Genomic DNA, 144,179 nt, shown 5'->3' with positions numbered 1-144,179 from the left:
ACCAGAGACTTCTAACTACTCCTCTATCTAGCCCTCTCCTGGTTTTGACTGGGATAGAGTTAATTTTCTTCCTAGTAGCTGATACGATGCTGTGTTCTGGATTTAGGATGAGAATAATGTTGATAACACACCAATGTTTTAGTTGTTTCAGAGCAGTTGTTACCCTAAGTCAAGGACTTAGTGACTTTCTTCTGTCTTTACAATTGCCTAGCACCAATATAATATTCTTCCAAAGAAATTCCTGCTGGTAAATCTATTTAATGAATTCATCTTTAGTATACAAAAAATAAATAAATAGATAAATAAAAATAAAAATAAGGATTATCAATAATCTCATGCTAAAGTTCTGAGAATTTATCTAAAGAAAAATTATTCACAATGGAAATAAATTCAAAAGAGTTGTTGGATTATTACTCAGCTCTAGCTAAGATATACCCATATACCCAGGATGTGTGGGTTTTCAAAAGCCAAACCCATCAAGCCATGCTTTGCTGCTAATAGTAACAATTACATCACACATCTCCTTTCAAGCATTAGGCTTCTTTAATATACTAAGCAACAGATTTTATTCCATGGTGAAATACTCAACCTATTAGTATTGCTTTAGATATACAGCTGCAATAGCAACTCAGGCATGAGTTTTATTAAGTCTGGTGTATTTTCTGTCACTTCCTGGAGCTGTAGATTTATACCCAATCTTTGCATTCAGGCCCACTTAAACATGAAATATCATTTTAAAAACACATTATTCCTGAAATATGCAATTAATATATGAACCAACATACACTGATCTGGCAAGGATAGAAATGTTCTAAAAATCACTCAACAGCTCAAAGTAAATGTTAAATAAAGAGTCTGTCCTTACTGATTATGTCCCTGAGGTGGTTTGCTTTCAAAAATATTTAATACCTTACATATTATCAAAGCACAGAGAAATGCTTTCCTAATTTATAATCTTTGCTATCATTTTAATTAAAATGGTGTTTTTCTTTTCATTTAACTATTCAAACATAGAGTGGGTGCTGCTTGTGAATGCACATGGAAAGTGAGATGTTGGGCTAAAATGTAGTTTGATATTTCAGTGTGAACTAACTGATTTGATTTAAAAAAAAAAAAAAATCAGAGATAGTCAATCAGAGAATATCAAAGCAGATAATAAAGGATTTGTAAAAAAAAGGAGAAACTAACCAAAGAATAAGGAATATGGTTTCCTTTTGGATAGACTAGAGTAACCCATGACATATCCTTTATCTTAACTTTTTAAGGTAAGACAATATCTTTTGACGTTTGTGAAGTATTTAAAGATTTTTTTTTTTTAATCAAAAAATAATAATAATTAAAACATAATTATCACAGTCTAAAGAATGACTACTGAATCTGGACCAAATTTGCAAAAATTTTGCAGACCTCCCTCAAAAAAAAAAAAAAAAAAAAAAAAGTGAAACCCTTAAACATAACTAAACTCATATTTACTTTTAAAATGTTCAGAACATAATAGTTCAATAATTAATTTTGAAATTATATTTGAAAATTGATTTGTCAGTTTAGTTTAAAAGGACAGAATAACTGAAAGTTAAAATAAATAAAACAAATTGTGAAACAAGGTTTGAGAGTTTTGTGAACACTGATGTTTTTACATTCAGATTAAAAAAAAATGAAAGGGAGGGGAGGGGAGGGGAGGGGAGGGGAGGGGAGGGGAGGGGAGGGGAAGGGAGGGGAAGGGAGGGGAAGGGAGGGGAAGGGAGGGGAGGTAGGAAAGAAATGTTAATTGGCTTATTGTACTGCTTTCATGAAAGGAATTGTCCCCTTTGATCTTCAGCATAATGAGATTTATTTTGAACATCAAAATAATCTATAAAAACTGAACAGAGAGATGAGCAGCTACTTTTTTTCATGTCCTCTGAGGAGCAGGGTACAAATCAACATTGCAAATGACATAGGATGAACGGACAGTCTGAAAAAATATATAAAAGAAACCTCAAAGACTGTAGCTGAACTTTGTATACTGTCACAATGTGCTGAAAGCCCTTTCTTACTCTTATTCTCTTACATGGCTAAAAATCTGACAGAAATCCACTGACTGCCCTGTGTTTGTTTGTTAGTTTGTTTTGTTTTGTTTTGTTTTGTTTTGTTTTGTTTTGTTTTGGTGTGGCTATATAACAGAAAATTTCAACAGATAGACCAAGACCAATATAAGAGACTCTTCCTGTCCTTATACCAAAGAAACCCAATAATAGGAAAGGAACTTCTGGCTCTCTTATAGCCCTGTCCAGCAGATTTCTGTAAGGGCTCCGTACAGTCTTCCCACACAGCTCTCTACACAACAATAGCATGAGTAGGTGCAGAAACCTACACGTTACTACCTTTTACAAAGGCTTACTACCTAAAAGTCTTTAAGTGTGAACCATTTCAGTCTAAAAATGGGTATCAAAGGTCCAAATGCTGACCTGAACTCTATCTCAGCTGCAGTGCCATTTGACTTTCGGGGCAAACTCATGTCATTTATTCCATCTCCCTGTGAAAGACAGTGTGAGAAAAGAATCAGTGAAATATATAGGAATCCTAACACTGGAGAGATTTATTTTCTTTGAACACAGGAGAAAACAGTTTGATTATTTTAGATATCAAAATTTCGAGGTATTAAGATATATTTCAAATGTATGACATGGACTTTGGTTTCAAACAAAATAGCATAACTCAGCACCATTTCATCTAACAACTTCTAAAGGAAAGAATGCTCCTTCTTTTAGATTCAGATGTTCAAATTAACACTATTTAAACTAATACATGTGCCCTTCATTAAATTGCTTTTGTATGGAGAAAAGTGTTATGTAGCACAACAGAGCTGACAAATTTGCAGAGAAGCTTATCACAAGGGCATGATGTTCACATAGAAATATCCTGTTTTCTTCCTCTTAAGTATGACTTTTCAGCTGATCCTCTTGTGATTTCTAAAAAGCATCAAGTACCCGACAATTCCCACAGATAGATAATGCTGAATGTGCAGCACTTGTGCAAATCAGGCTATTCATGTGGATGTCTAAAAATAAAATGTGACATGGTAGAAGTGTTTGGCTTTGTTCACGTGTTTTTTTTGTTGTTGTTGTTGTTTTGTTTGTTTGTTGGTTTGTTTGTTTTGGCCGGGGGGTGGGGGGGAAGAGGAAGTTGTTTGATGTTTTAGTCTCTCTAAAAGTTCATAGTAAAATGTCTTTAAGGGAGAAATAGCCCAAAAGCTGATGATAAAGGTCACTCACAAGATTAACAGAAATATGTCAATTTTGAATAATTTTCTTGGGGGGAGAAGATACATGATAAGTTGCAGACATCATGCAGAAAAATTCCATGTTAATGTTTTTAAGAAAAGAACTTTCTAACATTCATAGTGGTATGATGCTTTCAGTTTTATTATACCTTTTTAAACATCGATATCAACATTAATTACTTCTACTCTACTAAAATAACACATTTGTAATTATCTGAAATTTTAAATACTTTTATTTCAAAGGAAACTTCAGAGTGTTTGTTTTCTTTTCACTGCATAGGAAGAAGAAAACAAGTATATTCAAGATGTTTCCACAGAAAGAGAAAAACTGCTTCCCTCCCAGATTTGTTATGACTATATAAATTTTAAAATCAAAATTAAATAATATACATATGCAAACACAATGTAGAAGACAGAACCCTGTGTTTCGACAGCACTTTGCAAAAATGTATATGTCTTTTTTTAATTCAAAGGGCAGAATCTGAGTATTTTTGTTTATCTTTTCATATGCAATTTGTCATTAGCTCCCATTAACACACATTCAAAATTTATTAATTAAATAGAAAACTTTGTGTCTAATTAAACACTTTAAATTATCTGTATTGTAGAAATGTCTTTCAGAACTGTGCAATGTGGAATGGAGGCAGCTCACAGGACTGTCTTATCTTCAATATAATTATACTTCATGTATTTCAGTTCTGGAACACCTTTTCTTGAATGAAATACCAGTGTAACCTTTTTTTTTTTTTTTAAACTGGGGACTAAGAACAGCCTTTAGTTGTGCTCACTCTAGTGGAACTACTCATAAAGACCCATATAAATACCCTAATCAATAAATATCTTAACACCAGCTCCTAAACTTAGTTCATGTCTTAATTGGAATTATAGATGGGTACATCAGAATTCATGTATGGAATTAATTTTGATGTTTATGCTAATGTTCATTAATATGCATGCATTGATCAATTAAAGGACAAATAGAGGTTACTGGTAAAACTGTCACTATAGGCCAACCAACAGGTCTTAGACTAATTCTATACCTACGATTGCTGCCTAGAAAGACTATTTTCTGTTGTGTATTTTAACCTTTGAATCTGTCAATCTACTATACACTTCACCCACCTTGTGATTCAACAGATTTTATCAGAGAGGAGTTCTAGCTGAAAATATGTATTAAAAATAAGCAAAATTCAAAAAAGATTTTTTTTTATTGGTTCTCATTGGACGTAATGGTAGTTCCATCACCTACATTGTTGTGAGCCTTGGAGGTGTTATATTTGATGTAAGGGTAAAAGAATCTTCTCCTACAAAGACAGCCTGAGGAGTTGGAGTTGTTCAGCATGGAGAAAAGAATGCTCCAGGGAGACCTTACAGAAGTCTTCCAGTGGTTAAAGGGGGCCTACATGAAAGCTGGGGCTTCCCATACTATTTTTCAGGGAGTATGGTGATAGGACAAGGGTTAATGGCTTTAAACTAAAAGAGGGTAAGTTTAAATTATATGTTAGGAAGAAATTATTTACTCTGAGCTTGGTGAGGCACTGGAACAGGTTGCCTAGATAAGCTGTGGATGCCCCGTCCGTGGATGTGTTCAAAGCCAGGTTGGATGGGGTTTTGAGCAACCCAATCTAAACGGATCCTCAGTCAGCTGATTGCCTCATCTAGTGGGAGATGTCCAAGACCATGGCAGGGGGGGTGGAATTAGATGATCTTTAAGGTCTCTTCCAAACCAAACCAGTCTATGATTCCACAAATCTGCAAGAAAAGTTGAGCAAGCCCCCATGTATGTAGAATTTTGCACTTCCCCCAGGTCATGTACTTCTGCTTACCTCACTTGGTGGCAGGTTGAACAGTGCATGTCAGGAACCTGGAGGCACCAATTTACTTTGACGTCCCAGCCATTTCCCCTACTTCCACCGCCACACCTGTCCCACACCTCCATTTCGGCATGGTTCTGGCCTGAGCTGTAACTTGGGACAATAAGGGGTCACCATTAGTGACAAATTAAAATCTGAAGTGAGTAGGTGTAAATTTTTAACCAGTGGATTTGGTTTATTTCACCTTCAGTTTTCAGTTGCTGTTTTGGCAAATCTGAAAAGCTGAGAAAAGGAAAAGCAATTGATAAGTAAAGGCATGTTAACAGCAAGTGAGGAAAAGCAAATTCTTTACTTATGTGATTAATTGTGCCCTTGCTATTCACTAGGAATTTTGTGAAACATTCAAAAAAATGTTCCCAGGTCATGTTAAATGCTTGCAAAGGATTTAGAGTCATGTAAAATAAGAAGTTTTTTTGTATTTTCTTCTCTCATAATTAATACTAAGTACAAAAAGTCACATCACACCTCCCAAGATTTTTTTCCTCGTGGAATAAGTATTGCATCCCGTTAGAAAAGCATCTCTACTCAGAATGTCAAAATGGACATTTTAGATGTTTTCTAGCTGCCAAGATAAAGATGTCCTCACAAGTACGGGCAAATGTCTGGGAATCACATTTGGCAAAGAGATGCTGTAATAGAAATAATTGAGACATTTAAGCTGCCCCAGTGCACGAAAACCTCTCTGTACATCTGTGCTTCCTGGAACCTTAAACACCAGGGACTTCATTTGCTTAATACCATACTTCTGCCAGTAATGATGTCTAAGAATTACACTGTTAATCTTTCCAATGTCAATTTCACAGAGAGTGGTCATCACCAGTCTATTAAATTTTTCCAGGTAAATTCATTTTGCAGGAAAATCCTGCATTGAGTAGACATTACCGTGAACAGAAACTGCACATAGCTAATAAACTATTCTAGGGCAAGTGCCACAGCATCTCCCCTACAGGTGTGTTGCACTGTCACACAAGGATACATGAGTGAACCAAAGGACCTGAGTGATATCTCTGTTCACAGAATGGCTGTGGTTGAATGGGACCTCTGGAGGTCATCTTGTCCAATCACTTTGCTCAGGCATGTACACCTAGATCTGGTTGCCCATGACCATGTCCAGATGAAAGTGTTTTGACAACAGTCAAAATTATCACGAAAACCACTTACACAAAAACTGGAAATCCTGCAGTGATAGCATACTAGCTGGTATGCAGAAAAACTCTACATTTTTGCAGCAATAAAACAGGCACTTTGCCTTCTGGCTAACTACTGGAGTCCAACAGTACATGAGGTTCCTATATGATATGTGTTTTGCCATCAGCAGTAGAAGTGCTGTCCTGCCTCAGTTAAGACTCAGTGATATGGGTCTGCAGACCTAATGGTGAAAATCATTTGGGTACACGCCCGATTTCAGATATGTTGAACTTAGCAGAATCTCTCATTCACCTAAAATCCCTTAGGGACAGATAATAACTAAATGGCATTATTGTTATTTTCTTCTTAAATACTAAAGTGACTAGGATTTTATTTTATTTTTAATTTTTATTTTTAATTTTATTGGGGAGGGGCATGAGCTGTTTGATTGGTTGGTTGGTTATTGTTGATGTTTTTTTGTTGTTGTTGTTGTTGTTTTGTTTTTTTTTTTTTAAAGTGTAGATATTCATTTCCATTTTTTTGGCTAGATTCCAACTTGTTTTACTAAAATTTCCCCTGTGATATCCTTGCATATAATACTTCCATTCATTTGCACTAAATTGTGGTATACTGCTGTATCCCACTAAACCACTATTATTTTTCTACCCACAGACAACATATTTCTGGTGCAGGGTGGGATTACAAACACCACAATAGGTTTGCTTTGTCAGATAGAGTTCTTGGTCTATAAGGCTTTCTACATAAGCGTGTATATGCATCATCAATTGTCATTATAACCCATTTTTAAGCATTCAGTGTTTTTGAAATTTAGTTTGCCCTTTAAAAATACTATAAGCAATTAAATTTATATATATCTCACATAAATGTGACTGAGAAGATCACCCAGCATAAGTGTGCCAGTTTATTTTCTGTGTTTTATTTCAGTGACATCTTATAACAAAGTTCTCTTTGTCATATGGGAAAGCTTTTGAGAAAAAGAAAATGGAAGTGTGTGGAAGAAATTAACTGCCTGTCACTACTAACCTGGCAACCAACAAGGACCAACTACATAGTTCCAACATGAGCACTTAGCCTGATAATATCTGTTTCCTGTCAGTCACATAAATAAACTGAAATTTTCTTGCACTTTTATTTTCACAGATACCTTTTTATTAATGCTACTAACCATTCTTCTGCTTGGGGTGCAGAAGACAGAATGGTGCAGGGAGCCATGATAAGTGCATCTCACATGAACCAGTTGGCAGCAACCTCAATCCCAGCTGCTACGGAAAAGAGTATAGATGGATAGCTCATGAGGTCATATGAGGTCATGAGGTCATATGTTGCATTTTCTTGAGTAAAGTAATGAATGATTGCCCAAATACAGGCCTTTACTTGGGTATTTTTTAGCTTTGTCTACCCCAAATTATACTGTTTTTTTGTTTTGTTTTGTTTTGTTTTTGTAAGATACAGTTTCTGTCAGTGCTGTTCATTTGGAATGCCTTCCACTTTCCTCACTAGAGGAACTAACATCCGTGAGGATTTCAGCTTTGTCTCCATTTAAATTGAAATAAGTCAGACCTTATGTGGACACTAAGCAAGATGCTCTGTTAAACTTTGGAAAACAAATTAAAAAAACTGTATAGGCACACATGTACCTGCATCACTGTCACCATCAAAATAAGTGCTGATATTGTATAGACTCACTTTAGAATAGAATAAATCTTGTGGTTAAAAATTAATGAGAACAAAGTAAATGACATCTCGTTATCTGTTGTCCTTCTGTTATGTTGAAGCATCTTGTTATTTGAAAACATCCTGTTGTCTGTTAACCCTCAGTCAGGCTGAGACTTGAGATAACTTGAGTCAACTGTCTGTTATGTCTTGTTAACTGAGACATCCTGTTATCTGCCGACCCTCAGTTAGGCCGAAAGCCAACTCAGCATTTTTACAGCTTGGAAAACAACTGATTAAGCAAAAGGTGAAAAGTGCATCACGAGGAAGACCTACAGCCTTCCTCCCAAAGAGCACTGCCCACATCCCGAAGACCCCGGCCCACAATTCTTGGAAGGCTTTGCACAAGCACAAGGACTGATAAGCTAATTAGCATATGAAGCGAGAGTAGGCGGGGTTAGGTAATGAATATGTATAGACACTAATAGAATATTCATTGTTTCACTGTATAAATATGAGATAGTTTGTCACTTTGAACATGCACGATAGGCGGAAAGATCCCCCGTGCATCCAGCGCTGCAATAAAGAATATACCACTTAAGGAAATTTCGGTTTTGATCTTTAAATCAGTGCAAAAACTTATTGTAAATCATTTAGCAGCTTCATGTAAAGGCATTATCAGAATGCAAATACTGAATTAGTATAGACTCTGATAGGCAAATGAAGTTACTCAGCACCAAAATAAAATAAGCTTATACTTAGTGTGTTAGAATCAGTGAGAATGTGGCTAGATATCTGAAGTTTCTACTTCATAGACATTCTTGCTGTGAATCAGCTTTGTTATAAACCATCTTCCCTGCCTGAAAACACTCAGGGCTAGACAGTAAAGTATATAGTTATTTTCTACTGAGAATTTCCATTTTTGCTTGTCATGAGGAAGGAAGTAGCTGAAGCAAGTCACTGCTCCGAGGATGTACAAATGCAACCAGGTTTTCCTACCAGGATCTTTTGTGTTTTGGAGAACATGTGAGTTCATCACCATGCTTCAGGGCGCTAGTTACAAGACCTGCATGAAGTGATGATCTTCAATCCTCTACCTAAATACAGCTTCATTGTCATGCAACAGGAAGAGAAATGTAAATTATTAGCTAATGACACTCTAATTATTTATTTTTATTTAAAACTTACTCCTTTTGTGTGTGTGTGTGTGTGTTTTTGTTCAGTTATTTGGTTGGGTTTTTTTAATCTGTAAGAAAATGCAAAAAATATATATATATATTTGAGGTGGCTCAAAAAAACGAGAAATGGTTGATGAAGACAGTACATAGAGTAATTCTGATTTTGCCTGTACAGACAACTGTAGAGACAGCATATATTTTGATGAAGCAAATGTAAGGTAATGTGGGAATTAAGATCATGAGCCAGGCACACAGGACAGAGAGCTCTATCCTAAGGAGCAATGAGCAAAATATTCTCAAATCTTGGTAGTTAATGTTGTGATGAAATAAGATAAAGGTTTCTTTACCCAAAAAGCAGGAAGGCCAAAAATTAAATTAAAGGTAACTGATTACATAACACACGTAAAATCTGTTGAGTTTTCTCCATTTCTTCAATCCTCCACCAAAAGTATTTTGACTATTTGTCATAGCTTCCCTTCTAGATTATATGAAAATCCTTTATATGTATTATTTCACATAAGAGAGATAGGAACATAAAATAAATAAATAAATAAATAAATAATACACCTTAAAATTAAAGATAACACTAATGATTTTATTTCTGAAAAGAAAGACTAAAACTTTAGTCAATAGTTAGGAAATTAATGTCGAAAACAGTGGTTTTTTTCAACCTAATATACAAATGTAAAAAGATCCAAAAGGTGGAATTTACAACTCGATAAAAGCAGATACATTAGATATACATGTAGGAAGAAAAAAAAATATTGCACTAAGTATGTTCTATAACTAATCCTGGATATTTCTTTAAAAAGAAAAATAGCTGTAGCTCAACTCCAACTATGATATTTGTAGCATGTAACAACCTGCTCATTAGATGCCCAGCTTAAATTTCAAACTGAACAAATTATAATGAGTCTAGTCATCTCCTTTAATATTTGCAATTCTCTAGTATTGGCCCTGAAATGTCTCCAAATTTCCAAGCTATTTATTAAAATTAATATCAACGATCTGGATAAATTCTTGGGAAATGTCTTTCTGTTGTTAATAGAGGTGCAATTATTTTAAACTATCTAATCTCAATTAGATAGTTATTAATCAAGTTATCAATCCTGTGGCCCTGTCTTTGCACTACTTTTGCAAAGAATTCATAATCACTGTCATCAGTAATAAAGATACTGTTTCTCAATTCTGTTTGCATTCAAGATGGATACACACTATTAATTTTCACAATATTGTGGATACTCCACATCTTTCTAATTTTATTCCTGTAGGATATACATGACATTCTCTTATTAATTCCCACAACAACTGCTCTATTATAATGAATAATTATTATTTTTCAATTATTACAAATACAGTGCTGATACTCAGAAAAAAATATTGAGCATACATACATATATATTTATTACTATGTCAAGATGAAAGATACTTGAAGCATCTCATAGAAAAGGATATGGACAGCATATTGTTAATTCTCATCTGAGTGCATATCTGCTGCAAAATAAGATCAAATAGTTTGGTGCTAATAAAGTTTACTGTCATGCCCCTTTTAAAATTTTTAGGGAGTAAACATAAAAGCATTTGAGCAGAAACCAATGACTCATCTAGTGATTTTCACTTTGAAAAGATCAACAATTCAAATCAAATGTCATAATTCCAGCTACAGCAACAGAAAAACTTAAAGCAGAACAGGTCATGAGTTATGCAGCAACAAAAGAACACAGAACTATTCTCTGACAGCACAATTAACATTAAGAAATCATATTTGGGACATAATAAAATACATTCATCTACAATACATTTATCTCAGTGGAATCAGTTCAATAAACAGGGAATGAATCTGGTTCCAACTACACATCAAAATGCAGTGCGTTTAGATTACTGAACAACTTTATTCCATAGAATTTTAATGTAAGTAAACCTAGTATGTTCATGAATACATAAAGAAAAACAAACACACAAAATAAAGTATTTTCCATTATGTTACTGCCATTAGCTATGGTGAGATTCAGCCCAAAAGAATTAATTATTAATATTTGGGAATACATTTTTGTGCTGTTAGTTTAATTTGGCTTTGGAGTTCTGTTTTCTGCTTGGTTTTATCCTTGGTTCTGTGCACTTAATCAGCATTGCTCTAGCATTTGGGTAAGATGTTTGTCCTTTCAAAGTACACATTCACAATTAACTCTTGTTCTGTTACTCTGGTTCTGTACAAATAGAGTACGTACTCTCAGCTGCAGATCACAGAATCACAGAATGAACAAGGTTGGAAAGGACCTCTGAAGATCTTCTAGTCTAACCCCACTGCTGAGCAGGATCACTCAGAGCACATTGTGCAGAATGGTATCCAAACAGGTTCGAACTATCTCCAGAGAAGGAGACACCACAACCTCTCTGGCCAACCTATTCCAGTGTTCTGTCACCCTCACAGGAAAGTGACCTCTCATATTCAGCTGGAACATTTTAGATATTTGAAAAAACAATAATATCAAAAATACATGGCAAAGGAACAGTGATAGTTAACATTAATAATAAATTTCAAGAAAAGTGGTTTGTGTTTGGTTTTTGTTTTTGTTTTGTTTCTTGTGTGAATATATGTGATTGTAAAAGTGCACTAGTGTTATTGTAGGCAGTGATATACATACCATTACCTGCACATGTACAAGCTTAGATTGAGAAAATTACATATATCAAAAAAGTTATTTGATTCTCACTGTTCAGATCATCTTGTGTAACTTCTTAGCAAGGGGCTGGCACCTGTCAGATCTTTCTCAATTACAGTATTGTTCTCAAGATCAGTATTGCCTTAGAGTCCAGCCTCTAAAAGTGTTCAGCCAACTAACCTTTTACATTTGTTTCTTAGCTGAGATTTATTAGCATGATTTTCTTTAACATCTTTGGTCCACTCTGTCAAGGAAAATTTTTATTCTTCATTTGTATTTGGGTTTATTGTTTTCAATATTGCATTATGTTTTAATCAAAGTATTTGGTTACTTCAATCTCCTAGCTCCTAAATATGAAGCAGAAGATAATGAATGGAAGAAGGAGTTGGAGGATTCAACTTCCAAAGTCTGACTCACTGTGAGATCATTATTTCAGACAGTCAGATTAAAAGCCATCCACTCTTCTACAGAGTACTGGGAAAATTAGCGAGGTAACAGGTCACTGAAACATACCTTACATATGTGTCTCCATGAGGTTTATAAGGCTAACTGTAACTCTGGTCTCAGCAGCAGGATTAAGACTACAGTACTTATCAGAAAAATGGAATTTAATTTCCTAAGAGCTGTAATTTCAGAAACACAAATGTTTTTGATTATTAGACATCCTTAGGTTAGGTAAGCAAAGGTGTGAAGGATCTAAACTCTGGATTTAAGCAGCTAGGTATATTAATCTTATTTACTTCTGGTGGAATCAATCCCTGTCTCTCTGTACCTCTTTGAAATTTTTAGAATTTTAATTCCAAGGAATGTTGCAATGGCAACTGCCTGGAAGTCAAAGGTACTCTCACATGTTCTTTTTAGTATAGTTAATTGACTAATTGAAGGATAAATACCTTTTGTCATTTGTAGTTCCACAAATTTCCCAGTTCCCTAAAATTTTTAGTACTTTGCTCTCCATTCCTATCCCCCAAAAAACCTGAAGCCATTAAACACACCCAAACACACACACAAGCCTGCCCTGTTCTCACTGCAATCTTGAATAGATGTGGCTTCTAAAAGATTGTTATTGCAGTTAAAAGGATTACAAATTTCATATTTGTAACTTGTATTTGGACTTGTATTTCTTTTTATTGATCCTTTAGGGGAGACTAATTCAATAACCTAGATGAGGATGTATCCACATTTGTTTGGAAAATTTGTTCAGAGTTATGAAAATGACATTGTGAAATGGCTTGACTGGTTCTTTGCCAACATGCTTCCCATCAGGATGTAAGAAGTAGCATAAGTGAGACCTCAGAATTGTTGCACAAGGACAAAATAGCAGGTAACCATGTTGTATGGTTTTGCCCTTTAAAAGTCTGTCAATATGTATTTTTTTTTTCCTAATATTATCATACCATTATAAGGCTAACTTTTCAGGACATTAATTTAAAGGGGATGTAAGCATCAAAGACTATTGAGTCTGTAGTTTGTTTTCTTGCAGGTTGTTATATTGAGTTTAATGCAATACAGCATGTGAGAGGATACATTGTCAGAATATGAAAAACTTCTAGAACCAAATAGCTCTGTGAGTGTGCTCTGTTCAGGTCTGGCTTTTGTTCCTTGCTTTGCCGTTTGAGCTCTGTCTGACCTTTGGCACATCCCTTAATGCTGAGCCACAAATTACATAGCTGTTTAAATCCAAAACCAATATTCTCAAAGCCCTTAGCCATGGCTCACTGTAATGTTGAAATTTCCAAAGGTACCTCAAGATGGCCTCTGGACAGGCCTAGCATCACATCAGTTCTGTCCCAGTTGAGCAGCTACAGCCTATACAACCCCCTTCTCCAAACAAAGATAATACAACTAGCTCCCTTGAAAAGCAATCTGAAGCAATAGCAGGAAAGATCGAGACACTACTCTCTCTCTCCAGCATAAGTTGGTCTGGATGACATGATTTTGGAAAAAGGCAAAAGAGGGTAATGAATCAATTATTTGCATGAGTGATCTAACAATAAATTTACTGCACAAGAAGAAACTAAGCAACTGTCTCCTCTGGCTGTGCCTGCCGACTGTTTCTTACTGGAAAGACTTAGGAACTTGGTAAGGAAGTGAAGCTGTCAATCCTATTCACAGAGCACTGGACTGTAAAGTCCACTATAAACTACAATGGACATAGGCCAGTTTCATACTTTCTTCCTCGATTATCTCGCCTATTAAAACAAACAGAAGAACACCCTCTAATTGTGAATTCATGTATGTGGCAAATAAAGTAATTTAAAGCATTCATCTTTCTTAGCAATAATAATTACAGAAACTGGAAGTTTTGTTTCAATTAAATGCACTTATCCTAGAGTACCCATAACTCACAGCCTCATGAGGTAATGCATTTCAGCTGTTCTCATTAATTAGTCCCACCAGGCACAAGTTGCTCTCACTGAGCTCTGCACTGTCTCTACTGCTCAGTGGGAACCTTACACCTTTCTTATTTGACTGCTGGTTTAGACACATTGAGAATTTAAATCACTAAGATAAAACATTACATCCTTCAGTTCCACCAAACAACCTTAATATGGACTAGCTCTGAAGCCAAATCAAACTTTTGTGTTGTGAGTGGAAGCTTTTCATAAAGCTATTCAAAAACACTTCTCTCCCTCATCTCTTCTCGCAAAGTATTTGTTTCTAACCATTTTTTTTCCTGTTTTGTTAAAGGTAACACAGTAGAGCCAAAAAAAAAAAAAAAAAAAAAAAAAACAAGAAATTAAGTGGTCTAGAGAAGCTTTAGGAAGAACTGAGAAATTTACATGAAAAAGTTAGCTGTATAAATACTAGCTGCAACTCAGTACTCATCTTGCTTCTAACTTTCATGTTCTAAAAGTTATCTTTGTGACTCCAAGGTCACAAATCTTTATGGACATCCAAAATGTCCCATTTTAAAGATCTAATAAGCTCCTTACCTAATTCACATGGAAATCATTTCAGAATCACAGAATGGATGAGGGTGGAAGGGACCTCTGAAGATCATCTAGTCCAACCCTACTGCTGAGCAAGATCTCACAGATCACATTGTGCAGGATGGCATCCAGGCGGGGTTTGAATATCTCCAGAGGAGACTCCACAACCTCTCTGGCCAAACTGTTTCAGTGCTTTGTTACCCTCACAGGAAAGAAATGCCCTCTCATACTCAGACGGAATCTCCTGTGCTTCAGTTTGTGCCCGCTGCCTCTCATCCTGTCACTGGGCACAACTGAAAAGAGACTACCTCCATCCTCTCAACACCCTCCCCTCATATATTTATACATGTTGGTGAGTTCTCCCCTCAGACTTCTATTTTCCAGGCTAAACAGGCCAAGTTCTCTCAGCCTGTCTTCATGGTGTTCCAGTCCCCTAATCATCTTAGTAGCCCTCCTCTGGACTCACAGCCGTAGCTCTATATCCCTCTTGCAATGGGGAGCCCAGAACTGGACATAGTACTCCAGGTGAGGCCTCACCAGGGCTGAGCTGTGGGTGAGGATCTCCTGCTGGCAACACTCTTCTGAATGTACCCCAGGATACTGCTGCCCTTCTTGGCCACATAGTCACATTGCTGACTTATGGTCAGCCTGCTGTCCACCAGGACTCCCAGGTCCCTCTCTGCAGCACTGCTCTCCAGCAGGTCAGCTCCCAGCCTGTTCTGGTGCTTGGGGTCATTCCTCACTAGGTTCAGGACCCTGCACTTGCCTTTGTTGAACTTCACGAGGTTCCTCTTGGCCCAATCCTGCAGCCTGTTGAGGTCCCTCTGAATGGCAGCAGGGCTCCCTGAGGTACCAGTTACTCCTCCCAGCTTTGTGTCATCAGCAGACTTGCTGAGGGTGCACTCCATTGCATTGTCCAGGTCATGATGAATAAGTTGAACAACACTGGACCCAATACTGATGCCTGGGGGACACCGCTAGCTACAGGCCTCCAATTAGACTGCACCACTGAGCACAGTCCTCTGAGCTCTGCCATCCAGCTAATTATCAATCCACTTCACTGTCCACTCATCTAGGCTGTATTTCCTGAGCTTGTTTATGAGGATGTTATGGGTGACAGTGTCAAAAGCCTTCCTGAAGTCAAGGTAGACCACATGCACTGTTCTCCCCTTTCATTTAGGCCTTGGAAGTTTTGCCTTTGGATTTCATAAGGGCATGGAACTGATCCCACAGAAGTCTGGGCGTTTTTCTAAGGATGCTTAGCACTCACATAAGGCTGAAGTGCCTTGACAGTTTGTTGGGAATAGAGAAGCTTTTCAGAGATGATTCTGTTTTAAACCAGTAGCAATGGTGCTTCTTTTTCTATAAACTAGATTAGAGCTAGTGTTTGCACCTGAGAGGGAGATTTATACCCCTCTTTTTAAATTGAGCAGAGTGGTTCTAAACTTGTAATTCTCACTTCACGTGTATTCACAGATTTTTATTTTTTTATTTTATTTTTTTTCCAGTGGAGCATTTCCAGAATTACTGAGTACTTTGAACTGGAATTTTAAGATGTAGTTCAGGTCATTAAGTTATGCTTATTTTATGCTTATTTTTCCAGATTCCTTTGTAGCCCTTTGCCACAGTAGCAAGCTGAAATGCAAAGCAATTCTGTTTCCTCAAAATTCTGATTTAGCAACCTTCCTATCTACCCCTGCCTTTTTAAGTATATTTCATTCCCATTCCATTACTATATATATACATATATATATATTTAGGAACAAAAATATTTTTTTCCTTTATCTTTATATTCTTCATCCAATGTCCCCTTTCAGAATTTTCTAAGAATTACAGCATTTGATACATACATGTAATATTGTGGGTATACATTAGATAAGAATTAAGATTATAAAGACCAATGCAGAGGAATTTCCTAGATGCTGTCCTGAGACATTTTATCTGCCTACCTAGCTCTGGTGATATTTACAGTGGCACAGCAGCTCAATAATTATATTCTGGGAGAAATACGTTTTATGTCTGCTGCAGGAAGGTTTCGGTTTGATTCTAGCTGCTTTTCGTAGCTGTCAGCCAGCTTCTCTGCTTGTTCCCTTGCATGGATGCAGCAAATCCTTACAAATTTGATAAAAAATGAGTTGGTCACAGCTGTCAGACCTTTAAAAAGCCAGATAAGGGTGTACATCTAAAATCCGGTGGCTTAAGTGTAAGTGCACCTAGTGCTTGGACTGAATGAGATAACACAGGTAACACTATGTACAGGTTCCATCTTCTTTCCAGACTTGAATGAGATCTAACTATTTCACATTGATATGAGACTATATATGTCTGTTGGTATTTCTACTGCTGAGAACCATTCCATTCCTCAAAACTTTATTTGGAGCAATGAAACCTTTACTGTGTCACAAATATTGGTGTGGTGTATCTACAAGATGTATCTTTCACAATATATTTTATTAGCATCATTATATCAAACTGATCAACAGGACAGGATGTATCACCAAAGGCTCAATATTGTATTTACACAGTTAATGGAGTAGAAATGAGCAAAGCATGGAGGTCATAAACAAACAAACAATTGATTTGGCCGCTCTTATTAATAAAACTGTACATCACGTCCCCACCAAAGCTAATGAAAACCCTAAACATTTGTATCCTTTCTAAAGTATGTTTTAAAATTCCCTAAGCCCTTACACATTTTAAGAAGCTTTGCCCCTAAACTAAATAAAAGCAATATATTTTATAGGGTTTTCCACAGTGGCCATTGGGAGATTAAAAAATAAAATAATAACAATTAAAAATTACTCTCTCATCTATAATTTGTATTACAATGTTATAGGTATGTATTACAGTAAATTCATAAACTAATAGATACCAGGATGCAAGTCCCTCGATGCATACAAATTATTCCAGTAACTGCTAATGAAAGCTGTTTCCTCTACCCAGAGATAAAAGAACAAAACACTCTCTTGGTTCTGACAGATCTTTGTCTTCTGTAAACCGTGAGATATTTACATGCCCAAACAGGTTCAGGCTTCACTAGACAGCTGATTGTAGCACTTCTTAAACATGGTAGGCAAACAGTTTGTTGATAAAACCAGTTAGTTCTGAGATACTGGGCAATTTCAAAATATACATATGATTACTCAGTGCTTTATAACATTTGCAATAAGCAATCACAGAGTGATTTATCTATATTTTTAATACCTCTCTACACATTATGAGGTCCCATATAATTTAATTTTTCTGAATGGATCATTTGTAATTTGAATACAACACGTTGTCTTTTTGTTCTTTATAAAAGTAATGCAATCAAACCAAATCACCATCTACAAGGAGTGATATTGATAATAATATTAGGACTGTGTTTTTTTATTACAATTATTGCATTCAAGCTGAGATCAAGAGGTTAAATCTCAATATGTTCCACAGTTATTCACAATTTCAGCCTATTGACTGAGCTATAGATCAAGGCAGCAGTTTCTCTCTGGCTAAAAAGAAGAGAGTCTTACTTATTTCCTCATCATTGATTAATCCCGAGTGAAATTAATGTTCAATAGCCGTATTGTTCCAGTACATCTACATTTTGACCTCTCTGTTACAATAAACATGTATTTCAATGCCATTATCTATATCACTTACTTGAAGAATCTTCCAGTATTTGGGGAGGACTGTGTCTCTATTTGCTAACAAATTATTTTTATTTTTTTTTCTATCTTTACCAAAGTAGTTTTTGTGTCTCTGTAAGTACAGCTTTTTTATTTATTTAGCAGTTCCCATCAGTACACAAGGAGAAAGAACGGCCACTTCTACATACGAATGAGTAAGAAAAATAAAAATGACGTTTGTGTAGTAGTAGAAATGTAAGTATTAATGCATACACAATCCAGAAGAAGGTACAAAATTCTTTAGCATTTCCAAGTCTCAAATAAAATGAAATAGGTGACCTTCAGCATGCTGAATGACATCAACATTTGGAATTAGTATTGCTTTTCAGCAGCTGGACCCATCACTTCTTCCAGGGTTTGATGAAAACAGGTGAAATCTCTCGCAGACAGGACTGCAATGCTAATATCTAATGCTGCCAATAAGAGGCTGCCCTTGGCTGGGACTAAGTATGTGCAATGAGTTTAGAAGTTATCTAAAGACTTATAAAAGGATCTAAAGACATACATGTATGATCAGGATTTCAAAAAGTGACTTTAGACACAGAGCTCAAGGTGTCTGAGAAGACAAGGCAGCCAGTATTGTACCATTTATGATGAGAAGAAATTCGTTCTTAATCACAGATTGGACCAGTCTTACAGAAAGTACATCATACAGAGCAGAATGTAATGAAAGCTGTGGCAATGTAAACTAGGCTCCATCCATTTCTAAAATGATTATTCCAGCTAAGAAGAAAGCTGTCTCCCTGTCTGTTCAACTAGCCCAATACTGCAAGCACAGGTGGCAGCTGGAACAGAAGCTAGGTAAAATGTAGTGATGAATCTGTTTCCTCCTGAAGCGCTGGACTAAGTTTACCAGCACACTTTGCATCTCTCCCTAATTGTCATTGCTTCCTCCACAAGCTTGGAAGCATTCACCTTAGGTGGTAATGAGAAGAACAGGGTCTGCAAAGCTCTTAGCCCTCCAGTTAGAGCAGGATGATGAAACATATTTCTAAGCTAGCACAAATGCAGGTCCATTACTGTAGGCATGAGTTTTGCTGTGCCTTCTGTCTGGTAGGAACAGGGCAAAAGCAAATACAAACGCCTTCAGAAAACAGTTGGAACAAGTGTTACCTCTGACTTTCCACCTGGATTTGTTTCTAAGGGTTCAGTCATAAAGGTTTGTTATCACCAAGATATTTTCCTTTTGTGAACTGTTATAAATGAAGATACAACTCAATCTGAATGTAGTAATATTTATAAAAGGCAAGTAAACAGTGTTGGGTGCGCAGGGAGTCTATGCTCTACCAACACGCACACACTAACATTGAACTTTCTAAATATACAGAACATTGCTTTTACATCCTAAACCCAAGTACGCCTATACATATGTACAATCAGAAAAGGTATTAATTGAAACCTAAACATGGCAAAGTTTTGCAACTGTTTAACAAACAATCCTTTAAGTCTATTACTATTAATGTCCATGACTGAGGGAGCATAGTTGGAGTTGGTAATCCTGGTTGAAGTGCTCCCATATCTTCCATGATATCGTGTTGCCTTTTTTTTTCATCTTGAGGACAGGCTCCCCTCTTTTACCTTCACCCCACAGCAGTCTTTTTCAAAACAACTTTTCATTGGTCAAAACAACTTTGCCCGGCAACAGCAAGCACCCAGCAAAAACACCCAGCAACTTCCACGCCTTAAAGGCTGGAGAACAAGCAACCCCAGACAGTATGGCGTCTCCTGAATCACCCGTCTTTGTTCCTTCTAAACTCTTTTACATTCCTGATGGCCTCACGTTAAGAGTCTGATATTATCAACAGCCATGGGGCTTGTCGACCTCCATTGCCACATTCCCACATCTCCCCCCTTCTTTATTAATATCAACCATCGTCTTGACACGAATTATTACTCCATATATCACGTGAACTATACATGCTTTATAAATCTATTACTCCTGAAACACTACCACAATCTTAGGAGGCAATTGTGATTGTTCCCATACTACAGATGGAAAATGATGCATAGCTACTGTAATTGACTTTGCCCAGGTCAGGAAATGATTTAGTGGCAGACCTCAAAATAGCAAATTCCAAGTCTTCTGTTGTAACCACTAATCTCCATTTCCTCTGTTGTATTATTGCCTCTGGGAGAAAAGAAGATTTGAGGATGTAGGGAAAGGATACTTATGAATTTTGTAGTCAATACTGATGAAATCAGGTAAAATTCTTTACTCACAGTGCTCTATATGGGTTAGAAAACTTGCCGTGCTTCTCTAGCTGTAATCATCATCTAACATTTATTTCTGGCAATATCTTCTGTCACCTTTCTAGTGACAAAGCCTTTATTTCTTATTATTACATTACTTATAATGTGTGTTGCCATCCCACCCAGCATGCTTCTTAATTAATTACAAGTTGTAATATGTTTCTGGCAGCAGAGACAAAAAACTCTCCTGCTACCAGCAGGAGATTAGCAATCTCCTTCATTAGCAATTGTAAAGAATATTCTATTATTATTAATTTTATTTTTATTACTGTTGTTATTATTATTTAACAGCATGCTACACACATCAGCAAGTTTGCGGTGGAAGGACTAATGTTTTCATGGCCTGAGTCATGAGATAAGAGCATTTCAACGGCAGGTGAACATCCCTGTACTATTTATTCAGATACATAGCTGTACAGAGCTCTCTAAGCACTTAACAACTGCATACTCTGTAAAGAGCACTTTATCACATACCAATAGCTCCTTTTATTTCCAGGAAGATTCTCTCACACCCAGACACACCCCTCTTTTATATATATATATATATATATACATATATATAATTTTGTTTGTTTGTTCCATTTGCAATCCACTTATTTGTAGAACCATAGAATCATAGAATTCTTTGCTCTTTGACAAATTCCAATGAAGACATGATTTTGCACTTTTCTGTATTTTGTAACCTATGGGTGCTGCAAAAGAGGAGGATGGACTTCAAAAGAGCTTCTGGTGGAAAGATCAAGTTGTCTCCTATTGTTACTACACACCATTGTCACTGAGGGCAGAGTTGCAAAGGCTTTCTTTCTTTGTCAGAACAACAATTTGTATTGGCTACCCACAGAGTCTGTATGCAATTGTAATTCACTCTCAGGGCTGATCACAGCCAATTCTGAGCTGAGGACTGTCATCAAAAAAGTCCTGTGGAGAGAATTGCAACCTTGTATGTGTAGTTAGAGGCCACCGGTTATTTCAGTGTCAAAGGTTTCCAAGAGCTCTGCTTCAGCTGCAAAATTCCTTTACACTCCTCTAAAAAGATAGAACGAGGCATATTTGTTTAATATTATGACACTAGATCCTACAAATTTTCATCACAATGAGGCCCCATTTTCATAAATCACTCTACTGAACCCTAAAGCAATAGGGTTTATCAGAAGTAAGCGGCATATTTACAGAGCTGGATACAGACATAACTAGGGTCCTCTGCCTGTACAGTTTGCATGTTGGACACAACACTTCTGATCCAGAAACTCTGTACACCCACCAACAGCAATAGAGATATTTATATCTACTACAGAAACATATGGAATGCCTATAGAAACATATGGAGTATACAGAAACATAATACAAAATGTTACAATTTAATAAAATAGGTTTGAAAACAATAAAAATTTAATTTATGAAGATGGAAATCATGATGTTTAATAGACACCGAAGATCCTTAAATGGCTATTAATGGGAGCTAGTTTATGATGATGGTGATTATGGTTCCAACAGTTGTGGTTGCAATGATTAGAATCTCTTTTCAAAGTGTGGGATCTGAGATAAAGATCACAAGCAGACACCCAGCAGCAGCAGTAGGAACAGTGTGATAGAAACAGCTGTAAGAGAAACAAAACACTGTGGATACATGAGCTATACTGAATAACCATCTAATCCCAGAGCAACTGTCTTTGGAAAGGATTGTTCATTTGTTTATTTACAAGGTTTTGATTTGATCATCTATCTTCGGTTGATTTCATGGGAATAAGCACGAGAGCAAATCCTGTGATAGAGAATACAATTATTTTCAATGCAGAAATCTGTATTCAGCTTATTAAGTTTTACTATATACAAAGCACTTTGGAAAAGAAAGTTTGGATTTTTTGCAATAACAGCAAAGTCACGTCCAACCAGTCTCATTATTGCTCTTTGTTGAGGGTAACCCATGCAAAGTAAAGGGTCAGTCTAACACCCACAAGCCCCTTAGTGAGAATCTAGGCATCAGGGTTATCAAAAGACTTCAGGAAAATTCTGCTAGAAATGTTGTTAGATTTTCAAAGCTTACCCACATAAACTGAATTATCCAGTATTTTAAAGAAGTGAACATGCTCTGCTACTGAAAAAAAATAAATAAATAAAAATAAAAATAAAAATAAAAATAAAAATAAAAATAAAAATAAAAATAAAAATAAAAATAAAAATAAAAATAAAAATAAAAATAAAAATAAAAATAAAAATAAAAATAAAAATAAAAATAAAAATGTGTCATTGCTGAAAGAAGTGAGAAGGTAAGAGGGAAAGAAAAGGTAGGACAACTTCTTTTATTAAGACTGGGGGCCCAAAACAACTTAAAGTGTTTGTGGACAACCACTATCAAAACTTGTAGAGATGGAAAACCTTTCTTCCTAAAGAGTTCAGCATAATCCGGATCTTTTTGATCACTTTAAAGTGACCTCATATATGCAAGCAGAGCTAAAGGACAATGACCAGAATCTTGGGGTAAGATGGTGGACAAGCACCTCACCAGCTTCTGTGGGAGCACCAGTCATATCATGCAATCTTCAGGAACATCTCCAGTTTGCCAACAGTCTGGTCTCAGGTAAGACAACAGTAAGTCTCTCCTCAGTTTCCCCATCAACTGCAAAAAGGGAATGGTAACACCTGCTCACCACATACTGCGTATTTGCTTCTCTTTAGGATTTCATTAATTAGTTAATGGCTACAAAGCATACAGGAGATGTTAACGAATATTCACAACAATTCAGAGGTGTAAATTGGTGTTTTCTAATAGAATTTTCTCACTGTGCAACACTTTGCTTACTGAAGTCTATCACCTGATGCTATTACAGCTGATAATTGAGTCAGTCTCACCAGGAGTGCTTGAGTTTTTTGGACAGGCTTCCTTGGGAGTCTTTTCATGCTGATATGTTATTTGGAATGTTGCTGGTGAGGCATTTTTTAATCTTTGTATTTCCTACGTAGCCCTTAAATCACTCAGCAACGTCTCTTTTCAGCTCAAAGGAGACACTAGCCTAGGCTTCAGATTTTCTGTTTTTAAGTTTTCATAATGCTAGAAACCTAAATCAGGACTATACTTTGTCACATACACAATTTCCTGCTCCTCAGACCTTATGAAATGATTGATGCAATTTATTTTGTTATTAAATTCTTCTGTATTTTGTGATGCATGCATTAGAACATGGCTATTCCCTCTTCTTGCTACAATGCTAACCAAATTGATTATTGAATCATCCTAACCTTCTCTGTTATGCTAGAAGAAAAAAAGTGTAATTAGTCCTTACAAGTAGAAGCAGAGTCATCAGGGCAAACTGAGTGAGCTCTTTTTAAAATTATACTAGAAAAATTGGCTTGAGTATCTAAAAATTTTGTGCTACAGAAGGTATTTGAACCTCAGTCTGATTGGAGGTTCAGAGGCTTTTTTTATTACTTCATTTTTGTTACTTGTACATTTAGAAAATATCTCCTAAATTAGGAATGCAGAGTTCATGAGTATTTTGAATGTTTATATGGTAAGCCATCAAGTTTTTGCCAAGACTCTATAGATAGAGAGTCTCGTTAATGAAGAGAAGTAACTCATAGAATCATTAAGGTTTGGAAAAGACCTCCAAGATCATCAGGTCCAACTGTCCCCCAACCACCAATATTATCCACTAAACCATGTCCCTAAGCACCACATCAACATTTCCTTAAACATCCCAGGGACAGTGACTCCACCACCTCCCTGGGCAGCCCATTCCAATGCCTAACCACTCTTTCTGAGAAGACATTTCTCCCAATTTCCAACCTGAACCTTCCCTGGTGCAATTTGAGGGCATTGCCTCTAGTCCGATGACTAGTTTTCTGTGAGAAGAGGCTGTCTGCCAGCTCTCCCTAACTTCCTTTCCAAAAGTTGTAAAGAGCCATAAGGTTTCCCCTGAGCTTCCTCTTCTTCAGACTAAAAGCACAAGTTGAAAAGGGTTTAAAAAATGTAAATTTGTGAAGTCATGTTCTTATAATACAGACTATTTTGTGCCACTGCAACCTGAAGCTGCTACTGCTCTCATGTGAAAGCTCACCTTCTTGTCAGCTGAATTGACACTTTTTTTTTTAAAGAGACCTCATGGTAAATCAGAGAGAGGCTGGCTCTTTAAAAAAAAATAAAATAAAAATGAAACCATTTATATGTTTTCTGTAAGTCAGAGGACTTTTCTGTTGTCGACGGAAGGAAGACACAGACGCTCAATATGAGTGAACAGTGAACTTCAACTTTAATGGATAGCTCAGTCGCCTTTTATCTAGTTCGAACATAATCAACTCATACATATTGCAAAAACGAAGCTCAGGATTGGCTAACACTTCCCGCTCTTTTCAGTTAGTTCCTCCTTCTTTTAGCTACCGTCCTGCCTTAGGGACTTTCCCAGTCGCTCAAGGGCATCGTGTCCTTGAGCCTGATTGGCTCTCAGCCAGCTGCATACGTGCCCAGACTCATGTGAGTTGAGTACGGTACTTCACTAGCCCATTGCCTCCTAACTGCCCAACATCCACATGTCCTATTTCACTTAACCATTCCTCCACACTTTTCCACTCTAGTTCATTACATTGCCATTCAGACTGTTGTTTTACTACATGTAGGATGCCCAGAATTAATAGACAACACTGCTGGAGAATACTTTGACATACTGAGGTATGGTCTAAATCTTCTTGGGAATACAGTTTAATAAAACTTGCCTAAGACATTTCACAGCATCTTTACAGGCTCCACAACATGGAACTAATTCTTACTGATTCAAATGTCAGACATTATTCTAATTATTGATCTAGCTTTCCTCTGCATAAAACCATTTATAATAATATCACCAATTATCACAATTTGATTCTAAATGCCATGTTATTAGTGGAATAAATTTCTATTTTATATCCCCAAGATATATTTTCAGTCCTCACTTTTGTGTAGAAATAAAATAATAACAATAACAATAACAATAATAATAATAATAATAATAATAATAATAATACTGCTTGGAATTGAAAAAAGCAGAATGCACTTAGAAAGAGACCAAATATGTATGCAGATACTATGGTCTGAAGAAGTTGAAATTTGGAGGGATAGGTGTTGTCCATGGTTTATAATAGATATATTCAAAATCTTGGAATATTTCAATGTTTGCAATGTTATGCTAGAGCCATTGAACCTCATATTGGTTGGCAACAGCTCAGAACTTCACACAAGCTCAAAACATTTCTTTTTAGACCTTCTGCAATTATGCCTTCTGCAGCTCTGCAACACTCAGGGCCAATTCTAACCTTGATTTCACCCTTGTCTTCTCTCCCTATCCTGCCATAAAATATTTCATCCTATTCACAAAATATGTATTGTTTTTTTTTTTTTTTCTTTTTTCCTGTCTATATACAATGAATTATATGTGTCTTTCTGGCAGTAAAAATCCCTTTCCTCCAGCCATGTGACTGTGGCCATTAAAAATCATATGTTCCTGAGCAGATAATGTACTTACATTGTTTTAGCATGAAAATATCAATTGTACCTCAGGTACATAATACAATCTGCTCTATAGTTTGAAGCCAAAAGACCTTGTTTTCAGGTATTCAGTGTCCGTTACACTGATTACCTTCTGCCTCTTTTGTTGTTTCCGTTGATTGTCCTCATCTGTCTAAATTACAAGTGTGGCTATAAAGTTCCTAGGAAATGCTATCTGGATCCTAGCACAGAATTTATTAACATACACTAAAAGGACTGCTCTGAGAAAATCTGATGATACAGGTATGGATTGAAATAGTATTGCATGAACACCCATCAACATGCTCAGTTTTCTAAACTACTCTAAATTTAGAGTCCCAATGCTTTGATTTAAAGAGTTGTCTGTAACTGGAGATACAAGTGTAACCAAAGGAGCTTTAGTTATTGTGCTGAGTCTGGCTTGGAAGGAGTTAATTATATTCATAGCTCCCTACCCAGCAAGTAGGCTAGGAGTGGGCAAGAACCTGGGAGAGGATATAGCTTGGACAACTGACCCAAAGAGATATTCCATACCAAATAATGTCATGCTCAGCAATAAAAATTGAGGCAGAAAAGCAGGTACATTGGCAGGTAGCCATTGCTTGGAGACTGATGGGGTATCAGTCTGCTTGTGAGAATTGGTAAGTGATTGTCTTTGGATCACTTTTTTTTCCTCCTCTTTCCTTCATTTATTAAACCGTCTTTATCTGAGTTAGTTTTGCCTTTATTATTCTCTCCTGTATGTAGAGCTTAGCTGCTTGCCAGAGTCAACCCACCAAAGTTATATTTGAGAGGCCAGGAAAATAACAATAATAAGGAATTAAAGCCCTTTTCAATCTCCACAAAAATATCAAATTACTTTGTCCATATCCGGCATTATTCATAGACATCCGTATTATTTCTCTGTAGTGTCCATTGCTAAAATTACATATAACACAGCTCTGAAAATGAATTCTCCAAGACCGTACATCCCACACAATGCAGATAAAGTAAAGCAAATATTCATTTGAAAACAGAGAAAAAATTCCTAATGATATTCTATTAATACTCCTTGGTTTTTAAACTATTCAGACACAATACTGAAGGTTAATGGGTGCCATCACCCTTCAACCCTCCAGCTCACTCCATCCTCTTATTTCCCAGATCCTCATAGGAAGTTTGTGCTCATCTGAGGAACTCTACCACAAATGAGTCTTCTCTGGTGGGCTAAAATCTGTTGCTATATTTTCTTGTCTTCCTTTATTTTACATCCTGTGACTGATCTACTTCAGCAGTATTCAGTTTCACACAGAATGAATAGCTTTTTATCCCTAAGATATCCCTTTTTATCCATAAGATCTACTCTTTTATGTGGCTTTGGAAATCATTTACAACTCAGATGGGTAGTTTAATATTTCAGCTGTCTATTCAGTTGCGCCTGTAGGACTCACTGAGGCATCAAATATCTGTAGGGAGAATCCAGAAGAGGTGAAGTGAGTCAGCACGAGATAAGCAGGTCCACAACCTTAAAGTCTTCTTTGTCTTCTTTTACAAAAATAAATAAATAAATAAATAGATCTTCCTAGCATCACAAGGACTTAAATATATATATATATTACTTCCATGAATGGGCTAATGCATAGTTATTAGTTACAAAAAACAGATTTAACATTCAAGCCTCTCTTATCTCACAGACTTCCACACCAGGGTTTGAAGATGAACAGTAAAAGGCTACCCACCATGAACATGTAAATTAAAACAATGCAAGTTTTATTACTTATTTTATTACTTATTTTCATAATATGCTAATCCATTGTTATATAAATTATCTTTCCTAACAGCATATACCACTGTTTTGTACAGCATAATCAGCCTCAGATTCTGATTTAATGGGAATAATAATAATTATAGATAAGAAAAACTGACAACGTGGCCCATACATGCAAGTATGTATAAAGTTGGACTGAACAGTAATTGAGTTCTGACAGTTTGCTTATTTGCAGGCTTGTCTAAAAAACTTCTCAAATTCTGGCTAATAACCACAAGACTTATTTAGACCTGCTGCTCCACCATCAGCACATCACTCTTCCTTGACTTACAGCATCGCCTCACTCAGTATTGCATTCTGACATGCAGGATAAAATATGAAAACAATTATTCACGTGGCTCTCTGTAAATCTTCCTATAAGCTAGAAGTTAACAGATAACAGAGCATTAGAGTATTGTGCTCTACGAGAACACAGAATCAGGTTTTACACTTCTGAATTTTATTCCCAAATTCCCTGGGAGTTTTCAGAAGCTTCATTCACCCAATGGCGTAAACAATCCAAAGACCTGAGGCCATATGTCAAGGCTAGACTCACAACAACGTATCTATAATTTTCTGCTCCCAGAACTGGGTGGCTGTATCCAAACTGAACAGTAGGAGTAGTAATTGACACACACATCCTATGAAATAAACCTAGTCATTGTCTGTGAGGATAAGAGTTTATACAAGCCAAAAATGTGTCATGAAATATGTGTAGGAAGTGATTAGGTCATGTGCACCGCTGTGTATCAGGGCTTCAGTCTGATCACTGGCTCTTCTTATTTACTTGTAGGAAGAAGTTCATTATAAGACTTGAGGAAATTTGTGTCCTAAGTCCAAACATTCTGAAGCTAAAGGTACTTGGATACTCAGTACTTACCATCTAGTGAGGTTCTGTTGTGTAATGTGGACATCAAAGCTTGCAACTAACTGTTGGGAGAACTGTACTCTGATGCTACATTCTCATCAACTCTACAGTGTCTTTGGCTATTATTGCTCTCTTTTCTTACTATTAGTCTTATTATGGGAACTGTTTTCAGAAGAAAAACTGAATTGAGTTTGAGCCAAAAAAAATTTACAACAGTGTAACTACTGATCTGCATGGAGGTAGACACGAATCAAGCCCAGGAAGTCAGTGTTGTGGTTATCTAAATCACCTTGCCTGTTATATTAGTGCCATTTTATTTTGCTTATTTATGTGACATTCTTTATCCTTCAAGAATGTTGAACAATTCATTGTTTGTGTGCAACTCACTATTGTATTATAATATTGTTTCCTAAAAAGTAAGTGTGTGACTAATCCATTGAGGATATTGCAATACTGTGGAATTAGATTGGGTATTAGCACAAGGAAATAGCAAGGACAATTTAATGAAAGTGTCACAGACATAGAATGTCATATGCATGTAGCTATGGTCAAAGCAAAGAAGAAATGGGAAAAATACAGCTCCCATAGTTAACCATTGAGATCACTCTGGGCACTAAACACCCCCCTTCTAGAGGAAGGAGTGACAGGAATCTGAGGTTTTGTTGAATACATATGACATTCTTCACGGTATTTTCTGCTTTGCTTTTTGAAAGAGCTCTGTTGGCTTTTCTGATGCCAAAGGCATGTGATAGAGTATAGTTGTTCAGTCTGAGGTTCTCATTCAGTAGTAATTACCTCTTTGTACATAATATGTGCTCTTCTCTTGGACAAATTTATTCAGAATTTTTTCCCCAGGATTCACTCTCAATAACATATTATTATATATTTAATACACAGACAAGCAGAGTGCCTTTGGTCATTGCAAAGTATCACACTGAATTATATAACCAATTTTTTTTTATTGAGGATTCACTTATCACTTTCACCATAGCTCTGCACAAATCTGTCAACTTTCTCCTCATGCTTTCTTATTATCTAAGCTTTTATTTCCTTTCTTACTTTCTTCCTTAATTGCTGTTATTTTTCTAACCTGTTTATTTTATAAATGTTCCTTGTTCATTCATTTGAAGAATGTCGACTGGTGATAACTGAGCTAAAGCTGGGGAAGTTACATTGTCAGATGCTTTTGATTCAGCCCAGGACTGAGCAAGAAGGTGCTTCATTTAATGAGAATGACTTTACTCAGAAAAAGACAGAAGAACAGATTGCAACACCAGGAGGGAAAAGAGCTGTCAGTTATAACACAGGAGGTAAATGAAATGTTTCCCTTGTCTACTGGTAAGACAGTCTGCACGTATGGTTCTGGGATGAATAGAGTGTAATTGCAGACATTTGTTCTTCCTATGCCCCTAAACTCATTCTGCTTTTGGAGAGTCTGTTCTGGTGAGATCTTATTCCCTAAAGAGCTTGAACAAGAGGGATGTGCATGTAGTTTACATGCACTACAGCACATATAGTTTATATGATCCCCATTCACCCTAATGTTGTAAATATACATCTTGGCATGTATGCGCATGTATTATATATGTACACATGTTTGTGCATGCATGGATATTGTGGTGGGTTAGCTTTGGAAACTCCTGCCCAGGCACTCACTCACTCTGCCCTCAGTGGGGTGGGAGAGAAGATAAGGAGAACAGGAGCAAGAAAACTTGTGGGTAGAGATAAAGACAGGGTGATTGTTTATCAGTTACTGTTGTAAGTGACAGACCCAACTTGGGGAAAATGAACTAAATAGACAATTAAACACAAAAAGACAAATATGAAAACACCTTGCCTTCCTCTTTCCCAGACTCAATTTCACTTGTGTACTACACAGTAATTTCTCTTTGCAACCCCATCCCTCTCAAACTTTTCTTCTCTGGTGCAGGCTCTATATGGTCACAGTTCTTTCAGGAACCTACTCCATCATGGGGTCTTCCACGGGCCACAGTAGATACCTGCTCTGCCACAGAGCATCTCCTCCTCTTCTGAGGTTGGTGTTTCCTCTGATGTTCAACACTCTTTCTGTTCCCTCCTCTTTCTCTCCCTGTGGCATTTTCTGACCTTTCCTAAACATGTTTTCACAGAAGAGCCACAAGCTTCTCTGATGGGTTCTGCTGCGCCCTGCGGTGGGGCTGTTGGAACCAGCTAAAAATAGCTGGAACTGGCTGTGTCTGGCACAGCACAGGCCCTGATGTCTTCCTTCCCACAGAGGTGGCCCCTGCACCTCCAACCCTGTGGCCACCACCTGGACACATAAAGCTAATACATACATATATGTGGCTTAAACACAAATACATGTGCATAACTATATCTAACATTTACCCATCCAAATGTTGTACCTCTGTTTCAACTGCACATATGAACAGTAAAATCACACAGTCAAGGTGCAGGCAGAGCAGCCCACAGAGCACCTATAACACACAAAGGACCAGCATGCTGGGGAAACAAACACACTTTATATGCAAGCAAAGACCTGTTATTCTCAAAAACTTCTGAAGGACTCATTCTCCTCAGTTCACAGCTCTGGTAAATGAGGTTACTGCCACCATACCTTAAAATCTATTTATTATCTTATGCACATACTTTTCTTTTAAAAGGTGCTGTGGAGATGAAGAGTATCTTTCATGTATCTTTCCCAGTTAATTCCTTTTTTTTTTCAAATTTTTTCAATGCATTTTGATTGTTTGCTATTCCTCAAAGGCCAAAATTCAATATGTAAAAATGCTTTTTAAAAGATGAATCAACTTCTAATGTCAAATTCAATAAGCTCAGCTACCACATTCATATCCCATTACTATAAAAAGAGAAAAGGCAACGATGCCCCAGATTTCTACTATTTTCAGAGATGATCCAAGTTAAAAATTAAGGATAAGTTATTGAAGTGCTTAGAAACTAAATTGATATTCAGAAAATGGACCTCACATAATGATTTTTCCATCCAGTTTATTTATTCTGAACCCAATAGCCATTAATACACTCTAAACTCTGGGGAACTGAAGGCACAAATGTAGAGTTATTTTCCTTATCTTGTTTGCAGGGAAAAGCTGAATTTCAAGTCATTAGAAAGTAGCATAATTAGTTATTGTAGAGCTGCTTCTTCCCATTGCTTCTTCCCATGGCCTAAGTACATTGTACATATATATGGCCTGGAGTCAGTGTCTGCTTGCAGGGGACACCTCTGGGAAGCACTGTCTCCATAATGCAAAGAGGTTTTTCTTCAGGTTCTTCATAACTCAGAAGATGGCTCCAACAACCCTGACCCCATGAGGATTTCAGTGCTGCACAAGCAACCTGCTCTGTTGCTGGCAATGTTCCACCCCAGAGATGACTGGCTGTAATCCTTTACAGGTGAGAAGATCCACCCAGTCTCAATATTACATCCTTTTCAATAAACCAAGGCAAGCAATGAAATAAAAACTTCTGAGTAAACTGGAATGGATTGGTGGTGGAGAAATTGAGAGGAGTTTCGATAAAATGAAGACGGATTAATTTGAGGCTGTCATTCTGTTCTATTTTCAGAATTAATTCATTTAAGTTAAGAAGGAGAATGTTTTTTAAACAAAACAAGATCTAATTTTGAAAAAAAATAAATAAATCTACAGTTCTTTTTTTTCTCTGTGTTTCCAAAATGAAATTATTCAGAAAGGATTAAATTCTCTGTGCTTTAGACTTAAAAAAATAGATGTTAAATACTAAGCTTATAAATGTGTTCATTTTGGGACTAAGAGGATTTGTGAATAAAGTAAGTGCTATCTACAATAATAATAATAATAATAATAATAATAATAATTTTAAATGTCAAAGGGCAGGATTCATCTAAGTTAGTCTAGAGAAATAGCCACTTTAGACACCTAATTTAGAAGGTGATGGATTATTCTCTAGAGTTCTCTATTTCTTTCTTCAGTGTGTAAAAGGGGAGCCTAGAGTGCAGCCTACTCTTAAACATGTAGCTGTAAGACATATTTGTTAGGACAGGTGGTTTCCAGTCCTCAGGATTTCAATATTTTTTCCCCTTTTTTCTAGCATACATTGTTTGCAGCATTTAAAGATTACTTTATTCCCCTGAATCCCATTTGTAATATATTCTTTAGTTGAAACATGAGTTCATTTTCTCATCTGATGCAGTGAAGCTGTAAACATCTGTTAAAGTCAAATATTGTGAATATTTCTATTCAAGGCCAAGAACAACGATACATAAAGCTTATATTTGTAAGTTCTTTCTGAATGATGGTTGTAGCATGGATCACATTGAGAAAATAGTCCACACAGTTCATGTTATGTATATTTTATTCAGCTGTTGCTCTCATATTCTTTATTAATTACCTAACTTGTAACAGTGTGACCAGCAGGGCTAGGGAGGTGATCGTCCCCCTGTACTCGGCTCTGGTGAGGCCGCACCTCGAGTACTGTGTTCAGTTTTGGGCCCCTCGCTACAAGGACATCGAGGTGCTCGAGTGGGTGCAGAGAAGGGCGACGAAGCTGGTGAGGGGCCTGGAGAACAAGTCCTACGAGGAGCGGCTGAGGGAGCTGGGCTTGTTCAGCCTGGAGAACAGGAGGCTCAGGGGTGACCTTATCGCTCTTTATAGGTACCTCAAGGGAGGCTGTAGCGAGGTGGGGGTTGGCCTGTTCTCCCACGTGCCTGGTGACAGGACGAGGGAGAATGGGCTTAAGTTGAGCCAGGGGAGTTTTAGGTTAGATGTTAGGAAGAACTTCTTCACTGAAAGGGTTGTGAGGCACTGGAACAGGCTGCCCAGGGAAGTGGTGGAGTCACCATCCCTGGAAGTCTTTAAAAGACGTTTAGATGTAGAGCTTAGGGAAATGGTTTAGTGGGGACTGCTAGCGTTAGGTCAGAGGTTGGACTCGATGACCTTGAGGTCTCTTCCAACCTAGAAAATTCTGTGATTCTGTGATTCTGTACTGTTCTTTCCTGTAATGGATTTAGTGCCCCAAACCAGGATGAAGATTCATTTTGAGAACAGATCATCCAGGCATGAGTTTTGTAAATAATGTCCTTATAACTTTAAAAATAGGTTTTATTTCACTTTCTCTTTATATAACCAATATTCCTAATTTGAGTGGTCTGAAGTTCTGACTTCATATGAACATGAAAAGTATGAAAAGAATAAAACATAACTATTGTATGCCATAGCAAGAAAAGTTCAGACTAGCCAGCCAGACTAGCCACACTCCATGCATTTTCTCTGTGAGGAATAGTAGTTTTGTATTCATGTATTCATTTTTTCAGTTCTCCCATTGTTGGACGTTTTTAAATGGGACAGTGTCTACTTTATATTAGAAAGTCAGAGTTGGTTTTTGTTCATTTGTTTGTTTGTTTTCTCTAATGTATAACATGATAATTGAACTAATAATGGTTTAGAATGAATCTCCACCAGTCACTTGAGCCTGTCCATTACATATCTTCCTTCATTAATTTTTCAGACTGCTTAAAGAAATAATCAATGTTACAGAACAATGTCCAATCCTTGGGAAATTGCTATTTCCATAACAGTATGTTTGAGCTCAGTGAAAGTCCCACTTCCCCTTTTACTTTTGATTTTAGTGTTTTAGTAGCAGATGTCTTGATAGAGGTAAAGAATTATACAGAGGAAGATCAAATGCTGTAGACAATCAATACAATCCCAGTTTGATTGTTTAAAAGAACATAGACTAAGGCTGAATAATTATGCAAACGATAAATCATCTGGGCATGTAATTAAGTCAGAATTACAATGACAGTAAAGTAAAGTTAAATTCTTATTGATACATTAAATTGGGACAAATGTTAATATATTTAATTGGCATTTAACAAGATAGCTGAAGCAAGTTAATTAGATATCAATTTACACAATTCATAAATGTCAGCATTTTTAAAACTAAGTCTACATTCAGAATACAGTTCAATCTTGGATATTCCTAAATACAACAGGTGTGACTGGTAGCACAAACTATATTAAGGTTATTGTCACTTCTGCTTCTAAGACTTCCCTTGCAGATACTTCTATCATGGTCAGAATGACATTAGTTAGAATGAAATTGCCTTTCTCCTTCCCTCCAATCCCCTTTCCTGTTCTATCCTCTCCCTTCTTCCTCTTCCCCTGCCCTATTCTGTCCTTCAGCTCCTTCCCCTTTACCCTTCTGTCTTCCTCTTCCTCTTTCCTTTCCTTCTCTTTCCACATTAAGTATCAATACTTAATAAATACCAAGTAACTGGTTCCCAAATCTGACACACTAATGTCTACTGGATGATTTTAATGTTAATATCTTTGTGCCCCACCTTCACATTTCTGTAATACAGATAACATCTTGGTGGTTTACAAATGAAAAAGTTACATATTCACAATGATTATGACTTCATCTGGTAATTCTGTTAGCTCATGATGCTAGGATCAACCAGGGAAAATGACCAACCAGAGAAACTGAACCCAGAAAATGTGAGCCTTTAACCAAACACCGTACATAAAAAAGTAAGAATTAAAAAATTTATGCATAGCAACTTAAAAGAGTTACTTCAAAAAGTCAGTTGCAAGCAGAAAATGTCAAAATAGTTTGCCAAGTAAGTTTTGTAACACTTCATTTTTAAAAGTTTCTTAACTATAAGGACGCATAAAAAAAATGGCTATGATGATAAGCGGAACTGACTTTTGTTTTTTTCTTTTCCCAGACACTAAGATAAAAGAGAAGGCTGACAAGGTTTTTCAATATGCCATTAAATGAAGAATGGTGATGATTCTCTTAGATTTGCTTTGATTAACGTGTTATATAACCTCTGGAATTACAGTGAGAAAGATAAAGACCCTCAGGCAGGAAGATTGGCAGATGGGAGATGAGGAACAGAGGAAGGCTGAGATGGGGGACAATTCTCAATCAGTCCCATATTTTTTTCTTTTGATTTATTCTCATATGACCTATTTGTCTTCCAGAGATGTTTGATTCTGGAAATCCTGGCAGGATTTGAGATTTTAGTGAAAAGATAGCTAAAGATTTTAAAATAGTATTGTGAAAATATACAAAGTAATTGTCTGCATGTTTCCAGTAAGAAAGCTCTTTCATTTATTCTGATATCTTTTTATCTGACCAATCAGAGCCTATTTTCATTATGCTTGCCTGGTCTGCTTCCAGGAAATATGTCTGCTTCTGGAAAGGATGTGCTCTACCACCCACAGCACTGTGCTCCTGTCGAGTTTCTAGAATGGGCTCTTGGAGTCATTGTCCTGCTTGGCAAGCAGTTAATGCTGATGAGCATTCAGGAATAGGGGATAAAACTGATTTACTTTGGGATACAGGTGACTCACCAGAACCCTGAAACAAAGTCCAAACACTGTATCTTTTCCAGTAGGCATATTTCTAGTAGGCTTCCACTGCCTTTCGTACATAGACATCTTTTTGGCAACCTAAAGCCAAATTTACAGGATTTATGAGACTAGTAAGATAAAACACCATGCATATAAATCATTCAGGACACCATATATAATAAAAAGTATTCATCCCAGTAGTACTTTCAAAAGCAAAGAAAATGAACATTTTACTGAAAGTTTCCTAAAGTTCTTTCAGTTTTGCAAGTGTTTCTAAAATCACATAAACAAATTTCAACAACAGCATTTACTAACATTATGCCAACTACATTCTAATTTTCTGCTTTTGTCTGTTTTGTTTTAGTCCCTAGTGTCTCAATGGCTATTTCCCCACTTTCCCTTGGAATGTATTCTACACACAGACAAATTTCAGCTTTAAGAAACTTCACCTGCTACTTGCATATTTTTTCCACTGTTAAGTTACTCAAATGAAAGTGATGGTTCAGTTTCTGCTTGGAACATATACTACACTACACCCTTCCTATACTAAACATTTGGAGACTAAAAATGTTACCAAATAAGCATCATCTTTTCCTGCAGCTGTGTTGTAATAACACCGAGCATGTTGATTTCTGTTAATCTTTCTTTAATGGTTCCTTCAGGCTCGTAATAATCTTTTATGTTCTTTTGCAAATTTCCCCAGTCTTTCAGTATCATTTACGTATCACAAAAATGACAGAAATTACTATTTGCATTTTAAAAAGTCAAACAAATTCTACTTTCATCTTGAAATCTATACATCTGAACAGAAAGTTTTTTACTTTTTGGATTTAGTCCAAATTAAAGCCAGTGTAATTGAGAGCAGAATTGTCTCCTAAAACACAATAGAGATAAACAAGAAGTAAATGTACTATATTTCTGTTATTTTTATGCACGACAGTACCAGTTGCATTTTCTAAGACAAATTTTAAAACAGCAAAGTCACCAAAACTTTGGCATATTTTCTTTCATAAGAAACACCTAAAAATGCCCAGAATAAAAAGAATTATTTATGGTTCCTAAATTTCACTAGTAAACATTCAGTGTAGACTAATTTATACCTAATTCAGAAGAGTGGCACATGTTATATATATACATAAACATATGTATTCTTATTTATCTATTTAACATTTCTAATCCATAAACACACTTTAAAGGATTTGTGATTGGTGAAGATACCAATTAGACAATCTGCATGAAGAATTGGCCCTACGTTTTTCCACCTGTTCAGGGAGGCATGCTGTGCTGTGACTACAGAACTTGAACAAGTCTAAAGTCTAATGTTTTAGGGAAAGTATGGGAACTTGAATACATAAGTGATTCCATGTAGTCTGATGCATCTTTAGAACACTCAAGAGATCATTTGCCATTGAAAAGTATATGCAACAAAAAGTTGTAATTTGATGCATGAAAAAAAAAAAAAAAAAAAAAAAAAAAAAAAAGTATCTGTAGACCAGTATAAATATTTGGCCTTAATTAAAAGCAATACCTCAGAAAATTATCTCTGGAGATTATGTTTGTTTTAGCTATATTTTTCCCTGCACTTCGGAAATAGGTGCTTTCAATTACACAGTTTTTTGTAAATTCAGAGGACAACAAGAAAAAGAGAAACAAAAGGTAATTACAGAGGACAGTTTGTGAGTGAATTCTGAGCTTGTGTCTCATGAGAGCTAAAATATATTCTGGAACAAACTGTGGGATAATGGAAGTCTTTAAGAATCTTTCTATTTATTACACTGGAGCCGTTGTAGGTTGACCCAGCAATCTAATAACTAAGAGCTTTTAGAAATATACTGATTAGCTGCACAAGAAACAAAACTATTCTGTGGTTTGATCCTGTTTGAATTTGTGGGTGTCTAGTAATATTGCTGACAAGCTGCCTTCCCAAGGTGAATTTTGACTGAATATTCTGTCCATTGACAGAATAGTTCATATAGCAGAAATTGTCCAATAGACTCAGAAGTTATTGGTCCAGAGAAGAATCTGTCAGATGGATACACAGCCTGGAGATAGGAAGAAACATTTCTGTTCCTGACCATGCAGAAAAGACAAGAAAATATTTATAAAACAACAGTACCTATTTACAGCATTAACTGAAACAAAATATTTCACAAGATCACACTGACTGAGGAGATAGCTCTTTATGATGAGGTGTTTATTTAGTTTTTCCTGTGTGTCAGATAAATAAAATCTTGGGTGTAAACTTTCAGGCTAGTCAGTGAAGAGAGATCAGCGTCTTGGGAGAATGAGTAACATCGTAGGCAGAGTCATCAGATTCCCTCCGTTCCCTCCAGTACGGGGAGCTAATAACCAACCAACATACTAAGTTTTTACAGCTAAGTGACTAAAGTGAAGAGGGATGAGGCTGGGCCAGTAGGCATGGAAACCACAAGACTAACAGCTTCTCGAGAGCTTTTTCTGCAAAAGTTCCTGGGTAATTTTCCAGGTTCACAGCCTGCAGGTGAGGCAAAAAGTACTTGCTCCACTTTTCAGAAATACATTTAGTTTTCTTACTAAAGTAAAATGGTTTAAAATGTTGTTCAACTATGTTGAATAATTATTTAATAACATTCAACTTACTCATCAATGACCTGGACAATGAAATGTGGTGCACCCTCAGCAAGTTTGCTGATGACACAAAGCTGGGAGGAGTGACTGATACCCAAGGGGGCTCGGCTGTCATTCAGAGGGACCACAACAGGCTGCAGGGTTGGGCTTCTTTTCTTGTCAGAAATCACAGAATCACAGAATTTTCTAGGTTGGAAGAGACCTCAAGGTCATCGAGTCCAACCTCTGACCTAACGCTAACAGTCCCCACTAAACCATTTCCCTAAGCTCTACATCTAAACGTCTTTTAAAGACTTCCAGGGATGGTGACTCCACCACTTCCCTGGGCAGCCTGTTCCAGTGCCTCACAACCCTTTCAGTGAAGAAGTTCTTCCTAACATCTAACCTAAAACTCCCCTGGCTCAACTTAAGCCCATTCCCCCTCGTCCTGTCACCAGGCACGTGGGAGAACAGGCCAACCCCCACCTCACTACAGCCTCCCTTGAGGTACCTATAAAGAGCGATAAGGTCGCCCCTGAGCCTCCTGTTCTCCAGGCTGAACAAGCCCAGCTCCCTCAGCCGCTCCTCGTAGGACTTGTTCTCCAGGCCCCTCACCAGCTTCATCGCCCTTCTCTGCACCCGCTCAAGCACCTCCATGTCCTTCTTGTAGCGAGGGGCCCAAAACTGAACACAGTACTTGAGGTGCGGCCTCACCAGAGCCGAGTACAGGGGGACGATCACCTCCCTAGCCCTGCTGGTCACACTGTTCCTGATACAAGCCAGGATGCCATTGGCCTTCTTGGCCACCTGAGCACACTGCTGGCTCATATTCAGCCGACTATCCACCATCACTCCCAGGTCCTTCTCTGCCTGGCAGCTCTCCAACCATTCCTCTCCCAGCCTGTAGCTTTGCTTGGGGTTATTGCGCCCCAGGTGCAGGACCCGGCACTTGGCCTTGTTGAACTTCATTCAGTTGACCTCAGCCCATCGGTGCAGCCTATCCAGATCCTCCTGCAGAGCTTTCCTACCCTCAAGCAGATCGACACATGCGCATAGCTTGGTGTCATCTGCGAACTTACTGAGGGTGCACTCAATGCCCTCGTCCAGATCATCGATGAAGATATTAAAGAGGACCGGCCCCAGCACCGAGCCCTGGGGGACGCCACTAGTGACTGGCCTCCAACTGGACTTGACTCCATTCACCACGACTCTTTGGGCCCGGCTATCCAGCCAGTTTCTAACCCAACGAAGCGTGCGCCAGTCCAAGCCAAGAGCAGCCAGTTTCTTGAGGAGAATGCTGTGAGAGACGGTGTCAAAAGCCTTGCTGAAGTCAAGGTAGACCACATCCACAGCCTTTCCCTCATCCACCCAGCACGTCACTCTGTCATAGAAGGAGATCAGGTTCGTCAAGCAGGATCTGCCTTTCATAAACCCATGCTGACTGGGCCTGATCGCCTGCTTGCCCTGCAAGTGCTGCATGATGACTCTCAGGAGGATCTGCTCCATGAGCTTCCCTGGCACTGAGGTCAAACTGACAGGCCTGTAGTTTCCCGGGTCTGCCCTCCGGCCCTTCTTGTAGATGGGCGTCACGTTTGCTAGCTGCCAGTCGATTGGGACCTCCCCCAATAGCCAGGACTGCTGATAAATGATGGATAGTGGCTTGGCCAGCTCCTCTGCCAGTTCCCTCAGTACCCTTGGGTGGATCCCATCCGGCCCCATCGACTTGTGCACATCTAAGTGCCGTAGCAGGTCACCAACCAGTTCTTCATGGATAATGAGGGCCACATCCTGCTCCCCATCCCCTTCCACCAGCTCAGGGTACTGAGTATCCAGAGAACATCCGGTATTGCCACTAAAGACTGAGGCAAAGAAGGCATTGAGCACCTCCGCCTTTTCCTCATCTCTTGTAACTTAGTTTCCCCCCGCATCCAGTAAAGGATGGAGATTCTCCTTAGTCCTCCTTTTTGTGTTGATGTATTTATAGAAACGTTTTTTGTTATCTTTAACGGCAGTAGCCAGATTGAGCTCCAGATGAGCTTTGGCCTTCCTAGTTTTGTCCCTGCACAGCCTCGCTACTTCTTTAAAGTCCTCCTTAGTGGCCTGCCCACTTTTCCAAAGCTTATAAACCCTCTTTTTCCTCCTAAGATCAAGCCACAATTCTCTGTTCAGCCAGGCCGGTCTTCTTCCCCGCCAGCTCGTCTTTGGGCACGTGGGGACAGACCGTTCCTGCGCCATTAAGACTTCCCTCTTGAAGAGCGCTCAGCCTTCCTGGACCCCTCTGCCCTTCAGAACCGCCTCCCAAGGGACTCCACCAAATAGTGTCCTGAGCAGCTCAAAGTCAGCCCTCTGAAAGTCCAATACAGCGGTTTTACTGGTCCCCTTCCTGGCCTCGCCAAGAATAGTGAACTCCACCATTGCGTGGTCACTCTGCCCAAGACAGCTCCCGACGATCACGTCCTCCACCAGTCCTTCTCTGTTTGTGAAGAGAAGGTCTAGCGGGGCACCTCCCCTGGTAGGCTCACTAACCAGCTGCGTCAGGAAGCTATCTTCCACGCTCTCCAGAAACCTCCTAGACTGCTTTCTCTGGGCTGTGTTGTGCTTCCAGGATATGTCAGGGAAGTTGAAGTCCCCCACGAGTACAAGAGCTGATGATTTTGCAACCTCTGTCAGCTGCCTGTAGAATTCCTCATCCGTCTCCTCATCCTGGTTCGGCGGTCTATAGCAGACCCCGACCAGGACACTAGCCTTGTTGTCCCTGCCGATCCTAACCCAAAGGGACTCGACCTTGTCATTCCCAACCTCGAGTTCTACAACCTCGAAAGACTCTCTAATATAGAGAGCCACACCACCACCCCTTCTGTGCTGCCTGTCCCTTCTATAGAGCTTATAGCCAGGCATTGCAGCACTCCAGTCATGAGACTGGTCCCACCACGTCTCCGTGATGGCAACCAAGTCGTAGCCTGCCTGCCGCACGATGGCTTCCAGCTCCTCCTGTTTGTTACCCATGCTGCGTGCATTGGTGTAGATGCACTTCAGCTGGGCCATTGCCTTATCCTCCGGCCTTGCCATTGTTCCCCCTGGCACAGCCCCAACAATCCTAGCCTCAGCCCCATCCCCCTTCCTACCTAGTTTAAAGCCCTCTCAATGAGCCCTGCCAGCTCCTGGCCCAGGATCCTTTTTCCCCTAAAAGATAGGGACCCGTCTGCGGCCATCAGGCCAGGTGCTGAGTAAAGTGCCCCATGATCAAAAAACCCAAGATTTCTGCATTGGCACCAGTCCCGGAGCCACGTGTTTAACAGGTGGGCTTTCTGTGTCCTCTCTGAACCCCTCCCTGCCACCATAGGGATGGACGAAAACACCACCTGCACTCCTGCTCCATCCACTAACCGACCCATTCCCCTAAAGTCCCTTTTGATAGCCTTGAGGCTTCTCTCTTCGATGTTATCACTGCCCGCCTGGACTATCAAAAGGGGGTAATAGTCAGAGGGGCGTACCAGGTTAGGAAGCTTCCTGGCAACGTCCCTGACCCTGGCCCCAGGGAGACAGCAGACTTCCCTATGGGTAGGGTCAGGCCGACAAATAGGGCCCTCTGTTCCCCTAAGAATCGAGTCACCAACAACAATAACCCTCCTGTCTTTCTTGGTGGAGGCAGTCCTGAGGCGCGGAGTTGACCTCCTCGCCCCAGGCATCCTCCTGGGAACATTTGCTACCTCTTCCTCACACACCGGCCTCTCAATCTCTAGGGCCTTAAACCTGTTGCGTAAGGGCACCTGGGAAGGTGGGGCCGGAAGGGGAGAGCATCGCCTGCGATGTCGAGCAGGGACCTGTTTCCATTCCTCCTCAGCTCCCAGATCCCCTCCCTCTGCCCGACGGGGACAGGGCAGGGGGTCCGCCCCCATTTGAGGAGTCTCACCTCGGCACCTCCCCTTGAGGCCCTGCAGGGAGTTACTCCAGAAGTCTATCTCCTGCTCACACTCCCTGATGGCCCTCAACCTCTCAACCTCCTCCTTGAGCTCCGCCACCATGCGGACCAGATCATCCACCTGCTCGCACCTCACGCACGCAGTTTCTCTGCCTCCCGCCGATGGCAGCAACAGGCTCAGACACTCCTTGCATCCGGTGACCTGAATTGCTGCATTTTTTAACGGGTAGTCGGTCTGCGTGTGTACCGACTTTCTGGAGAGCGCGCCGTGCCTGGTGGCGACCATTATCACCTAGTTACGGCTGTTGTTAACGAGGTGTTGTTTGTGTGTAGGGGGAACGCTCTGCCCTGCCTGCGCGAACTGCCGCGCTAAATGCCGCTCCACTCCCTTCTGACGCGCCACGCCCTGTTTGCCCGCCCTGGTCGCCGCGCTCCCTAGGGGCTGCTTTTGAACGGCTGGGGAGGGGGCGCTGCTGGCTCCGCCTTCGCCTCGTCAGCCTCCCTCACGAGGGCTGCCGGGTCCTGGCGGCTCCCTCAAGTAGGCTCGATGCCGGAAAAAATTAGCCCTGCCTGGCCCGATCCCCCGCTCCGCTGCAGAACGCGTCTGCCCCGGAGCCGATCGCCTCGGCAAATGGCGAAAGAAGCATTCAAAATTCTTGGAGTTTCCTGAGACTACTAGCCAAGACTCTGATGTGATAAGGTTATTATAAAAGCTTTCACTAGTACATTCTTCCTCTCAGATAGCAAGCATCTGTACAGAAATATTGAGAAATCTTCCTCTAAACAATTTAACCCTGAGGAGACCTGGAGACCTCTCATTTGTTATTAGGTGACTTATTTGGTGGAGAAACCTTTTTTTTCTCCTCCCTTCTTTCCCCACCCCCCTGAATCCTTAATCCCTTTTATTTAACCTCTGTTTTCAGAAAATTCACTCATGTGGGAGGAAGAAAAATGCCCATTAGAACTGTTACTACTGTATGCTTCGAGTCACTTCTAATGATTAAATTTATTATTTTTTCTAATTTGCTTCTAGATTTTTATTTACCATTATTCTATTCACATCATATTAGTAAGTAGAATGAATTATCCACTTTCCAACTCTAATTGGAGAGTGGATTAAGAGTTTTGATCTGGTGCCATCAGCATAATTTGAAACCAGGTGGTATTAAACCAATTAGATTTCTTTTAATTGATTTTTGCATTTTATGCAATAAGGGAAATTCATTGATGCTCATTTTTGGAAATGAGGTAACAATGACTTCTGAAACATTGCCAAAATTTTAAATAACTTTACAAAAATTTAAGTCAATATCAATTCTTTAGGAAATTAATGGGACTGATTTTATTATAAATACTTAACAATTGTTCAGCTGGCAGCCCTGAGTTAGTGACTGTTCAAAGAGCATCAGATTAAAGTTCTGAAAGTAATGGGAAAGTTCTGAAAGAAATAGAATTTTTAATCCAGTGTTTTATACTGTCCTTGCAAGTAAAATGTTTTTCACCTTACATAGAAGTATGTTACAATGCTTTTATCACATAAGTATGAAAGAGTTTATATTAGAGCTAGTCTACTCTTTAAATGCAGGCCTAAATACATTTGAATGAGTAACTCTATTTCAGATTGCAAAAAGAAAATTATTTCAGGTTGCTGTCAAAAACTCTTTCTTTCCATTTTTTTTCACACTGGAATGAAGAGCTCTTGAAATTAAATGTTTGAATGAACAGTTTATTTCAAGCTGATAAATAATGCTTTAGTTTGAACTCTTTTATTTGTCTTTTGCAAACAAAGATTTTGTTCTCCTTATTAAACTGAGGTGCATTTTACATTAAAACATCATTTTGACATGCCAAGTCAAAACTCCTAGTGTTTTTCTGCTTTTCCACCTTTTTTTTTCTTTTTCTTTTTTTTTTTTTTTTTTAAGCTTAAACGCTGTGAGAAATTTAAAATGAAATTGTGATTTGTTTCCGGCTGTACTGGGTCTGGCTGGAATGTTAACTTTCCCGGCAGCAGCCCATTCAGTGCCGTACTCTGTACTTGTAGCTGGAACAGCAGTGTTATCACACCAGTGTTGTGTCGACTGCTGAGCAGCAGTGGCACAGCATTGGGCCTTTCTCTAACCCTCCTAGGGGGTGGGCAAAAAGTGAGGAGAGAAACATCACTAGGGCAGCTGACCTAAACCAATCAAAGGGATATTCCATACCATGTGGTGTCACACTCAGCAATAAAAGGTGGAAACAGGAAGAAGAGGGGAGGGGTGGGCTCTCGTTGAGAAGACGTCGGTCCTCCTCTCGAACACCGGCTGCGTGCGTTGAGGCCTTGCTTCAAGGACGTGGTCAATCATCGCTCATTTGTGGGAAGTAGAGAGTAATTTCTTTCCTCTGCACTTCCATATAGCTTTCATTTATTTTGTTTGTTTGTTTTCCTCCCTTTTTCCCCTTTCCCTTTTATTTTCCCCTTAGTTAAGTTGTTTAGTTCATGGTAGTCTTTATTTAATTATTATAATTATTTCCCTTTAATTAAATTATCCTTATCTCAACCCGTGAGTTGTTCTTTGCTTTACTTCTCCCCCTCCTTATCTAAAGGAGGGGGAGTGAGAGAGCGGTTGTGGGGTTTAGCTGCCCAGCACGGTAAAACCACCACACCGGCAGAAGCATTTTTCACTAAGAAAAGCTTTTGCCTGGAGTTTCCTTCAGCTACAGTCCTGAATAATACATTGTAGGTAGCTTTGTGCATAAGAGCATAGAAACAATTGTATATTTCACAGTTGCTCCTCAGGATACAATCCTTCCAGAGCTCTCTTGAGAAGGAAATCCCACTTTTAGACTTTAGGAAACCTACCACATTCTGATTCATCACTGTGTCCAGCTGCTGCACTAGGGAATGACTGAAACCAAGGCTCTATCTATTCCCTAGTGATTCTTAAACTGTTGTCAACAACATATATTAGCATGAACAAAATACAACAGAGCTATTCAGCCTCCAATTTTATACTAGATCTTTTCCATCCAGCACGACATATTGTTATAAGAACCTGATTTTGCCTCAGTTCTCTCTTATAAGCATTGAAAAGTAGTTTTAAGGCAGAAAGATAACGTCAGGAATTTGAAGCAGAGCCCTTCTTACTGCATTTATTTTAATGCATTCATCTGTGAGGTCTCAAATCCTCCTTCCCACCCAAGCCTGGCCAACTCAAGTAGCATCCATTCCAGTGCTTTAATGAAGCTCTGTCATTATCTTTGAAATTTTGTTTGGGTTTGTTCCATGTGTAATCTGTATCTCATCTTTTTTTTTTTTTTTTTTTTTTTTTTTTCAGAGGATGTGCACAAGTGAAGGCACAATTTAGCTTTTTGATTTGCCTCACATTTCAAAAACTCTTCTGCAGCATGATTGTTATTCTAAAGCAAATGCTTACAAAACTATATAAAAAAATCTTGTGCAAAGAAAAGAAAACAAAACAAAAAAAAACACACACATACACAGAAACAGCCCTCCATGCATTGAAAAACAACTTCTCAAATACTGTAGGGTTATTTGATTATTCCACAGTATGTCAGTAGAATTTCTTTAGTCAAATGTAACACTGAAATGCTTGCAGAAATAATATTTTTTGATCTATTAGGGTTTAGAAAAGGACAAAGTTGTCATTAATATTTTGAATTTTTCCATTTATCAGTTTTCAGTTCTTAAACATGAAAATGTATAATATTGCTAGATTTCTATTCAGTACCAAGTACCAAACCACCTTATATGTAGGACCTTTTAATTCTAGCACCATACATACTTTTTTCATGTGCCTAAATCTCATTTAGCATCCTCTAGACTGTTCGTTAGGTCAGCTTAACCTTAAAACCAAACAGAATCCACATTATTGGAAGCATTAGGTTTCTATCTCAGACCAGTGTTGAAATATTTCAAAGGGTTTGAGCCCCTACACACAATATGTAGACTATTCCTCCTGAACAACAGAGTGTGTTTTACGTTCCACTTTATTTAGAAAGGGTGTCATGGAGCTGCATTGAAAGGGTTACTACAGAAAGCTGAAGGGTGACACGAAATTCAAGATTTTCCAGCCACATCAAGAATATTGACTTTCTGAAGCTGACTAGATGATGTGAACTACTTCCAACAATTCAATCTACTCCATTCAGAGTACAGTTAGTTTATAAAGGCATGCAATCTGTAGAGGACTCTTTCAGGGTCACTGTGCTACAGCCCTCTTGACACAGCCAAAAGAAAGTCCTGAATAGAGGATGAGAAGTCTGATTACTGATTAGCTTCAGTAGCTTCAATGTTATTTCAATCAATTCCCAGAAGGAAGTTAGCAATCTGCCCAGCATCCAACAAAAGGTTGCTATTAAAGGGCTGTTATATACAGAAAGGTGCGTTTTTTTGGTGGTGGTGGTGGGTTTTTTGTTTGTTGGTTAGTTGTGGGTTTTTTATTGTTATTACAATCTGGAGATCTACGTTTAGGACTGTAAAAATCATTTGTTGAATTTATGCCCAAAAAGCACCTTTGTTTCACTTGTAATTATCGTGTCCAAACTTTATACTCAAAATAATTGTCTCAGAGGCAGCCCTCCTCCCACAGATCAGGTGATTCTAAATTTATTTAATTAGTGAACATTGGTGATTTCTTTTTAAGATGAAAGATCACTGGAGTATTTTATCTATTTTTATGGTAACACAAAGTATATTAAATTGGACATTTTCATAACAGTCCAGGTGTTCCTCACCATTTCAATACACAAAGAAACAAAACCTTCAAACTGAAAAAATATATATATTCCTGAAAAAAAAGAATTACAAAAGGATGGACTAACAATTAGATTGTTAATATAGAACATGAAATATGAAGGAAATATTCTGCAATGCATTTCCTGTTTAATCTTAATGAAAATATTTAATATATCAGTCTTGTTGTTATTCTCCCAGAACAATGAAGAGATGTTATCTTCCTTCTCAGGAGCGTGATGAGGATTAACACACTAATACGTCAATAACTGAGGCACTCAGATGCTGTGCTAATATAAAAAATGTCTTCCATGATTAGAAAGATTTACAACTTCAAAAATATAACAGAACCTACTAAATATGTAAATTAATTCAGTGTGTGCATAGTCTTAAATGTGTTAATTTGTATGGTTTGTTATTCAGTTTCTCATAGTTACTTTTGGATCAATTTGCACTTTTCAAAAGTAAGAAGTTGACTTCCTAATTATCAGTGATGCAGACCTAGCCTAATGGCATCTGAATAGCTACCATACCGGTGATGACTCTGAAATCACTGTTAGTGTAAACTCTCCAATCTAAACACAGTAAATAATTTTGTCAGTGATGTCTATAGCTACCTTAACAGGTGTAAGGGCTCTGAGCAGCAAAAAGTTTCAATTTATTTTTTGCCAATACAGGAAGTAACTCTGACTTGAAAGCAGGGGAGCAAATTACATTGAGTTAGAAAGAGCTCTCTTTCCATCACTTCTCTGTTTCAGTTTTTCAATTTTTACTGCTTTTAGCAAGAAAGAAGAATATATGGTCAAACAAGAAAAAAATGAGAGTACACTGCATGGAGAAAAAGGAGTTTAAGGGAAGCTGCAGTACGAATGCCAATGTATACAGATGAGTTACAGTCATAACTGAGTATCATTGGGTATAAATTGCATCACTGAGCCTCAGTGTCTTTTCTATACATTAGTCAGAGAAAAATGCTGTCCCAGGAGGGATGCCTGGCTGTAGGCTCTGTGGAGTCTTATCTACCTCTAAGCATAGTCAGAAGAGATATTTGAGTGCTTAATGAGTTTTAGTGGTGGGAAAGTGAGTACGATGAGATTTTAAGCACATCCAACACCAGGAAAGAGTTTTTGGTATCTGAATTATACACATAAGTGCCCAGAAAGGCTAGTAACCCGTATGTGTATCCTTTCCTCCTGTTCAGGCTGTGCACATGTTAATTTGCACCCAGGAAATCTATTCTATATAGAATGGACAGAGCTTTCTTGGCAGAAAACTAAGGTACAATTGCAACAATAGTTTTCACTGAGATCTGCACCCTATTGGCAATATAAACGTGACTTTGTCAGTCTAGCTCCAAAAACATTTGTTTCAGTCTTTTCGTTTTTCATACAGAAATACTTATTTTTTACTTATAAGACCATAACAAAATTTTGTTCATTATTATCTGCAGTCTGGTTAGATACCAAGAGTAAAAGTACTAAAATGTCCCCAAATTTTTGAGCCCAAATAAAAAAAATATTTCACTATAAATCATTTACAGTAAGTCTTCCATGTTGTTATGGTCAAGGATGGTAAGAGTATTTCTTAATATCCAAATTTAACAGCTAAATATCAGATAACAGAAAAATGTCCCCTTGACACTTGTCATACTGAGGTCTGTGACAAACCAACATAAAAAGCAGGTATCAAAGCTGTGGGATCTCTTGTTGTAAATGCTGTGGGCATGTGTTTGGAGATATTTTTACATTCCAGAGACTTGTATTATTAATGCTTATTCATCAATAACTGCCAGAAATCTACTTGTTGGGAACATTATGAGCAAACCAGTATTTGAAAAAAGAAAAGCTATCCTTTGTTAATAGTTCATATGAGTTATTCCACTGGACATAAAGGGAAGTTATTGAAGGTTAACTATAAATTATGCATAAAATTATGTAAAAATGAGTATAAAACTACAATTTAAATTACAATTGAGTAGTATGTTCAAACTGTTGGTTTGAACATCACACTTTTTATTTATTTAGCTACTCTCATTTATGTTCAAATGTAGGTTGTTTTATGAAGAAGGGAAAAATTACAGTGGCTTTGGACTATGTGTTTGGATCAAAAAGAACATCACAGTCAGTAGAGGAACGAAAGCTGCATCTTCTGTATCTTGCTGTTACTGATTACTCCAGCAATTATGCCACTGCCAAATTAAAATGCTCAGACTCTTCATTGTAATTAACACATGTCTCTGGCATGTGATAAGTGCTTTGAGAGGAAGAACTTTTAAAACTGGGTAGTTTCACACTTAAGAAAGTGAACTATCATTCTGCTGTCTATAATTGAGTGCAGTGTAGCAGAGGAAATAATTCTGCCAGTGCCCCAGAAGATCTCAGTGTTACCTCTCGCTCAAAAGAGCAGCAGGTCAAATCTTTTGTAAAGGCACTCTCATTTATCTGGAGAAGAGCTTTAAAGATCAAGGTCACATTTGTTATCCAATCCTGGCAGCCTTCCAGTTAGCTTTTTCAACTCATCTCCATCTTGAATTACACCACAGCACATTTAGGATCTCCCTTACAGATTTCAACTGATCTCTGCACATATATTTTATAGTCTCACCATACTTTATAAATCTGAGATATCAGGAGATTGCACACCTAGACGCTCACAAGGAAATAGAAATACTTAACAAAAATACTACTTGGGGCAAAACCATTTTATATTTCATTGAAGAAGTAGATAGCAATCCATTATTTAAAACAACAACAACAACACAGCAATTAGATGCTTTGGGGAAACTGTACTCAAAAACTAAGGTATGCCTAAATCAGCTTTCAACATCAGTCAACACCAGTTTAGTCAAAAGTGTCACTTTATATAGGGAGAAGTCATCTTTTCAGAAACATAATGGCATAACTCTCTAAGCAGTTCTATGCTGAAGAAAGAAAGGTAATCAGAAAGGTAGTTTGACAGGGACTGAAAAGAAAAAGGTAAGAGAAAGCAAAGAATGAGACTTGCCCGGACTGACATCTGGAAGGAAAGAAGTATACAACTGTGGGAAAAGTAACTGCAGCCTGCTATTTTATTTCTTCCCTGTTTACAGAAACTATTTTATATCTTCTTTGAAAATAAGTAGTATGATAACAGATAGATTCTTGCCTCTGTCATCACTTTATCCCCATGAAATAAACACCCTGTATCATATTTTCTGTTGTTTAGCTATTACCATCAAAATGGTAAATGATACTACATAAACCTCATGTAGAGTGTTTATCCATTGTAAATGCTTCATGTTCTAGTTTAATTCATGCAGATGACATTTTCCACACTTTAAATGGAATTTTTAAATATTAGCAATATCAATACAAATATTTCATTAATTAAAATGATCAAATCTTACTGTAAATGAAAGGATATATTGGACACTTCTCCACATTTAACTATTGAAACTTCAGTAATAAGGACAGTTTGTCTACAGTATACATTAAGAAATTATCCCATTTGATAGAAAGTCAATATATAGATAACCAGATGGCTTTCTTTATCTAACACTTGACAACTATGTATGAACATGTGCAGTTAAGGGATAGCTTATGTGTTCAACAGTGTTTTCATAGTATTCTTACTGAGAAACCATTATGTGTGTCAATATTTTTCTTCAGTGCTAAACATGGGGACATGAGAATTGAGTTGCCTTCATTAATAAATCAATGTCTTTCTCAGTTCCTTTTTCTTTGTCTCTATACGTAGAGAATATATGGTCTAACTAGAAATCATCTACTCTCAATTGGATTTATCATTCTTGGTAATAGTAAAGCTGAGGAAAACACAGTTTTGCAAATTTGCCTAATGAGACAGTAACTTGGTTTTTAAGGCCTTCTCATCCATGATATGACTGAAAAGTGATATACATTCTTACTAATTTAGAGAGATAGGACAAGTCATTAGAATAATTTATGGAAATCAAATTGTATACGTATATATATTTTTGGTTTAATGCCAGTAATAAGGGAAAAAAAAAAAAAAAAAACGTTTGTTTTTAACAGACACCCTTAGGGTTTTGTTTTGTTATTTTAAAGTTTCATTTATTAATAATTGTTGAGATTAGTTATGAGAATCCAGAGCTTCATCAGATGTTTAACATGCCCTTCAGATGGTATTCAGTTAAATACAACTAATTGAGAATGTCAAATGTTATTCCTTAGTATAATTTGTTTTTCAGCCATTACAAAAATAATTCGATTAATCTTGCCAGAGAGCAAAGGCACATTCCATTTGATTTAGGTGACAAATTACATACTCTTACATACTGAATATCTGAAGTACATATTCAATGAATAATTGCCAATGCAATATCTTGGTGTGTATTCGGAGTTAAAAATTCAGGAATAAAAAAAAAGAAAGCAAAATGAAAAACAAATATGCTGATAGTTCAGACAGCCCAAACTGCTAAATAAAAAAATAATAAAAATAATAATAATAATAATAAATAAAAAAAAAAAAAAGGGGGGAGGGAGGGGACTACCAGGAGACTATAATATGACTCAATATTACAAGGTTGCTTTAACACAAGTACTTTCATTTAGTGAGATTACACAGTGGGTAATGATGAAAGAGGGACAGATGATTTTACTGGATATTGATTTTACGTTTCCTTTAAGTGAGGATATATGTTTTACATATATCAATACTACATTACATGTGCTTTTGGTCATGAACACCTAAGTAACATAAAGTGTTCCTTAGGTAAGGATATATTTGCAAGTAACTGTTCATAAAGCCTGATCAGTAGATGCATTACAATGCCATGGAAATACTGATTGTCTACAGATTGTGATGCCTCCCTCTTACAGAGAAAATAAAAAAAAAAAATAAAATATGATACCTTATTACAGGGAAACAGAATTACTAATTCTGCCACCTACCATGCTAATAAAACCATAATTAATTTTTTTATGAATATTTAAGTATTTAAAAGCTAACTGCTATAGCAGACTTGCCTATTTCCATGTGTATTTCTTCATTAAACTTTGACCCCCCAAAAAGCAGTGTTATAATCATTTTTCTCTCTCTGACATTTGAGTCCTCAAATTAAAGCAATTTACACAAAATCTTTTTTTCTCTTTGCCAGTGATGTATACTAAACCTATTCCAAGGGTTTGCTTTCAAGTTTTTGTTTTCCAAGGAACACCTGCCTCACTCAAAGCACAAAAAAAAAGCTGTTATTCATATTTTATGTGCAACCTTGTGCAACCTTAAGGTCAATATATAATGTGCTATTTACACCCTGCTCTGGTGAGAGAATTCTTAATCTCTTCATGTCTTTCTTTGTAGTGCTTCCTAGAAACTTCATAAGTTTTAATTGATCTCCAGCAGCTCTGGTAGGTAGTAAGGCAGTTTGTGGACATTCATACTCTGCACAAAGCCTGGACTTCTGTCCTGGCCTTTGTCTTAGCCAGTATAATGATTTGTTAACATTACAAGTAAAGAAATATTTATGCTGCATAGTGACAATCTCCATTTGATGAATTTCTTCTACTTCTCTCTGTTCCCAGATCCTACATCAGCCAAAAAGAGGTCTGAAACCCAAGCTGGGATAATAAAGCTTACAGCTGATAACGAGAGATGAAGAACAGAGGGAAAGAGGAGGAAAAATATCTGCTCTTGTCCCCATTCCTGCCCTTCTGCTCCATGTCCCAGGTGGGAACTCAGAAACAGCCTTCATTATCATATCATAATATGGGCTATCATAATATATCAATTTATGTGAAAAGTAATATTGGTTTTAGGATGTGTTTTTGACAGTTCAGCTTTACATCCCTACTTTGACTACTTCTGAAAATTTCACGATGTGCACTAGGCAACCCTTGAATAAAAAATGTTTTGATTCATGCAACCTACAGTGACAAGACTGCTGCTTTCAATCTGGGATGCTCTTTGAAATCTCATCTCAGTGTCACCAAAGCAGATGATACCCAGTCTCAGACTATCTCTCTAATGTGCACTGAAGGTATGAGAAGTTCTGGGAAAAGCAAAGGGTTTGTTCTAAGGAAGTGATGATATAAGCAAAGCTTGGACTTGACAGAGAAGCAATTTAGACATAACTAATCTTTTTTAAAAGGAAAAAAAAGGAAAAACAATTGTTTCTGGCATCAGACTGACACTTATAAAATCAGCAGTGTAGTGGAAACCAACAGTTTTAAGAGCCTTGGGAAGAAAAACAACATCTCAAAAGCACTGAGTAAAAGCAGTAGACATTATTTTGCCAGAGGTAATAAAAAAACTTGAATGAGATGCCCTTCTTTGAAGTTGTGGCTTGTAACATTATGAATATCACACATTTATAAACTCCAATTCAGAGTTGTCAGTGATAATCCCCAAAGAATACTACAGCCATCAGTCTGGAACCGTTAGTATTCAGGATGATACGTAAGGCTGTAGATTTGCCTTAGATATACATTTGACCTCATTAATGTATATAAATATCTGAGGGAAGGGTGTCAAAAGGATGGAGCCAGTCTCTTCTCAGTTGTGCCCAGTGACAGGACGAGAGGCAACAGGCACAAACAGAAGCACAGCAAGTTATGGCTGAATATGAGAGGGAATTTCTTTACTGTGAGAGTGACAGAGCGCTGGAACAGGTTGCCCAGAGAGGTTGTGAAGTCTCCTTCTCTGGTGATATTCCGTACCCACTTGGATACCATCCTGCACAATGTGCTCTGCATGATCCTGTTCAGCAGAAGGGCTGGACTAGATGATCTTCAGAGGTCTCTTCCAACCTCGGCCACTCTGTGATTCTGCAATTCTTTGATTCATTCATAGGTCTGGCATCCTCTTAGTCTTTGTTCTGACCTTTCATGTGTCTTACATCCTAGTTACATTCTCCTTCCACTGGAAGCCCAGTGAAGTTTTTCTTTCAAAGAACAAACATCAGCAAAATGTAAAATCTTGATTCAATGTTTTGTTTTTCTGCCCACGGAACTGTGTGTTATAGGAAATTACAAACTGGCAGGTTACCCTGTTCAGAGGCACCATCCCCACTCTTGTGTTGGGTCTGTCTGAGCTGGAGTCACCTTTTCCCTGCAGCAGCCCACACAGTGCTGTGCTCTGCACTCATAGCTGGAACAGCACTGATATCACTCCAGTGTTGTGTCTATTGCTGTGTAGTGCTGGCACAGCATCAGGACTCCTTCCAAGCCCCTAAGAGCCAGCAGGCTGAGGGTGGGCAAGTGATGGGGAGGGGACATTGCCGGGGCAGCTGACCTAAACCAACCAAAGGGATATTCCATAACACCTGATGTCACACTCAGCAATAAAAGGGGGGCTCTCATGGGGGAGGGGGCTGTTCCTCCTGAACAACCACTATGCGTTTTGAGGCCCTGCTTCCCAGGACATGGCCGAACACCGCTCGTTGATGGGAAGTAGAGAATAATTTTTTTTTCCCTTTCTCTGTGCTTCCAGGCAGACTGATTGTTTCTTTTGTTTCTTTTTTTCCTCCCCATTCCCTTTCCCTTTAATTAAACCTTTCTCATCTCAAACCTCAAGTTCTCTGTGTTGTATTTTCTCCCCCTTCCTCTTTGAGGAGAGGGGGAGTGAGAGAGCGGTTGTGGTGGAGCTCAGCTGCCTACTTGAGTAAAACCACCACAGTCCTTTTTGGTGCCCAACGTGGGGCTTGAGGGTTGAGATAACAATAGCATTGGTTGAAGTATTTACAACTTCATTATGAACTTATGACTCTATTGATAGTCATAATGTTTGGTTTTCTGGTAATACTTTTCTGTGTGGCTATGTTGTATGTAGTCCACTCTCTGTTTTCTTTTTTCCTTTACATCCAATCGGAGAAAGTGTTTAAGTCTGTGCTTGTTTTTTTTATCATGTTGTGCTGTAACATACTGGCCTTCAGTTTTGTTTGGTATTCAGGCCCAGCATTGTTATCCTCCTGGTCTCATGGAGATTATCTTATTGAAAATATTAAGAATTACAGCGCCTTCTTTTTTGCCCCTAGCAGTCAGTGAATAATATCGGGGGTGGTGCCTTCTACTTTTCTCCCTGTGGGCTAATTACAGCAGGCTTTCATTATCTTGGATACCCTTGGTCAGATATTATCCTCCTATTACTAGGTCTAGTGTTTGTCTTCTTCCCCAAGGTAAAGCAATTTATTAAGAATATTATCCAAGGACCTGTCCCCAGACAAAGTAGTTGTGGGTGGCAAGGTGTGTGGGGGGATTTGAGCAGGTACCTATCATGGTTTTCTCCTCCAATGGTTCTAAATTTCACCCCTGAACAAGTACAAAATCCAAGAAAACTGGTAGAATGTTTGAAAGATGTATGCCCTGACCCTGGCAATACTAGAGAACTCCACCAGCTTGCTGCACTCTTCTGGGGTCTGGCTTATGCCTATCAAATGTCAATTAACATTGCCCAGCATCCTGGGCAATAAAAAAGGGGATAGGGAGGTTCCTGAATTTGATGATGAGACAGCACACACTGTGACCACCCCAGAGGACCAACCATCTATGGTATCAGTCACCCCTACAGTAAAGACAAAACAGTGGAAACGGAGATCAAGTCGTTTAGTAAGGGAAGAAGTTCCTCCTACGGATGAGGGAGAAGAGGAAAAGGCAGGCAGCTCTAAAGCAGTGTCACCACGGCAACATCACGGAGAAGAGACTGAAATCATAGATGAATCAGAAACTTCTCGGTCTCTATCCTTGAGTGAGCTGCGAGAAATACGAAAAGACTTCAGTCGTCATCCAGGTGAGCACATCCTCACTTGGCTGCTTCGATGCTGGGATAGTGGGGCCAATACCCAACAGCTAGAAGGCAATGAAGCCAAGCAGCTGGGATCCCTCTCTAGAGAAAGGCTCATTGATAGAGTAAGTGGGAGAGGCACAAGTTCTTAGCCTCTGGAGGCAACTCCTAACAGCTGTGAAAGAAAGGTATCCCCACAAAGATATTGTATACCAAGTAAGCAAATGGACCACTATGGATAAGGGCCTCCAGCAGCTGTGGGAATTAGCTATGCTGGAGATGCTTTGTAGTGATTTAAACAATGTCCAGGCACCTAAAGATCCTGATGAAGTCCAAAGCACAGCATCCATGTGGCGGAAGTTTGTACGGACTGCACCCCCAACACATGCCAGCACACTGGCAGCAATGGATTGGGAGGAGGGGATAGGGCCAACTGTGGACAACGCGTCCAACCAGCTTCATAAATATGAAGAAAATCACTCTGCCCCAGTACAGGACTGCATTTCAGCTGTGGAGAGACTGTCCCAATGGTTAGATGAACACATAGCTTCATCCTCACCTAGTTTGAAAAATCTTTCGGCCCTCAAGCGCCAGCAGTCTCCGGCTCAAACAAGGGAGAATCCGGGACGCACACCGTGAGGTACCTTGTGGTTTTATTTACATGACCACGGGGAAGATATGAAGAAGTGGAACGGTGAACCGACCTCAGCCCTAGCTGCTTGGGTACGTGAGCTACAGAAAGATACAACAGCAGCAAAGAGGGCCCCTAGGAGGATTGCTGCCCCAGTTTCTGTTGGGCAGTCTCACAGAGGCAGTAGAAGGGATAGTATTACTCCTGACCCTGACGAAGAGACTTCTGCTTCACATTTGGAAGAATTAATTGATAGACACTCCGACCAGGACTAGTGGGGCCCTGCCTCTGGCCAGGTAGAGGAGAGGGACAACCGGATTTACTGGACTGTGTGGATTCAGTGGTCTGGCACACCAGAACCGCAGAAATATAAAGCTTTAGTGGACGCAGGCGCACACTGTACCCTAATGCCATCAGGCTACCAAGGGGCAAAACTCATCTCTATCTCTGGAGTGACGGGGGGATCCCAAGAGCTAACTGTATTGGAAGCTGAAGTGAGTCTAACTGGGAATGAGTGGCAAAAGCACCCCATCGTGACTGGCCCAGAGGCTCCATGCATCCTCAGCATACACTACCTCAAGAAAGGGTACTTCAAGGATCCAAAAGGGTATCGGTGGGCTTTTGGCATAGCTGCCTTGAGCACAGAGAAGATTAAGCAGCTGTCTACCCTGCCTGGTCTCTCACAAGACCCTTCTGCTGTAGGATTGCTGAGGATTGAAGAACAGCAAGTGCCAATTGCGACTACAACTGTGCACCGGCAGCAATATCGCACCAACCAAGACTCCCTGATTCCCATCCATGAGTTAGTTCATGATCTGGAGAGCCAAGGAGTGATCAGCAAGACTCTTTCACCTTTTAACAGTCCTATATGGCCAGTGCGGAAGTCCAATGGCGAGTGGAGGCTAACAGTGGACTGTCGGGGCCTGAATGAAGTCACGCCACCAGAGTGCTGCAGTGCCAGACATGCTAGAACTCCAGTACGAACTAGAGCCAAAGGCAGACAAGTGGTATGCTACAATCGATATTGCTAATGCATTTTTCTCTATCCCTCTAGCAGCAGCATGCAGGCCACAATTTGCTTTCACTTGGAGGGGCATTCAGTATATTTGGAATTGACTGCCCTGGGGTGGAAACGCAGCCCTACCATTTGCCATGGACTGATCCAGACGACACTGGAACAGGGGAACGCTCCTGAACACCTGCAGTACATCGATGATATCATCATATGGGGTAACACAGCAGAAGAAGTTTTTGAGAAAGGGAAGAAAATAATACAAATTCTCCTGAAAGCTGGCTTTGCCATTAAACAGAATAAGGTCAAGGGGCCTGCACAGGAAATCCAGTTCTTGGGGGTAAGATGGCAGGATGGACGTCGCCACATTCCAACGGATGTGATCAACAAAATAACAGTTATGTCTCCGCCAACTAGCAAAAAAGAAACACAAGCTTTCCTAGGCCTTGTGGGATTTTGGAGAATGCATGTGCCAGGCTATAGTCAGCTTGTGAGTCCTCTATATCGAGGAACTCTTTCGAGTGGGGCCCCGAGCAACAACAAGCCTTTGAACAACTCAAAGAAATAGCTCGTGCAGTAGCCCTTGGGCCTGTCCGTACCAGACCAGCTGTGCAAAACATACTGTACACTGCAGCTGGGGAGCATGGGCTCACCTGGAGCCTCTTCTTTTTCCTTCCCAACCCAACATGCTCAGCATCTGCTGCCCTCTTGCTTCTAGTATATGTTTTATGATAAAGCTTGTAGAATGCAGCCAGTTAAATGCTCCTCTTGGAAGCGCATGTACAGGTAATCCTGTAGGTAGCAGAAGGTTTTCTTTAAAGATTCTGCATGGTCCAATGGGTAAATGAAGAATATGTATAATTCAAATGCAAGGAACAACTTAGGTTAACTATATGATAACCTAAGAGTTAACCCATTACCTTTGAGAGAAATGTCTTGGGATCTTCTAAAACCATACAGTGGAACATTTTTTTTTCTTCTTAAGCTGTAGAAGACAACTCTGCATAGGCAGAGAAAACATGGAACTATGGAAAGTAAAATGAATCTCTTACATTAAAACAAAATGGAATAAACATAAGGAAATACTTTACCTAGGAACTCTTTTGCTCCTATTTCTGCTGTAATTTGTGATCTCATGCCATATTTAATATGGCTGTCTTTGTGTCAAAAAGACCAGCACCTTTGACAGATTGGCAAACATTCAAAATTGAATAGAAGTTTTCTACTGGTTTAGCAAGCTCAGACTGTCTTTTCCATCATTAATCATTATAGTCTTAAATTATACTTTGGAAATATTGGAGAATATTTAATATTTAATATATCTAAGAAATGTTTACACAGTTTTACTCAGGGACTCTGTCAAACGATCAGAAGCATTAAAAGGTTTCTGTTAGTATGACCTTTTCATATTCACAAACACGGATCCATTTTTTGTGTAACACATGGCAACTCAGGTCAGCAGTAATGTATTTCATAGGACTTGCCGTCTTAAATGATGTCAGTCAGAACACTCTTTCCAGACAGCTAAAGGAAATGGCTGGGCACTGACTTCAATGAAAATCATCTGTATTATTTTAATTCTCACCACAACCTTAGTGAAGGGCAATCAGCAGGGATATAGAAAGCACGGAGTAGACCATCTTCCCCTGAACTGTGAAATTTTGTTTTAATACTTCAGATGCTTCTCCCAGCATTACTGTGATCTTTTATGTAATCCTGTGAAGTCATAAGGTTGAATTAAACTGTTCTTTTTCAGCCAAAGAAGTTTCAGAATGCAAACACTTTGATGCAAGGAAAAGAGTAATTACACCAACAGTGCTGAAAGAGCTGGCGGACGTCATCGCGGAACCTCTCTCAATTATTTTTCAACGATCCTGGGAATTTGGAGAGGTCCCGGTAGACTGGAAGCTGGCAAATGTTGTGCCGATTTTCAAGAAGGGTCAGAAAGAAGACCCTAGCAATTACAGGCCTGTCAGTCTCATGTCAGTGCCTGGTAAAATCATGGAGAAGTTGGTTCTCTAACTTATTGAGGCGCACCTGGGGGACAAAGCAGTCATTGGTCCCAGCCAGCATGGGTTTGTGAAGGGTAGGTCCTGCCTAACTAACCTGATTTCCTTTTATGATAAGATCACCTGTATGGTGGACTTACAATATATCTTAACCTTCTATTTGGCCACCAAAACAGGTCATCCTTCTTTCTTACCTGAAAGACTACTGAGTCTTTAAAAACCTTTTGTTAGTTACTGTGTCTAGTTGTGTCTCCACACTGACATGATGAAACAAGATCATGTTTAGGGTCAAAATATAAGAACTGCCTTGAAAGAGTGATTTACTATCACGACATCACTTGGTGAGCAGACAATTACTAGAATAATATTAACAGTTAGGAGATTTCTAGGGATGACTGCACTTGAGTAAGGCTTTGTGGTTACATACAGGGAAAGATGTATAATTCTTGCCTCTATATTCAGTCTATTACCCCACAGAAACTTGAAGACTAGTTTCCTAAGGACTTAGTCTTCCTGTTTACCGACCATACCAAACAGCATTAAGAAACAATTTGTACTGTAAATCTGGTAACATGTGAGAGAAACATGATTTTACTGCAGAAAGAGTTCTAACATTGACCGAATTATACACCAGAAAATTCCATAAAGGGGGAAAATGATCATGAAACGAACTTTGGCCAGCATTTATCCAACAGTTGAGGTATTTACAGCACTTTGTTCTTTTCCCCAGCCCTACATTGTTTCGCTGTTGTCCAATAAAGGCTGAGGTCATTCTGAAGTTTTTGTCTTACTGTAAGCACTAAGCTCTTTCTTCTGTATGGACACCTTTTTATGAGAGGTATAGCACAACAGTCTTCTGGGCTTGACAGCCTGTGTCTGACTGAATTGAATAGATTCCAGATTTAACAGAGTAAGACTGAGAGTCACATGTACAAATACATAAATACATTCTTTCCAAGAATGTATTTTGATAATGTATTTAAGATACTTGTATTTTCCAAGTATCTTAAACTGTTTCCTTAAGAAGGAAGGTAAAAGATACTGCAGAGGCTGAATGAAGCAACTGAATGCATCAAAATGAACCAAATTAAGATGCGTAGAACAAGATAGATATTGATATAACATTTAGCTCATTGGATAGCTACTGACATCACAAGAAATGTGAAATCTTTTCGTTCTCATCAACATAAATGAAAACATGAACAATGATATATTGATTTCAATGCCTGGTTTAATGGCGTAAGAGAAGAACTACATAAAACTACATAACTAAAATTCAAGAGAAGGGTTGTTCCCCATATCATATAGACTAATAGGAATTTTACTAAGATACAATTCTCTAGTTGCATTCACAGGAAGCACAAACTAGCATAGTTCCATGACTTAATGGAGCTGTACCACTTTGCACCTGGATCTGGCTCATGTTTTTAAATAATCTCTATATTTGCAGCACAAGACCCTCGTGGAATAGAGTTTGCCTTTACAGCTCATAGCAAGTGAAATGTCATTAGTCCTATCATGTCACCAAGACTGATTACTACCTCAGAATATTCTCTGCACTGCACATGGGGAATTATACATATTCATCTTCTGGCAAATATTTACCAAACCCATACAACACACCTTCATAAACATTTGTCTGCTTCCCATTGCAAAGGTAACCCCTTGCATATGGTAATAGCATCTCTTGAATTAATCCTCCATAAACAAAATGATTTATAATTATGCAAAGCTATAATTATGCCATGCTCCTTGCAAATTTGCATGTGGGTGAAGAGTGGCTCAGGGGGTTCACTAGAGTGGAACCCCCTGTACCACTGTGGTATGCTAATTGGGCTCATGAAAAGTTCAGAGTAATGATTCTATATGCCAGCATTCATCTGCCAACTAACAATTACGTGTCCCAGCAGGGAGCAAAAATGCTACCAAATGCAGCAAATACACATATACATTCACACACAGCAAAAGGATAAAGATCATGAGGAGGAAACAAAGCAAAGGATGCTAATGAATGAAATAAGAAAACCACTTGATATAGAGTTCAGGAAACAATGACACCAAGGAAAAATGCTGACAGATACCTCAGCTGACTCCAGCAACTGGCTACTACATAAAGAGACTTTTGTATCCTGTATCACAGGGCCAATTATTTGGTTACAAATAAAAAATGTTTGCCTCTACCTAATGAAGTTCTTGGGTGGGTAGTGATCTCCAGCCCCCAAATCTCTTGCATGACTGAAGCTTTCATCAAGATGAATCAGACTGCTAAGAGCAGCAGCTTTTTAACCCAAGATGAGTTTTGATTTTCTGTAAAGCCATTTTTTATTTACACTAATTACATGTATTTGGCTTTGACTTCTTTCACACACACCTAAATGTAATCTTACCCCAATCTAATTCATTGTATACCAAGATATTTCATAATCTGCATTTCAGCATTTTTTTTCTGCTACTTTCATCACTTTTCCATTGTATTTGCATTACTTCTTAGTTCCCATTGGATCCTATTTCATACCTCATCTTCAAACTATCAAAGCACTTAAGCACATGCACAAATGTAAGAACAAGAGCTGATCCATTCACTTTCATGGGATTACTCACCAGAAAACAGTTGTGCTGTCTGACTGGATGGATGAGACATATTTCAGCACAGAACTTCAATGTGCCTTCAGCTGCTAGGCTAACAGTGTGTGGTGTAAGCTTTATTTACCCCACTTACACAATCTGACCTACCCAAGTAGTTATGATTAGAGCCAAATGGATACAAATGACCAAAATGTGCCATCATCTAAACCTTAGAAAAAATATTTGTTTCAGGAGTTGCTCTTTTATAGTCAACCCCTACTGGCTTGATTGCCTTTTCATTTCTGAGATTATATAAAAGAACACTCTTATTATTAATGCTTTGAAGGATTTTGCTGAGTGAGGTGCATATTGTCAGAAAGATCTGAGAGTGCTGAAGGCAGTAATGAAGCAGGCAAGGTTCTGCTTGATCTGTTCTTTATTTCTGTGTTTATCATCAACATTATTGGCAGGCACCAGCACCAGCAGTACCATGGCCAGAAAGAATCAGGTCCCTTTTACCATCCATCTTTCCTTTATCCACTTTCTTATTTTCTTCCCAAAATCCCAGGTAAAGGAGAACGCAACAGTTTCCACCTGTTGGATATATATAAATATATTTTATAAATATATTTTTATATACTTATATATAAAAAAAGTCAGAACTGGCTCTCAAATTAAATAAACACATACTTCGACTTCATCAGTGAAAGGACTGAAGTGGGTCATTGGCCAAATAATGAAAACAGATAATTACAGCGCAACTTTGTGATTTGGCCAGGATAGACTTTGCAAAGTATCTTACACCATATATAGATAGATAGATAGATAGATAGATAGATATATTCCTGATTACTAAGCATTGTGTTGTTGTTGTTTGTTTGTTTGGGGATTGTTTTGTCTTTTTTTTTTTCAGTCTCATCTGCTATTGGACTGGTCAGTTCATCAAGTTGGACTGGTTCCAATGATAGAGACATAGTTGTAGTTCAGCTGTCTCCACACACCCACTAACAGAGAGCAAACTGTCCCATGCATGCCAATGACAAATGATGTTTTAGAATATTCTATTGTATTTAAAAATGTCATGTTCTACTGTAATTTGAACTCAGGACAGAGTTAACTGAGCTATCCAACACTGGAGACACAAACTAATCTTATTAAATCTAATATTAAAGTGACTTATCAGGAAGTCTTTTTCACTGAGGACTGCTTTTGGATCACCACATCATCTTGTTTTCTCTGCCTTTCTTTTTTTGCCAAACCACCACAAACTTCATTGATAAAGTTAATTGCTAAAATGATAAATTTAATACACATCCCTTTGCTATTCTCTGGATATAGTTCTGCCTAGGGTAAACAGTCATAAACCAAAAACTAAATTCATCCTGAATATTGATACTAAGCATCTCTATGTTATTTTACAACCTATAAATCAACTGCAAATTTTAATGAAGTCTCAACCACTTTTGTAGGATCATCCATAATTTATAGAGATCCCTAAGCTAGGGGTACTTTCAATATTTGTTGTAGGAGTACCATAAGTACGTAGCACTTCTTAAGCTTTATTTCTCCTTTAGGTGACCCAAATTGCTAAGTACCTATGAAGAGAACCATAGACAAGTTGTTTCCACATGCATGCAAAAAGGTACTACATCAACAAACAGGTGAAGGCATATAGGGTTTTGTTTAATGTCTTATTTACTCTGGAAGGTAACCTCTGTTTGCAGTTTTGCTGTCTGTGTGGAAGTCGAATATGATCATAGAGCACCTCAAAATTCAAAATAGATGGGATATAAGATCACCTCTTGAAGTTAAATCAGCTAATTTGTAGCCAAGATAAGAAAAGCAATTCCTGTGTCTGTATTTCTCTCATGCTAGATACCCCATGGCCTCTCATATTAGTAGTGTCACAGTTTCCCAGGGGTATTGGGCATTTTTGTTTGCTTATTTGTTTTTCCCTTGCAACTACTACTAGGCTTCACGTCCTGTTATTTTCCAGACAGTTGGCAATGCTGATCTCCTTTACATCAATTAGCATTGCATTGCCTCTGTCCCTGATTTGCTTGCCACTGGCTTGTCTGAAAAATCTGGAGTGGCAAATTGTTTCTCATCCTTAAAGCCTATTGAGGACCACCTCCTTCTAACATTAGAACCTGAATAATATAAACATTGTTCTGCTCTTCCCATGCTTTTAGTGTATTATTGTTAGCAGTCAAGGGAAAGCAGACAAGTTGAGAGATACCTAAAAAGCCTGCCCCGAGGAAGTGTAGTCATTTTCTCTTGAAAAAATCCATCTATTTCATTAATATTGCATTTAATCAGGGTGACATGCTATTAAACAAAGATGGTCCTCAAAAAAAAAAAAAAAAAAGCGATTTAAGCTTCAAACACTGCCAAGCTGTTAAAATGTGTGCTCTAAGAAAACAGAAACTATTTATTGCCATATATATTTTTCCCATATTTATATGCACATATGTATGTGTATGCATATGTGCATACATGTGTGTGCCATTTCCAGAAGTCTTGCTCATTCTGATACTTTTTTCCTCAGGGCCTTATACTTTAGCTTTCTTCTCAGATATACTTCAAGACACAAAGTCAGGCAACACAAAAAAAAATAAGGGAAACAAGAAGTACCTGTGCTTGCCAGTCACTTTGATTAATGAAGCTCAATATAATTATACAAACCAGGTGGTATATGGGAATCATTTACTACTTCATGGAGCAATTATGTGAAAAAATAAAATTCTTTGTTCACTGATTTGTTAGTAGCCTACTCAGAAGAACAAAGAATGGTTAGTTATTACTTGCCAGAGTAGAATTGTCTTGGATTGACTGAATGGAAATCCACAAGTCTCTGCAGCAAACTATAGTTCCTAGGCTGGTAAGTCAGAAGAAAGCAGAACTCTGCCTATCCACAATGAGAGAATTTGTTACCAGCACACAAAAACCTTCATGTGTGAGAACACGTGCAAGAAAGATCTGTCACAGAATAGGAAATATAGAAAACAAAAGTAAGACTACAATCTAAGGAACAAAGGTAAAGAACAGAGAGTGGAGAAATTAATTAATTATGAGAAAATACTAACCTAATATAGTTCAAAATTAGTAACCTAAAACTTTAACCTTCCCAGTGATTACATCCTACACACAGGGCAGTGCAGAAACTACAAGATGTATGACATGCATTAGAAACTTCATAATGCCATTCTGAAGTCTTTATGGTTACTTTTAAAATAATTAAATTGTGGTGAGACTCCCTTCCCCTCCCACCCCCCCACCCCCAGAGTACTGATAAGAAAAGGAAAAAACCTTCAGCCTTTAAAATTGAATATTTTTTCCTCTCTTTACCTATTCATGTATGCACAAACACTGTATATATACACAGCATATACTCAGTGAAGGAGGAACAATATAAAAATGGTGTAAGAAAAGAATACATCTCTTATAATTGGGTACATAAAGAAAATAACTTACTTTCTACCCACTAATTTTCTTGCCTGAAAGGTTTCTTTCCACAAATGTTTCCTAATTTTTCCTACTAGTCTGATAAACTAATTTCCTAAAATTCTGATTTCACATATAATGTTAGGCCATTCTTCAGAATATGTCAGATCCCATAGAAGATATTTAGAGATCTGTAATAATAGAGTAATATATATATATATATGTATATATAAAGGAGGATAATGTACAAGAAAAATTCTGCTTTTTGTCATTTTTGTTCAGAAAGCAAGCTCTGTGAGATAGGGTCTTTCTCCATCTATGAAACTTCTGAGGTCTAGAAGCACAAGATGGATTTAAGTTCTTACTACTTATTTAAACATGAAAATCAAATTTTAAGGTGCCATTCACATTTTCAAGAACCTGCCTATTGATCACCTTCCTGTGTAAAGTGGAAGTGGCCAGAAGTGGAAGTATCAATATAGAAAGAAATCAGTAGAGTAGTGCAATATTCATCATTGTCAAAAATTGGAGTCATAACAAGAGGCTTAACAAACAGGACAGTGAGTTCCAATAGGATTTGTACTCTGTAGGTTGTACCAAAACATGGCCAATAACATTAAGAAGAAATTGTTTTGTGGACAAGTTTACTCTGATGTTCTCAACTGTCGTCTTAGGAACACACCTATTAAATACCTAACATTGCAAACATGAAAAAGGAAGAGTGATAACTGTCCATGAAGATATGGCTTCACTATGCGTGCTTTGTTTACAAATAGCACTATTAACTGAATACTGTTAATACTTCATAGTTACTGAAATTTCTAGTTTTTGTTTCTTGGTGTTGTTTGACTCTAACTAACAAGATTGCAAGTCATGAAGACTCTACAGCTACTGAGAAGTACTGTAGTCACTAAAGACAGTGGTTTTCACTAAATCAAACCATAAAACAGCTTGAGTTGGAAGGGACCTTATAGGCCATATAGTTCCTACATCTCTGCCATGAGCAGGGATGCCACCCACTAGATCAGGTTGCCAGGGCCCCATCCAACCTGACCTTAAACACCTCCAGGATGGGGCATCCACAACTTCTCTGGGCAACCTGTGCCAGTGCCTCACCACCCTCATAGTAAAGAATTCCCTCCTAACACCTGATCTCTATCTCCCCTCTTTTAGTTTAAAAAGAACTCCCCCTTCTCCCATCACTATCCACCCATGTCAACAGTTGCTCTCCAAAGTGACTAAATACCCCCATGGTTCCTACAAAGCTTTTGAGCTATGAATGTCAACTTCTGCCTAGATATAAATCTGAGATTAGTCCTTCCAAAAACACAAAGAGCTGGTTGTATTAGGAGTGAATCAAAATAAGAGATTCTAAGACTTTCTACTACTTTGTAGCTAGCATTTGCCTTTCAGTGCCTTTCTAAAGATCAACAGTAACTAGCTGTTTCTATTGTAATCTACTGTCTAGAACAAATGCTCAAGAGGAATGATGATGAATCAGTAAGCAATATGAAAGAAACACAGTGTGCTTTTATGAAGAGGCCTGTTCTTTAACAAAGAACAAGTTGCTATGTTATAGGTTACTCAACTTCTTGCCTTTATAAACACTTCTACAAGTTAGATAAAATTGGAGTGAATGAATACAAAGAGACATAGAGGTAGAAAAAATGGATATGTCAAGAACTTGTAGGTTCTGTAGCATACTTTGAAAAAAAAACAGTTATACCAATTCAACAACTTTAAATCCACGTTGAAAAGCTGTACAGGAAACAGCTAACATCACTTAGTAACATGCCATACATGTATTCTGTGTACAATTTTACGTATCTAAGTATGAGAATATATGTTCATAAGCATGTGTTTGTTCAGACCAAGGGTACATGTACAATTATTCTTGTTATGATATTAATTTATTTGAATTTGAGGTTTTGATATTTCACTTTAGTTAAGCACTTCATACAGTTAATTAAAATTTGATTTTTTTCCTGGCCAGTTTCAGTACTATGCTACACAATCTTCTTAAAGCCTAACCTAGAGTATTTAGTCTATCACCTTGTCCGTCCCTACACATCACCTGCATAATTGTGCAAACACAGTCTGTCCTGTTCTTCTCAGTCTAGATGGTCTTCTCAGTATAGATAGTATATCTAGCACTCTGCTTCATGAAAAAAATTATTTGCTAATACTTTGAGCCACACTGTATCAGTATAGTATTAGCTACAGCACAACAGGAGATATGATAAAGCTGCACATTCTTAACAGGCTATTAAATGTCACATTCATTCAAGGACATACTTCAAGGTAGTCCTGCAATATGTGAAACAAGTAGCAGTGTAGAAAACTGTGGTATTATAAAATACTTTCAACTGAGATAATAGGCTGCCTCCAAATATAACCACAATGCTGGCAGAGCACCCTTCTCTCCATCAAGAGCATAGCTCTATATTCCCCAAACAGGTTTAACAAAGCAGTGGTGGTAAGGGTAAACAGGTCAATTGACAGTCTAGAAATCACCACGCATAAGTAAGGTGACAAGTCAGATCCAAGACTAATTCAAGAACTTCTATCAAGTCAGACATAGCAAAGATCACTGAGACCAGGTCTACTTACAATAAAAATCAGACAAAGAGTGAGTGCCCAAACTGGAGTTTACATGAAGCTTGTGGGGTGGGGGTCTCACGTGAAACTAGTCAGGGCAATTAGATTTTTTTTCAACTTTACACTTTTTCATTGCCAAAGAACAGCAGACACCTAAACAGAATGAGTCCCTAGGCACCGTATGGATACTTAGGTTTGTCCAGGCACTGTTTGATTGTTTTAATGCTCTAAAATTAAGTAGCATCCTCTGCCATTTGAATCACAGAATCACAGAGAATCACAGAATTTCTAGGTTGGAAGAGACCTCAAGATCATCGAGTCCAACCTCTGACCTAACGCTAGCAGTCCCCACTAAACCATATCCCTAAGCTCTACATCTAAACGTCTTTTGAAGACTTCCAGGGATGGGGACTCCACCACTTCCCTGGGCAGCCTGTTCCAATGCCTCACAACCCTTTCAGTAAAGAAGTTCTTCCTAACATCTAACCTAAAACTCCCCTGGCTACAGAAAGCTACAGAATTTGAAGCCCTGCTAAGACACATTGCCACATGGTGTGGACACAGTAGTCTTCTGCTGTCACAGCAATGTGGAGTGCTGCTTCCTGAAATTCATATTCACCCTCTTCCTCAGATTAGTCATATATTATTTGCTAGCATGCAGCCCCATCTCCCAAAACATTGAGCTTAATTAAGCCTCATCCTTTCTTTCTTACTTTTCTTCTGTCTCCAAGCTACTACTTCAAGAAGGCACAATAGCTGCTTATAGATTCAGTTACCAAGGAATGACACTTGGAAATGGTAAAAAATGGTCAGATTTCTTCAATTTTTAATCCAACACATTCTGGCTGCCTACATTTATCTTCAAATTGTCTTCCATTATCAACCCGAAGGTTACTTTTTTAGTTTTGTATTCAAATTTTTCTTGCAGATCTGTCATAACAAGGGAGTGAAAGATTGCATCATCACATAATCCTTTAAGCATTTATATTGTTTTTTAATGCCAAAATATCTACTTTCATGGATTTTTAAAGTAAAATAAACCACACACAGTTTTAAAGGTTTCTCTTACATTTTTCCATTTGAAAATATCCCTTTGTGACATGGTGTTTGTTGTATAAATTTGAAACTTTTCTTCTGAAAGCTGATTAATAAAATATTAACTCAGATTTGAACCAATGTTTAGTTTTTACCATAGCAAAAGAAAATCTTTATTCCGAATATTCACAAGACTTTTTTTAACTGAAACAATGTCTGAGGAAAAAAAATACTTAACTGTTCAAATATTTTATCTATTTTTAATAAATAAAATCCATATTTAGAGATTCCCCCCCCCAAAAAAAAAAAAATAAATAATAGTATTTCAGTTAAAAAAAAACTTCTTCCACTTATTTCAGTTATTTAGCAAGAAGTGTCACAGCAAAGAAACACTGAAGTTCTGAAATGCAGGAACACAACATTGTTGAAATAGTTTCATCTTCAAAGACTAACAGACAGTGGATAATGGTCACATGATAAAGCTGACACTGAAATTTAGGTCCTTCTCAGAACAATATTTTGGCCATAAGAACAGTTTTAGCATTTCAGAACACTGGAGTCATTGAACCTAAAAAGACAGTAGAGTTTAAAATGCTTTAGCACTGATCACACTGTTTGGCACTATTTTCTTCAGTCCTAAAATAAGCTTCTAAGATCTCATGATCCGTAGAGACTAAGCTGCTGCTTTTCATTAAGATACCCCTTTGCAGTCACAACTAGTGGTGCTGTCACTCTAGAAGCAAAGAGAGGAGGGGCAGGTAGACACATAGTTGCTTTAGAAACTTTATGTAGGAGAGGAATAAAAAATCATTGTCTCGCTTATAGAAAACATGAATCACCAGCAAAGAAAAAAAAAAAAAAAAAAAGAAAGGACAGAATTGGTTATTTTGAAAAGACCATACAGAAGAAAATTGTTTCTTACCAGTTCAAGACAACTGCTGCATCTCCTAGGTTTACTATGGACAAAATCCTAAAGTTCTTGTTAAAGGCAATGGGCCTTTGCTGTCATGACTAAATAAATCTGACAGCTAACTCACTCTGTGACAGCAGATTTATTACAAGGTTTAAAGAACCTATAGCTATTCTTCCTGTCCCACAGTTAGCACAACTAATGCATCAGATGTTCAGCAGCTGCTGTGTGAAACTAATGACATCCATCATGATAACACATAAGAGTTCATCTTTTCCCTTATTATGCTCACAAAAGATAATACAAATTCAGAGAAGGCAGCGTGCCACATCCTCAGTATAGGTAAAATGCCATATCTCCTCTGAAGTAAATGGAGTTACACTGAATTGCCTTGCTGAGAGCCATAAACTGACTTTAAACAAAGTCAGATAATGCATTCTCAGGGGCATTTTTTATTTTCTGTGCTCCAGTGCGTTTTGTTGGTCTGGGGATCACAGAATCACAGAAACATCTAGGTTGGAAGAGACCTCCAAGATCACTGAGTCCAACCTCTGACTTAACACTAACAAGTCCTCCACTAACCATATCACTGAGTTCTAAATCTAAACGTCTTTTAAAGATCTCCAGGGATGGTGACTTCACCACTTCCCTGGGCAGCCTGTTCCAATGTCTAACAACAATTTCAGTAAAGATGTTCTTCCTAATATCCAACCGAAACCTCCACAGCACAACTTTAGCCCATTCCCCCTCATCCTGTCACCAGGCACATGGGAGAATAGACCAACCCCCACCTTGCTACAGCCTCCTTTAAGGTACCTGTAGAGTGCAGTAATGTCACCCCTGAGACTCCTCTTCTCCAGGCTGAACAATCCCAGCTCCCTCAGCCACTCCTTGTAAGCCTTGTTCTCCAGACACCTCATCAGCTTCATTGCCCTTCTCTGGACTCACTTGAGCACCTCAATGTCCTTCTTGTAGCAAGGGGCCCAAAGCTGAACACAGTACTCGAGGACTGTTTCTTTTTGGTTTTCATTGGTTTGTTATTTTGTTGTTTTTTGGTGGTGGTATCAGGTCATTCACCTCCTTACAATTGTACTGGGGTCTTCAACCTCATTCTGAAATCTGCAAAAATCCATCCAATTGCTGCAGGTTTTCACTTGGCAGTATACCAGGGAATAACCAAGCAGAAGGAAGCTTATCTATTTCATTGCATCTCCATTGCCTTCTCCATAAGCCTTCTACAAAGTTGTGATTGCTAAACTAATTTGTCCTTCTGGATCTCCATGTAGTTAGTCATTGTATTAGAGTTGCCACATGACTTTCAGGTTTATAACTTTATTAAAAACTTGACTTAAAAAAAGTCAAACCCAAGACTCAAGCTTGTTGGTTAACAGCAAGCTGTGCCTAAAGCTTTCTAAGCCATATGCTAAGCATTTACATTTTGAAGTGCTCTTTGGTCTCAAAAACAAAAAACAAAAAAACATTTTTTCAAGTTATATGTTTTTTTCCACATTGTTTATTTGGCTGCATTCCTGTTTCATGGACATTAACACTGCAACTAGATGAATGAGCAGAGATCATATGTAATTTAGTAACATTTTGGAAGGCCATAGCTAGGGTGACTTACTCCAAAGCCATAAATGACCATCTCAGGCAACTAGATTAATCTACAGTCTGATGACAGTGTTCTGATTAACCCCTAAATAACTGCTTAAAACCTATCTCAAGTTAGAAGACAGTGATGTCTTAAGCTATTCAGTATGATGAATGAATCTCTGACCAGTAGACTGTGAACAGATTTCTCTTGTAAGCCCACCCTAATTAATTACTACCTGTCATCTTTATACCTTCCCTACTCGCTTCAGTCAGGTCTAGAAGAACAAAGACTCTGTAAGCAAAGAGTTATAACATAGCATTTGCAGCCTGGAAGCAAGCCTTCCAGATCAAACCATGAAATTCACTGGGAAGACCAGTGCAATAATATTGCATTAAGGATAGGATGTGGGCATATACACCAGGCAGTATGACATTTTAAGAATTCAATTCTTGTTCCCATGGCAGCCATTTCTTAACTTCTCAAAAGTAACACGGTCTTCAGAGCTCCATATCTTGTCAAATTCAGCCCTGTATGAAACTTCTAGAACCAGGCTATAAATATAATACAAGGTACACTCAGTATTTCAAGATAATATGCATATCGCAAAGCTGCATAACTCTTTTTAGACCTTTTGAAGTATATTTCTTTTGGCATTTTAAGTTATCTTAACTTAAAGATGAAATTTATTAACTTAAAATGAAATTTCTTATTTCATCTACCAAGTGAAAAACTGATGGAATTACTCACCACCATCCCAAAATGTTACGTTAAATGTTTATGCAGCAATCCCTAACCTGAACAAAACCATTCAATGATGACAGTTAAATTCTCCATAATCCCTGAAATGTAAAGCAGTAATCTTAGAAAATGTTTGCATCAGTCACAATTAGACGTACAATAATGTTCTCAGTAGTCACATTTGATCCATGCATTTCAAAACAAACTAAAAAATACATTAGGATTCTTATGCTGCAGGTATAGGATAAAGAAAGACAATGTGACACACCAAAGAGCATTAACTGGTTACTTACGAAGCAGGAAATAAAAACTTAGGTCATACAGAGAGTAGTCTAAAATGCTCATTTATTGGGCTATATCCTTCCTCTCTCTTCCATGAACATCTGTCAGCGTTAGTTGCAGTGAAAGAAGTATGGTTTTCATAAAGTCCCTCCCTGCTTTGCTGCCATTGAGACCAATAATAATCATATTAGAAATCATAGAACTGTTGTGAAAGAACATGAAATGAAGGGCACTGGAACAGTCTACTGTCTGTTACAATACAGAAACAGTAATAAAGGTAAGTAAGACAAGACAACTTTTACAGAAAACCCCACAGACTACTCTCAGGTAAAGACAGAAGAAACCATGTGAGATCTGTTTGCAGACTGAATGTCTTCTACCAGGGTAAATTAACCCAGCTCACAGATTTTGGACTTGAATCAGAAAACAAGGAAAGACAGAATGAAAATACTCTAAACAGTAAGTTTATGAAAGGGAATAATCTACCAAAGAAAAAATTTTGTAGCAATTAGATGGAAAACCTTATGCTTGTGGTTTCTTCAGAACTAGATGCACTTCTTTGTGAACTTATTTTTCATTACATAATATATTACACTGCACAAAGCCGTACTTTTCTACAGTTTTTAAGAGTTGGAATTGATCTGATAATAATGTAAAATGCTCTTTAAATGCATATTTTCTGTTAATACATGAAAGTTTCTGCTATGGGGTTCTGAAGAAAAAACAAACACCTAACTTAGTAACTTGTATAGAGTAACTTGTATTTTTTAAAAAAGCATTTGAAAATATGTAGATCATAGCATTCTATAATCAGGGTTCTGAAATGGGCTTACAAATAGTAATTTTCAGGTGAACTGAATAAAATTTTCACATGAACTGAAGATCCACCTACTCCGTTACCTTTAATTAGGAAAAAGAACCTGATCCTAATATTTGCTTCCTAGGCTGAAACACAGTTCTGCCTCTTCCTTAAGTGGCTTTCTTGAATAGCATCTAAATTTAAGAACTTAGAAGAGAAACAGGATAGTCTCAAAAAGTAGTCTATAACCCAAAGACAGAAAAGATACCTGACCCTACTGGATTTGAAGTGCTAAAACAAACAAGACAGCTTGACCTAGGGCTGAAAATTGTGCTACTTTTTAGATGACAAAGAGCTTTAATCTCCACTACTGGCCATTAAAGTGAACAAAAAGAAGTCTTTTTAATGTTTGACAGCAGAATGAAAATCCATGGGAAATAAAAAACAAAAGGCAGCAACAAGGAATATCAGTTGTCAAAAACAATCTTCACAGGGCAGATGAATGGGATTTCACTGGAGACAAGATACCATATATTTCAGTGATGTTTAATCTCTTCATCCCTATATTAAAGAGATTTTTATGTTTTCAAAAATAGCAGGATACGTTTTACAGGATATTCAGAACAGTGGACAAATAAAAGCAGTCCAGCCTACAGCAAAGGTTTACTTACAATCACTTAATTTTATCCTTGTCAGAGTTAATAAACAAGCATTCATTTTACTGCTTACAAGAAAACATTAATATATTATGAAATGAGTGTTGGTTTGAAAATTAAATAATTAAAGCAAAACTGCAGCTTTCCTGGAGAAAGGGCTATTACTATGTGTCAATCAAATGAATTACACCAATGCACACTTGTTGGCAGTAAAACACACAACTATTTTACTGTTGGGTCATTTCTCACATATTGTTACTGCCTGGCTCCAAGGATCAGATGTCTGACAATACAGAGGAAGGCTGTGAAATAAACAGTTTCTTTTGTTAAGGTTCAACATGAAGAGGATTTTTTAAATTCTAATTCAGTTAGGTGTGCTTCTTCAGAAGTTTAACTACAATTAAAACCTGAAATGAAATTTAGCTAGTTGATTTACAGATTCACTGTCTGGAAAATGACTTCAGGAATAGAAATGGATTTCTATACCCAGAAAGCTATTTTCCCATGCTGCATCAGGAATCACCTGGAGTGGGTCAGCTCCTCATGTGAAAGACAAAAAAAAAAAAAAAAAAAGACAAAAAAGTTGCTGTTCCATTTACTACTCAGAAACTCTCCTGTATAAAACAGGAGAGCTCATATTTCTCAGACATCAGCTTTTTTTTTTTTTTGTGATGAATGTTTCTTAGCCTCATCTTTACATATAGTTGGAGAAAAAGATAAAATAAAAACTCTTCAGAAAATTTCTAACTATCTGTATTCAAAACTGTCTTCTGTCTGTCTTCAGACTTTTTTGCTTGGTCTTTTGGACTGTGGCCTATACACAAACAGATTTGCTTGGAACTCACTCAAAAGCCATTCACTTCAAAAGACAGGTCTGATAGCTAACTAGAAGTCAGCTCCAGGCTGAGTGAAAATCCAAACTAAGTTTTTGAAAACTCCATTAAGATTCTAACAGTATATAGTTGCCATTTTTCTGTTTCTGTTCAGATTTGACCTGATTATAGGTCAGTCAATTCAACTGAGATCAAAGTATCTCAGTTGTGCCTTTAAAAGACTATCAGAAGGTATGTAGGAAGAAAAACCTACTGGTGCATCTCAGGTAGACACACAGATACATAACACTCCTCTCAGAGAGGATTTGAAAGAACCTGCTGCTTGTATGTTATGCAAATGTGATCTCACTGTTTAAATTACCTATGCCAAACTTCAGCTAACAGTGAATAAAATCTGGTAATTATATCATGTTGATATACACACTCCAAGAGCAAGTGTTATTTTCAAAGGTTAATTATTTACTTAACCCTTCTCTCTTCATCTTTCATAGTCACACAAACTCAATCTCTGCAAAGACCACACAGTAAGGTTTTCTTTACTTAACTGCTAAAGTTACTCCATCCAAGAATACAAGGTGTTGCATTCCACAAAACAGGTACTATAAGTCTAAAGATGACTGTTGAACTTGCATGAAATATATTTAAAATAATGCAGGCAGGAACAGTAGTCCAATCTGTACATAACCTAGATAACCATCATAACCAACATAAGATTTTGAAATTAACTTATTTTTTTAAACTATCAATTAGTGTGTCTGTGAATGTATATTAAATTTTTCATGCACTCACTTTTCTGACACTGTTCTGAAATAGTATTTAGAAAAGGATGACAGGAAAATTTGGGAAAATTTGCTATTTGGGAAGCTAGAATTCAGAATTCATTGAAATAAGTCAAGTATTAAACTTTTATTTCCACAAATGAAGGTTTGATATTTACTGATTTTCAGTCAAGACTGCACTTTAAAGTCTAATTAATTAATGTTCTTCTGAGAATTCAGTTTCTTAGTGTATATGACGACATATACATGGAAGAAGGCAAACAAAAGAAAATTTGAAAACAAAGAGGGAAGACTTAGGAAGGTTTGAAACATTTCAGACCTATTTCTTTGATATCCAGTGAATGAACATACATGAAACTTGTTTCTCATGGAAAAAACAAACAAGGAAAACGTATGTATCTTGCTCAAGTTTCAGAGAAGAAAAATATACTGTTTTCATTCCCAGAACCTAAGAAAAAACAGCATGAAACCATTCACAGTGTTTTTACTTGCACTCCCAGGGGCTTACAAGAGAGAATTTGTCAGTAGTTTCAGGGGAAAGAAATCTTTTTTTCCTCATTCTTTTGAGACCAGCAGATGGAAAGTCAGCATTTCTTTTCCATTGTCCTGTATCTTTTTCACTCTATTTAGGAAATGTCAAAAGAATAGCAGTTCAGGCCTTTTTCTCCTGTTTCAGCATGGTACCAATGTTCTTTAGTATCTTTTTTTTTTTTTTTTTTTTTTTTTTTTTTTTTTTTACAATTGCTATTCAAAGCAGAATAAAATTTAAAATTCCTTCACCTTATAAGTATGTTGACAAAACGAGCTCAGGCATTCTGAAAATGAGCTACATGCTAGAAATGCAAAGGCAGATCTAGCATTTAGGCACTTCACTTTCACTGAAAGTCAATAGGAGTTAGTTACCCAAGTGCCATTTGAATGTCTATCCTGAAATCTTAATAGAGAGAAACTATAGCATGTAAACTCTCCACTTTTTCTGATCACACAGATTTTTCTCCCAGGTCATTAACTTTAAACCTTTGAAGTACTACTGATGTAATATATATGTATGTGTGGAAAAAATATGCCACCTTTTATAAATTTCAGGCTGGCTATTGTAATGTTTAATCATTTCTAAGCAAAACAAAAATAAGTGCATTGATATTTTATAAATGCTTCCTGAAGTACTATCCAAACTTCTGGGAAGAATCTCTTCTTCCTTCTGAATAAACTTTTTTTCCCCAGTTATGGGCATGAAGGTCAGCAAGTAGTACCCTTAAGAAATTTCATTTGTTTTTCACTTTTTAAGGAGACTAGGCAGAAATTATGTAGAAAATCCATGATAACAAGACCTTCCAACTCTCATATAACTAACACAAGTTTTGACTCACTGTGATAGGCATCATACGAAAGTTCGAAAACTTCTGAACTTTGCTAAAGCAGATGAAATATATTGCAGAAATAGTGTTATATCTTCTAGAAACCTAATAAACTAAACTGCATTGATTCAACCAGATTTGTTAGAGAAGGAAACTTTCTGATGAGTGAAAAGCCTCCAGAATAAGTGACTCTAACTGTAACTAGTGATCTTTTGATTGTATAACTGAGTTATATGACAGAGTAGTTATATAGGGAAGACCTCAAAATGTAAAAAAAGTGCACACTCCAGGCTAGGATTTAAAAAGCAATCTAGTCCAATACTTGTTCACCAAGACAGATCCTGGGGCCACAGTACTGAATGTGAAGAACCGTCTCTGAACTTCAATGATTATGGTAAAAGCATATAAGGACTGTATTAAGAGATTTTTAGCCCAAAGAATTAAAGGAAAAAAAAAAAAAAGCTATTATGTTGCTGTATTCTTAAAGTATTGCTACCTCTGAATTTGCAAATAAGAAAGCAGCTACCAGAATAATTTACCAATTATTAGATTTTACAGAATGAAATACAATTAATGAAGATCTATTTAACGTATCTTCTGCTCTCATGACCTCTAAAGTTCAAGGACTCAAACTTCTCTTCTTATAAATAAATTTCTTTAGTTAAATAGAAGGTCAGTCAGTTAATCACATAAACCCTTTAATTTGAGCAATAAGGCTTTAAGAAGCCCTAGTAAAATATTAGATCAAATTCATGTCTTCACAAGCAAACCCAAACTTAAGATCCCAGGAATTAGTTTGCCTGGGGATCAAATATTGATGAGTGTAGTCAGAACGCTAAAATATTCATAAATGTATATTAAACCCATTGACACCACAAGTGATACTCACTGTTTTAGTAACACGCTTTCCCTTCCATCACCCCTCACAGTAGTTTGCTGACAAATTTGTCTTTTGGGCTTTTAAAAATATGACAAGTTGAATGTATTCAGTATACAATTGCTGTTTAAAAATAATCAAAAGCAACTCATAGAAACAGACTCACATTCTTGTTGGAGGAAAGGGGCGTTAAAGAGTCACGCCATAGAATCATAAGGGTTGGAAAAGACCTCCAAGATCATCTGGTCCAACCATCCCCCTACTACCAATGTCATCCATTAAACCATCTCCCTAAGCACCAAGTCCAATCTTTCTTTAAACACCCCCAGGGATGGTGACTCCATCACCTCCATGGGCAACCCATTCCAATGCCTGACTACTCTTTCTGAGATGTCTCAGAATTTCCAACCTAAACCTCTCCTGGCACAATTGAGGACATTCCCTCTAGTCCTATCACTAGTACAAACATAATCAGATAAACACAATCAGACACCACCTGTCCCAGGCCTATGTTTGTGAGCAACCAGGCATTTTCTTTGTTAGAAATCTGACTTTATATCAAAGGATGCTGGTATTTATGACAAGTTTTTACTTCTTTATATTAACACGTGACTTGATGTGCAATATTTCAGATCTTACCCAGTCTGGACTAAAATTCCTGGAAGTACAATGCTCAAGAACAAGATGAACTAAAGTAGCTAAACAGGGTAGGAAAACATGAAGTATGACATGTAATTACGTAAGACATCTGTGGGATTATATGGAGGAGCATAAAGAAAACAAAAACTGCTCTGAAAGCCATTTCACTTTAACCAAATAGAGTGGTATTCATGGCCACACTTGCATGTATGCCTGATTAAAGGACAAAGATAAAGAATGAGATGAAAACATCATTGCAGAAAGGGGATAGCCATGCGAAGAATGAATTATATAGAAGACGTTGAGAAAATGGGCAACCACAATAAGGAGTAAGACTGCAGAACACATGTGGATTCTTAGGTAACCATTTTACTTGATCCCTATCTGAGGAACAAAACAACAACAAAAAAAAAAATGTGGTGGACAAATGCTGAATAAAATCAAGATAACATTTAGAAAGAATGAGTAAGTGTATTTCCTGAAAGCCATAAAAACTATCTAGGGAGCATAAGGGTTATGAGTAACACAGAGACAAAGCCTACAGCTCTAGGTGGAATGGGTCCAAAAAAAAGCCAAAAAAGAAATAGCAGGCTACACCAAAACTTCTCTCAGGACAGGTGCTTCCTCACAAATATGAACAGGATCTCAGGCTAAATTTCAGCCTGCCCTAACACTCGATTCTAACCCTAATCTTAACTGAAGACTAGGAGAGAGACAAAACCAGGTATAGCAAGATGAGAGAGACAAACAGAAGAAAAGATAGACTGTATCAAGAAGGCATTCTGATAACTTCTTACTCTAGATAAGGGATTTAGACTTCAGACTAAGCCTCAGCTCATCCTAAGGGTTAGGGTTAGCATTAGCTGAGAGACAAACTGAGAGCCGCAGGTGGGGTGGAGCTGTAAAGCAAATGCCAAAGGATAGATTGGACTACATCAAGAATGGTTCCAATCAACAGCTTCTGGGCTGTGGCTTAAGTCTCAACTCTTTCCTCCAGAAACACTTCCTCAGTTTCACTGCATGTGGAGATCCTAGCTTTGTCTCTTTCCCCCAGAACAAATCTAGATCTAAGCCTAGGTGTAGGCAAAGCTTTATACTGAAACTACCAGGATAGAATTCTTGGGGCTGTCCACCTCTTTCTCTGGCACCCCTCTTCAACTACACTCCAGTTGGAGCTGTAGCCTTTGTTTCTCTACTTATCTCAAGACAGGATAAGCCTTAGATCAGCACTCTCATCCACATCCTAGAAGAAGTTATCCAAGCAGCATACATTGCTGTGTCCATGCCTTCCTTTTTTAAGTCCTTTTGCAAACTCACTCCACCTGGAGCAGGAGGCTTTGTTTCTGTCTCCCCATATTGCCATCAGGTGTGCAGTTGAACTTCCTGTTACTTGGCTTCCTGTAATGGCTGTTGGACCACAGCCATCTGGGGACTAATTTGTCAGTGGGACCAAAAGACAGTTTTGAACACATTAATGTACTTTCTGGATCTTAAGAGCATGCTAAACAGTTCATTAAGACCCATCACAGATGTGGCTAAAAATACCTCTTGCAGAGGTACAGATAACAAACCAATCATTCAGACTTCTGAAGCATACTGAAGTGTTACTAGACTTACCAAAGCAAGGGCCTCCTTTGTGCTTTATTTTTCTTTATTTCTCATTAAGACCTAAGAACCAAAACAATGAAGGAAGAGTCACACAGTGCACTCAACTAAGCTTAAACAAGGAATGGGGAAGAACGCAGGACAGGATGTCCCAGTGATTTGTGAGTTTCTCTGAGGTGCCCGGTGATAGATGGGAGGTTTATGGTTATCAGGGTAGGGCAGGCCTTGTTTCCTGAATATTGATTCCCACTTGCTGAAGAATGAAGTGTGCTATAAATCCCTAGCTTCTCTTCCTTCTGTGTGTTCAGCAGACATGCACTGAGGAGAGTAAGAATGGATAGGAGCAGTGGAGTTCTCATAAGACAACTTTCAAAGCTGTATTTATTTTACATCAAAGTCTTTACAGATGTTAGTTTTAGACTCCACTTGCAAGTGAATTCAGTTAGAAGTTTTAATTCAAGAAGTTTTATTTATTGGAGACCTGCTGGTTCTTTTGCTTTGTTTGCTCTGTTTTGTTTATTTTTGTTTATTGGGTTGTTTGTTGTTGTTGGTTTTTTTTTGTATGCTTGTTTGTTTTGTATGTTTGTGCTTTTTTGTTGTTGTTGTTATTCTGTTTGTTTTTTTCCTGAAGGAGAAAGTTAGTGAGAGGCAATATGTGTATGAAATAGACTTGTGAGCTGTCTGGGATGTGTTATTGTCTGTGTTGTAGGCATACATGTCTTGCTTTTACTGTTGAGCTCTTTCAGTAAAATAGACAAATAAGAGATATCAGGATAGTAAAGTGTGTTCCCAGAAAAATAATTCACATTAAAGAGCTAAAGGGGAAAGATTTTATTTAAGTTGGGCAAGCAAAATGCTTAATCTTGGGGTCTGCACCCAAGCAGGAATTTATTTAATAGGTTAGTTCAGTTCTATGACTGTGAGAAATTCACTTTGAATAGTGACTAAAAGATTTCACAGTAAACCATGATCTTTCAAAATGGAAACAGAAATACACTATGTGACAGACCTGAACAGCTACCTGACTAGAGCAGCAAATGGAGAAAAACAAAGGTGCCACCTGTTATAAGCAACTTATTGGCAAGGTGCTGACATAAATAATCATTGAAGAACATTAACTGACTAAAGATATATAGAAAAAAATGATCAGCTCAAAAAAATAATTGCAAATATATTATCACTGTTTGGGATGTAAACAGACTTACAATCTTAAGGAAATGGAGGAGAGAACTGCCTAACACTTGTTTTCCCTGTGCCAGTCTAGGCCTGCGTATCTCACGATATTGCAAACAAGCAGCTGGTGGAAGCACTCCTTACCTTGCCTTCAGTCCCACTATCCTGGATTGGCACAGCCTATTGCTTGAATAAAGCCAAACAATACAGAAACTTACTTGTTAGTGTTCACTGACAGGATCGTTTCTGGCACTGCAGCACCATGCCTCTGCAAAGATGGACAGATCTGTCAAGGTAGCAGTGCTGAGACATCAGATATGGTCCAAGGACAATAACATCTTACAGCCTGCCTAAATCTTTTATAAAGCATAATTCCAGCTCTACACTTAATTTCATCCTAGACATAATTTCACCTACAGAATCTACATCACAACTCCTTCCCATGATTAAATTTTACTGGAAATCTTAGTCAGTCAGATTTAATTCACAAGCCACGGAGACCTCTTACCTACTTTTAAAGAAAACAACAGACAGTTTCTCGGGAGATGTATAAGGATTTCTTTCTCATCATTTGTAAGCACCTGACTTTCAGGCAATAGTTATTCTGACACCTTCTAGAGAAAGCATTTTGATTTTAATGATTTCAATGAAAAACATAATGTTGAAAAAAATCATGAAGTACAGCTGCCAGTGGCAAGGAGTTTACTCATGGAGTAAAATTTTTAACATTATTTACAGGAACTAGAAGAATACAAAGAACTACCTCTGAAATTCCTTTATACTCCGGAATTAGTGGACAAGGCCTTAGAGACTTTCACAAGCCAGGCAGTGGAAATTTGCTATTTTTCAGAAGTATTTCCAAGTTCCTATTTGTGTTTGATTCAAACAGTACTTCATATCAGTCAATATCAGTAGCTAATCAAAGCTTTTCTAATGCAGTACAAGTTGAGTTATTCTAGGAAAATATTTGGAGAGAACATAAAAGTGAAAATGCAGTAATTTTCATTTCTAAGGCACCAAAGACTGGCAAATATTTATTAATTTATTTATTTACTGTGACAACACTCAATATATTCATTGGTTAGTTGTATGAAAATCCTTCAGGTCCCTGTACTTTTAAAAGATGTTTCTTCTATTGATTTCCTGCAGTCATCTATAAGACAAACTCTGTGATTCCTAATAATATACACACTGAGGAAACTTGGACAATAAAAGTGTTTATTATGTCATAGCATGAGGAATGAGAGTAAAAGGATCTCAATTCAGTCATAAGGGTATTCCCAACACAACAGCTGTGGTAAATCCAGAGATGAAATGAAAGATTAATTCATGGAGAGTACAGTTTGGCAGCAGCATGTTAACGTCAGATTGTTATTTTTTCTTTTGCACATGCTTTCATTTGCATTGGATTTCTGCATGGCAAACAGCCTCCCTGTTCTTCTACCTATGCATTTACTACAGGTTTCCTCTCCTGCAAGATTAATACTGATAACATTTATGATAATAACAATAATAAAAATCCAATATGTTTATATTGCCCCTTTCATACAGAAAGTTACCAAGATACTTTTCACCAACAGTGTGGAATGGGAAATTAATATATCTTTCTGCAGAGAAACAGAGAATAATTTAGGTCAGATGAGACTTCTGGCTTCCTTCTCAAAACACATCTAATAAATTAGGACATCATAGAGGCAAAATCCATGCTTGCGTTACCAGCCATGTAGCCAGGTGACCTTCTGCATAAGTCTACTTCTGCTGAAACATTACCTTCTTGCTGTAAGGACTGAGGAGACACCACCTTGCTTTTTCTGCTTGCCCTCACCTCACAGGATCAGGTTTCCCTAACACACCCAGGTTTCCAGTGGCAGTTGCCCTCTGCTGCCCATGTGACTACAGCCTCTAGTGTCCCTCCCTTATTATGTATGGCTCAGCTTCTGTCTCTGCATATTTTCCACAAAGACCCTCTAAATATTCCCTTCTTTCTCCTCTCCCTGTGATTCAGGGCCTCGATGAGAACACCCACTGCAGGAGAGGCCCAGCCTAACCCATGGCCCTGGGGCCCAGGCAGCAGCATCCTCTCTGGAGCCCCCAGTGTCCAGACATCACTGTGCTTTGGGCACCAGCCCCAGTAAGTGAAGTGCGCCTCTGAAAACCATGAAGGCACAATCCCCAAGCAGCCCTGTTCAGAAGAGCTGCCCTGCTGGAGTGCTAACTGCTGCGAGGCTTGCAGGGCCCTGCCTGCAGCCCCTCCTTGGAACCAGTACTGGATCCACCATTCAGAAGCAGCCAAGACTACAAACCCACCTCAACAGCCACTTGCTAAGGCCCTCTGTACCCTCTGTGGACCCTGCTACCCTCACAAGAACTGGGAGATCATGCCCAGTTTTTCCAGGCTGTCGACATCCTTACAGTAGTGTCCCTTTTCTGCTTCCCTGTGGTATCAAAAAGGTATACCAAGTCATTGTAGGCAAAGGGTGAGTGGCCTGTCTGGACTTGCCACCAGGAGCTCCAGTGGTTTGGATTAATGCTCCTGAGCACAGCTCTGCTTCCCAGCATCAGGTTCAAGCAGCTGCACACCCACCAGGCATGTTCCCACCACACCCTTCCTTCCACAGTACAACTTCCCATGAGACAGTTCAGGCTGTGTGCATGCAGCAGGTTTCACAGCTGTGTGTGCATTCTCCAGGCAATTTAGTAAAAAGCTAGTCTCTGTCAGCCTTAGCTTGTGGTGTTTTCAGCTTCACAGGGTTCTCATGTGCAGGGTAAGTCGAGCTCGAGCTTCCCTAATGCTTCTCCGTGGCACTGCTAAGCACTGCCAGCGAGCAAGGAGCTGGGAAGCAGACCAGGAGTTTAGGTGTGGTGACAGCTTGAGCAGGTCAGGTGCTCATGACGCATTGCAGGGAGAGAGGATGGCAGAATATTATGTTAGGGTGTACTCCTGACCTTCATTTTTTCCTATTCACTTCCACTCCTATTTCTTATCCAGATAAGTAATGTCATAGCACTTCAGATAGCTGAAGTGGGCTTCCAAACAGTAGGAATCAATGGTGGAAATGAAAATGGGGCAGCAATTGCCCAAATCTCAACACGCATTTGAATGCTGAAGGAGAACAAGAGAGGCCTTGATCATAGTTACAATCTCTCTGACACTGTAGAAGATGAAAAAATCGGCGATGAGGAATTTGCAACAAAAATAAAGCAACATACTTAATGTGAATATCTGTTTCCCTGAAATATAGGAAGGAGACGCAATCAGGAGTACCACTCAGGTTTTGGGAGAAGAAGAGGGAGACGTAGGGGAGCCTTCACTGCTTTCCACTTCACACACACAGCTGTGTGTATAGGAGCTACCAGGGAGCATTCTGAACCAAAAGAAAGGTTGCTCCTGCAAGCCTTACTGTCATGAATGAAGGATTAGATCTGGAGTTAGACACAGTAAATTATATGCCATTAATCCTCTACATGGATGTCAAGACATCCTTGCACAGACGTTATATATTCTGAGCTGGAATTTTTTCTGAGCTGGAATATTTCCATTGGAGGAGAGTAAGGAAACAAACCTTGGTCTGATGCAAGGCTTTGTACTCATCATGCTTGACAGAAGTGTCAGCAACTTTCTGGCTTCAGAACTTCTGTAGTGTTGTAAAGGTCTGGGGCTTTTTATACAGAGGGCACAATATGACTCTTCCTGTCTACAGCTTCTACAGATGCTTCTTTGGTTATTGTAAGAACTACTAAGCCAGCAAGAGAACTAGCAGAATGGGCTTGTGAAATAAACCAGCACAAATACACCTCTCTAAAAGTCACAAAATATACTTCTCTTAAAATGGCCCTGGAAATATCTGGGAGTGTTAGCCCATGGTAAGGAATGTGCAGATCTGATAAAAAGCTAGAGGTAAAAACGTAATTAGAAGATTCAAAGTTAAAGTTTACATATATTCAGCCTTTGAGTTATTGCTGATTGACGAGATTACTGGTATCAAATATAACATTTCATAAGTATTTCTGAGGTAGAAGATTAGTGGGGGTACTGAGTACTCCTTTTCTTTCTTTCAAATTCTTTAACTGCACAAAAAGAGCAAATCTGTTTCTTTAGGTGATACTATAGTTGCTGTGGTCACGAACACTAGATTCAACAACAACAGTAACCAGTCCTTGGGTTTCATAATAAGGAAGGTGTTTCATTGGTTTTGATCTTTAATTGATTTTGTCTTTCTTCATGATGACTCTGAGCTTGATTCAACAGTTCTTTTGAGCTTTCTCAGTTCCTGGAAGAAACATGGGGTGGGACTGTGTGCAAAGGTCTTTTTTCAGTTTGGAGCTTTTCCCTACGGTCTCTACAGATCTGACAAAGGTGACAGGTTAGCATAAGGTTTGAAAATGTCCCTCTGACTAAGTAAAAACTTAATTTTTCCTGACAAGGATAAACTAGTATACTGGATTTCAGCCTATTTGAATCTGTAACATTTTGTGAGATTTAAAATAGATGCGCTTTGGGAATTCAAGTGAGAGTTGAAAAAAAAATAAATTAAAATTACATCCAAACATTATAAACCTCCCTAATTTTTCTTTATTTTTCCCCTTTTTTGTTATACATTCAAAAGCATCCCATGTCATGTTCATGTAGAAATACCTTTGCTCTCCATTACATGCCCATTGATTATACCTCAATTTTCTTTTCACAAAAGTACATTTTGCTGAGATAATATTTTGAAGAAGCCCAACATTTCATTTTGTGTCCAGCACTCATTGACAAAGCTGGTTAAAATACCAGGTATGTGAAACCTTGAGATAATCTTCCGAAGACATTATTGGTGGCAAGATGCTCACTAACACTAAGTGCACTTTGTGTAACAAACTGATTTTAAACCAGTCTCTGCTAAAACAAATTCTATATAATTAGTTCTTTAGGTGGGTAGAAAGGACAAGGTCGAGTCCCTTTAGGTTAGGATCGGCAGGGACAACAAGGCTAGTGTCCTGGTCGGGGTCTGCTATAGACTGCCGAACCAGGATGAGGAGACGGATGAGGAATTCTACAGGCAGCTGACAGAAGTTGCGAAATCTTCAGCGCTTGTACTCATGGGGGACTTCAACTTCCCTGACATATCCTGGAAGCACAACACAGCCCTGAGAAAGCAGTCTAGGAGGTTTCTGGAGAGCGTGGAAGATAGCTTCCTGATGCAGCTGGTTAATGAACCTACCAGGGGTGGTGCCCAGCTAGACCTTCTCTTCACAAACAGAGAAGGACTGGTGGAGGATGTGATTGTCGGGAGCTGTCTTGGGCAGAGTGACCACGCAATGGTGGAGTTCACTATTCTTGGCGAGGCCAGGAAGGGGACCAGTAAAACCGCTGTATTGGACTTTCAGAGGGCTGACTTTGAGCTGCTCAGGACACTAGTTGGTGGAGTCCCTTGGGAGGCGGTTCTGAAGGGCAGAGGGGTCCAGGAAGGCTGAGCGCTCTTCAAGAGGGAAGTCTTAATGGCGCAGGAACGGTCTGTCCCCACGTGCCCAAAGACGAGCTGGCGGGGAAGAAGACCGGCCTGGCTGAACAGAGAATTGTGGCTTGATCTTAGGAGAAAAAAGAGGGTTTATAAGCTTTGCAAAAGTGGGCAGGCCACTAGGGAGGACTTTAAGGATGTAGCGAGGCTGTGCAGGGACAAAATTAGGAAGGCCAAAGCTCATCTGGAACTCAATCTGGCTACTGCCGTTAAAGATAACAAAAAACGTTTCTATAAATACATCAACACAAAAAGGAGGACTAAGGAGAATCTCCATCCTTTACTGGATGCGGGGGGAAACTTAGTTACAAGAGATGAGGAAAAGGCGGAGGTGCTCAATGCCTTCTTTGCCTCAGTCTTTAGCGGCAATACCGGTTGTTCTCTGGATACTCAGTACCCTGAACTGGTGGAAGGGGATGGGGAGCAGGATGTGGGGAGCCCTCACTATCCACGAAGAACTGGTTGGTGACCTGCTATGGAACTTGGATGTGCACAAGTCGATGGGGCCAGATGGGATCCACCCAAGGGTACTGAGAGAACTGGCAGAGGAGCTGGCCAAGCCACTGTCCATCATTTATCAGCAGTCCTGGCGATCAGGGGAGGTCCCAGTTGACTGGCGGCTAGCAAATGTGACGCCCATCTATAAGAAGGGCCGGAGGGCAGACCCGGGAAACTACAGGCCTGCCAGTTTGACCTCAGTGCCAGGGAAGCTCATGGAGCAGATCCTCCTGAGAGTCATCATGCAGCACTTGCAGGGCAAGCAGGCGATCAGGCCCAGTCAGCATGGGTTTATGAAAGGCAGATCCTGCTTGACGAACCTGATCTCCTTCTATGACAAAGTGACGCGCTGGGTGGACGAGGGAAAGGCTGTGGATGTGGTCTACCTTGACTTCAGCAAGGCTTTTGACACCGTCTCTCACAGCATTCTCCTCAAGAAACTGGCTGCTCTTAGCTTGGACTGGCGCACGCTTCATTGGGTTAGAAACTGGCTGGATAGCCGGGCCCAAAGAGTCGTGGTGAATGGAGCCAAGTCCAGTTGGAGGCCACTCACTAGTGGCGTCCCCCAGGGCTCAGTACTGGGGACGGTCCTCTTTAATATCTTCATCGATGATCTGGACAAGGGCATTGAGTGCACCCTCAGTAAGTTTGCAGATGACACCAAGCTATGCGCATGTGTCGATCTGCTCAAGGGTAGGAAAGCTCTGCAGGAGGATCTGGATAGGCTGGACCGATGGGCTGAGGTCAACTGCATGAAGTTCAACAAGGCCAAGTGCTGGGTCCTGCACCTGGCGTGCAATAACCCCAAGCAGAGCTACAGGCTGGCAGAGGAATGGTTGGAGAGGTGCCTGGCGGAGAAGGACCTGGGAGTGATGGTGGATAGTTGGCTGAATATGAGCCAGCAGTGTGCTCCGGTGGCCAAGAAGGCCAACAGCATCCTGGCTTGTATCAGAAACAGTGTGACCAGCAGGGCTAGGGAGGTGATAGTCCCCCTGTACTCAGCTCTGGTGAGGCCTCACCTCGAGTACTGTGTTCAGTTTTGGGCCCCTCACTACAAGAAGGACATGGAGGTGCTTGAGCGGGTGCAGAGAAGGGCAACGAAGTTGATGAGGGGCCTGGAGAACAAGTCCTACAAGGAGCGGCTGAGGGAGCTGGGCTTGTTCAGCCTGGAGAAGAGGAGGCTCAGGGGCGACCTTATCGCTCTCTATGGGTACCTCAAGGGAGGCTGTAGCGAGGTGGGGGTTGGTCTGTTCTCCCACGTGCCTGGTGACAGGATGAGGGGGAATGGGCTAAAGTTGCGCTAGGGGAGTTTTAGGGTAGATGTTAGGAAGAACTTCTTTACTGAAAGGGTTGTGAGGCATTGGAACAGGCTGCCCAGGGAAGTGGTGGAGTCACCATCCCTGGAAGTCTTCAAAAGACGTTTAGATGTAGAGCTTAGGGAAATGGTTTAGTGGGGACTGCTAGCGTTAGGTCAGAGGTTGGACTCGATGATCTTGAGGTCTCTTCCAACCTAGAAATTCTGTGATTCTGTGATTCTGTGACTGTATTTTTGGAAGAATATAGTCTTAGTTGTCAGTTATCTTGTTATTCGGAGGATGGGTGGATAGTCCCTTTACCATTCCACAGGCATTTTTGAGATTTCAGAATTTCATGATGGCTTGTATATCAACGACCAATAAATACCAAATCTGTGTTCTGCTGCATCACATACCTGAAAGATGCTATGTTTCTGGGTCAGGTGTAGGCAGACAACTGCAATTTTTTTTTCAAATTGGCCATGTTCTAGGGGTTTTGTATTGTTTTTGTGATGGATACAGGAGGTCAGATGACACTTTATATGGGTTCATTGTAATCTGGCACAAAGAGTGTTAAAACCTGGATTTATTGTACCATTAATTACAGCCTAAGTTTGATGGGGAAAAGAAAAAAAAAAATCTTAACTAAGATAGCCATGCTGCAGAATTCCTAATAGTGATTATATTACTTAGTTTAGCTCAAATCTAGCTCTTTTATGCCTAGTGCTTGCTGAACAAGAATTTGATCCTCATTTCCACACAAACAAGATGAATTCATTACCTTCAAACACATTTGTTATTATAAAATACAATTTTTCAAGCACCTCTGCTAAAGTTGTTCCATTTTGTATAAATTAATTGAGCCCAAGAGTCAGAAAAGAAGGACAAGAAATTGCCTATATATCTTAAAGATTATAGTACCAAGAATTATGGAAAGTCATGGTTCAAGCCTTTGTTTCAGAAAACACTTAAGTATTCAATGGAAAATGAAAACATTTCAGTGCTTGCTGGAAATTTCCAACAAGCCTAGATTACTATTTCTGTTTTCTATAATGTAACAATTTAACATTGCTCTGTTAAGATTAAAAATCATTTATTTTTTGAAATAACACCCTTATCTACATAGCTTATCATAGTGTGGATTAGAAACACAAAACAAGTTGATAAAAATCTAATTTTATCTCATGTTATTACTGTTTATACTGCAAAGACATCTGTAAGGAGGAAGATGTCTAGTGTGTAAGGCTGCAAAAGGATTTTGGAGATGCTCATTCATCCACTGGAACTGCCAAGACCCTATCTCAATCATGTATGCTCAAGATCTGGCCCTCAAAATTGGAATCTAATAATCTTATTGTTTACTTAGGCCATGTACAGATACGTCATGTTGGAATCCAGGAAAACAAGGACATTACGGCAGCAATTGCAGGTTTTAAGCACTGTGAGATATAAATCCTAACCTCCCTCCCTAGCAGTAGGTTTCTATAATCATTCTTTAATTTGACAGGATTTTTCCTCTCAGCCCAGAGAGAGACTGGGTTCAGCCTGAAAGAGGTTAAGCCTACAGAAAAATCATGTTCAGTTATTCATTATTATTTTATTCCTCAAAGAATATCCAAGTAAGTGATGAGCTGGTGAAGAAAAGGTGCAGTTGCATGAATCCACTGAACTGTCCTACCTCTGACTGCTGTTCACAGAATGCCACCAGTCTGAGACATTTACCCACTTTCCAGGTAAGGTACTCTATATCTCACTCCCAAGGTTTCCTCTCTTTCCAACCTATAATAGACACATTTTTTCATGAGTTGAGTAATGCCTACACTCATATATTTTACTCCTCCCTGCTCCTGAAATGAGACAGCCTCCTACTGACCCAGAAATCCCAAACCGAACACACTCCCTGATCAGAGTCAGAATGCTTCAGTTGCTCAGTGAATTGCTATAAGTCCAAAACTTCAATCTGTTTCTAATTGATATTCAAGTACAAATATCATCTTCCTTTCCTTGCAGCTAGGGGTCTATGTTTTGATTTTTTTTCCACCCAGTAAAATGAAATAGAAGTCTTATTTAGAACCCTGTATCATTTCCCATAGACTGGATTAGTATTATACAATGTATTTGTGAACTGCAGACACTTTGAGATCTTTTGGGGGGTTATTTTTAATGCATAAAATAGTTATACTTTTGATGGGATTTGTGTGACATGGAAACATTTTAAATTGTTCCAAGGTCTGTAAAAATGTGTTTATACAACATGCATGTTGCAGGCTAAATTCGCTCTTTTCACTGAAATCATTAGTTTTAATCCCTCAGCTTTGAATTCATTGTTGGTTTCCTTCCAGAACTGCATTCATCCATTGTAGAGTGGAAATAATAATGCTTGGTATTTATAGAGCACTTTATATTCTCAGATCTCTGTGTAAGCATTCATTATTTCATCACTATAGATTTAAAATAATTCAGTCCTATTTTAGAGGAGTGAAATGGAAAGCATGGAAACACTGAGGACTTCAGTCTTGAAGCAAGGCAGTGACAGAAATAGGGTAAAAATCATGAAGTTCTGACTTGTGGGATTGTGGAACATGCTAGTTCATATCACTTATCAAATAGGTTTAAAAAAAGAAAAAAAAAGCAGAAGAAAGAAAACAGGCCATTTACAAAGACCAACATGTGTTACAGATTAAACTACATCATTATTATAGATATCTCAGCACAATAATGGACTTGGAAAGTTTTTGACATTTATTTTAAATAAAGACAAAAACAGAAGTTGTGATTCTGAAAGACATTGAGTCAATACTGGGGTATTGGGTCATACTGTTAAGAAATAATTTCATCAAATGATTTCATCACATTTTCTAGGACTAGGGACATTTTCTCAAATAAAACAATTTATTTAGTTATTCTTCCCCTCTTTTTTTTCCAGTAGTAGCTGAAACATTCTTTCACATGGGATTAGACCTCTAGCAATTTTTTATCCAAACTGTATCTTAAAGTTGTAATATTCAATGCAAGAAAAAATGGAAATATATAAAATATACCCAGCTAATTTTGAATTGTTTTCCAATAAAATTATATTCCCCATTTGTCCTGCAAAGGTAATTTCCAATAGTATATTTTCATGAAGTAAAATCAATCTGTTGACATTTCATTGTTTTGGAGAAGTGAGTTGAATCTGAGCATTACAAAACACTCAGAAAATTAGGAAATAAATCTAGAGAGTTTAATCCTATCCCCCTTCTCCCTGTCTTCTTCATTAGAAAACAATGAGACACTAGAAGTTGGTTAACCCTCTGAAAGTCAAAAATCTTTAGGAAAGACACCAGTGATTACAAATAACCAAGTTACCATGTGTTAACAAATTACTTTTTCTGAGCTGACTTTTTTTAATTGATTCCTTATACATCCCTACACTTCTGCAATTGCAAAGCAATTTATTTTCAGTGGGCTGGAAGTGGATAGATAAAACAGTTTGAAATGCTGAATCCTATACCACAGTAGCCTGTCTCTCTCAGCAACTGCTCTGTAAGGGCACTGAGCACATGCATCATGGGGATTTGCCTGCTTGAGCTCAGGATGAACCAAGACACATTATATTTAAAGGCTGTTCCTCTTCCTTCTGGTGACTGGGGAGGGGCCACCAGAAAAGTCTACATGGAGGCTTCAGGAAGGGCTGACCCATGGGAGCTAATTTCAAGCAGAAGCTCTTGCACTTGGCCAGTGTCTGGCCATGAACCCTCTGGTCTGGGTCCCAACCAGTAGCCAGACTTTCCAGATGGACTTCAGTTTTATTGATGCCCTGGGCTGTGGTGTCCTTTCCATTTGTACAGTAAATAGTACAATAGAGCTCTAAACTTTTGGGTGCAGCATTTTATCATGTTTGGCAGTAAGATGTGATCCAGATGAAGCTCCAAGTGATTCAACTTTGTACTACTGATCAACAAGGAAATACAAATGTTTTTTAACACTGCAACATAGAAATAACTAATTTAAAGTAACAAAATGGCAAATAATGTATATTTTTATTTCTGAATATGGAGTTAATGTCAACTTCCCATACATCAGAGTGAGGAAATATCCACTTGAATATTTCTAATCACCATCAGAAAAGGAATGGAAATACAGCTGAATTGAACAGTGGTTCAGACTGGAAAAGAGGTTTCAGTGGATTGTGAGGATATTAGAGAACTTTGATTCTCCTTCTCAAAATGATCTCTCCAAAGTTTCTGGTGGTCTGCTCTAGAATCTGTGGAGTATCTGCAATAGTATGGCATCTTATTGTTATTATCTGGAATTTTCAGGTTAGTTCTTCAATTCACAGCATTCACAAGAACATCTGTCTCTCTCTCCTGTATTATCACATATCAAACTCTCTTCGGTATTTTAACTCTGAAGAAAAATCAAAGCAAAATTAGTAGCACAATAGCAGGGAAGCTGGATGGCTTCAAAGGTAAAGACTCTGTTTAGTGGTTTGAAGGCCTCTGTGGAGTTTCAGCTTGCAGACTGAGATCAGCTATTAGTCTCAGCTTAGCTTCTGATGGACTACAATGTACTGTACAAGATGGTTGATATGCTATTTGACATGCATCTGGGATTTTCTGCAAAAAGAAATAGATTGAACTCTGCAATTAGATTTCTACCCTGGATAAATTTGTCAGTATAGAAAATAGCCATCTCTATGTCTGTGCCCCCTGACTTTGTTGGAAGGCTCCCACATGTCCTGTCACTACCATAAAAGCTTTCTGATTACTCTGGGTACTGCTAACATTCATGTGTGTGGCTGAATGTTCACTATTGAAATCTCATGCCATGGAGGAAAATCTTATGGTCAAAGAGCTTTGGTTGGTGTTGCCTGCTCTCCTCTAGCTGAGACTAGTGCTTTCAGTGACTCAGATGAAATGAGTGCCTGTGTAAGTGTTCCTTGTCCTTCGTCCTTCATCTGTGGTTCTCGCTGGCGCAAGGCAGATGAGTTCTCACAGAGGAATATCCTATCAGACACTCACCTCAGCAGTGATAACAAAGCATTACCTTGAACACTAGCACTGAATTTTACCACAATCAGGAGCAAAGGAATGAAATTCTTAGGAAAATCTTTTTTTCTATTTTTTCCATCTGGAGGTGGAAGAACTCAGTATCTCATGATACAAATCTTCTTATGGGTATTCCAGACCAGGTTGTCTGACTGAAGAGACATGGGTAGTTACAGTGCAGTTCTGTGATTTATGAGGAAAACCTTTATACTAGCCCATGTTACAGGAATAAAGCTCTTAAAATATTTTTTTTTAGTGACTTTTATTTGAGGTTCTCATGGGGTATCAGGTAATGAATTAAGTCCCAGTCCTACAAAGGTCTGATTTCACTTTACTGGTCCAGCTGATGCAAAATGATCTATCTAGATGAGCTTGATGCATCCCTAAATAGAGCTCTGAGCATTTCCTGTGAATGAGTCAGTAACTTCAAATCATGCAGAGTTGTGGGTGTTCAGATACCTTGCTGCATTAGACCTTTAGTGACGCTGGTAATTATTACTGCTTACATTTTAATGATCTGTAATCTGAGATGTAAATGGCAAAGTGACTTATCTGCAAACATCAGCTGCAGACACAAAAGTCCTGATACCCAGATTATTTAAACTTTACTTAGGTTTTTGCTTTGTGTAAATTGAGGTCAGAGTTGTAACACAGATGAAGCAACTACACTGTGTTTCCTCATACTGTGGTAAAGCTTATGATACTCAGTATTTGCAATTAAATTGCTCTTTTCATCTTTAATAACTGTCCTTCCTCCTTAATTGTTTTTTGATCAGCATGTTCTTCCCAAGCACATATGAGTCAATTCTGGTCCTTTCTGGCATCAACAAATTTGTGACTGGCATAAATGCTAATACAAAAACACATTTATAAAGAAAAAAAAAAAAAAAAAAGAAAAAGCCTGCTGACTGTGAATGATTTGCTTTCTCATCCCAATCATCCCAAGGTGATAGATGATAATTTTGATGAAGGATTCAGAGTCAGGGATCATCAAGTGAGTTCACTCCAGATTAATTTCCCTTTTAAAAAGTGCAAAATGGTTACTTACAGAGTATGGAGCTGCATTCTATTTGTCCCATTCAGGGCAGAATGAGTAGGCCATATCTTCGTTAGCCATTTAATTCAATCAATGCAATTTAATTATGTTTCCATACAAAACCACCTGTGACTTTCCATCTGCTAACAAAATCCACCCATCCCTGCACATACGTGTACAGTCTTCAAAGAAAGGAAGAGTATGCTCCTGGAAGTGTATAAGAAACAAGGATTCTGACTCTTGTAGCCAGAAGCATCTGTTAATACTGCTTTTTTAGAGAGTTGGTGGAAAGGAGCTTGCCACCTGGGTTGCCTTTGAAGGAATGGAGTTGAAAACTATCCATTCAAAGAAAATTAGAATTACATAGATGAGCTGACAGAAGCCAAAATGATATATTGCTCATGGTCCTGCACAGAAACAGAAACATATTAAATGTGGTTTTAGGAGTATAAATCACATTTTGTACTTTTTAAAATTTGGGAAAAAAATGCTAAGGAGGAAAGGGAAAAAAAAAAAAAAGTTTTGTATGCTTTGCTTTGTTTTGTCTTTTATCTGAAAAAAACAATGAAAGGAATCAAGGTGTGTTTGATTTCTGGAGGGGAGAGGTTGGTACAAATTTCTACCTGTCTGATATAAGGCATGTGCTTTGTGCTATATGAAATTAATACCTCTTACTGTATGTCTTCCCCACCCGCTAACAGACAATTTCTTTACAAACCAAGAGATACAGTAGTTATCAGGCTGCACCAGGTAGGGAAAGCTTGGAACTAATTACCTGACCTCTCTAGCCCACAGTCAATCTTGATTCTCAAGTGTTTTCTCAGGTTCTCTTTTGCTATGAAAAAGCAGTTCTTAATGATAATAAAAATGGTAATTAGCCATTTAAAATATAGATTTTAATTTCTTCAGAAAATAGCAAGGTTTCAAAGCCATTTCCTATTCCAATCCGAATAAGAGTCAAAATAAGGAGAATCTGGATGGGATGAAAAGTAATGCATATTTCATACTGGCAATCTCCAAAGAAAATATTGCTATTTGTAATCTCAGTGAAATGATTTGATAATTTTAGAAGACATTTCACATCTAAATCAACTAAGTTACAGGGTTCTTTCTAATCAATGTTTACATACAGTGTTTACATACATAATATGTTTACATACTTGTTTTTATCAACAGGTAACCTAATAGTTTGGCATGTACCATGTTGTCATTGTTAAGGAAGATTAAAATACAAGGATCTTTTGTAAGATCCCACAGAAAACTTGTGACCAAGTGAAGAAGAAAATCTGAGTTTCCTATGAGACAATCCTGGTACTTACAGCCAAAGATTCTAAATTTGGAACAGAAGCTAAAAAGAGGATTGAGATCTCAATTGATATTCCTTTGCCCAGTATTAAATAGGAAGGAAGTCCAGGCTCCTCTGGGTGCAGACTGAAGGGGCTTTTTTTTTTTTTATTACTGAAACAGAATTGTACTAGACTGCAGTTTCTTTCCTGGAAAATTATTTTCAACAGGGTGAAAGAGCTCTGCCAATTAAAGAAAGTCTTTTCTTATTTCCAAGTTAGTGTTATAGCTCCTATTTTTTCTTCACCAAACAAGTGAAAATATTCCATAGCCAGTTCTTATTGTACATCTCCTCAGGCATATGACTGCCTCTTTCAACTAGAGAACCTGTAAAATCTTTCAAAGGTATGTGTAACTTACAAGCTGAAATAAAAAGGAAGAAAGAAATCTCCACACCTTTCAACACAAAGGTTTATAAATATCAGCTTCTCCTGATAAAAGAAATGAAGCCTTGGAATTGAATGAGGCATTGAAACTGAATGATGGTTTGCTTCTCTCTCTCTTTCTCTCTCTCTGTCTCTCTCTCCTTTTTGTTATTTTTTAGTTCTTTTTCACATTTGAAGGAACCATTTAGTGATGAGACTAGCTAGATGAACGAGAATGGATAAAATAAAATGTTTAAAAGGCCTTTTGCCTTTAGTGGTAAAGTAAGAGACGAAGAGATCAACTTTGTGATCTTAGCAATTGTTTTTAATTCTATGTTCTGCATTAGAAAAAGAATAGGTTTCATGTTTGTGAGATAAATTTACAAACTCATCTGGAGCTGTTTTCCTTTGAAGCTTACGTATTTTCATATATTGGTGTAATCTGGAGCTATGGTCTAATCATAATTCAGTTTTTGTCTTTAGTAAAAGCATGTGCTTCTAATTTGCAATCAATTTCTGTGCTCAACACATGGAAATAATGAATGTCCTCATCTACAGCTGTAGACAAAGGGAGAAATGAGTGTGCAGCATTTAGCAGGATGGACTATTCGGATACTTCATTTACCTAGATATTAGAACTTGGGCATCCAAATCATGTTAATGTCATGCTATAATCATTGGGTGAATAACAATTTTCTGTTAACATTTTCCCTCCCCTCATTTTAATGTACAACTTGAGTAATAGCATAACATAAATTAGAATTTGATGGCATCACCTCGTGTTTTTGAATCTACCATAGTATAAAGCATATAATTTTTACCTCATTGTTTGTTTTTGTTTTTGATTTTTAATCAAATGTTGTGCAGTTTCCAAAAGCTGATATCTGTGGACATGTTCATATCTATGTGTATGTCATAGATACTATTATTCTTCCCTAATGACATGCTTACCTTTTTATGAACAAAAGATGGAAATACTCAATTTGCAACAGGAAATGTTTAGTTTAAAATCCCTCCCTTTCCAAGAAGTCTCCTGCACAATTTTCAGGTGTAGCTGTAAAACTAATTTTCCAATGTGTAGTGATTTTGTTGAAGATTTTCTGTTTTAAAACATCAAATTTGAGAAGAACATATGACACTGCATTATAAAGAATTATAAAGAAATTATCTTATTGTTGCACTTTCCTATATTGGATAAAATGAGACTTGCTCAAGCTCTGTCACAGCTTGCTTATTTATTTATTTATTTTATTTTCATAGTGGCTGAGATCTTCAAACATGATCAGAGTCTTGTTCTGCTAAGCAGTATGGAAATAAAGAATACAAAGATAGGTCTTCCTTCAAAAAGCTTTTAGCCAAGGATGTCAGGAGAAAAAATAAGTGACATAGGAAACAGATGAAAAGAACACAGTGTAATAGTGACAATTCCATACCAGAAATCAGTACCAATAAAAAAAAATTGCAATTCTGGGACAAGATAATCTGTTTTCTTACCTACAGTTGTGAATGTCTAAATGGCTACTGAAGACAAAGATGGTACTTATTGATTGTTTTATCTATCACTAATGAAATCACTGCTAGTTTGGAACATGGAACCTGCTTAACAGCAACACGGAATGATAGCAGTGAAAAACAGAAATGCTCCAAGATGCTGCTGCAAAGCACTGAAACTTCACATAAACTTTATTAGGACAATTGCATCCAGCTCCAGCATCCAGAACTGAAATTGCTATACTTGCAGTTTTAAGATTTCCTCTACTCACTATAATGATAATAACAAAATATTAATAACAAAATATTATGAATAAAGAATATTCTGTAGTCAAACTACTGGTCAATAGCAAGGGTATTAAAAAATTTTCCACAGCTAGTACAATGTCACGACAATTTAGATTTTAACAAAGATGATTTAAAATGGTAATGAATATTCAAGAAGAGTTTAGCAAGAAGAATTCTTAGGCCTTTCTGGATCATTTTTCCTATTGTGATATAAATAATCTGCTATTTTTTCCCCCTATAAAATATGTATATGTTAATTAAGCAAAAGCTTGCAGCTCACTATATATGCAATTATTTCTTTTTTTTTAATAAGCAAGGTTACTGGCTGGGGCTGAATTCAATGGGAAATAATTAATAGCCATAGAATCCATTTCCAACAAAAACTAGTTGAGAGAAAGGGAGCAGAGTTAGTCATAAAGGTGATGTATTGTAACATTAATCAAGAAAATGGATGCTGTAGAAAATCAAAAGGCCAGCTATTGTGAAAAGTAGGGAAAAATAGTGAATATATGAGATTAACATTTCAGACAACACTTTGGCAGTCCACTGCCTTTCCAGCAAAAATTTCCTGAAAGACTACAAAAAGTATGTGAGTGAATGGTAACCAATTTAGTAAATTAGTCAGCTCTAGAATGATACAAGACAGACTTACTGTACTACCAATGAGTGCAGGTGGATCCCTTTTGTTAATCTCATGCTTGAAGAGGGAACTTTATTAGTAACACGTACATTTTGTTCACAAGTACTTTCAGTATATGAGATTATATTTTTTCCCCAAAGGGCAACAAATTCTGCTGGTAACAGCAACTCGAGATAGTATGAGTGACATAGCAAGGACAAGAAGTATGAATCAAATAGAAGTTTGATGTGTGATCATATACTCACAGTCACCGATTTGTAGCCACTGCTTAGGAAGTGTTTATGTGATAAGAGGAATGCTGTAGGAAAATCTTATTCCTTTTGTTTTTCTCTTTAAGATCGCTTACCTTTGCTGGGATATCTTACTATATTTGAACACAATAGGGGGTAGATATGATATCTGCAACAATGATGATTATAGGCAACAGTTCAACATAAAAAATGTCAAATCCTGGTTATGTCAGATAATTCTATGTTTCTCAGTCATTGCAATTTCCAAGTACTGTTTTTTTGTTTTGTTTTGTTTTGTTTTGTTTAGATAAACCCTGCAAAAATCAATTTCAGCACGTCTTCAAGGATTGTCTCTTCTGTTCTCTGAGTTAGACTTTCCATTCCCTGGCTGCCTATTCTGATTCTTTCTCTCAGCTCCTGTCTCTAAATCTGCATTTATTTTGGTGCTTCCACACTCTTTTCTTCAGCCCACTGTGTTGTACTTCCTTGGACTAATCTTCTACTCACTACCTCTTGTCCTTTCACAACAAACCCAATTTCACTGCCAAGATACTTGTCTCTATGCTCTCCTTGGCATACCTCCTCCAAGCAGTTTCTACCTCATGCATTCTCTGTCAGGCATGACTTCTGAAGATGACAGTAATACTCCAAATGGCAACACCAGCCAGTGAGGAAATCTACTCCCCTTCACTAGAGAAAATTGAAAACCCTTTATTGTTCTTTATCATTAACTTTCTGTACACAAAATGCTTGAAATGGATTATTAGCAGTTCTTTCCTAGTTATTTATCTCCTAGGGTTTGGCTATTTATTTACTTATTTACTGCAAGGACAACACTTATTTACTGGCACCAAGTAATTCTACCTAACCTTTAGGGATTTTTGTTTGCTATCATTTCAGAGGGGAAGAAAGAGAGACAAGTTTAAAAATGCATATGTTGTCCTTACTGTGCTGTAACAAGATTGGCATGGTACCAGTGATGTTTGAATTTCTCTCTTAGGAAGACTAAGATAGTTCAACCAGCTGCACAGAAATTGCATTGAAAATGGATACTTTGCAAATTCACTCCGTAAATGAAAGTTTAAATTACAAAAAGCCGTCTGACCAGTTATCTCTTAGTAAAGTGCTTTACAATTTGCATATAAACTTCATTTCTTTTTCTAATTACACAGAGTAAAATGCATTCATTTTGCTTTTGATTACAAGCTGGTCTTGCCAAACACCTGTGACTGCCACAAATTCTAATTTGTTATTTATTTACTTCAAAGCAATCTTATTATCTAAATGATTCAAAGCATCAAAGACCTTAATTATTGATAGTCAATTCGATAGAGTTACAGTTACATGTCCTTGGGCTGAAGTCACTTTTCTGCTTTCTTTTCCTCAAGTACACACTTGGCTGAGCAAGATGACATATGATTCTGCTATTAAGTGTATTGGAGATCACATTCTTGCTTAATTGCAACTAGATTTAGGCAATATCAAAAGAGCCAAGATTGACAGCTACAATGTGTTGGCTAATGGAACTTAAAATAAAATAAATAATAAAATAAAATAAAATAAAATAAAATAAAATAAAATAAAATAAAATAAAATAAATAAAATAATAAATAAAATAAAATACCCTCCTTTCTACTTCAGTAGTCAAAACACTTGTTGCATGTGTAGCACAGTTATTCTGTAGGTTTGATACTTGTCTCCACAACACAAATGTTACACGAGTACCTTTCATTTATTCCAGGCAGCAATACTCCACATTTACACTGCTGCAATAAATGTGGACATGTACACACATCCTGTGTGCATGTTGAAACGTTTATGCTTTCTGACAGCTTAATTAGAACATTATATGTGTATAAATGCCCTTACATGTGTCAGAAGTGAAAGGTTGAAGAAGGTCCTCAGTACAAATGAGACATAATATCTGTTAGGCATGTTTTAGTGTGCAGAGGTGCATACTCATACAGAATGCCTGAACATGAATATCACAATGCAAATCATTGCACAAAGGCACAAAACCACTGCAAAAAGCTGCCTCTGTGTGCAAATTGTATCTTTGTCTTGGACAATCAAAGCTACCATACTGTCATAGTTCCTTGAAGGTATGTTGTATCACACTCAGTTCTAAAAGCTGAGATCACCCAGAGCTTCATTCAGGTATTTAGTCATAGTATTCTCCATTAGCCTTCATAACTTTCTGCCTCACCTTTAACATTTACGATCTGCAGATATAAGAAGAGTCATACTGAGTCTGTGGCTTTCATTAAAGTGATCTTGGAGCTTACAGTATGCATAGATCTTAGCCTAACTTACTTCTCCATATGCTTTTATTTTACTTTTTGACAAATAGACAAAAATATAATTACATTTCAAAAATGTTTTTCAGGGATGGTAGATTTTTCCAGTTGCACTCTTCTAAATATATCCATAGGTTATCTTGTGATCTGACTTGTGATATCTTGTGATACTCCTTTACCCTGTCTCATTTCTCTCAGACTGGGCTAGTATCTGTTATTTCATTATTTGACTGTTAAAACAGAGGTTGTCCAGCTCGAATGCATATCGTACTACACAGTCCACTCAGGTACAATAGGCTTGGTGTTGCATAATGTTATGAAGATTTGCAAAGAATCCTGCTCCACAGGAATTAAGGTGCAAAATAAGGAGGAAATGCACAATATCCTATACAACACAAATGCATGGATACAAGATGTATAAAGAAACTCAGTATAGATATATTCACACAGTACATGAATCCACACTGCAGCATACACTTTTGCCTTTATAAACCACGTCAGTTCCAATGGCTGAGGGGTAAAGCAAATCTAGGAAGGCATTATATGTGTCCCAACCACACTGTGGTATCTCTTCAGAATCTGTTCTGTATATGTAATGTTGATGTGTTAATATGTTCCTTAACTGAGTTATTAATCCATGAATTCAAGGCTCACCTTCTTCAGTAATATAAGATGCCAGTGAAAACTCACATTTAGACTTCTCTGATTTTTGTTTTCTTTTCTTATTTTCATGAGGTCATTGCCTACTGCAAAAGACCAAACCAGCTGTTCTGTTATTGGCAAGTTAAAGGAAGCTGATTTTCAAGAATTTCATTGAAGTAAATAAGTAGGCAATATCTTAAATTGAATATTTAATACTGTTTGGATAGTTACAATTAATTTGTTTTCATTTTGTTTCCTCTTTAAAACAAACAAACAAACAAACAAACAAATTGTAATGCACTTCATTGTTCCACTAACTCTTGACCTCCTAAGCAGCACCATTTCTGAACAGTAACAGTTCAATGTTGTTGATGTCTTATAATGGCAAAGAGAATATGACAACCATAATCATATGATGACCCCAGAGAAGATATAGATCCCCTTATTACATCATGAATTTTAAGACAAAGATATCTCATAACCAATGGAACATAGCAACATACAAATTTTGAGGTCAAACTACAAAATATAGAACAATGTTATGCCTGCTATTTTTAGGGCTTAATCAGAGGCAATATATGAAATGGTGGAGAGAATACTTCAATATTCAGGCTAAAAAAAATTGATCAGAGACAAACAACAGAACAGGATAATGGACAAATTCCTTTAAGATCCTGAATGTAAATTTTAGCACAGCCACCAAAAAATGATTTTGCAATTGTATTTTATTTTTTTTTAAAGTTTGTCATTATGTAAAAAAAAAATAACAATCTAATTTATCTTTTACAAAGTAATCTCTTCAACATTTTGAAATAACTACAAATCTGCAAGCTTGATCTGAGGAAAGTAAAATGTACAGGTCAGGTTTTCCTGCTGAAGTTAACATGAACAATCAAACAGCACGGATAATGAAAAGCCTATTAGATTCTTAAATGATTTTCAACTTAACAACCTAATGTGTTATTGTTAAATAAATGAAATAAAATTATTTAACTCCAGTGCTTTCCACTTCTTTAAATCACTAGTTAATTGAATTTTCTAGGAAATTGGTAAAAGCATAGTTTCAGTCTCTCTCTTCCTTTCTCATTATCTTATCTATGGCTTTTCAAATACTGTAGCAGTACTGTTTTGACTAAGAAACAGTATACACCCGATACAAAGCTCCCTGAAGTCAGCGTAAAGAGTTCCACTAACTTTAGTAGAATTTGGATCAAACCCTTAATAAACTTCATTAAATGTCTACCCTTATAACTGAGTACCCAAGAGAAATTACTGGATCAGCATTTCAGGATTTCCATCTAATCTGAAAATAGTTTTCTTTACTGACCTCTATAGTGTATCCTGGCCTACATCAACAGAGGAGTGGACAGCAGGTCGAGGGAAGTGATTGCCCCCCTCTGCTCTGCCCTTGTGAGGCCCCACTTGGAGTACTGCATCCAGGTCCGGGGCCCCAGCACACAAAGGATGTTGATCTGTTGGAGTGGGTTCAGAGGAAGGTCACAAAGATGATCAAGGGGCCAGAGCACTTCTCCCACAAAGAAAGGCTGAGGGAGCTGGAGCTGTTCAGCCTACAAAAGAGAAGGCTCCAGGGTGATCAAATTGCAATCTTTCAGTACTTAAAGAGGACTTCTAACAAGGATGGAGAGTGACTCTTTACTCAATCCAATAATGACAGGACGAGGGGGCATGGTTTTAAACTAAAACAGGGGAGATTTAGGTTAGGGATTAGGAGAAACTTCTTCATTCAGTGAGGCACTGGCACAGGTTGCCCAGAGAGGTTGGGGATGCCCCATCCCTGGAGGTGTTCAAGACCAGGTTAGATGAGCAACCTAATCAAGTGGGTGGCATCCCTGCCTATGGCAAGGGGGCTGGAACTAGATGAACCTTGACTTTCCTTCCAACTGAAGCCATTATAAGGTTCCCCCAGGAATTGTAAGATGTGGTATGACTGCAAGCAGTCAAGGCACTAGAAGTGATTACCCACAGAGACCGGCTGTAAGGGGGAGCTCCTCAAGGACCGCTCAACCCACTGACCCTCTAAAGCTCCGAGTCGTAAAGGAGTCACGAACTATAGTGACCAATGAGGAACATACACATTTTGATAGATTGCGAGATGTCATAACTTTTGGTGAGCAGCATAATTTGTTTATTGCCGTGAGGCACTTCCTAATAACTATAAGCATGCTTGTTTGTACATCCCCAAAGCAAACAAAAGCAGAGCACCAGCAAAATAACCTGGCTGTTAAATGGATGCAGGCAATTGCCACTGAAAGAAATTAAACTTATTGCAGGTGTTATTTCCATGGCCCCAGGGTGGCACAAGGAAGCTTTCACTGGCAGCAGTGCCCTTGAACCTGGATGCAGAGCTACAAAACATACCAAGAGTTTTTTTAGGCCATTCAAACATTCCTCCTTTTAGGAGGCAGGTCACCCTAGCTTTGCACAATTCGAACACCCATTGGCACAGAAAAAGGTGAGGGACAAGATGTGCACATTTTCCTTAGTGTCCAGACCAATTACAACCTCACTAGAACTGATATTAATTTAAACCCAAAAGTTTTCATTAACAAAAACACTACTTTATAAATCAAAATGGGCTGGTATGGACAGAAGACAAAGAATGAATGGGGAATATTCTTGTACTCGCACAATATGTTGGGTTTTGAATAGAACAATAGCATACACATAGTAGCCATGATTTTGTGAAAGGGTACTTTTGGCTAGGTGGAAACAACGCTTCTGAAGCCCTGGAATGCAGCTGTGAAGGTACATAAACACTGAGGATGTTGTTCCTGAGACTCACACCACCACAACCTTCTCAGAAGCAATCCTCCAGCAGCATCAGCCACAGCCAAAAAGGCAAAGGCAAAACTATAGCAATAAGCCACCAGTGAAGCAACTGCCATAAACTCACCAGAACCTCCCAGCCATGTCCAGGAAAAGCAGCACTATTGAAGAGTAGGTATTACCAGGTGGAGAGGTGCTTCAGTTTGAGAAACTGTTTTAAACTACTGTCTTGAGGCTCGAGGAACCTTTAGGCTGGTGAAACGCACTGCTTCCTCGCCTTTACTGCCCTCTCCTGACAGCTACGAGTGGCCCTCCCCAGCCAGCAGGGCCTGGCCTACCCCAGCCTCCTGCCCAGGGCCTCCCTGCAGAGCCCCCAGCCCCTGGCCCTGCTGGGTGCCCCTCTCTGGTCCTGCATCTGCGCCCTCCACCCAGGCTCTCTGATGCACTCACTGGTGTCACAGAGCTGGCAGCGACCTCACAGTCTCACTCCTGCCTTTATCCCCTGGTGACAGCAGCCACAGAGGCCAGTGTCACACGGGGAAGCATCTCCAGAGGATGGCACAGACACTTGTCTGTGGTCCCTGCATGCTGGATGCCCTGGGGCTGGCACTGCACAGCTGCCTCTGCCTCGGCCCTGGCCTCGTCCTGCTCCTGGTGGCCTGGGCTACCCTGCGCTGCTGCCGCAGCACCTCAGGCAAACGCCACCAGGTCGGAGGGAGGCACCAGGCCAGCCCTCCTCGGGAAGACTGGCAGTGCAGGGAGGCTGGGGACTTGGGGGTTCCCACTGCACCGTGGGATGGGACACGTGGCCTCTCGGTGGGCTCAGCTGGGGCCAGGCTCACTGGGGTTCTGCTCTCTGCCAGCAGGTCTGTGCTGGGAGCCGAGGCAGGGGAAGGCACAGGATAGTCCATGAAACAGGTAGAGCTCTCCTCGGCCCTGGCGCTGGGTCCTGCATGTGCTGGAGTCCCCCAGGGCCCTGCTGCTGCCCAGGGCTGGGCCACGTCCCAGCTGGGGGCAGCCAGGCCCCACCTTCAGAGGCCACTGGCCACCTGGACCAGGCACAGGGCCCGTCCCAGCAGACACTTGCTCAAGGCACTCCGCGTCCCCCATCTCTTGCAGATGCTGAGTCAAGCACTCATGGCTGCAGGAGCAGCCTGATCTGGATCGGCAGCAGACCCTTAGGCCTGCTTCTGTGTTACGATCTCGACTGTGAACGCTGCAACCAGGCTGTCAGGGAGAGGCAGCAGCTGCTTCTTGCCAGGCAGGCCGGAGCCTCCTGCTGTCCACACTCCTCTTCAGACTCCAGCAGCTCCTGCCAGCACAGGGCCACAGGCAGCTCATTCCGCCCTGCCAAGCTAACATCCGTCAGATCCTGGTGGCAGCCAGTGTTGTGGAACAGAAAGTGGAGGAGACCCTTTCCCCAGCATGCAGCGATGCCCCAAACAGCACTGAAAACCCATGGGGCAACCACACTCCCCTGCGATGCTGGGTCTCTCAGATGGGCTGAGGAGCTTGCCAAGATGGCTCCCAGGCACCACAAGGCTGGCTCGCCCCCCACTACAGGCTCTGACACAGCTGACAAGGATGGCAACCTGCCTGCTGGTGTGGATCCTCGTCCCATGAAAAGGCTGGAGCAAGGACTGGGCTTCTGGAAGCTCCTGCTGATGCACACCCTGAGGAAGTCCATAGAGATGAAGCTGGGAGCCCTTCCCACCATGGTGCAGCAGTCCCACAGGAGGTACACATACAGGATGGCACACTGCACAGCTCCCACACCGCTGCACTCCCGTCCTGCCCCCTCCTACTTCTGCTCGGCAGAGGCCCTGTTCCTGCATGAGGACGTGCGGGAGTCCCTGGAGTTGCACATTCGTGAGAAGAAGCTGTGCCACCAATGGGGCTTGCCTGCAGGGTCACTGAGAGGACCCCAGGTACTGCCATCAGTCTCCTAACAGCAGTGTGCAGGACTCCACGTTCAGCACCACCCTCAAGATCCAGGGTTGGGCACCAGGAAAGCGGGTGTCCAATGGAAAACGTCCCCTGTTGCCGAGGGACAGAAGCTGTGAGGGAACATGGAGGCCTCCCCATCACTGACTCTTCCTACTCCTGTTAAATCCATTAAACCCATTCCTATTAAAACTCCACCTCTTATGGGTAGCTGCACTGATATGAGCAGAGATGGAGGATCTGGGAAACTACATGCCAGTCAGTCTCACCTCTGTTCCTGGAAAGGTGTTGGAATAGTTTGTTCTGTATGCCATCTCTAAGCATTTGGAAGAGAAGAAGGTTATGAGGAGTAGTCAGCATGGATTCACCAAGGGAAAATTGTGCTTAACCATCCTCGTTGCCTTCTATGATGGCATCACCAGCTCAGTAGATGGGGGGAGAGCAGTTGGTGTCATCTACCTTGACTTTTGCTACTAGTAGCTTTTGCTAGTCTCCTTCATCCTGACATCCTGCTAACAAAGCTGAGAAAGAGTGGGATAGATGAGTAGACAGTAAGATGGGTTGAGAAGTGGCTGACTGGCCGAGCTCAGAGGGTGGTGATTGGCAACACAGAGTCCGGCTGGAGACCTGTGACAAGTGGTGTTCCCCAGGGGTCGGTGCTGGATCCGGTCTTGTTCAACACCTTCATCAACGACCTTAATGAGGGAATAATATGCACCTTCAGCAAGTAAGCTGATGATACAAAGCTGGGAGCAGTGGCCGACATGCCAGAAGGCTGTGCTGCCATTCAGCAAGACCTGAACAGGCTAGAGAGCAGCTGGGCAGGAAGAAACCAAATGAAGTATAACAACAGCAAGTGTAGAGTCCTGCACCTGGGAAGGAACAACCACAAGTATCAGTACAGGCTGGGGGACGACCTGCTGGAGAGGAGCTCCGACGAAAAGGATCTGGGGGTCCTGGTGGACGACAGGTTGACCATGAGCCAGCAGTGTGCCCTCATGGCCAAGAAGGCCAACAGCATCCTGGCATGCATTAAAAGAAGCGTGGCCAGCAGGTCAAGGGAGGTGATCCTTCCCCTCTACTCTGCCCTGGTCAGGCCTCACCTGAAGTATTGTGTCCAGTTGTGGGCTCCCCTCTACAAAAAAGACAGAGGTCTCCTGGAAAGAGTCCAGTGGAGGGCTACAAAGATGATACGGGGCCTGGAGCTTCTTCCTATGAAGAAAGGCTGAGAGACCTGGGTCTGTTCAGCCTTGAGAAAAGAACACTGAGAGGGGATCTTATTAATGTTTATAAATAGCTGAAGTGTGGGAGACAGAACGATTTGGCCGACCTCTTTTCAGTGGTTTGTAGAGACAGGACAAGGAGCAATGGCCACAATATGGATCACAGGAAGTTCTGCACCAACATGTGAAAGAACTTCTTCACGGTGAGGGTGACAGAGCACTGGGACAGGCTGGCCAGGGAGGTTATGGAGTTTCCTTCTCTGGAGATATTCAAGGCCCATATGCACACCTACCTAGGCAACTTGCTCTAGGAAACCTGCTTTGGCAGGGGAGTTGGACCCTGGTCTTCTGAGGTCCCTTCCAGCCTCTGCAATTGTGTCATTCTGTGATTCTGTAACTATGAAATTCTTTTCAGGTTATTAAGTGTTATGTGGGCAGCTGGGCACATAGTAATATCAAGATGTAACTCACAGGACATGATACAATTCAAACTCAGAAATGAGGTTTTAATTTGCTGCAGAATTTAACACTATTATACAGGAATTAAGATTGATGAAATTAAAGTACATTTGGAAAAGCTTGTAAAGCTCCTGCTTATGGAGGTGGGAAATGATCAATTACCTTTAGGCAAACACCAGAAAGCTTTGAGAGAATGAAAGAAAACAGTGGCACAGGAGAGAGCACACAATTTCAAAATCCCTTCCTGAATAGGTAAATTCTCTTGACTAATAGAAGCTTCAGGTAAATATTTTGGACATCAATCTGCACAAATAAAGCAATACTGAAATTCTTTTAGCCTCAAAGTCAGAAATGAAGGGGCTGTTTTTGACATTTCTGTTCAAGCTGGGTCTAGAGACATTATCCTCCTTCATCTGACAGACCATTTACAAACTGAACCAGAAAATGGCTTTTGAAGGTTTGGATTTTTGTCCAAAGGACTATTTTCATGAACCTACCAATTCATACCTGTATACATCTTTTATTATTCTTAAAGAAGTTATTGAAACAGTTTTGTTCAACTATCATTATTTTATACCTCTTCATATTGCAAAGGGTGGCTCTGTAATACCTGTCTTAACTTCTGGGTTTTCTTCCTTACTTTTCCTTACGCTTTTGGTTTTCTACTGTTTGTTAGTTTCCAGTGTTTCACCACTTCATTTTTTGCTTTTCACAATCCCCAGATTTTATTTTCTTTGCACTCTCTTCATTTATTTAACACTTTCAGATTTCTTAATTGGTTAAATCTAGCTGATGATTCTATACCAAAGCAACAGAAGGCTTTCTTTGACCTACTATTTCTTTATCAAAAATGTCAAAATATCATTTTTATTTTTTTTTCCCCCCATGGAAGATCATTCCATTGTTGTTTATGGCAATGGTTCTAAATGTTCTTATGGATTATGAGGTTTATTCTTCTCTGCTAGCAAAATAATAGCTTTCATTTGCTATCCTGTTAGTAAGCAATCTCCAAGCAACTTTATTTGTACATCTGTGTAGAAGCAAAGATCCAGAGGAAAATCCTGCTGTAAGTATCTAAAGTAATAGAGAAGTTACCTCAGAATACTTCTGTAGCTGGGGAGAGACAGAACTCCAGAAGGCTTCATCAAAAATCTGAAATTACACAGAGGGATTAAGGGGAAATGTTCCAAAATGCTTGTAGATTACTTAAATTTGCAGGAATTAAAACAAGTTTTCATCTTTCCAACAGTCAACATAACAATGTCCAAAAACTGGACCAGACACTCATAATTTTTATATTGTTTCTTCTCTATCCTTTTGTCCTAAAGATAATAAAGATATATCTGAAGTACATCTTCTTTATCTTGAGCAGTCTTACTGTTTTCTATGTTAACATTTAAATACCCAATACCATGGTTTGCCATGTTAATTTACTTAGCAGATCTAGATCTTCTATAGTCATACATCCTACTGCATATAAACACACTAAGAAAGTGGCAAAGGATAATTCAAGGAAGAAAACGGGATCTCACTGAAAAATGCAAAACAAAATATCCTAAAAGATTTAAGCACTTTTCAGAAGGAAAGAGTTATTGAAGGCCACTGAAAGAAGGACGGATAAGGAGGGAGATAAAGAGATCAAGACCCACAGGCTCTGCATTCTTGAAGGGATAGAGTTTCAGTGAAGGCATGAAAAGGACTGGGAACTGGAAGCCAGGATCAATTCTCCACTGAAAATGAAAACAGTGCAGAAGTAGCTTTCTTTGTGAGAAAGAAGTTTCAGGGCCAGGAGACCCTTTTCCCCCTCCTAGGTGTTCAGCTGCCTGAGCTCAAGGCCATCTCTTTGATTTGGCACAGCTGTCTTATCTGAGCTTAGACTGTCATAAGGAAGGCAGCCATATAGAAATGGTTTACTTTTAATTTGAGACTCCAGGCCTTGGTCCTTATCTCTTTGTATTCCAAACTGGTATTCTTACCAGACTCAAGGCTTTGTTTGTATCCTTTGCAGCTATCATGTGGCTCCATTTATTTGAAGACGGAAATTGCTGTTAATCAATTAGTCTAATTCTACCAATTCTATAACATAAATTGAACCTTTTTTTTTTTTTTTTTTTCATTCTACATATGGTGAGAGTGCTGATTACAGGAGATAAGAAGTGTGCTAATCAAAATGGAATACAATTCAGACTCGCCTCTTCTCTAACACATAACAAACCACTGCTTTTCTATTCCTGTTGAAGCAATTCCCACGTTCTCTCTATAAAATAAGCTGAAATTCTGCAGCAAAACTTGAAATATAATAGATTTCCTTTACAGAATGCTGGTCTTTCCCTGGCTAAGAGGGTTTTCATATTAATAGGTGGAAAATGCATTTCTGAAGGTATCACTATAATAGCAGGCAGGTTCAATATAGCAGAGTTCACATAAAGGGACACTACAAAGGCCCCACTTGGTTTTGTTTTAATTTATGGAGTCTGCAGTGCTTTCCAGGAAATCGCCTAGGAAACGATTTTTTTTCCCTAAGATTTCACAAATTAAAAATACCTGAATAATATTTCATGATTAAATTTCATAATTAAAATATTATATATATTTTTTTCAAATAGTACAGTGAGCAGCATCACAGAAATCAGATCAGTTAACAGATGAACAGCTGCTCTCTATTTTCAGCCCTTCTCTCTGGGTTGCACTAGAGGCAGGAAAACCTGACTGAGTCCCAACTTAAATATAAAATTAACTCCCCTCAGTAACTTTGACAGGAACACCAAATGGAGTACACTTTCCATATGAAAACTCTAGAGATACATCATGAAAATTTTTTTAAATGAAAAATAGAAATTTAAAAAATAAAAATAAAACAATACATCCTGATGGTTAGGGTTCTGTGACTTGCATGCCTTACAGTGACATTGTTCATGTGGATACATATGGATTCATCCTGTAGAGAACATAAATACCACAGCCTGAGCCCATGGAACTTTGTTCAGAATCTACAGACCCTGTATGAAATCATGATTTCAATTCCTTTCTGCAGTCTTTCAAGTCATGGAGATCTTGCGTGGATAGGCTCCTGGATTCTTCTAAATGAAGTCTGCCAGGTGAGAACAGCACATACAGAGGTAGCCGGGAGAGGAGTTTCACAGGAAACATTTTCCATGACACCAAAGCATTTCAAAATATCAAAATATTCCCATCTCAAAATAGGATGAACACTAACAAATGAACATGTTCAAGACTAAAAATATATATTTTCAGATGCTTTGGGACCATGTAAGAAAATTATTTCAACCATCCTAAAATGCTTCTTTTAATTACAAAAGTTTTAAAAGCTGTTAAGTTTTTCTTCATTTTCTTAGGAAAAATATTTTTAATCTAGAAAACTGTTTAAAAAAAAAATAAATCCAAACGAGACACTGAAATTAATTTTGAAGCACTTTTCAAAGCAGCTGCTGGGCTATAATTTCACTGATATCAGTCTTTTGCCCCAAGAAGTCTTGCTTCAATAAATGAACACTTTTAGTGGGAAAAGTGTCATTACCCAAATCTGACCAGTGATATTTCCTATTACTGAATTCTGAAATATGCTTAGCTGCTATGTAATTTACTTTTTTATGTCCTGTTCTTAATATATTTGACTTGCCTTCAGTCCTAATAATTGATCTTTGTGTAGAAATAGTTCCCTTTTCCTTTAATTCTTTCTCTCAGATATATCCATCATGTTTTCTTGCATGCTAATTTTACACTGAAAAAGGCATCCATATATACAAAGACGTGAATTCCCTAGCACTTCCTAAAAGGAAACTTTCTTCCTCTTTCTTTCCCATTATGCAGCAAGTATAAAAATTCAGAGCTCCAGTTGCTCTTTCCCCCAAGGATTTTCATCCTATATCATTTAACTTTTCCTGACATCTTTCTTCCCTCACTTTTATATTACAATTTTCCCCTAAGCAATGCAAACCTGTATTTGCATCTTTGACAGCAGAGGGGAGACTGATGGATGGAAGCAATGCTTTCTTTGAATAATGCAAGATGTTGTGACACTGACAGTAATAAGGAGTCCTACATAATAGGTCCTCCTTGATACAATTTAAAAATGTGCAGCCTATTGTCTCAGCCACCAGCAAACCATCTCATAACTAGTGCCTCTGTAGTAAGGCTGAGTTTCATCCACCTCAATGACAGCTGACAACAGGAGACAAATCTCTTTTAAAAATATTTCCCAACCACTTTTTGCTGTAATTAAACAACCAGTGTTCAGCCACACACACATACAAGAAAATGGTTCTCTGTTTTATGATATTTCAGAGCAAGCAATATGGCTGCCCTGGGGGAAGTGACTACCAATTAGAGTAGTCAGTGTCACCTAATCACAGTCACTCTGTTCTCTTTTGTATTTTATTTTTTTTCCCCAGCAGTGCCCACATATATTAACAAACAGGAATGAAATGGTGATAGAATTGTAGAGCCTTACAGGCTTAAATCGTCCACAGGCATAAAAATTCCAGAACACTATCGTGCTGACACCACTGATACCACCAATCTAGTGCTGAAACAGGTTCCTATTCTTGGGATTTTATCTGTATCTTACTCAGTGTCTGTCATTTTATTTGGTACATTATTTGCCACATTAAATGAAGTCAGAAGGGACTTGGAAGATGTTCAAAAGGTGAAAAATTGGTTAGTCTCAGTTGTACTTTTAATTATGCTTATAAATTGATACAACTTATGCCATTAGAGAGGTTTTATTAACTTGTACAGATTTTGAACTACAGTTTCAGTGACAGAATTTGGTAATTAGTGAGTTACAGACTTTCATTAAGGTATTTCTGGAAAATGCTGTCAGAGTTAGGAAGAGGGAAAGACACAAAGAGGGCAAACTGAGAATATGGTTAGTTTTATAGAGAGACTTAGGCCCTATGACAGTCAATAAAACTTGCATTTATGCTAATAGTTAGCTGTGTGCTGAAGTTCTGAGTTGTGTGAAAGATTGTGTAATAAAAGTTTAAACCAGTAGTAAATAACCCTACGAAAAAAGGTAATCAAGAGTGAAATTCTCCACCTACACAAGGTACTTTGCAGAATCACTGGCAGGGAAAATACACTGTATATTTTTATATCTTTGGCTGAGTGAGGTCTTGGGTATCTGAGACAGCATGTCCAGTATGTCTACACAGCAGACTTAAGCACATTATAGCTAAGTGGTTGCAGTTACAGTGCAGCCATAGCAAAATGCAATTCAGCATGAGATTTGCTAAGTCCTATATTCACTAAGCTACTGACACCAGAGAGGCTTTTTAAATCCTGCTTTGGTATCTCTCTCTAACATTGACATTGACAGTGCAGTCAGAATTTAAGTTATAGCTACCTTTCTAATCCTGTCTTTGGCTACTGTTGCTCAAAATAACTGCATGCTACTTGCACTGAACAAACCCTTCCCCAACCACAGCCATGGATTCGATGATTGTACCTTATCACATCAGCCTTATTAGCTGGAGTCTAGTGACCAACAGAGCAGCAGAGATATCATCTTAAAATCAATTTCCATCACAAAAGTTCCAGTATTACCAATCACAAATTTCTGTACCATGGTTTGAAGAACTTTCTCTTTTGCAACAGATTTCTACTCTATCATTAACCAAATCAGAACAGATGTATTTCAGCTTAAACTAGATAGAGGTATGCAAAACAAATACAGACAGTTGGCTAAAGCTGTTTTGTACTTTCAAAGGAATATGAAAAACATTCCATTTTCCTTTTACTTCTAAGGAAGTTGCATGAAGGAAGACACCAAGGTTATGTTTTTCCTTCTATGGGAAACTGAACACCTAGCTGGGAGGTTTAAGTGATCTTTTGTTGAGCTTATGATAGAAGTGGATATATGGATTAAGAGTTTGGCAAAACTGCTCTGAATTGAAGCATATTCACTTTGAAACCAGGATTGCACACATACTCAAGATAATCTGAACGTATGTGGGAAAAATCCTTTGATTTTTAGAATCCTTAGAAAAATAGGATAAAAAAGGCAAATAGAGGCAAAATGAAATTTCATACAATTGAACTCATGGGTAAAATCTATGGGTGGTTCTGGAGTTTGCATGCCTTTGTCTGAAATTGTAGCAAAGAAAGATTCTTAAATAACTTTACAGCCATCTTCTACCATCTCTGCAGTGCTTGTGTGTTGGCAAAGATATGTTTTAATACGCAGTCATTTGCTTAGAAGGCGTGTGGACTTCTGACTTCTGAGACATCTGTGAGTGCCTGGAGAAACCAATTCAGGCAAATTCTCCATGGGTCTTAAAAAATTTTTCAGCACTTAATGGAGATCAAAACTACTTCTGGTACTGTTTGAAAGCACCATTCCAAGGTCAAGGGAGAGCTGGCGGTGCACCTCTTTCTATCATGACACAGTAGAGCACTGCCTCCTTCCTTCTCTTGCTTTTCAGCAGCAGTGGAGATAAGTAACCCTCTATGTCACAGGTTATTTCAATTTTCCTTTATTCATACAACATATCAACAAAGTACAATTCTGCTACTCAAGACTAGCAGACATAAGAAAACAGCCTAAAGAAACGAGATAAAGGAAGCTTCTTCTTATTGTACATATATACGCACAGCTGGGCTGGTGAAAAAGGGTCTGCAGTTTCTTCTATTGATTCAAGCTATTCCATAAACATCTGGCATGCAGTGTCTCATTCCATCTTCCTGTTGAAGGGCAGAAAAATTGCTATTGAAAATAATAAGAAATAACAGAAAAACAAACAAAATATATATATATATAACAACTCTGACAAGATGAAAAGAAATATACCAGAGACTTTGTCATTTAAGTAAAATAGAAAACATTCTTTTCCATTTAAAACCAGTGAAAAAAAAGTTGTTTGCACATCTGTCACTGATTTCCCAACACTGATTTAATTCTAATACTTGCATCGTACTCAAAGTGACCCTGACAGATGTTTGATAATCAATCTGCTTTGAAAGTCATCCAAAGAAGGAAAATCTGTTCAGGGAATCCAGAATCCAGTGCTCTAGCTCAAAGGGAATAACTTTAGATCTGCCTGGAGCCACTTAATACAATTACACTTGTACAGTTCTTTACTTGGAATGTTTACTAAATGTCACAGGGCAAAAAATGAACAAGAATGGGCTAAGCATAACCTTAAATCCATTTACCACCTGCCTGTGAGGTAAAGTATAACAAACTCTGCTGCCTCTGAGGAGAGTGGAGATTTGTGACTGTAGATTTTTAATTTCAAAGGGATACTTGTTTGACCTAAAATTTCAGTTTAAAATTGTGACAGCTGCCTCTAACTGAGAACTTCTTTTAATTCATCCACTGAGACTGTATTCTTCCAATTCTGTATTCATTCCAACAAATATCTCCTAGTTCTCTAGAAGGTTTTTTCATCCTCTCCACCAGTTAAGAATGCTACTGTGATTCCACTTGCTTTGTTGAACACTGATGACTGCTAATGCAAATGTTACATGGGTTCAGAAGGCATTTTACTGTCACTCAGCTGAGGTGCCATGCTATCATCCTATTATGGAACTGCCTGAACAAGCAGGAAACAAGCAATCATACAAGAAAACAAAATAAAAATAAAAATAAAAATAAAAATAAAAATAAAAATAAAAATAAATAAAAATAAAAATAATAAAAATAAAAAATAAAAAGGGAAGGGAAGGGAAGGGAAGGGAAGGGAAGGGAAGGGAAGGGAAGGGAAGGGAAGGGAAGGGAAGGGAAGGGAAGGGAAGGGAAGGGAAGGGAAGGGAAGGGAAGGGAAGGGAAGAATACAGTCATGCTATTTTTTCAATATTTTTGGAAAAACTTTTTTCTATCAGAAGTCACATTCATATAATATAAACTTCCTGGTCTCTGCAGGACAGCGAGAGAGAACTCTGTTTTACCATTCTTAATTTTAGTGTTTTTATAACTCACTACTCTAAGTTTCTATCAGAACTGATAAGGGCTTAACCAAAAGCATTTGTCCCCACACCACTGTTCTGGCTACTGAAATGTCCAGACAGCCTTTGCATGCAAACTTGCCCACCTTACTGAAATCCTGACAAGTGCAGCATTGCTCTTCATCTGGTATGGCAGCCAAAGCCCATTGCTTGTCACTGCACATCAAAGAGAGAGCAATGCCGAATTAAATGTGGCTGCTGAGCTGGCTGGGCTCTACAAGAGCAGAAGCACTCTTCCTTTGAGAGCTCCAATGGAAAAGACAGTAGGAATTTAATCGACTTTTGAACATATACTTTTGAAGTAATAGGACAGCTTTCTGACTAGGATAATTTTATTTATAAAGACAGTGCAGTTTACAGTGTTTGTTTAGAGTAAAACATTCCAACTCAGCCCTGGTAATGAGACTCCTCAGGGACTGTGCAAGCAGCATAGATAGTACAGCAGGCAGGCAGGAACTAAAGCTCGTTGGGGGGGGGTTATTAGGCCTGCTTTGATAGCTAGTAAGTGCCTAGCGGCATGTTGTATGTTTTTCTGACTAGGCGTTTTTGGAACTTGAAAGCCTGAGATTAACAAGCGGGTAGGGCAGTAGTTACCTACAAAATGGTTTGTAGAACAATTTGCACATTGGAAAATCAGTTTTTAACCAAATATACATAGTATTCTCCTTAAAAATTGTCTTTCTTGTATTATTTTGCTATCCATATTTCAACTTCGCAACAATTTTCTGGTGCCCTAGAACTTGAGATTTTCAGAACAATGATGGCAATATGGAATGAAACTTACTTTTTTCTGCTTTTCCAAAACTCTGTTGTGAAACAGGCTAAAAGCCACAGATGTGTGTTTTGAAGGTCAGAGTAGATAACCCTCTTCCAGTAGCGAATGAAGTTCTTATGAAGGAGATTCTCAACTGATAAATCTTGAGAGTGGCAAGATATATTGGTATGATGCTTTGGAATTATTTCAAACAGTTTATATTATCTAGTACCAGACAAGCAAAAATGATTCCACGAAAGCCTGGTTTTATCCATCTATTGGGACTATTGATGAGGTTTTGATATTAAAGACAAGTATCATGAGAAAAATAAACAACATACCTGTTATCTAAAATCAACACTATAAAAATATAGTGCTTATAAAATATGAATACTTTTACATTATTCCCTAGTCCTCATGCATGAAAAAAAACATGTTTGGCACGCTTTTCATGTTTTCATTTCATAATATGTTTTGATTCAAGCTATGAGTTTGCCTACTGCCAAGTAATAAAGCCAAGGGGGTTGGACACAATGATCTCTTGAGGTACCTTCCAACCCCTACAGTTCTGTGATTCTGTAATTCTGTGAAACTGTGCAAACTCTTAAAATAACAGAAAACTCAGCTTCTACCTTCATTTCACAAGAGCTATGTGATTAATAAATTATTCCAGTTAATAAGTTTCTAAAAATAAACAAATACATGAACTGAAATGGTGTTATGGAAAAAAAATGGTGAAACAAAGAGTCAAAGTTTTTCTTTATACATCCAGTTAAATATTTAATTTATACAAAAAGAAAATATTACACTTGGACTTCAGGATTAAAGGATTGAAAATAAACATTAAGAAATTTGAGATTTAAAAAAATTACATATACGTATTTGTTCAAAATGTTTAAAAATGCTGAAACTGTCATAATTTCTAAACTCAAAAACAGAAAAAAAGAATCACAAAACTTTATACATTCTAGAATCTTTACTTTTAGGGTTTTTTGTTTAAAGATGTTTCTTTTTCTGCTTTACATTATGTGGTTTAAGAGAAAAAATGCAGAAGGAACAGGGAAGGGAAGGGAAGGGAAGGGAAGGGAAGGGAAGGGAAGGGAAGGGAAGGGAAGGGAAGGGAAGGGAAGGGAAGGGAAGGGAAGGGAAGGGAAGGGAAGGGAAGGGAAGGGAAGGGAAGGGAAGGGAAGGGAAGGGAAGGGAAGGGAAGGGAAGGGAAGGGAAGGGAAGGGAAGGGAAGGGAAGGGAAGGGAAGGGAAGGGAAGGGAAGGGAAGGGAAGGGAAGAACCAACTCTGACCTCATTAGGATCCCTCTTCTTTCTCTGTCTGTTCTTTAACATCCATAGAGAAAAATATCTTTCATTGATACTTAGAGGCAAGGCAAATTAATTTGCATTTCCAGACCAATGACAATAATACACCCTGCCAATTATGAACAATAATAAAATCATTTCGTTAAAAAAGTGCCATAGAGGTACAGTCATTCCTTGCAGTACAAATACAGAAATCCTGCATCAATATCTTTTGTTTCACATTTGAAGCTACAGGAAAATATTGCTCATTGTCATAGGGCTAGTATCTTTGTTGAAATGTGATTGTAAATAATTGGTCTGGAAAAAGATATGACATCAATTTTAATGAACAATATTATGATTATTTTATACAGCATTTTGAACACTTTTATGCAAAATATAGTTTAAAAGGATCTTCATCAAAATTTTCAATGGAAAAGGAGTCGGTTTCCTCTGACAGATTAATTTTATTTGTTCTACTTTGCTTCCATAGTACAAAATATATAATACAAGGCCATCAGATCATTTACTTCAAGTTTATTTATTTATTTTCTAAAACAGAAGCCACATTTAAAGCTGCATTTATAGGGTCAGATTAGCCTAACTGTTCAGCTCATCAGTCTTTTGTCCTAAAATGATGTGCAGTTTCTGAAAGCACTATTACCAAACCATCTGAAAAATCACAATGCTCATTTACAGGGCATATCTATATGTTTTTCTGCTCAACATTTTTTTCACAGCCCCATTAGTTCCTATATTTCATTATTAACATTACTCATTGGTAACCATTTCGCTGCCATTTTGTGTTTGCAGTTCATTATTGATCAACACTCCCTACCATAACTCAGTCAAGTCACTGACTGGCCACCCATGTCCTTCAGCAACTTCAGGGAAGAACCAGTGTTCAGGACATCAACTCAGTCTTAAATCTTAGATTAAAAAAAAAAAAAAAAAACTCTGTGTTTTAAAAAAAAAAATAAACTCTGTGTTATATCTAATACACAAATAAGATTTGTCTGCTCAGCTTTTTTCTTTTGTTTGTTTCCCATATGAGATGAAGATGACAAAAGATATTCAAAAGCTATGAAGCTGAAGTTCTCAAAGATTTATAGGCTGTTCTTTTCTTGTTCACAGACAGGTATTGAAATGATGCTCCATATCATTGAAAAATTCATTTATTTATCAGATAAAAGCAAATAAGAAATACAGAAGTAAGCAGTAAAGCTGGAATATAATCTTCACCTGCCACCAACTTCCTGGTTGACACTAGAAAAAAACAGTGCAGTGATATCCACTCCCCCACTTTTATTATTATTGTTGTTGTTGTTGTTGTTTTGTTGTTTTGTTGTTGTTATATGTATGTACTAAAGATTTTTGGAACAGAATTGGCTATGTGTATATCTGCAGCCTTTTCAGAACAAAAGCAAATTAACTTGTCCCAAATGTTTCCTCAGTCAAGTCCAGGTAGACTACCTACCAGAAGCCATATAATCATAGTATGTGTGATATTGTGCTTGAATATAAATGCTCAAATATAAAACCTGTCTTTGTGTCTCCTTTCTAAATGTAGTTTACAGCTGGTATATTGTCTGTATTAGAGTTAGCTTGCATGTTTTTGGGGTGCAGGCAAATGAGTAGGCCACAGATTGAATTTAAGCTTACTGAGCAGGACATGAAAAACTACCTTGACATAACATAAAAAATCACTTGACAGCTAAAAGGCTGACAAAAGTTGCAGAAAACACCATGAGAAATGTTTTCAAGCCTGGCTAAATGTGAGTTACATGGGAAATAACCAAACTTCACAGGAATAGGAGGGGTGTGTTAGGGACTATTATCAGAAGGCAATCTTGCAAGACCAGCAATACCTATATAACCCCATCAATAAAACTGTTACAGCACTGACATTATCTACATGGGATATCAGTATGGTATGGATGTACCAAATCTGAGACCAATGGAGAAAAGGAAGTAGGGCCAGCTTGCATATCTGGGAGAAGACAAGTGAAAGAAGGTAGAACAGTGGCAAAAATTAGCAATGTAAATAAGAGAGGATAATGATTTATGCAAATTAAGTCATCAGTTCTCTCTGTAAAAGACAGGCAACCCTATCTTTGATCACCGCAGACTAAATGACAATGAACCAAAGCTGTAGTCCTGACTGTGCCACAAGAATCAGACCTTCTTCCATGGACAGGAGGACCAGGGGGGAAGATGGGTGCTTTCTCTGGATAACAGGAGTTTATCTGAGATGTGTGAAGTGAGAATCCTGTTACCGCTGTATCCCTGCCTGTTCGAGGACTGACAGCATCAGCATCTCCTCACTCACACACAAACAGTATCTATCTTACTCTGAGCACAGGAAACAAGTTTGTCTGCATAAGATTTGTAGACATTTCATAAGACTACAGTCGATGTATTGTGCCTCATCCTATAATGGATCTACATTGTTTTTTGAGTCTATACATTTGCAAAGGCTCAGATAAAACAGATCAAAAAAAAAAAAAAAAAAAAAAAAAAAAAAAAAAAGATGTGACTACTGCCAGAGAATAGTCAGCTTTGTCTAAGGAAAATCAAAATGCCAACACTGTGGGATAGCCAGGAGTATAAGCAGGTCAGGTGGCCATCCTTCCTTTAAAAGTTTGTCTCCTATTTCTTTCATTAATTCTGTGTTTATATTTCTTTTTCCTATTTTAAGAGGCATGCATTTTTTCGTTCACTGAATGAATAACAGGAAAGCTGAATCGATCAATCAAACAAGTAATGTAACTTCTGATTAAATCTTGTTCTGGATATATTTTTCAGACAAGAGAGATGTTTCTTTATGTTAAGAAAGAAAAAAAACTCAAATAACAGTAGTTTACATCTATATAACAGCTTTAAAAACAAATAATTTTACAAACATCAGAAGATGTGACTTAAAGAACAAAGTGTAAAAAGAATCTTTCTAGGCATCCCAAAGGAACTGCTGCTAGAATTTACCATATATATGGTTGTTACCTATACAATGATTTTCTTAATGTCTAAAGGGGATTTCAATCCTCGTATTTATAAGGAAATAAATATCAGCTGTATTGGCCATACTACTAGTATCTATTGGTCCCCTGAGAGCACAGAAAAGATGATCCTAGCCTAAGCTTGACTCTTGACTGATTAATTTTGAATTGGTTTAGGTACATTCAAGATAGTGATTGGCCTTGCCTTGTGATAATTTATCAAAGTCAAGGCTCACTCCCTGAAACAAAGAAAGAACTTTTCAAAGGAGTAGGAAGAAAAAAAAAAAAAAAGAAAAGAAAAAAAAGAGAGAGAGAAAAAAAAAAAAGTTAACTGATTCCTAAAGACAGCAACAGTTGCAAAAGATTTGATCTAATTTACATAGAGACAATTTATCTGTTTCTACTGGTAGATTGGCAAGGATAAGAAACACATGAAATAAGTCTAGTGTAAACAGTGAGAACACCAGTCTTGTAATTTGGTTTCTGTATAGATGGTGATTGCAGCTGAAAAAGCAAAAATGTGACAGTCTCTATCTATAGTCATTCATACAAATCACTTTGTGGTAATAGAAGATGAAACAATGTTGTTTTCGTGATTTCACCATAGCCAAAATCATAGAAGGCAGGATAAAACTTTAGTGTTTTGTGGTCAATATATCAGCTTAATTTTTTAAGTCAGTAAATAATATAAAAGGAAATAAGCCTTTGCACATTCTCTCTGTCCATCCATCTCCGTTCTATAGAGCATGGCAAGCAATTTTGCTACAACTTTCAACATGATAGGAGAAGGTTTAGTGCTTCTGCTATAGAAAAAGCTGATGCATGAGTTTTAAAGTTCTACATTCTGTTGCCTATTTAGCTAAATAGGCAATATATGCACTGTAATGTATGCTAGGCCATCAGCATAAATGCTAGTCAAAAATCAGCTTTACCCTACTGCTTGTCACTATCTACAGTCCAAAAGCTATTCAGGAGATTTTGAAAGCGCTGGGAAAAGGAAAGGGAAGAAAGTGCGTGTTGCAGTGAGAGGCAGTGTAGGGACACAGAACACAAATCCTTCTGAATTTCAGTTTCATTAACACTGATAGAACACTATGAACTTTAACTGTTCAAAGAACAACTTGTTCTCTGTAGCAACTGATACTCTAAGTCTATACAATTATCAACATTTTTGGTTACTGTCTGATTGAATTGAGCTGACTTCAGAGTGATTTTGTTAAAAAAAGCATATGAATGATCAGAAAGATCAAACACTTGATTTTGAAGGCTGTGAATAATTTTATTTTTTTTTTCCAGAACTTTTCTTCATTTGCTAAAATAACTTCAGAATCACAAGTATTGCATTATGTCAGCACTTAATTTATGAAAATGCTGATGCATATCCATACAGGATAATTATATTCTTGTCTTGATTTTAGAAAGTCTTGATGTGTTCCTTAGCCACTGGAAACTATTTTAACAATAAGTTTTAAGTTTGTTTTGTTAGTTTGTTTGTTGTTTTTAAGGATGAAAATTATGGGAATTGTAGACCTGCATTTTTAGTGTCTGAATACTATTTATATTTCTGTCACAACACATAGTTTCTTTATTGAATCACTGTCAAAGCTATAAAATCTGATCTTGACAAAGATTACATAAGCCCTTGAAATATTGAGTGTCTTCAGACTAGGCATAAAATTATGATTAATTTGGAGTGTACACATAAAAGATTTGTGAACGGGTTAAAAAAGATGTAGTTGAAGTAGAATAAAATAATAATAGGGGATAATAGGGGACTTTTAAAACAGTGCATTGCAATTCATTATAATTGTCCATTTGAGAGGAAATTGAGAGAAAATAGATCCCATTTCAGGAACAGTGATTTTTCCTTAAAGATTATTTAGATAAAATGTGGGGTTTTTTATTCTGTTTGAGAGATTTGTTCATTGCATGGACAACTACAAGTAGAAGGGAGTTGCCTTCCTTTGTGTTAATGATACATGGTCTGCTCTCAGCTTTCATTTGTGTGGCCTTTTAGGGGGATATGATTGTTTCTGCTGAACTCCCAAGAGAAAAAATAAATAAAAAATCAAATTTCAACTGCTGAGTCCTAGTGCTTCCTAATCAGTAGTACAAGTGGTAGTAATAGTCCTAGTTTTGCTAATGGGATGCTAAACAGGGTTACTCAAAGTCACAGCAAGGGACATGTTTAGTAAGCAACATCAAATAAGACAAAGTTTATAGTTTTAAACATTGCCTTAGGTTGCTGAACCACTATCTCATCTGGTGTGTAAACTTTAAAATTTTAAAACAAGCATAAGATAATTAATCTTATATATTCTCTGTATAAAGACGAACCAGGCATTTACATCTACTTCAGGGAGTTAAAAAAAAAAAAAAAAAAAAAAAAAGTAAGATCTCTTGCAGAAGCTGCAGCAAATCTAGACCATAGATAAATAGACCGTAGATAATATACATTGTACACACAGTTTGGAAGCATGTTTTCCCCATTTCTATTGCACCCCTAATACTAATGAGATTTGATAATTATAATACATCCTTTCCAATAGTTTGAGCTGCTTAATTACCCCCCCCCCCTAGATTATATCCTGATTCTGAATTTCTTCAAAACAATCAAAAACTAAAAACTTTGACAGTACTCAGCTAACACTATTTGCTGATGCTTTTTCTGGTGTACAGACTGTAAATATAGCAGGTAGGAAAATAGCCAACATTACTTTACTGGAGACCTGTCTCTCTACACATTTGATGCTCATCAGTGCCTTGTAAACAGAGATGAAAGAAAGGAAGCAGTTGCACAAACAACCCTTAATCTAAACACTTTGAAATTTTCTTCAAAAAGTTTCTTCACTGATGAAAGCTTTAGCTATTAATGATGTTTTAGTGTATGTTGTATGCGTTTGTGAGACATTGACACAAACCCCAGGAAGACAGCAAGTGGAATTTCCCTTTCCAGAAGTCTCAGATGTCTAGCAAGACTTGAACTAAGTCATTTCACTACTTTGTTCACTAGTTGCTCTCTTCTGGATATTCAGATTGTAAATTCTCTGGAGAGAAGGGACTTGGTATTATTCAGCACCCATAAAAGGGACCAATCAGATTATTAACAAACAGTAAAGACGTATGATTTAAAAGAAGGTTCAAAGGCACTGAAAGTTTCACTCAGTACCATTTGTCCATGCACCATCACCCTGAGTCTGATCTGTACTAGCCACTGTAGTCTTGAACATCAATAATGAAATTCCTTCATTACGCCTTTCTCATGACCTGCTATGCCATTTCTAAGATGCTAGTCTGTATGCAGTAATGACTGATGGAGGAAGACTGGATTTTGGAAATTCATCCCTTGTGATCAGATGTTCAGAGGTAGAAGTCCAGTGCATCTTCATTTTGCCTCTGTCACCTTACATGTTAAAAAGCTGCAGAATGTGTCCTATTTGCAAGCTGAAAACAGTGTCATGCATTAATGAACACTGAGGGGTGTGTGTAAAGCTGATGATTTAGCATTTTTAGAGGCTTTAATGCCACACTGAGAAGTCTGAAAGCTTCTTTCAGACTGAAAAGTCTGAAAGCTGCTGGCCTTCACTTATCACCTTCTACCATCCCTGCAATGTGTCCAGAAGCACTGCATCCCAGAACTGATGGATGCAAATTTTCTGGGCTATGCAGACCATGATGATTTGCCTAAGACTGCCAGAGGCATCTCAGTTATTAACATTAAGCTCAATATTTTGTCTCGACAACAGATCTACCAGTATCATGGATAGTATCAGTGCTGAGAAGCTAACTTGATAACCAGCAGTAAACACTGTCAGAAAGTAGTTGGTTTTATATTTAAGTTCCAGGATTGAGGAAGGTGTCCTGAGCAGATAATTCTTTAGAAAACCCGCCTTTTCTTTGCAAGCAGATGACTGAAATGATAGGAATAAATTCAGCAACTATGTTACTTGCACAACTGTGAACAAATATGCAAAGTGTAAAAAGAGAAAAAAAAAGTTGGAAACAAAACACTGTATTTAGATAAAAAGTAGATGCAATTGAAAAAAAAATAAGGAGCTGGTAGAGCCCAACACAGCCTGCATGTGGAAGCAGAAGGCACAGAGGTCAGAGGAGGGAGAGTGAGAGAAACAAAGCGTGGAAAAGAAAATCTTTGTGTATCATATAAACACCTTCACATGGTCACATGCACTGTCTGAAGTTTTTGTTTTTTCTTGCACCACTGCACTGATGCATTTTGACAGGATATTTTGTTCTGCCTCCAGGGTTTTTAGGGAAAAGGTATTCATGGGTTATTACTGTTCCAGTGAAGAGTTTGACTGAAATGTTTTTGCTCATTTCCTTGAGCTATGCATTAGCCAGATGGTTTGATGCATGTACCATGATACCCTGTTTGATCCTGCTGTTGGACTTCAGAGTCTATTCCACTGTCAAAGGGAAGGATTATTATAAATGTTCTCATTAATATTCACACTGAAGAGTGATCTGACTGCCACTTCACTCATACTGCAGGTTAAGTGAAGGTGTTCTGTCAAAACAGAGAAAGGTCTTTAGCTCTTCTAATACAAACCAGTCTGAGAGACAGTTTCAAGCAGAAAATTAGATTTCAGTACTCAGGATGTTCATCTTCTCTGACACTGATTTACTGTGTCAGAATCTCTTCTTCTTTAGTAAATTAGGAGAGGAATACTTGACTCTTTGAAAGAGAGGAAAAATATATTTTACATGATTTTATGATAAAAAATTATAACCAGTGAAATTATTTATAACACAAATAACTTTGTGGCAGTACTTTAAATGCTTCCTTGTGTACTGGACCTCACCATGCTATATATCACCTCCAACAGAACAGCAGTCACTTCAGATCCTACATACATATCTCAGTGTGAAAAAAATTTAGGGATGTTAAGACTGCAGTTGAGTGTGATGTCTCTTGAAGTGCAGAAGCATGGTTCTGAAGACCCAAAATTTTCCTATCCTTTCTATTTCATGTTGGCCTGTTTAGGAAGCCCTTTTATTAAGAAGGTCTCTTTGTTGTTTAGGATTTTTTTTTTTTTTTGGTATATATTATTTTTGGGGGTGTATATTGTAAAAGGAACTTGAAGCTGTATGATCCATAAAGACAAAATGTTGTGGTTCTGAACCCTGGATACTTAAGATTTTGAGTGTCTTGAGGAATGAATTTCCCTGAGTAATAAAAGTGCTTGTAAAAATAAGTTGTTCTGCCCTCAAAATATATAGAAATTTGAAACTTCAGAAGCATTTTAAGCAATCCTGAACTCTGACAGGGTTTAAATGTATTTCTGTCTTTAATATGCAAAAATATAATACGTAGTGATTTTCATAATAAAATGAAAAGTAGACCTGTTTCTTTCTGTTTTGGGGGATTTTTTTTCTTTTTTTTTCTTTTTTTTCCTTTTTTTTTTTGGTGAGGGGGACACAGATCTGACAAAGTTGGATTGTAACTGTCTACTGAAAAGTAGTAGACAGAGAAGACTCCTCCTGGGCATAGTTACATTTCATACTATGCTACAGAACTTTGTCTTTCTTCATATAGTTTATGGGAGTAAGCTTCACATCAGAAAGTTAAGTAATTGTTTTATTTGAAGCCTTCAATATTTTGGGATATGTCTAGAGTTTGTCAGCCAGATTATGTAAAACACGGCTTGCTAAAAAGACAGCATATTTTTCTCAATAAATTTTTCTTGACATTATGTCAAAATATTCCTGTAGTTCCTGACCGTTATTCTTTAATGATTACCTCCTTCAAAAGTAACAACAAACTAGCTATAAAACGCAGAAAGTTTTAAAGCTATTTTTTAAACCACCAGGTTCCCAGAGCAAGAATAAAAGGCAGAAAGAAATTCTGCCATGTCTACTTCTACTGGACATACTGCCAGCACAAAACCAGCAGCAAAGAGCCTTGCTCAATGTGTAGCAAGGAGAGGTGAAATTAATGTCAATGGCTCATTCAGTCTTTATGCCTCTCTGCCAATGCTTCCAGCAAATGCCCAATTAGCAGTGACAGCAGTGGTGGTGTTTATGAGAAACTAGCCTGAGACTGTCATTTCTTTAAATTTGAAACTGCAGAGCAGACACAGGGTGGTAAAGCTTTTAAGTCCCTATTGACATGCACCAGAATTTGACCTTGAGCTGGTGACTTAGAGGTGAAAGTCTTTATTTGCTAAGTCAGTCTGTCTCCCATAGAATAAATCTGTAACACACATCTCATTCCAGCCTACTTTATTTTGTTTGAGACTAAGAAAGCCCTGCCCTGTGCAATATCGGGAGCAGTACCTCCTCCATGCCCTGCCACTCCGTCCTGCCCAAAAGACAACTGTTTTTTCATAGGCAGTCGGTTCTCTGGTGAACAAGTGAATTCTTGCATTCAGCACTGATAAGTGAACAGGAGGAGGGCTTCAATAAATACAAAAAGTGTAAAGTTTAAAACTTATAAACATGATAGATTGTCACAGGAAAAATTTTCTGGAGGTGATAATGAACATGATATTTCAGAAAATTCACACAGAAGTTACTAAAAGGAATATGAATGAGAGCAGAGAAGGAGTAATATGTGAGGGAGCTTTTGGAAAGGCTGAAGCAAACACAAAAACTGAAAATTACTGGAATGTCCCCCTAAGGGACAGTCTGTTAATTTGTTGTCATGTTTTGCCTGCTGTAAACTTCTGCTTTCGCTGATGAGCTATTCAGTAAATAATAGTACGCATTAATTTTAAGCACATGGGCTAAACTGCAGCCAAAGTCTGTGGTTTTCAAAAATCTTACAAAGCTGCTGTGTCTATTTCAAAGTTTGAATACCATTTCACTAGAGTTTTTAAAAAGATCTGACTCCTGTGTATGGTCTAAAAGCCCAGCACGGAGGTATTTGGTTTACTTTGGTATGAGAATTCAGGGCTTTTATTGATTTATTTATGCAGGGCAAATTATTGTTATTTGCATCTCTTTTCTCTATTCTCTTTCTTGAAGCCTTCTGAATTAAAAAGAATCCAGGATTAGACTGTTTTTGATCTGACCTGGAGAAGTCCTTCTTCTCTAATGCATTGTAGAGAGCCATTCTCTGTTGATATTAAAGGAATAAAGGCTTCTGATCTGACATTATGGTTGCTTTACAAGCTCTTTCTACACGTGTAGAAGAAAAAGTGAGTTACAAAATACCGGGGAATAGGACTTTCACGGTGTGCCTGAATTGTGGACCCAAGGTTATTGTTTGTGTTGTTCTCCTTTACTGGCTTAGCTGTATGGCAGAAAGCCACTTAACCATCCACATGCTATTCTTTTCCAGCTCCTGATCTCATGATAATAAAGGACATGTTGAGAGGTGATATGGCTGAGCGCCTGCCAGCCAAGGTTGGCATGACAGTGCCTTTGTGGGCTATCATGAATCGGAGCAACCCAAAAAGATAATCTAATATATTCTGGGATTAAAATAGTTTTGGAGACTAGATCATCACAAAGTTATTATATAAAACATTGTTGACAGCTCTCCCACAGTTCAAAATTCTGTGTTGAACTGAGGAAAGCTTAGCAACACTAAAGAATTGAATATTTCACTTGGAGACCCATGAAAATTTAAATTGACATAAACTGACAATACTGTCCACATGTTTTTTAAGAATATGGAAGAGCTGGAAAATAAAGGTAGAGTATAATAAATCAGCACTATAGAGGCAGGAGAGATGATGCATACTCAAATGTCTCATTCATCTGTACCTGGGTGGTCATATCTCCTGTCCTTCAGACAGTAAGGCCTTGGTTCCCACCATATATTCTGTGATGTTTTACTGAGCTCAGTTGACAAGCTCTAGCTGAGTTTGTGTATTTTCAGAGATTCGTTTTACATCCCATCTGACCCAAATGCTAAAAAATGTTTTCTAATATTCACTTTCGGCTGTGTTATTCAACTAACTCATGGTCCTATATTTTTAACTACTACAAAATTGCTACAAAAACATCCCTATTGTGTACAAACTCCTTCCAGTATTACAAAATGTGAAGTTATTGGCTTTCATGTGTCTTTACATGCACAATAAAAAAATTGTGGAAGGCAGGTCTCTCCTTGTGGTGTAAATGCCTGAAGTAACTAGGAAAATAAAACTAACATTCACATTTTTAGGAAAAGGTACAGCATTGAAGAGGCTTTCAGGGTAGGGCATAACTGCATTATCTGAGCGTTCCCTAGGCTCCCAACCTTTGATGCTATCGCGCTGGGGAAACTTGGTGTGCTAGCTCTAAGGAACAGCACGGAGTGTAGAGTGGAGTGGAGACACCACGGCTAGGCTCTGTAATCAGATGGGGCCTCGATTGTTCTTGTGCACACAGCTGCACTTTTTGCCACCCTAAGCCAAAGACCTGTCATGTTTTGACAAATGCTGTACCCTAGTGTACTTTTTGCTCATTATAATATCATTATAATACCAAAACACACCTCCATCCCAAAAGCTACCCGCCTCCAAGGTGCGACCACCCCTCACTGAGCATGCGCTCTGAATTTCTCGGAGCCTATTGCTTTAAACGGAGACGGGAAAACTTTACACCAATCATAACTAAGATATGCTTGACTAGAGCCACTCAAGCTCCACCTAAAAGATAGAAAATAATATAAATTGGCCCAAGAGAAAGGGGATGTTAGGGAAGATACCACCGTCAGGGGAGATACCATCCCGAGGACAACATCCTTAGGACCTCCTGACTCTTGGGATCAGTCGACGGGCTGAGCCTCTCTTCCCCCCCCATTGGGACGCCTTTGGGTGAGATCTAAATACTTGCTTATAAATCTCTATAGAGTCTTTGATCCTTTTAACGCGTTTATTTCTAGGCTGCGCACCTGTAACATCTATAACACCTGTAACACCTGTAACACCTGTAACATCTATAACATCTATAACATCTGTAACACCTGTAACATCTATAACACCTATAACACCTGTGTATTTTATGCATACTAGCTTGCTTTTGCAGACAGTCACTATCGCCGGCAATCCAAAAGAACCTGATTATCTGTTGCTGTAATAAACCATACTTGATTGCATTGTGATAACTCTCATTGAGTGCAACGAGGGTGAGGGTGGTTATCCGTGATAGTTCAGTGTTCTGAATCTAACCAGACCCCCAGGCGGTTAATGCATTTTTGGTGAATGTCCGAGCGGACCCCCAGATGGTTAATGCGTTTTTGGTGAATGTCTGAACGGACCCCCAGGCCGTTAATGCGTTTTTGGTGAATGTCTGACTGGACCCCCAGGCGGTTAATGTGTTTTTGGTGAATGTCCGACTGGTTCAGTAACCTGAATCTGACCGGGCCCGTAACGGTTAATCAGCTACACCCCTTAACGCGACAGTAAAATTGGCGTAGTCGGCAGGATTGCTATGGATAAACGTCTGCAAAAATACAAATGTGCCCCTTCCCAGGCAGGGTAGGAGTTTTCCCAAAAGTTTTGGAAAGATGAGGAGAAAGTGGTAGAGTGCATTGAGCATTGTCAGGCTTCACGAAAGATTGGTCAAAGAAAGGGTAAAGGTGCAATTTGTGCTGTGTTAGGAGCCTGTTTGTCTTGTGCTCGGCAAAAAGCTAAGGAAACTCCTGCTCCCAAACTGATCTCTGATGCGGAACATACAGCTTTGAAATCAGAGAATGAGGTGTTGAAGTCGTCATTGGCCTTTGAAAGGGAGACGGGAAAAACATTAGGAATCAGAGTGGATAAACTTTTGGATGAAAATAATAAACTTTCCATTGAGAATGACAAACTTGTGACTGAAAATGATAAACTTGTGAGTGAAAATAATCATCTTAAACAATTGCTGGAGAGGGTTAGTCATCTGTTAAATAAAGTACAGCCTTGCGCTCCGGTCAAGCAGATTCGTGGAGTGCTGCATAGTGTAGAACCTGAAAGCTGGGACAGTGATTTCTGGTCTGACAGTGATGATGGTGTTGAAGAGATTTCTGATTCTGAACCTCAATCGATTTCCTTGAGACCTTTGGTTAAGACTGAGACTGCTGTTGATGATAATGATGAAATCTGTACTACTGTGCAAACGATTCCGTTGTCACCAGCAGAGTTGGTTAAAATACAGGAGAAGTTCTCAAGGCGGTCAGCGGAATCAGAAGTTGAGTATGTGTGTCAAGTTTCTCTTAAAGGAGGAGATCGAATGATGTTGTGTAAGGAAGAAGTAGGAGGCTTTTGGAGACCTGGAGTATTTTTAACCACCACACCAGGAGCTGACTTGGCTGTAGCAGTACAGAAAGCAGCCTGCATTCAGGCAATATATGAAAGAGATAAATTAAGGAATTCCCCAATGTTAGCTCCTATTGACCCGGTTCAATTAACCCCTCTCATCCATGGACTCCCTGATTGTCTTAAGATGTTTGTAGAAAACACCCAAGATCACATACTAGCTGCTTGTAGGGATGATGATAGTGGTTGTAGGCGAAATCCTAACTCCCCTATTCCCACCTGGAGTGAATTGGTACAAGACATAGATAAATACGGATGCCAAATAGGCTGGATTAATTCATCCAGCATTAAATCCCAATACCACTCTCGGCGAGTCTGCCAAATCCACACTAAAAATCCCAGATACCCCAAATTCAAAGAGAGGTTCAAACCTAATAGGGAACAGAGTGAGTTGTGGTGTCGGCAAAAAAAAAACTCTTGTCCCCGGGGAGGGCAGTGAGCCACCCTGCTCAGCGGGTATTAGCAATTCAATGGCTCTCTAATGAACACTCTGACCCTATAATTGCCATTCCTGTTGAACCCCCAAAAATATTGGTAAATTTTCTTATTGATACCAGGACCCAAATGTCAGTAATTACACATGAGACAGCACAAACCCTGAGCATAACACCTGGTCAACGCAGGGTTAAATTCACGGGAATCAATGGTGTGGAAAAACAATGCCCCACTGCAAAAATTTCACTCTGGTTGCCAGAGGAACAAAAATTAACCAGAACAGAAGTATTAGTTGGTGCTGCATATACTAATATTTTAGGATTTGACATACTGCATGGTCGTATGTGGAAACTCCCTGATGGAACTGTGTGGAGTTTCGCGACACATCAAAGGGATTCAGGCACCATGAGACTGAGCCTGTTACAAACATCCATACCCTTATCCCCTGCTAAAATCATTAATGATCGGCAATATCTGTTGTCAGCAGCAGTATTTACGGGGATTGACGGGGTGGTAACAGAATTGGAAAAAAGAGGCATTATTAAAAGGACCCATTCACCTTATAATTCACCAGTGTGGCCAGTAAAGGAACCAACCAGGCAATGGCATTTTACAGTGGATTACAGACAGCTGAATGCTAACACTATACCTTTGACTGCCGCAGTTCCAAACATGGCAGAGATAGTGAAAGCCCTCTGTGTATCTAACAGTAGTAATAGTGCTAACTACTCCCAAGTATTTCTATGCATGGGAAATCAAAGATTGCTATTTCACCCTCTTTCTAACCCTGCCGGTTGAATACAACCGAGCATATTTTATTTTCTTTTGTGTTCACAGGAACCCTGAGCAAACTGTATATGGACAGCTGGAAGATGACGAATCAACAGTTTGGATTAATAATGCCATGCTTTACCCTGACCTTGATGCAATTACAGACCTTAAAGGAAACTTAACTACTGTGGCTGTGCATGGAGCTGAGGTGTTTCACCATGGCATCTAACCATGTATTGTCACAGTATAGCACAGTCACTGGAACATCTCAAAACAGAAAGGACCTAAATCTCTCTACTTTAGTTTTACATGGAAACAAAATATTTTCAAAAGATGAATGGAGTTGGAATGATTCTCTAAGAATGGCTGAACTTCAAGCCATGTCTGGACAGACAATACAAATTGGTTGCCGAATAACTAACCGATCCACTTATAATCGGCTGACTGAAATTAAGACAGTATACATTGATTCACCAAACCTATAATTGTGTACTGTCTTTGGGGTTACAGAGGCACAGAAATATTATTTGAATTCATGGTTAATACAGAAACATCATCGACTACAAAGGATAAGAAGCCTCTGCCACCGCAGATATTTGAAAATGAACCGACTCAGCCTCCCATTGGTCTAACTCCTTCCATCTTCAATACAGGCCCTTACATAATTCAACAACAAATTCTCTTTGACCCTAGTTGGTCCCTAAAAGAGGGCCACGGGATGCAACTGGGTTATTAGGGACAGGATTAGGTATATTAAATAGCATTGATGCTGAGGTTTTAATAAGTAGAATAACTGCTACTACAGATGACCTAAGGAAACTGGAACAACCAATAAAATCATCCTTATTGGCTTTAGGAGCAAATCAATGGCTTCTATCAGATATTTTACCCCATTGGGAACAAATTGAGGAAAATGATCGTCAATTAATTGTAAATGCCCTTGGAAAAGCCCAAGGCAATACCTCCCTTGCCTTGAGCTGTATCCAAGCACAGTTATGGATACAATCTGTAGCAGCAGCTATTATTGGAGAGGGAGAAGGAGTAACTTTGCCCACTGAAATTCGAAAATTGATTTGGGATAATGCTTCAGAATTTGAAAAAGAATTTCAAGCATGATGGCAATTAGTCAACTTTACCCATTATGCAGAAAATGATAAAATTGTTGCCTTTATACTTACTGTAAGTAATGCCACCGTATACAATGTATATCCAATCATTGCATTAGGACTCAATCATAATGGAACTATACTTTATCCTAGAGAGCATAAAGTATGGGCCCATCAAAAGGGAGGAAAGTGGCAAACAATTGATGTAAAAGCATGCATTGTGCGTGAACAAAAAGGTTTCATCTGTGAAAGTAACATGCTGGAATCTCAAGACATTTGTCTTGACACTGAGCAAAATATTTGCCACTTTGAGATACATCCTAATGAAACCCTTGAAACTGTACTTGTATATATTGGGAAAGGTTGTGTTTGCATGAAAACTCATTGTGATTCTATAGTCGTAGATAATGCAGTGGTAGATATCAATAATCACTCTAATGTTTGTGTTTGCAATTTTACCAAAATTCTAGGATGTGATTTTAAATACTCAGTTCCTGTCACTTCTTATCAACTTATTGCATCTAATTATATTCTGCTTCATGAACTGCTGCCTACTCCTATTGGAATGAACCTTACCTTGGTGAAGAAATTGCTGGTACATGAGGACCTGAAGCAGCTGATGACACAGGTCCGAGAAAATGGACAAAAGACTCTGATTACTGTCAGAGAGATGAGAGACACCGTTGGTGGGACACTTTGTTTGGATGGTCGCCAGCTGCCAAGGGAATCTTCAACAAGATGCTTCACCCTGTTATTGTTCTGCTAATACTCACTGTATTATGTTTTATACTGACAATTAGTTTGTATGTTAAACTCTGGTTTATGATGAAACACTTAGCATCTCTACACAATGTACATACACTCGATAAACCTCAATCCGAGAATGTATGTGATATCCCCGACATATTCCAACTGTTGTGAAGCTTGAGTGACTATAGTCACGGGGTGGATTATGTGGTGTAAATGCCTGAAGTAACTAGGAAAATAAAACTAACATTCACATTTTTAGGAAAAGGTACAGCATTGAAGAGGCTTTCAGGGTAGGGCATAACTGCATTATCTGAGCGTTCCCTAGGCTCCCAACCTTTGATGCTATCGCGCTGGGGAAACTTGGTGTGCTAGCTCTAAGGAACAGCACGGAGTGTAGAGTGGAGTGGAGACACCACGGCTAGGCTCTGTAATCAGATGGGGCCTCGATTGTTCTTGTGCACACAGCTGCACTTTTTGCCACCCTAAGCCAAAGACCTGTCATGTTTTGACAAATGCTGTACCCTAGTGTACTTTTTGCTCATTATAATATCATTATAATACCAAAACACACCTCCATCCCAAAAGCTACCCGCCTCCAAGGTGCGACCACCCCTCACTGAGCATGCGCTCTGAATTTCTCGGAGCCTATTGCTTTAAACGGAGACGGGAAAACTTTACACCAATCATAACTAAGATATGCTTGACTAGAGCCACTCAAGCTCCACCTAAAAGATAGAAAATAATATAAATTGGCCCAAGAGAAAGGGGATGTTAGGGAAGATACCACCGTCAGGGGAGATACCATCCCGAGGACAACATCCTTAGGACCTCCTGACTCTTGGGATCAGTCGACGGGCTGAGCCTCTCTTCCCCCCCCATTGGGACGCCTTTGGGTGAGATCTAAATACTTGCTTATAAATCTCTATAGAGTCTTTGATCCTTTTAACGCGTTTATTTCTAGGCTGCGCACCTGTAACATCTATAACACCTGTAACACCTGTAACACCTGTAACATCTATAACATCTATAACATCTGTAACACCTGTAACATCTATAACACCTATAACACCTGTGTATTTTATGCATACTAACTTGCTTTTGCAGACAGTCACTATCGCCGGCAATCCAAAAGAACCTGATTATCTGTTGCTGTAATAAACCATACTTGATTGCATTGTGATAACTCTCATTGAGTGCAACGAGGGTGAGGGTGGTTATCCGTGATAGTTCAGTGTTCTGAATCTAACCAGACCCCCAGGCGGTTAATGCATTTTTGGTGAATGTCCGAGCGGACCCCCAGATGGTTAATGCGTTTTTGGTGAATGTCTGAACGGACCCCCAGGCCGTTAATGCGTTTTTGGTGAATGTCTGACTGGACCCCCAGGCGGTTAATGTGTTTTTGGTGAATGTCCGACTGGTTCAGTAACCTGAATCTGACCGGGCCCGTAACGGTTAATCAGCTACACCCCTTAACGCGACACTCCTGTGTTTATTTCTGCTCTTCTCTACAATGAAAAAGTTTGTGTCTTTACATTTAACCACACTGGAGCAAAATGATTACTGGGATGTTTCATCTTATTGTCATAACAGTTTGAAATTTAATAATCATTTTCAAAACAAAATTCTTCTTCTGGCTTCTAAGTATATATGCATTTTCAGTGATAGTAATCTAATTAATTGTGAATGTTTGAACAATCCCTTTGGTATCATTAGCTAAGCCCATCTTATCTCATTAAGCATAACTGAGGGGAAAAAATAGACACCCGCTATAGTATTGTGTACTGGTCTTAATTACAGTGATTTCACAAACTTAAAGCCCTGTTTTGATTATTTGGCTTTAGCATTTTCTTTGTTACTTAATAGTCTTTTAGGAGTATGAATGGTTGCTCTGTCCTTGCTGAAAATAATTATTTAAAATTGATTTGATTAAATATCTTTTTCCTCAGTACTCAGTCATGACAACAACTGTGCTAGGCTTTGAATTCTTGGTTACCCTAGAAGTAGAAGCTGGAAGGCAAATGTGATTGAGTTTTCTGCTTAGTTTTGAGATGGGCAACATCTGAATAAGCCAGTAAAGGTTGCAGAAAAGGTCTTCAGAAGGTCTTTAAAAATAAAATTGTCTGTAAAGGAAACATCAAAATTCTTATGCTTAGGGTTTTTTTAGTGCTGTACTCATTAGAAATAGTAAACAGATCCTACATAGAACTTCCTGCAACTGTATATAAATATCCAAAGTGATGCAATGTAGATATCTGCAGTAGGTCAAATAAGCACCAAAATGTTTCTTTTTCTTTCCTCTGAAAATGGAATCTTAGGTGACTAATTCCACAGAGGACTATGGTAAAACGTACCTGAAATTAAGTGAGATAAACTGCTCCTAGAGTGTGAAGTTCATTCAGAGACTAGAATTGAATTAACTAGTTAATTCATTTGTAAAGTCATACCCAGATTTTTTTTTTTTATTTTTTTTTTTTATTTTACCTTACCCCTGTAAGCAAGCTATCTTTTACTCTATGTATTATACCCCAGTAGTAAACTGATAAAATTATCCTTTTAGGAGAAGTGACAGATCAATATTCTCTGCTTTCTAAGTTTAATGTTCTGGGCTCCTAACAGAAGTTTCCTTGCAGGTTCTTTTGTTCAGGGCTTGTTTGTTTGTTTTTGTTTTTGTTTTCGTTTTCAGTTTAAGAATTTAGTTTACTCCAAGGTCTCTCTTCATAAGAGCTGGCAGCAGAAAAACAACAACCATAAATTCCCTTAGGGAATTTTATGTCACTGCTAGTTCCCTATGCAAGGAGAGGCTTTGCATACACCTTGTATGTATACCTAGCTGATAGTCTGCCTAGGCAGAAATCCATAGACATCCTGCAGCTAGAGAGACTGAACTTACTCATGTGGAGCCAGTTTTCACTAAACTAATATCTTTCTTAGTGACCATCAATCCCATATGACACTGAAGTCTTCAAAAGAAGCCTGTTCATTCAGCCAGAGCTGTGCTTGCAGCTTCCCGCACTGAAAGGAAATGGAAACGAAAAACCTGTAGGGAGCTTCAGGACACCTTTAAACATATAATATGGAACTAAGCAGCAACGGCTTTGTGACAGTTGATTTTCACCTTCTGAGGTTCCAGTGCTGCTCTCTACAATCTTTTTAAACCACTAATTCAACAAACAAATAACTTGCCATCTAATTTTTCCACTTCCTCTCTTAATCTCAATCCCCCACCTCCGGAATCTTCAGATCATTGCTGTAGCACTGCTCTGCCTGTCAGGCTACACTACTGGTGGGAAAAAAAGACACAAATACCTGTACACTGGGATAGTTTGAAGCAGTTTCCAAGCCTTTACAGAAAATTCAAGAACTATTTACAAACCACAAACTTTAGTGCTGGATTAGAGCTTCCTAAATCCTTGTTTGGTACTGAATGTATTCTATAATTCATTATGAAGGCAAAAGAGACAGGTGCTAGAGATGTAAGCTTTTCCTTAAAAACTGCCCTGCAGATCAAGAGAAGTTTCATATTTCCCCTTGAATGGAGGGATAGAAAATAGAGCAGTTCCAAAAAGAAGTAGTTGCCTGAGGCAATAGTAGGACTAATGGGAACTGGACATCTGTGAAAGAGATCCTCAGGACATAGAGAAATGTGGGACATCCAGCTTTGGAATCATGAAAGGTTCATACAAACCTGTAGAGATACCCGCCCTCTCAAAAGCAAATTCTGCTTCTTAGAATTGCTGCTGAGTTTCCCAGGGTGCTTTTCTTGCCACCCAGGGCAAGAACATTGATGTACATTGAGGATGAATTCCCTTCTAGGAGCTGAAGCAAGCCTAAGCTCTTGGCTCACAAGAGGTTTTGCTGTTCCAAGCAACATTTAAAAAACACAAAACATTTGCTTCTTGTATTATGCTCATAAGCAGCAAAAAGCAACAAGAGTTGCTTTTAATGTTAAAAATATATGTTGTTGCTTGTAATGCTAAAAATAATATATTGCTTGTAATGTTAAAAATAATAATAATAATTTAAAAAAATAGTCCATATCTTGCATCTGAGTAGAGCTTGGGGGGGATAGTAAATTAAACACACTCTTTTTTATTTCTTTTTTTTTTTTTTTTGGCAGAGAAAAGCCTAGTAGTAATAATTGTATTTCATGTTCATTTTTTTTAACCTTTATTAATCTCATGTTTTATTTTTATCATAATTTTTATTTTAATAAAAGTGTAAAAATAAAGCCCCCAAACATCAATTTGCATTTTATTTCTTTACATATCTTGTGCTGTTCTATATACCCTACAGAAAGCATTCTTGAGATGTGTGGGAAAATGTCCTGACATCTGTCTGCTTTCCTCAGCCAAACTCAGGTAGTCACCCTTTTTACAAGGCTCCTGGCTGCTGGCGGATTGAACTGAACTTTGCAATAGGCCACAGCTGTCATTGAACAATCTCACCATCTATGAGACAATGAATTGCTACACTGTATCATGAAAGCTAGAGGAAATGGGCACTTGGGAGTCAAAAAATAAGCAAACACAGCAGAGCCCTATGGTTACTTGTCATTCTATGTGGGTCCTTTTATCAAGAAAATATTTGACTGACAAAATATGCTCCACCCTCAGAAACATACAGAAATGGACTTGGTTCATTTTTCCTACTTTCTCTCTCCCTCTTTCTCACACACACATGCACAACTTTTCACTAGACATGGGGAAAACTAGGGTAAATGGAAAACATTCACTGCTTATACAGTTTAATGCTATAAAAATAGCAGCTATAGAAGAATATAAGCAACACCTTACATCTTTCTATTTCCATGCAATGACATGAAGGAAAGGCCACACCTTATCTATTTTTCTTCAAGGTAAGGCAGCAATAGAAGAGATCCATCTCCCTCTTGCACCCACCATATCTAGTCAGATAAATATTTCCCCCAATGTTTTCTTCTCTATGTATGTCACTGCTAGAACCTGCACATGCTGGCTCTTTTTTTATAACTGAAGATGATATTGCACTCTGCCTAATCACTGGCATTTCCCAGACAATACAAAAATACGTTTTGGAAATTATAGCAAGCAAAGACAATAAAAAGCTTTGTTCTCTGTAACCAGTCTGTTGAAGATAGTTTGATGTACAGAGTCCTCTGTCTCCGTCCCGCCAGACATCAAAATTTCTTGTTCCTTGGTATACCTGGGGCTTCTCAAGGGCATGTGCAGATCATATGCAACAGTTTTAGATGAACAGTTCTAAGGATGATAGATCCTTAACTTCAACTGCTTATGGTTTTAGAACTGATTTATAGAAGTCAAAATGACTTACCCAAATGTCATACAAAGGGGCAATTGAATATAAAATGTGACTGCCTCAAAGGTGCCAGAGCCATTCTAATTGCCTTTCCAATGATTCCATCTCATCTCAAATAAAAGCACTTTAAAGACTCTGGTTATGGCAGCTGCTGCCTGATAGACCAGTGGGGCAGAAATAAATTTTAAAAATGTTATAAAAATAAACCAAGAGTATGATTCCATTAACTAAATGAGACTCAAGAAATGGCTACCATTACTCATTGTTACTGCCCTGTTGAAAGAGAGGAAGACTAATTATGAATGGATTTGTTTGTGTCTATAATCCTTTCATTTACAGACTTCTGTTTCTAAAAGAATAATTGCAAACTCAAAGTAGATCTTCCTGAAATTCATTACTCACAAGGACAAAATCAGTCCAGAATTCCAGCTAATGACAAAATGTTCCTCAGAATTAAAAATCAAGTTAATAGGCTCACAGTTATTTGTCTCAGATTATTGATTAATATTACTTTTGGTTTTACTTCCCTTGGTGAAATCAATCCCATTCTTCAAACCAGATGGCTTACACCTTGTCACTTAAATGTAATGAAATCAACTATTAGATTCTGCATGCTCAGTCCTGATAATGATTTATTGATGGCTCTATCAGTTGCCCTTTATCCAGACTCAAGACTTCAGAACGCAGTGACACCTGGAGGAAAGCAGTGGCCCTACATCTGGCTTTCTTCACTGAGTATCACTGAGCAAGGGATTCCTTATTAATATGAAGGACTTTACAAAAATACCAGTAGGAACACGACCTGTTGGTGGCTTCTAACCTGCAACCTATTCTGAGGCATATGAACATACTGCAATAGGCACTAATTTTGCTTTCCTGCATCTGAGCCACAAAGCCCCTCTTAGCTATTTTGAGATAGATGTTTGGGATTCACATTATTTTTTACTCCAATAGAGAGTGTGTCTTTTGCCAGAGTCATCAGTGAGAATACAGGATGAGAAATGGAAAACATTAATAAAAGCCATGGAGGCAGCTGTGTGAAGTGCAGGGTGCAGTCGCCAGGAGTGGCTCCAGCTGCTACTGCATTGAGAAAACAGGAAATAATCCAAGTGGATACAAAAAAGGGGAATGTAATTCTGGGAGTTGTGCACATTTCAGTGATAGTTTCCCAAGCTACAGAGTGAAAATCCTGAGCCCACTTAAAACTTTCTCAGTTGAATATTCAGTTGAAAGGGATTAAATGTTTCATTACTGATGGCTGGGGGTTTTTAGGTAAGGACACTGAGTGCAAGTCCATCTCATCAGGTAGAAAGAACAATGGCTAAGTATATTCAAGAGTATATCGTGCACCATCACGCATGGTTCTTCAAAGGCATATGAAAATGGCATAAAATTTAGCCTGCATCCCGTATAGGATGTAGGTGGATTGCTGAACAAAATTCAGAATTTTCTGAATCTCAATCTAATCTAAACTGTCTACAAATCCTATTACCATTTCCTATTATTATTACTTTATTATTACTGTTGTTATTTTCCCTATTATTACTTGTAAAAATGGACTTCATAAAATGGGATCATCAGACTTTGTGACTTCTGCCCACTTCAAGCTGTACGTGCTTTATCAAAGAGAAGTTGGTGGAGATACTTACAAGCATGAGATGCTACTCCTGATGGATGAATATGTCTTGACTAGTTTGACCCATAGGTGAAGGCAGGATGAAGACAGTTGCAATTGCCATTCAAAATAACTAAATAAATAAATAGATTTTATTCCAAAGTAATTAATTCATTGCCTTCCCCTTTATCTTCCCATTATCCTTTTGCCACTTTCCACTAAGAAAAGAATGGGTGATCACTGATATCCTTACTGTGCAAGTACAGGCATTTGCACATTTTACAATATTTTAAGTATTTGTAACCTAAAATTCAGTTATGATTTTAGCTTTTTAACTCTTTCTACTCTGACATGGTAACCATAGTGTATGGTATGGTTACTCTCTTGCTGGTGGAAAATGTACCTCTGTGGCTTTTTAGTTTTAGTGGCAGCTATTTTGCAGTACAGATAACAGATGTTCTGTGGACTGTTCTGGGCTTATGCCTAGGTCAACTGTAAATTACTGATGACTGAACTTTTACATTTAGCTTCTTCTTTGTAGCTTTGGGTTCACATGCTCCTACAGTACTCCAAAAAGAAATAACTGTCTCAAAATCTGAAAGGAATGGAGAAAACAAAGTTGTTGAAAAACTTGTGTATAGAAATTATTTTCAGTGGCACAAATTCAGTTATTCAGCTTTCTTCCATTTGTAACTTCATATTTACAGTAATGTGGCCAAGATTATAATTTGATTTCAAAACTTTAAGTTTCCTACAGATACTTGTGTACACAAGGAGGTGCAGAGGACTTTCACAGACAACCAAGTAGTTGAAATAAAAATAAAATAAAATTAATAAGAGTTTCACTCAGAAGTCCTAGTAGGTGAGGAGTCTTAATGATCTGAACACCTAGAATAAAGCTGCAGCCAAACATTTAGGGAAGTTAAAGGACTTTTCTCACTACAGAAAGCTGCAGAGCTTCACACTCACACTCACAGCTTGCCACTGATCATGGTGCCAAATCTTTCCCTGAGGTAACAAGCATTTCCAGGGGATTTACTCTTGGAATGAAATGGTAACCCAAACAAATAGAAACCTACTCACAGAGACAAGCAGAAAACCATAAGAAAGAAACATAAATCTTCAGCTACTGAACTATCATTGCATGGTTCCTAACAGGATTATTTCTCATGCAGAAGTTTTGCCCCTTGCAAATTGATGTTTCTCCTGCCTCCACACTGTTCCTATGTCACTCAGTGACATTCAGTACCCCTGCATGGGCAGTGCTGCCAGGAGCCCTTCAGGATCCTCCAGATCTAGTACTCTGAGCAAGCTTGGGGAGCCTTTTTTCAGCTGGGGCCACGGAACAAAGAGAAACAGATAGCAGCCAGCTCTGGACTGTCATTCTACACAGTCTTACACCTCTCCTAGTTAACCCACCAGAGAGCATCTGCTGCTCTGACGCATGGTGTGTTTTTTTTATGGGATGCCAGTCACCCTTCCCTCCCAGAGCCTGCAGGAGCTCCTGTGCAGATGTCTGAGACATGGTCCTGTGCTGTGCAAGCAGCTCCTGGGGCAGGTTGCTTCATGTTTTTCCTGGGGTGGTATTCTGTAAGAACCACTGCCTGGCTTCCCAGGTGTTGTGAGGTTTGTTAATAGACATTTTCAAGGTTTTTTGGATGACAGGAAATATCCAATTTGATATGCTTTTTCAGCAGCCATCTTGAGCATATTTTTAAAACTCTGACTTATTGAAAACATACTTTACTACAAAACCTTACCATAAAGAAAGCAGCCCAAAAAGAGGGCTCTTTTGAATTCAGGATAATTAGTTATAGTATTGCTACAAATAAATTTATCTGCTTGACTTGTAAATTCAACTGATTTGCAGAATTTATTCAGCCACATTTTTTAGATATTAGATGCATTTTATTGATTTCTGTTTTATATTATACTGAATTTGGCACTGAAACAGTCATTATATTTTAACATCTCAGCAGGATATGCTGCTGCATGTGACACTGTTGTAGTAAATCAAGCTTAGTGTTGACAATTAGTTGTGATGCTTGTTTAGTTGTGCAAGAGCACATAGGGGGGGTCGAAAATTAGAGTATTTTGAAACTAATGGAACTGATCTCCTCCCAGCATCATACAAATTTACCACAACTTAAACTAGATGTCATCCTCCGTTACTTTGTTTCCCCCACAAAGAAGCAACTAATGAGAACTACAGCCATCTAAACAAAGCTAATTTGTGGATACAACTATTTTACCAGTTGTTA

The sequence above is a fragment of the Aythya fuligula genome, chromosome 5, assembly GCF_009819795.1.
Source record: "Aythya fuligula isolate bAytFul2 chromosome 5, bAytFul2.pri, whole genome shotgun sequence".
Taxonomy (NCBI): Eukaryota; Metazoa; Chordata; class Aves; order Anseriformes; family Anatidae; genus Aythya; species Aythya fuligula.
Note: the sequence above shows the minus strand (reverse complement) of the source record.